This window comes from Lipophrys pholis, assembly GCF_963383615.2.
Source record: "Lipophrys pholis genome assembly, chromosome: 8".
NCBI classification, from domain to species: Eukaryota; Metazoa; Chordata; class Actinopteri; order Blenniiformes; family Blenniidae; genus Lipophrys; species Lipophrys pholis.
Window position 1 is genome coordinate 24,949,709 of NC_137630.1, and position 115,291 is coordinate 25,064,999.

The following is a 115,291-nucleotide window of genomic DNA, read 5'->3' on the forward strand; positions in this document are numbered from 1 at the left end:
TAAAGGACATCAGATAAAGGAGTAATATGGTAAAAAACTATATTTATCTAAGTAAAACACAAAGTTTCAACTGTATCGCAACTTCAAGCATTAATACAAATATATGTAACAATGTGATGCAAACAATAATACTGCTTACCAGCTTCCCACCAAATTGCTCCCAATGATTTATGCGAATGGCAAACATGATTATTTAATTAATGTTGAAACAAGACTCTGGTTTTAATTTTTTTTTCTGAACTTGCATTTTGACCGAATTTCCATCCGATTATATTGATTCCTTGAGAGAGAATTATAAATTCACTTTTAAAGCTTCTGGACTGAAAACCAGCTGAGAACAGCATAAAAAAATCCTTTGGTCTAAGAACAATGGAAGGATTTACCTGTCGGCTAAAGCTGCAATGACTGGCTCTTTATTTTAAAGTAAGTCAAGCCAAGCAAAGTCAATACAAAGGAGCAAATGTCAGGTTTACTTTAGGAATTGTGGGTATTGTGGGTGTGTTATTCTTGTCGCAGCATCAATGCCACTCTGTCTCAAAAGTCTTGAAAATGTCACACAACGTAAACCTGTTCTGACACTGATGACACCCAAGTGAACCGGCTCCTTCCAGATCCAGCTAAAGGAACCAAAGGATGGGGAGTCCAGATGGTGAACACATCGGCACGACGGCTCACGCTTCTTTCTACGTCAGTCACTCCCACAGCCAGACCAGGCTGGCCTGGCTGGACGAGGCGGAGGACTTGAAACCCCCCCGCGGTGTGTTGGGTTTTTCCGAGCTGAGCTGGCCGGGTGTCTGCATCCCCTCCAGTGACCGGTTATTTAACAAGGGTAACCCCTTGGTGCAGAGGAGGACGGAGCAATGTGCTGCTGTGACTCTGGAGCAGAGGCTCCCTGCTCCCTGTCCCGCCCAGCCGCCCCTCCCCGAGATGGAGGCCCAGGTGGAGGAGCGCTGCCTGGAGCAGGTCCAGACGATGGTGGTGGAGGAGGTGCTGAAAGATGTCAGCACTGCCTGCAAGCTACTCAACATCCCTCCAGGTGGGACAGAGACTGACAGCAAACAGCCATGTTGCTTCTGGTTTTTGATCGAGAATTATTAAGAGAACTACCAGAGGTCAAGGGTCATATGAGGGCCATATAGAAATATACAAGTCATATACTCAGTTGACAGTTCTTTCCTTGAGGGATTTTTAACATCTTAAATCTGGTCTATAATGTGCCACTAATCAGTGCAGTAAGTATAGAGAGTTACAATAGTCTAGACCAGGAGTATCAAACATAAAACCCACCAGAGGGTCAGTTCCAGGTCATGAAATCACAAAGAAGACATCAACTTTGTTTTTTTTTTCCAAGAAAAGACACGGCTGTTTATGATTTATTCATCAGGAATCTCTCCGTGTTACTAGAAGTAGCTGAGAGGTCAGTGAAGCAGCACTGAAGAAATCCCTACTGCGAGTACAGTTGCATGAGCATCAAAATCAACCTGTCAATTTGTAAAATGATGCATCGTATACTCAGTCTACAAAATGCCATAACTGGAGAATATACATTTTCACTGTATTTGTACCAGCTACCATGCATTGGAGTTGTATTCATATTTAAAAACCAACCCTCCAAAATCACTAACCGAACTGGAATGAGTTTGTCAAGACTTTTGGAGACAGTTGTATGAAGTTCAAGTGCCTATCTTGCACATCTTAACCCAAAAAAACTGGATATAAGAAGTTTTCATGAACATATTGGTACAAAGGGCAAGTGTCGCAAGCTGTTGTTGGACAATGTTGACGTGTGGCGTCTGCTCCAAATCAAAATGATTTTAACTTCATGTGTTGTTGCCTCAATCCTAAACTTCGGAGCATATGTCAGAGGAAGTCTTTTCAGATCCAGAGAAAAGGCAGCCGCAGATCAAATGTCACATTAACTTCAATGTTTATGATCCCGGGAAACCTGAGGAAACTAAACTGCCGATCATAAACTAAATACTTAAACTTTACCTGAACGATCTGACCTTTGCCGTTGGGAAAAACTGTTGCGTTTTCCTCCTCTGACCGTCTCTACCCTCAGGTGTAGTTCATCAGGCCTTCAGTGATCATCGCAGGCAGCAGCTCAGACAGCGAGAGAGACAGACTGACAAGTAATCCATTATCCAATCAAACTATTCCTTTTCTATAGTTTTTGCAAACAAATGTCACAGATCAAGAACAAAAATAAACTATTACATTATCCTCTTTTTTAATGATTTACTCGGATAACCTTTCTGTCTAGATATATCTATATCTATATCTATATCTATATCTATATCTATATCTATATCTATATATATATATATCAATATAATAGTATTATTAAATGAAATAAATCAGACACAGACACAGGTGGAACTCATTAAGCCAGATTGGAGCACACAGAGGGAGAAGACCATTGGTCAATTGGAAACATGAGGTGAGACACACAGGGACAGACAGACACAGAGACCTGACACATGTATCGAGAGTTGGAGGTTATTTGTTAGGTTAGGTTTAGAAATAGAGACGGATATCATCTACGTAAAAGTGAAAACATTTTTTGAAGTTTTTTGTGATTTTTACGGAAACGGTTTGGCAAATTCTTAACAACAATCCCGGCACATTATTTCCATATTTTCCACACTTCTGATGCGCTGTTTATCGAAACGTTCCTAACGCCGAAAATCCTGTGGAAGATCAATAAAAACATAAATAATAAAAACAAACGAGTAATCTTTGTGCCTCGCTTTAAAAGATGCACACAGAATTGTCATTAACAACATAGGAATGTATTGTACTTAAGCTTAAATAAAGTCAGGTTACTCTTACGCCGCACATCATTAAGGAGCACAATTTGTAATGTATGTGAACCAAAGCTGAGCTCTCCAAAACACGCCATGTTCCTAGTTTCCGAGTTCGACAGAGTTCAGATGTACACGAGTACATTTCCCACTTCCCAGTCACTCATGAAAACAGTGTTATGATATTTAAAGCATACAAAGGAACAAAAGAAAGTGTGATAGCTGCCTAAAAAAGGCCAGCATGTGTTTGTTTGCCTTCACATCAACATCCAGTGGGACGCCTTAAAATCATCTGAGTCTCCGTCCTCCTTGTGCAAACTCCTCTATTGACACAAGATCTTTTTCACTTTTCTTCTAAACATTATTTGTCTAAAAGTTTTAAAATATCACTCTGTCAGATTATTGTTTGTTTTGTTTCACAACGCATTTTACATAACCCCAATGACCCAGGTCTAGCTCCTGCAGGTAGCCTATATAAAATGACTATATATGGACATAAGTTATATTACACTTAACAAAGATCCAGAAATGTATTATTGAGATTTCCACAAAGAAAAACTTCTTCAGATTCTATATCGGATCCTTTGTTTCTCATCATTGCAACTGAAGCCATTTGTTTGTCAAACTCCAGATTGGTCGACATGAGACGAAGGTTAATCTTTTAAAATATCTTATTGTTTTTATGACAAAGGTGTTATGCAGATATATTTTACACGAGGGAAAATGAACAGCATGCCAGCTATTGAAAATGAATTTAAACACATAGGTGTACTTTTATATATGATTCAATATACTTAAATATAGAAGACATTTCAACTACTGTTTCCACCTCTGGTCCCACCCTCCAGAGGACAAAGCTGCTTGCATTAAAACAGTGTTTCTATGCGTTCTAAACGTCCCTCGTCACTGCTTTGCTCCACAGACCCGTTGGACTGGAGCTGTGTGCAGGTTCAGAAGTGGCTGCTGTGGACCGAGCACCTGTACAAGCTGCCACAGGCCAGCACCATGTTTCAGGAGATGTGTGGGAGGGACCTGTGCTTCATGACCGAGGCAGACTTCAAACAGCGCTCCTCACAGTTCGGAGACACCCTGTTTGCACATCTGGACATCTGGAGATCAGGTATGAGCAACAAGAAATCCTCAGAAAAAAAAAAAAGAAAAAAAAAGAAGGGAAAGACTGGGATGTTACCAATGCTGCAAAAACTAATCGAAAAGTCAAGAGTTTACTATTATTATTTCTTTTTCTTTTAGCCACAGCTATGAAGAGGCGATATGAGACCGAGGACAGCAAATCTGGTGAGCAGATATTTCAATGACATTTAGAAACATTCAAGATATTGATGCTATGATTGAAATACATGATGTGAAGTTAAAACTGTGATCCCTTATTGTTGCTATTTCACGGCAGCATTTCAGGAGACCCCCTGGTTGGATGTGACTTCTAACTACCCCAACCAGCCCATCCAGCTCTGGCAGTTCCTCCGGGAGCTGCTCCTCAAGCCTCACAACTACAGCCGCTGCATCCGCTGGCTCAACAAGGAGAAAGGTCAGAGGTCACTGCAGGAGGAGCTTAGATCACTACACTGAGAAAAAAAATCACTGGATTTGAAATTTTGGTATCACACACACGTCCATTTATCACACAACCACACCTACGGGCAATTTAGAGTGACCAACTATCGTCACATTTTTTGGATTGCGGGAGGAAACCGGAGTAAAACACAAACTCCACTTCTTTACAAATTAAAATACTTAAAAATTTCACAATGACAGCAGGACGGTGTAGTGTATGATTGTGGTCATTTGTTTACCTGAAAGAGGTACAAACATGTTTTATGTTAAATAAAAAAGCTACAAATCTTGGAAGTTTAAATCTGCCAGTTTAGATTCAACTTCAAAGTAAATCAGAGCAGCACTTCACACTGTTGGTCATGTCCACCCATTCACATCGGGAGCAAGCTTTAGCACAGCCTCTGCAATGTTTTAACTTTGCTCACAAACTCATAACTCTCAACTTTGACAGACCCGATATTATAAAAAAGCCAATAAAAATACTACCAGAAATGTGATTTCATAGCAAAACATCAACTTCAGTGTAATTTCAGTCCCAATAATGTAATTTCTTCTTCTCCCCAAAGGAATTTTTAAGATAGAAGACTCGGCTCAGGTTGCCCGACTGTGGGGGATCAGGAAGAACCGGCCGGCCATGAACTATGACAAACTGAGCCGCTCCATACGCCAGTACTACAAGAAGGGCATCATTCGAAAGCCTGAAGTATCCGCCAGACTAATCTACCAGTTTGTCATCCCTGTATGATGGAGAGGACAGACGGAGGAGGACTGGAGCGATATGCTGGACATACAGTTTGATGTAGAGACTGCCTACTACAACATGCACTCCTGCCTTTATTGTGCCTTGTGATCACTTCAGATTGGACTCCATCTTTGATTGCTTGAATATGTTTTAAGTTTGTGTTGGTGTGACTTAAAACTTTTTTTTTTTTAAAGTTGTAAAAAAAAAAAAAAAAAGGTTAAGTAATAATAAGCTATCGAGGTGCTGGTGGGCAGTCCTGTTGTCTCTGGCCAGGGTCTGGCCAGGTCCTTCTTATATTTCAGTTAAATTTGCTGCTGGTTACAGCGACTCAGACACATTTGACGTTACTGGAGAATAACGGTTTATTGGGAGGTGACCCGAATTTGGGAGGCGCAACATGGTTCAAACTCGGTCACACTCCAGACTCAGTGTTGTCTCTTTAAATTAACTTTTTTTTGTTTTTAATTATCAAAATGTTCTTAATTTCCTTTCAAGTGCTGAAATTATGTGAACGTTGCAAAGCAATGCCAAGGAGAGTGAATACTTTATTCAATTAAACTAAGTCCCTGTTTTTTATGTTTTGTTCTTTTGACGATCTGGTATTTATAAGTAGTATAAGATCTGTGACTTTTAGGAAAAAAAAAGAAAAAAAAAAGAAAGTGCAATCCATACATAAAAAGAAAAACACACAGACACTACACTTGATTTTTTTTTTCTTCAACAAACTTGTTTCCCTTTCAAACCAATATCGCAATATTGACACCATCACAACAAATTTGATTTGTTTTTTTTTTTCATCACTATCGTCATTATTTATCTGTGATCATAATCATCTTTATGCATATTTAAATGAACTTCTTGTTACATCAAGATGAACAGGCACTACACCAGTTAGGAGATAAAAGTACATCACTAACTATGAACATACATCTTCTAGTCCGCTAATATAGGGGTTCCACAACATGAGCTGCTGTTCCCTGTGTGCATAAGGAAGAGATCAACATAAAAAAGCATTTACATGTACACCTTTTTACTGCCTCAACATGGTTAGGTCTCATTTTCAACTCAACACAGTTGTACAGTTACAATAGAATATAATCTTTAAATTACATCATCATATACAAATCTGACCGCGTGGGATAACGTCACGCTTTTATGATACACTGACAATTCAATTGCAATAAAATTCATACGATATGGTACCTATTACTTAATATGTTTTCCATTTCTGTTATTTAATGAAACACATTTACATGTATAACACTACATTTTGTCTTAATAGTTCAATCACTTGCATTTTTTTTTTTTTTTTACATTTTTTTCTGTTACATTTACACAACTCATACACACTGGATGATGATGTACCCCCCCACCCCCTCAAAAAAAACAACAACAAAAAAAACAACAAATTAACCTGGTAAATGTGTTTGAACTTGCATGTTCTGTGTATATTGTGTGTTTAATGTGTGTTTGCATGTCGGGTGTGTGGAGAATGTGTGTGTGTGTGACAGTTTCACGACAGGAGTCCTTTTTGCTATGCTGGACAGCTTTTTTTTTTTTTTTTACTCTAAGACACAACTTGTGAGCTGGTGATGCGTTTCTCTTCGTGTGTGAGACCCCAAACCTGCCAAAATCCTGTTTGAGACTCAGAGCTAAACACATCTGACTGCTGTTAATTCCAGTGACATGTTAAAAACTTCAGGACAAACTAAGTTAGAAAAAAAAAAAAAAAGCGTTTTCCCCCCCCCAGCTAACTTGTAGCAGGATGATGCTCTTGTGAAAATGTGATGAATGTGGCTGCTGCTTGAAATTGTACTTTCTACTGAGTGAGTTTTAAGATTTCAATGTGTAATGTACCGTGCGAGGCTCATCTCGCACGCAGCGCACTACCGCCGACATGTTTTCCCTGTGTCACTGAGCAGTGGTCTGCAGATAAATGAAGTCTGGTTGGACCGGGAAGCAACTGCAAGTTGATCTTCACTTCAAGCTGTTTCTCGTGTGACATGTGAAATTATTGCATGAAGAGAGAAAACAGTTGATGGGAAATGGGTCATTCTTTGGCTCAGCAGGGAAACGGGGCCACATAACTAGTGCGTTACGCTATTGGCAGGGCTCTAAATGACAGTGGAGAACAATGTGTTGTTTTTTTTAATAACAAGCCCAATCACTAGTACATTCATGTCCTGTTGGAGAGGCTTCGATCTTCAGACAAACAGCCTGTTGCACAGTAACGCATCGACACGCCTCCATTAGGCCCCTTCGCTCTGGAAGAAAAGTTCCCGGAACAGGTATCGTTCAAAACCCTCCTCCTAATGCTGCAAGTGTCAATAATCTCAAGATGACTTATCCAACTCTGCTCTGGGTGTATTGGATAAATTGCAGTGTATAAGACCTGAATTACTGAACCAAGAATGAAAGCTTCTGCAGAAACCGCAAATCCCTTTTCAAGATTTGCATGAAGAATGACGTCGTGGACAAATAAAGAAAATGTTGGAAAAACAAAACGTAAAAATCAGTTCATCAACAAGCTTTCTCGTAAAAATCACAAGCAATGTGCATGTCCAAGAAGCATGTGATGCCGAGGAGTGAACTCTGCATTTCGTAGTTGAAAGTGTTGCATCAAAGTTGCGGCCTTTTGGACGAGGCCGCGGGATTCAAGGAATGCGATTATTTGCATAGCGCATGCTGCTATGCAAGTTCAGAAACAGTTAAAAACACATAGCACTGCACACACTGAAAGAGAGGTCGGACTGAACCATAAAGAAAAAAACAAACAAACAAATCAAACAGAAAGAAAAACAAAAATAAAGGATACTGTTTGTGGTACTTTAAACACTACACAGCATTCCTGATGTAAGAATGACGACTTGACCGTACACAGCATTAAAAATGCTACACAAAATGGCATCACACTGTATATACACAATGCAGGTTAGAGAAGCTCTTCTTTGTTGAATGGGCAGAACTGATTATACTATCGTCCCATTTTCAAAAGAGAACAGGCTGCAGTATACCGCAGGTTTAAACAAGCTGCATCTTATGTTAAATACAGCTACACAGAGAAGCAATGTGTTCCTGCACTGTCTTGATGTTATAGTTGAGTGTGTATATACTGGAATAACTGCTGCTCTTCGTTTTTAAATGTGTAAGTCCACCCACCCCGAATGCCGGATAAAATATACTATACTGATATATTGTCTTTTTAGGTTACTAAGTTTTTATTTAGGCAAGACTTGCTTGGCGCATCTGTTGGGCGAGGGGATGTGTTGCTCTTAAGTCTCTGGCTATGTGCGGTGCGATTGGACGGGACAGTTCAAGCTGCCTCCAACGGCATGTCTTTGTCCAGTAACGTGACTAGATGGGCTCGACGTAGTTGGCCGGGTACAGTCCCTCCCGGCCGTTGTCCATACGACCTCTACACCAGCCTTGCTCATCCTCATCCTCAGTCTTGGTCAGTTCATCACCTGCGAAGCAAAGAGCCGTTCACTTTAATACGCTCAAACAGCGAAATGTGCATCTAGGGAGGAGACAGTTCTCAGAACTGATGCAGATTTCTGCACATCAAGATTTGTATGAATGTCAGGCTTGCATTGCTTTAGCCATTTATTAGGGAAATGACAGTGTTTAGTAAGTTTTCTTTCATTTCTTCAATGCTGCCCACAGCAAATAGTGGCTGTGGGCAGCACCAGATGCAAATAAAAGTTGTGTTTGTTCATAAAAAAACCTCCACAGGGCAATTTCAACTTAAAAAAAACCCTCTTAAACACTTGTTTGCACGTATTTTCCAAAATTCGTTAAAGCCTGCCTCCAGACATTGCCATACAACATAGAGAATATTCAAAAGTACCTTATCTCAAACTTTGAGTGAGTGCCAGGGGGGAAACAAAATAAACATGTGCGGCTGAGGCTTCTTCAAAAGGTTTTTTTATTTTCTTTATTAATTGAAGTGCAGAGCGTCTCTTTACATTGTCGGTCATGTCACTGTGTGGCTCTGAAGCGATTGTTCAAACCACTTCCCAAAGACATTGTCTTAACTGGTAGTAAGTGTCTGTAATTTGTTTTTCACGTGGCTATTATTGACTGATCACTGCAATCTCTAGAGGAAGAGAGCGTCGGGGTAGAAATTAGGTCAAAGTTTGACTTTCTGGACCAGGGGTGTGCAGCATCTGGTTTCTGGACCAAAACATGGGATGCTGCTGCAAATTGTAAATCAAAAGAATTAAAAAAAAATAAAAACTTAACTGGTGTTTCTGATTTATTCCTTGTGATTTGAAGCCAAATGTAAATTACTGCTAGCAATGTGGCTTTAGCTGTACTCGTGTTTGTGAAAACAGTCTGCCAAATGATCCAGTCTGAGAACATGAATTTGGGTATTTCGTTAATAAAAATACACATTTATGCTCCTATTTTACAGATCCAGGTCATATTGCGCCTCCCCTCTACTATAAAGACTTTCACATCCTGTTTTCGTCCTTCTGCATCGGATGATCCAACCAAAATTCAAGACAACAGAGAGAAACATGGAACCTGTAGGACCTGGTTCTGGATGCTTACCTGCTTTGAAGGTGAGCTCATCCTGCTCCTGGCCGTCATAGTCGTAGAGGGCACGCACGCGGACCCCTTTCCCAGTGCTGGAATCTTCTTCGAACGAATTCCCGTTTCCGCCGTTCTCATTGCCGGAGTACGCGGCGGGCTGCTCGTCGTCGGACCACTCGGTCGAATAAGCTTGGTTCTTGTCATAGCTGCTCACACTGGAGGAGAAAATGAATTCCGATTTTGAAACGAGCCAAACAAATGTTGGAATATCATGATCGTTAAAGCTCAAGTCGAAATGCCAACAAATCTGAAGAAAAAGGTCAAATCAATCAAGGAAACACTTTGAAAACTTCCTCATGTTGCTTCTGATATTGGATTGACTTTTACCGACGTATGTTGTGGTTTGGTTTGCTTGTTTGAATTTTGTTTCTTGGGCTCATATTGTTTGTCTTTTGCTTCTGAACTGTGAAGCGCCTCAGGCTACACGCAGGTCGTGTAGATTCTCTTCAGTTATTCTGCTGCTGTAAAAGACACCGAACCAGCAGCAGAAAACCGTCCACAGAGCTCTGGTCCTCCCTGCTTCAGCAGAACCAGTGAGCCAGAGGCTCAGTTTGAGCAAAACCTCAAATTACACACTGATGGTTATGATCGCTGTTATGATCGATTTGAGGACATTAGAAGACGTATCTTACGGTTTAGTTCTCTTGCATGACATTGACAAAATCTGGAATAAGGGGCCTTCCTGTGTGAAGTGAAGACAAGAGTGCACGTTCTCGCATGTTTGAACTTGCGATGCTCGTCAATAGCACAACAAAAGATACAATTTATAGAGCAAAATTCGAAGTATATATTAAGATGTACTAAAGGTTTCTCTCTACACACATTTAGGTTCTGAAGTTTGAGACGGGAGGAGGATGGCGATTCAGTGTTTGGGTCCCCCAGTACTTTAACTTTGTTAAAAATATAGAAAACTCTTCATGAAATTGTTTTAGCCTTGGGATATCTTTGATCGATGCATATCAGCCACATCTACCCAGTATGATTCCTTTACTCATGCAGTTACTGTCAAAGTGACCGATGTAATTGTTATTGGACTACTTGAACTGACCTGCTGCGGTCACCAGGTGGCGCCACGTGGTCGGTGCTTGGGGTGGGTGGGGCTCCATCTGGTTTCTTCTTCTTTGGAGGAGCAGCAGCAGCATCTGGGTTGTACTCCTGGTGAGGAGAGTGAAAGGATGGAAAGCCATTAAATAAACAACAACAACTGTGGGGAGGAGTGAAGTTCACCGTCGTTTGTGTTTCAGACGGTTTAAATGTCGCACCTCAAACGCAGGCCAGTTCATATGCATCTCCGGGCCGTGGTTGTTGCTGAACCACTTCAGGTCCTCTTGTGTGTTCGCAGCCAGGATCGTGCGCTCCAGTTCTCTGTATATTGTGGCATAGCTGAGGAGAGGAAAAATGGAACAAATACCGACAATGAAGGCGCCAGAAGAGACCCGAGGGCACTTCCAATTTGGCATCAAAACCCAGAGTGTCGTTCAAACGGTGGCTTTAGAGAGATTCAGCGTTGGGTCACGACCAGACTGGAGTGTCTCCCTGAATTTTCTGCCGAAGCCGTCAGCAGATGAAAGATGTGGCCTGAATAATCCCGTCTTTCCCAAGGATCTCGCCGCTTATGGTGCCACATTTTTCCCCGAATAACCACCATGCGGTGGAGATTAAAAGAGGCAATGCACGGAATAAACCAGTGTGCCCTGGCATTACATATTAACACAGTCAATGAGGTGCAAACAGAGTTCTTGAAAACAAAAATATTAAGTCTTATAATCCTTATCATTTGCTTCAGGAGAGATGAGGAGACGCTCTTCATAAAGACAAACCCTGATATTTCACTGTAATGTCTCACAGGGTTTTGTTGAGGCATCCCAGCGGAAAATCAAGCATATTAAATTTGTGCATATTAAAACTCAGAGAGCCTGAGCAGTTGTTTTTAGGAGGACACGTGACACCTGTGAAGGGTGGAGAAACTTAATTCATGCAAGTACATTAGCAGGGAAAATTAAATCAGGACTTTAATGACGAGCTTGAAATGAGAAGGGGATTACATGAACATTAGTTCCTAAAGTAAATTTATTACAGTCCTTTAGGCCTGCATACAATACATATGAGACTTCCATTTTTTGGTGTTTTACAAAGAGCTGCAGATTTATATTCTATTGGTTAGTGGCGACTGCTAAAAGAGGAAGATGCTCTGTATGCTGGATATTGTGGGTCTTGACAAAAATGTCTCAACTCCGCTGTTTAGATCATTATTCTTAAGTTAAACAATAAAAAATATATAAAACAGCTCTGGATTGTTGGGTTTCTCTCTGTTAAAAGCACCTGGAAATGACAAATGTGTTGTATTTAGTGCTATATAAATAAAGTTGAATTGAATTGAAAGGAGTTATGAAGGTCAGTTGACGTTTGTATAATGCCACTGACACATCACAGTTCAGCGCTAAGCTAAGATTTTATTTTAATAATAGCAACAAAGCACAAACCAAGTAATGATTAAATAAAGTGAATATTGGCACGTGCTGTAAATGCTTCCAATATATATCTTTTTAATGATCAAAATTGTGGCGTTTGTGTATTTCCTGCTAAAATATCAAGACGAGTCAACAATGGAGGGAAACCTGGAGCTTTAATTGTAGAATCCCATTCCAACTGAGTTGAGTGTGTCTTTTGCTTCCTCGCTTCTTATTGTTGACGTTTGCAGACATTTCCATCATAAGGCCTCACTTTCTATGAAAAAAGACATGCGTTTCATGTGGGTCCTTACATTATTTAGTCTTGATGATTTGATATAAAACGGCAGTGAGAAGGCCGATAGTGAGATAGTCAGTACAAAGTACAGAGTGCAAGCTGGAAACCCAATGATAAATTTAAGCTCCTTTATTGGTTCATATATATTCATACATCCGAGTATTACCGATGATCTTGGTGAAACCTCAGTCAATGAATTCATAATAGTACGCGGTTACCAGCGTGTTACTCCCAAAAGTAGTGGTGATGCATGGATGTGTTACTTTAAAAATGCAATATTTCAGTGTTAAACAGAACCGTGACAAAAATGACTGACCAGATTAGTAAATCCAAACAACGACACAATCCCCCGAACACTCAGAAGCCAGAACGATCGACGGCAAACAGAGTCGGCGGGTCTGTTTAAAGAGCCTGAAAATCGCTTTGCTGTGGCACCTGGCTGTGTTTGTCCCAGGCGGTCCGGAATATGACAGGCAGACACTGACTGAGTGAAACGCAGTTTGGCAGAAACATCACTGCCTGAATCATCAGGTAATTACTGCAGTGAATCTGCTAACGGGAAACACATGAGTTGCTTCAGACATGTGTTTGCGATTAATCAATTTGGGCTGAATGCGACACGAGACGAATGAATCTCATCTGTTTAGATAGTTTCCACTAAAAATAAATACTTCCTGCTCAAGTATAGCCCACACAATGACTAATTTATGGACCGAGTGAGGGGAAAAAAAACCAAAAACGAGTTGGAAGGTTCAGACGAAACAAGCTTGTGAAGAAATATTCAGAGATAAAGAAAACCGTGCAACCAGGCCTCCCTATAAATCCCAATAGGGGCAATTACACGACGTCTAAAATGGCTTTAACAAGCATTTAACCCAGCAGCTCCATGAAACATGAATCCACTTGCCCTTCAGGTCGACTCACCTTTGGTTCTCGGTGAGGTTAAGATGGCGTTTGATGTCCAGCAGGGCTTCCTTCAGGAAGGTCAGCCTCTTGACTTCGTGCTGCTGGCACTGGTCAAACGCCTGCTCCATGCACTCCATGTACTGTGGAGTGCACTTGTTCAGCTCCTCCAGAGACTTCTCGTACTTTTCTTTAGCCTGGAACAAAAGGAAGCAACACAGTGATCCGTGTGGCATTGAAAGTGCTCGTCGATACTTCTACCGGTACAGCGGCTCAAACAAAGTGTACTTTAAGGCGATTGTGTTGTAGTGCGAAGCGGGCCGCCTTCATCAGTTGGAATACAGACTTGGGAGCTCGCCAAACCAGATTAGCTGAACGTGTCGAGCTTGAATATCAGTGTAAAAGTAAATTCTTTTAACCAACAGAGTTATATTTCTGTGTCTTTACATGCACTTAACCAGGGGCCTGCAACCTTGCTGACCAAAAGAACTGTTTCTAAAATTTTTCCACCAAATAAAATTTCTCTGGAGCCGCAAAACATGTTAATAATCTGAAGTTAAGAAAAAGAAAACGCAATACATATAAAAACTGTGGTTGTATTCATGTGTTACATTGTATCACATTATTAGCATTTTATTTTTATGATTCAGATTTTTCCTTTTCATGGAATTTCCTGCTTTAGCCACTTTATGTATCTCTGCATTTTCTAATGCTTGGAGCAGTTTTAGCTGAACAAACACCTTTTCTCAGTTTTTGTTTCTTTTTCTTCAAAAAAAAGCTATGCAAGCAATTGTAATCATTTTAGTTTGAATATTTTCCCATATTATCCATCCATCCATCCATCCATCCATCCATCCACTTGTTTATTTGTTAATTATGATTGTTTTTAGCTGTTTTAGCCATTTTTAACAGCTATTCTGGATATTACAGCAATTTGACTTTTTTTTTTAATCTGTTTTTAGCCTGATTATCAGACCATTTTTTTGAAATTCATTGTAAAATGAAAATTAAATCGATATGAAAACAAAATGCTTATTTACATGACATATTGTGTAAGCGTCAGGGAGCTGCTACAGAGGGGCCATAGAGCCACCCTGTCCCCCTGAGCTGCGGCAGGACATTCACCTTCTGCGTGTCCTGTTTGCATTTGTCCACTTTCTCGTGGAGTTTCTTCTGCTGGTCTGGCGTGACAGACGCCTCAGTCTTGCCGTTGGCCTCTCGGGTTGCTGCCAGCTTCTCCTCCTTACAGGCCATGTGGTAGCTTTTCTTAGCCGTCTCCATCTGCAGGTTCAAACACAAGCATTTAATCAGCGTGGAAGATTTAAGTAATCTGACCGAAGAGACACAATGGAGTTACACATACGTGCCTTAAATACACATTGTTGATTTAACCATATTTGGATGTTGAATACCAAAGTTTACAAGATGACGATGAAAAATATTATACTTTAATACAAGTGTATACTAAAATAAAATGGAAAAAAAAAACAGGTTTGCATCTCCTGGGACCTCAGTCGTCTCATACGATAGAAAAAACGGCCTGAGGTAGATGTATCCAGACAGCCACCGTTAACCCGTTATGACCTGGAGGAACATGTGATCTGCTCTCCCTTTATAACTAAATGCACGCTGGCCGAACAGCATTTTATATAACGTTATCTTCACAAAGTCTAATGCACCGTTTGATTTGTAGAAAAACATGTGGCTGATTAAACTTTAATGGGATGAACACCTCAAATATTCACATTTCTCTGCAAACGTGTTGTAGAAACGGTAATAATGTGTGTTAAAGGAAAAAATGTGTCTTTAATATTTCATCCGATTAGTTTCAATCACTGTATGCATGCAGTGGTATTGTTATATATTGTTTCCCGATGCAGAAAATCAGGACTTGATGCATTGGTAATTTGAATAGAATTCGCTTTGCCTGGAACACCACACTTAAGGTTGAGGAAATGTGCCAGTATCATGGTGGGTGCAGTGTGATGGAGTAGATCCAGGATTTGTCTCCAGATAAAACCTGCGGCGCAACACTCAACTGAAAGATTCACTGAAATACAGACGGTTAATTCTTTGCTATTCCTTTTAACAAACTTGTGCACAAATCAAATTATCGAGACAACTATTCCTACAAATTGTTCTAATGATTGCTGAATGCCTAAATAATAAGAAATGTGATTACCACACTGAAAAACACTTTGAACAGCGACTACTGAAATAATTAAAATCAAATTATACCTTCAGATAATCAAAGTCCTTTTCATTCAGAATATAATCACTATTGCAAACACCACATAACCAACAAGGCCAACTTTTAGTGGATAAACAATCCCAGTGTAAATACTTCAGTATATTTTCGTCAAGTTTAAACAACTAATAAAAGTCTCAGAAAACAAGAAATATACAGTTTCAGCTTCAATTTCATCAATAAAAAGTTAAAGAGTAAAAACTGATCATGAAATGCTAATTACATGAGAGTTTTATTCATCTAGAATTATTGTTTGTTGATGATTATCTAACATCTAGAGGCTTTCTAAGATCATTTCAGGAGTAAATTAATGAAAGTTCATCTATTCAGCTCAAGCTCAATTTGGTTCAAATCTCAATCCCCCCCCCCCCCCCCCCCCCCAAAAAAAGTGCATTGCAAGATAAACCACACAAGCCCATCCTCTCCATCCTCTTCCTCACCTCTTTGAGCTTCTTGGCCCAGGGTTTCTGAGCCTTCTTGAAGCCTTCCTCCGCCTCCTTGGCCTCTTTGAAGCCGCCGATCATTTGCTTGTGATACGCCTCCTTCTGCCAGTTCTTCACTTTCTCAACGTCTTCGTTCATAAGGTTGTTCTTCACGTCTTGGTGCAGCTCGCTCACTTTGTCGGCCTCCGTCATCACGGCCAGCCAGGCTCTCTCCACAGAGCCGTACTGTGGGCCTGCCAGTCGGACCAGAAGATCCAAGAATCAAAACAATGTTTCCCCCATCAACTATTACACACCGAGATGCCTCGATAGGTTCACTTGTGAAGATATTAGTTCTTCTTCATTGGCTGACCTTTCTCAATGAGTTGCCTCCATCTCTTGGACCAGGCAGTGAGCTGATCGCCGTAGGCTTTTTCTATCTTGGCACGCTCTCCCAGGCAGTTCATCAGGTCATTGCAGAGCTGATGGCCGTCATTGAATCTCTTGACAGCACGTTTATAATTCCCCACCTGAGAACAGAGAAAAGTCATCGAAGGAGTGAAACCCACTGAACATTAAAGCTCACAAAATGCAGGCGGATGTGCCAAAGGTTACAGTATTTGTCAAAAGGTGATTGTTTTGCGAGTGTTTTCGACACTCATGACGTATAAATAAAAAGACTCAAGCCAACTTTTCTATTTTCTTTCTTTAAATATTTTTGCGATATAGGTTACCTGCACAGGTGATAACTATATATAAAAATCCAAAATGGTGAATGTAAATTAAAGTTTGAAGCCTGTTATATAAAACAATTCAGTCTTTAAAAGTTATTTGTGAATTTTTACGAATAAAGAAGTGTGACCCTTCTTTTATGTGCATCGACGGCAACAATGATCACAGATCCAACTAAACCTTTGCTTATTTATCCAAGAATATATATCCAAATTAAATATCTATAAATCATCAAATGTTCATTTAGATGCTTATTAAACTAACAGATGTCTAAAGTCCAGAAATAAATTAGATAGGTTGTTATTTTTTCCTTTTCAAACTCATTAACAATAGTGGGTGTGTTCGTGTGCACTTCAACAAGTGTAAAGGAAGCTTGGATCATCAGGCAGTGACGTACAGATTTATTGATTAATAAATACACTTGTAATTGATTGTTGATTGCAGACATCTACTAAATGCACATTTTAGATCCAGGTGCATCTTGTTTGATATATGTTGTCTTGTCCTCGCCTGATCAGCATGTCAGTATTCTCACAACAATTTTCTCTTCCCAAATAAAATCCTCCCACTCATTTTCTCTCACAGCATTCCACCTTAAGTGAGACTGCCTTAAAAGAAGAGCTGTGCCAGGCTGTGTGGCTCCACCTCTCTGGTGCCTGCAGGGGGCGTGAGCTCATGGTGCATGATGAAGGGAGGGCAGTAAGAGAAAGGGGGGGGGGGTTTACTCGTGCCTGTGCATGTGTAGTTATGCAATGACATGGGCTTGTGTTTGTGTGTGTGTACATGAATGTGTGTGTGCATGTTAGCTCGAACTGTGACGGCTTTAATCCTCTTGAGTGGTGTAATGCAGTCAGACAAATTCTCAGGGATGGATGACGAGGTAGAGACAGAAATACCATAGACTGGGTGTATATATATGTGTGTGTGCATCTAGGCTATGAATGCAGGCAGTCATATACAGCATCGTAGAGACAGAGCTCACGCAGAGCTCGTCTGACATGTTTGCAGGCTGCAGCGCTGCACTGTGATTGGTCCTGACGCGAGCATGCGTGTGTAGGGGCCTGATGGGGATGAGAGCTGCAGGGAAGCTGCAGGACAGGTGTTTAACATTATGAGTTTTGCCTCATGAGACAGATTGCCAAGTCACACGAACAACAACGCGTAGGCAGACTGGTTGTACACATGAAAACACACCTGAGCTCCCGTGTTTGTTCTTGTGACTGAGCATGACTGCGCTTCCTATCCACGGTGCAAAAAAAAACCAATACACAAGCCCTTCTGAGGACGCAACCTGAACATAATGCATCCTCCAAACATTCATAAACCACAAGCTGACCTAAGCGGTGCTGCTAGTGTACAGATGCTATAGGCAGGTGCTTGTGGTGAAAGGCCGCCTCAGAGCAGCTGATGACCGAAGCTCTTTGTCCGAGTCTCTGTGACTGAGAGCCCTGACACAAAGAAGAGTCTGTACTGAGGGAATTCATTATCGCTAATTTGGCAGGTTTGGAGTGCTCACACACGCAGACACATACTCAAAGAGCATTACATTGACTTCAATTTATTTCAGCGAATTTACCCACACTCCAATTCAAATCACAATTTCTGAAACCTGATCACTTCAACAGGATAGAAAATCCTTTCGGCGTCATTATTTAAACTACAGATGCTTGTTTTCTTCCTTTAAAACAAGGACATAACCTCCTATAGTGTGTGTGTGTGTGTGTGTGTGTGTGTGTGTGTGTGTGTGTGTGTGTGTGTGTGTGTGTGTGTGTGTGTGTGTGTGTGTGTGTGTGTGTGTGTGCGCGCGCGTGTGTGTGCGTGTGTGTAAACAAGTCTGCAATGAGGTCTAAACTTCAATAACTGCAACGTATAGAGGTTGTACAAGTGCAAACAGACTCGCAAAGCAGTATGTATTTGTTAAGCTGCAGGCTATAGTAACACACACTAAAATAAATACCTCTAACTATTCATGCAGTGATGAAAAGATATTAGAATGTCTGTTAATTAGAAGAGTTGTTGACGTGTCTGCAGCGGATTCCTATTGAAAATACTGTGAACACAGTAAAAAAAAAACAATTACTACTTTCATGTCTCATTTACCCAATGAGAGAACAATGGAAGCTCATCTGTTTCATGATAATATTATTTATACTATTTTGGAAAATTACAACATGTAATTACTAATGTATTTTTAAATAACCGTTTAAAAGAAATGTAAACTATTAGCCAGCTTGGCCAGAAAAAAAATAACAATAAAAACAAACAAAAAAAGCTTAGTTTACACATAAATAATCTCATTCAAAAGCATGTCACATTCACTATGTGACTCAACCTTCAGGTTTCTTCTATGTCAGGAAACACTTTTATTATTGATACAATCAATGGACAACTTATAAATGTATTAAATTGGTTTATGATTGTATGTATCTGAATTCTTGGTCATTTATTTTGTATGTGTGCGTGTTCAGTCAGGTGGTTTCCTGTCATGATTTAACAGTAATCTTTAGCACTTTTACTTAAAATGTATCAATATGTCTATCGACATCAAAGTCAGTGGCAGTACTTCTTCTAGACAAAATTGGGTTTTTTATCATGTCGTCATTCTAAAAAAAACATTCATGGCGTTAGGGTGAGATTAGGTGTTGAGAATAATCCGTGTAATTGCTTATATGTAGATTTAGTGCCGTTATAACAAGTTCTAAACCTGAACCTAAAATCGACACGAGACTCTTCCTGATCGTCTCATTTACCACTGATGTTTTTCACCAATGAAATCTAATCAGATTTTTATTTTTGGGAGAACCTACTAAAAGTAACCATTATCTCAGTTTCATGACTCCAGCAATGGCTTGATGTCTGTGGCTGAATCAATACCAAGACCAAGAGTGAGGGTGAGGGTGAGGCTTGTGTTGCGGGTTGAAAGCACGTCACAAGATCCGCGTTTCTTTACCTCCCAGAAGCTGTCCATGGTGTCGTCAGCAACGGCACATTCATCGTAGGAGCCAGACATTTTCCTGGATGTGGCAAAGCGCTCTAATGACTAAACCTGTCCTCTGCAGCAGAGCTGGGTTCCTCATGCACTGAAAGACGGGAAAGAAAAACACAATGAGGACGATGTGAGACAGTAATGTTGCACAATCACAGAAACAAAGCAGCACTGTGCGTTTCTGCAGAATTGGATAGAAGACGGTGGCCAAGTTGGCCTCGGTGTAACAGCAATGTTGCAGGAACCTTTCAGAGCGAGGGTTTCTGTTCGAGACGTTTATAATAATGAGATAAAAATAGCCTCCTTGGCCATGCGTACAGCGCCGTGCCCCGAGGAACGACGAGGGGCATCGTATATTGGTATGTCCTAGAAAAAACATTAGAGAGTGGAGCACCATACAACACTTCATTCTTTTGACATATCCCAAATGAGAGATGAATAACACACACACACACACACACACACACACACACACACACACACACACACACACACACACACACACACACACACACACACACACACACACACAGTGTGGGTGTATAAAAAGGCATGTTGGGCTCTTCTCTATGTGTTTGTTTTCGTTCTATTGAATGGACACTCTCACTCCAGTCTATGTTTACACACAAGGGGCACCTCTGGGTTGCTCCACTTTGTAAATGTGCATGCATACACTGTGTGTGTGTGTGTGTGTGTGTGTGTGTGTGTGTGTGTGTGTGTGTGTGTGTGTGTGTGTGTGTGTGTGTGTGTGTGTCCTTTAATTATGTGGTTTAATCACCAATTACTTGGCAGGTCTGTAGAACGCAGTTCTTCCCGCATTCCCTGAAGTATTTAAGGTGATTTATATTTATTTGTTTGACATGTGTTCGATGTCTTACCACCAAGGTTAAAACAGGAGAGACTGCCAGCCACTATCTTGGTATTGAACTCTGCTTGAAGGCTAATCCATTTCCCTCTCATGACTAATGCTTCTGCTCCGTCTTAGAGCTCTTCATTGCACTGCATACATGAAATGTACAGTTCATATTCATGACTACAGTTCAAAATAGGGGACGCCCAGTTTTAATGGCATTTCTGTGTTGAGTTTGCATGTTCCCCCTGTGTTAGTTTTCCCTCCCACGGTACAAAAACACTTATTTGAGACTAATTGAGGTCTCTAAATTGTGTGTAATTGTGATTGTGAGTGTATGTGACGAGCGACTCGTGCAGGGTGTCCCCTGCCTGCACTCGGAGTCAGCAGGGAATCAGCTCAAGCGCCTCACAACCCCACACTGTAGAAGGCTGAATACAACACAGATTAAAATGATTCCAGACATGGCCCAAAGGTGTAAAACGCAACCTTTAACATCAGTAATGCTTCCAATAAAAACTGACATGCAGTTTTCTTAATTGTGTTTTCATTAAAAAAAAAGGTGTTTTCCTTTGATTTTTAATGTGCAAGGTCCAAAACCCGAGCTAAGCATACCAGATCGAGGTCACAGCAGATGAAGGATGACTCGTGGCAATTACAGATTACAAACTGAGTCAGCGGTCTACAGCCGGCCGCCTCACAAGGAATATTTTTGTTCAAATATTGCCACGGCCCTTTCGTGCTTCATCCTCCGACCTCCCTTTGCACTCGAGCACATACTAATTCCTACAACATCCTCCGTCCCTGAAATGAGTCATGAGACGCAGCTTTGTGCATCTGGCTCAGTTTAAAGTGACCTGACATCGCTTCCTTTATACAGGACATAACATAATTGTCCTTGTGAGAAGAAAAAAAAAAGGGGGGGGGGGGGTTTGAAAGGACAGCACACCATAGAGCTTCTTGCATTAAAATATTATCAGAGGAGAATTTGTAATATTTGTGATTGTTTATAGTTCAGCTGGAGATCAGGTGATCAAGTCTCCAGCCCCTTCAGTGTTTTTACAGAGCATTGACTCAAACAGCCAAGCTGTAAAGCTCCTGGTTACGATCACCAGCCGTCACATCAGCCAGTGAGACTCCTCACAGTCTCAACAGTTCATTCACCAGCTACTATCAAGAGCACACGCGGTGCTGGCGCAAAATACCCAAAACTATTTCATGATTTAGATCTTTTCCTGAGAGAACATTAAACCAGACACAACTTTGGCCTTCCAGTTGCAGAGGGATGAGATAGAGTATTTTCTTTTCCCCCCAGACAATTCATCTTTTTTTCCTGAAAGCGCAGCTCCAAGGCTTCAGGGAGGAAAAAAAAACAAACATACAATATTTTCAGTCTGAGCAACAGCATCTGATACAACTGAAAACTGAACGTACTGAAGCTCCCTTGAGAGAAAAGAGCATTTCACTGAATGGAAAGGAATGGTGGAGGTTTCTTCCATCAAAAAGACAAATATTTTGTTGGTAAAGACAGACTACGACTCTACTTTAACAATCATGAATACTGCAGCTGATACAATGTAAATAATAAAGCAAATCATTTTTCACATGACTTCACTTTTGTAAAGTTAAAAAAAAAAAAAAGATGAACAACTTGGCCAACTTGTACTCTTGCATTCCGTTGCAGGATCTTTTGCTTCCGGCTCGATTCCGTCAGTCTGGAAAACACCGTCAGCAACTACCGTCTTGGAAATGGGGACATGACCCCTTTTCTGCCAACACTGAGGCGCAATATCACAATCATGAAAAATCCTCAAACCTTTAGTTTTTTTTTTTATGTGTCAGCCAAGCCGACCGTCACTGAATACACCCGATAACAGAGTGGAGCCTTCAATTACTCTTTCAGAGGGCAGCTTTAGAAATTCTGTCCTACTGACATCTAGATGTGAGGACAGATAAAACTCTCGTGTTTAAGTAATAATGGAAATATGATGCAGGTTTAGCTCTGAACGGGAATGAACGTCAAACAGCTACAGGGAAGTTCCGATATTTACTGTATTTTTCTCATTTATTTTCCTTTATCAGTGTTGTAAACCACTTTGAGACTCATATCTCTACATTTTAAAATGGTAACTGGATTTCACTTATTAACGCCTTACAGCTGTGTGAGCAGCACCAAAGTGCTTTCCATTGTTCATTACATTCACACACACATTCACACACTATGCAAGGCTTTGTCACTCCAGTGGGAGCAGTTTGGGGTTCTGTTTCTTGCCCAAGGACATTTCGGCACGTAGACAGGCAGAAATGGGAATCGTACCTGCAACCTTCCGATTGGGAGACGACCGCTCTACCAACCCAGCCATGCTGCCCAATAATTTAACTCAATTATTTACTTGTGTACAGACATGAAGGTGCTGTTAGTCTTTTCACTAAAACTTCAGCAGACAAATATATGAGTGGAGGGCCTGTGACTTACTTTATCAGGCAATATTTATTCAATTAAAACACTAATTTAGCACTTATTGTAATGAAGAATGTATCAAATTAAAGCTGCAAGCACAGTTGAACGGTTCCTCGCTACTTGCGGGACTCCAGCTGCGAATATCACCTGAATGGTGGACAGATGTGCCAACGTTTTAAAAGTTAAATGAAATTTTAAAGTCCCTCTTACCAATACGTGGCGCTATGGCTGAGAATGGTTCAGGGTTACACATCACTTCCTGTTTCATGGCGAACCATCACATATCATTAGATCGCCATTGCAAAGCCCTTTGAGATTATAGTTACATTTTGATAAGTTTTAATCAGGAAGGCCTGTTGTATATACTGGCCACGTTTCAGGACTCTAGGAATCATCTCCTTGGAGGATTGTGTTTCACACGTTTCATGCATAACGCACAAAAGCAGACTTCCTGTTTGGTTTAGAGTATCTGTGTCAATGACATTGTTGTGCAGCTCGACATGCTGCATATGTCTACCAAATTTCTTGGACATCGGTGAAACGTGTTAAACGTGTCGCCCGTAGTAGATGTTACATATGTGAAAACAATGTAGGGGGCGCTATAAAGCCATGTTGCCAGACACTTGCGCAATGACCATAAAACTTTAACTGGGTCACCACTTCTGCCGTGTGTGCACATTTTCAAGAAAGATTGAGCACGTTTAAGTTGTCACAGTAACATTATAATAATAATTCCTTGCATTCCAGTAGGGTCTGGCCCAGCTCTGCTCGGACCCTAAAAAGCTGTAGTGTAACACATGCATCTGTTGAAAGCTCTATAGATTATACACCGATCCCACAAAAATATCTTGAATTATAATTTTTGTGAAACTGAATTAAAAGATAAATTTAGCTTTTGATGCCTCATCTTAAAACACATTGGTTTGTTGATTCATGCTTATCTAAAACTGATTTAAAGATGTATTGATAAAGATAAGGTTGAATGAAATGAACAAGGATTTAGTTATCCTCCAGGGAGCTTTGAGCACATTATGTACACATGCATAGACGTTACCTCCTCTGAACTACATTCACTGAACACAATTTTTCTTTTTTTACAAATATTAAAGTATGGAAACTCTATATTATACAAAGTTGACTGCAGCGTCGAACACGGTTTTGTGCGGCGAGAAAGTTAATCAGCCCTAAAGTAGCAGCTCCTAATCCCACAAATGCTATTGGTCCAGCCACCCGTCTGTCAGTTTAATCAGCCAACGGGTCCCGCTGTCCGTGACTACAATACAGAGTTACATCAAAGCCATTTAAGCTTTGGCACAGGTCCAGAATCCCTGAACATAACAAAAGTAATGCATTCATAGGATTAGTTTAGCTCAAACTTACCATTATAACACAATGTTGATGCTTAGAAAGCATTTGGGTTCAACAAATAATTATGAATTTATTATTATTACACTTGCCTGAACAGATCATTTTAAAATAGATAAAACTTTCAGAACAGTTTTGATCAAGTATTAAGTGTTTAAGCAGGTTAAAAAAAAAAATGGATGGACAATGGATGATCGTCTGTACTCCTATTATTGTGACACACACCCTGTTATGTCAAAAGACGGCGTGGGCATAAATGTTCGTCAGCCTCAGTTTACCAGGTCAGAATGCAGAGAAAAGTCACACTTTCAGTCCACTGTGGGAGGGTGTTGTATGTCCCATGACACAGACAAAGGTTGGGGGTGGGATAAGCATTCTGGAGAGGGGCTTATTGCACAGCTATTGAGGTCAATCCACCTCAATGACTGTGAGCACACCTCCCATTCCCCAGGGCATTAACCAGTGACCAAGTCATGCTAAAGACAGACAGCGATTAATTTTTTTTATTCCCCCCCGAGATTGCTTCAGTTTGGTACAGATGTTCATGTGTAATGAGGGGGGGGAAAAAATGTGTGATGATTGAACAAAGCATAATACATAAATGAAAGTAGTAAAATACCAGCTGTCTGTGCAGTAAACATTCACCCATTTGGATGCATCTCTCAGTTTGAAGCCACTAACAACCCACTCGTTGTGCACGACGCTTGCTATCAAAGCCACCTCTTTGTTAATCTCAAGTCTTTTAGGAGCTTGTTGTGATTGCAGAGGCAGCGTTGATGTGCGAGCTGGCAAGAACAAAGTACTACAATCCAAACTTTTTTGCACATTTGTCGGTCACCACTAACAATGCACAGCCACTTACCATAGTTGACTCCATCATTGCAAAAAGAAAAAGTAAAAAGTAAAACAGTTCCCACAGTTGTAATCAAATGCAACTTCCTTAAAATGACAAAGTCCCAATAATATGTATGGATTTGCAGTCCGAATTTGTCCTTCACTGGACAATAGAAGATGTGTTCATGATATTTTTGCAGCTTTGGGGTCTGTGACCAAATCGAACCCAGAGAGGACGATAAGTCCGACCAAACAAGAAATGTCTCAGAGGCTGAGGGATAATCCTGCACTGTGCCATTTGAATAGCTTTAGAGGGGGAGGAGGCTCACCAGGAAGAAGAGCAAAGAAGAGGATAGGACGAGTAAGACGGAAAGAAAAGAAAAGAGAGCTCTGGTCTTCACATGAAGCCGGGAATCATTACATTTTATTAAGTGAAACACATCTGTAAGATCTTTTCCCAGATTAGAATTCGTTTTACAGGAGTTTCCAGGGTAGTACGTGTACACTGCACAATGCACTCGGAGCTCACGGTAACATGACATAAGATAAATACTGCAGGAACTTGAGTGCTTTCAAGAGAGTTAAAGAGAAACCCTGATTCTTATGAGACAAATGTTCCCGACACGGTCAGAAGGTCCAGTGTTGACGAGCCTTCTAGAGGCACTGAATGGGAACCACAACAAACTCGTAAGCTTGTTACAGTAAGAAGATTTTCTCCGGACGAACTAACTTTACTCCAGCACATTAGCATGTTCACTGTCTCCACTGTGATTAGACAACAGCAATGTAAGAAGAGGACTACTTTGGTAATATTTCTCAGCTTTCGTTCCACTTGAAAACCCAGTCAATTATTGTGTGATTAGACAGAAATAAAAGCAACAGTTAATGTCCTCATGTGCAGTCAGTCTCCGTTTCTCTGTTGATTGCATTTGATAAGCACAGCATGTCCTCCCTCCTCTATTGACTGAAGAAAAAAAAAAAGAAGAAAAAAAAAAAAGACGACCCACATGGATAGAGAGACAGAGGGAGGTCTTTCATTGAGAAATGGCAAAAGAGAGAGTGACAGAGCGAAAAGAGTGAGAGCGAGCCGCAGAGGAGGCGACATGGAGGCAGTTGACAGGAGGAGAGGCAAAAAGCTGAGGGAAAGATATAGTGAGCTTGGGCCATACTGTGGAGCCGGTCAAGCAGCCCGACTGTTCCTGAGTGGAATAGAAAAAAGAGAGAGAGAGAGAGAGAGAGAGAGAGAGCCATGGAGGCAGAACGGCAGCTGAGCACATCAGCACAGTGATGTGATTCATCTCACGGTGCAGCATGGAGTAAGCAGCCTGGTGGACGTTGCCAGGAGACAGAGCGGCCTTGTGCAGACTTCACACACGCCGTAACAACCGAGGCCGTCATTAGGCCGGCCATGTGACCCCCGCGCTTTGGACAAGAGCAAGAAAGGCTGGCATGGCACTGCAGCATCACAGGCAAAGTTGGTGGAAGCCTTCGAGTGTGCTCGTGTAATAAAGTGAGGAAGAGAGGGTGGTGCAAAAGAGACACGTTCCTTCAAAAGACATGTAGTAACCAGAGACATGAAAAGAGGCGGCATGGCAGAGGTGGAGATACGAAGGAGCGGGGAGGAGAAAGCAAACCGGGAAGGTTTTCTGTTGTGTTGCAGTCATCAGCTGAATGTGGAAAACACTGTGTACTGCAGAGGGCACGAACCAGGAGAGTCAAATGTGAACTGACATGTCGATCCAGACGGGGAGCCGCTAACATAATTTAGGGGGGAGAAGGAAAAAAATAAAAGAAGCCCTCATGTGCACGCTGCAGTGTTTGGGCTAACTGCTAACACAAAATATAAAAAAGACACTATGGAAAAATAGAAGAGAATGTGATTATTCAGAATTGTCAGTTAACATTTATGTGGAAATAAATGAGCACAATATATAGTTTTGATTTTCTTGATGTCCACATTTATAATTATGCACATGGTTTACTCATTTGAGATTGCATTTTAGAGAAAGCCAACTATATTTTAATTACCATGAAGTTTACTCAAAGTTGCCTTTTCAACAGTATTTCCATATATTCAGATTATACCTCTGTATGTATTCTTGTATAGAAAATTCAGTATAAAAACATTTCTTTGTGACCAAGGACACAAATTCAGATTCTCAGAGTTTACTCCCCATGGTTTATTATTTCTCAAATAACATCTTTTCCGCAATAAATGAAATAAATAACTTCAAATTCTCTGAGATGAAATAATTATAAAAAATATAGAAAAATCAACTGCAACAGTTCCTTTTTCAATGAAGACTTACTGAATGATTAAAAGATAATATGAAATAATGACCTGAAAACCTGTAGCTTATGAGTTTTCTATTTATGTGATAATGTAAATAAAGGTGTAGCCTCATGAAGATAACAATTTAACAAACATAAAGTATCTACACATCTATATATCAATATTTTCAGATATTATCTGACAGTGTGGATGGCGATTGAAGATTACATCAAATTCCATCCATCCATCCGTCCGTTCCACTTTATCCTCGGCTAACTACAAGTAAAAGCAGGATACAACATGGGACAAGTCAGCAGTGCTTCACAGGAAAAATACAGTCAGACACTCATAATCATGCTTACAGGTAATTGAGACACCGGTTCACCTCTAATGCATGTTTTTTGGACTGCGGGTGGAAACAGGAGAACCCTGAGAAAACCTACGTACAGGATTCACACACAAACTAGAAAAAGCCTCAAACTGCTGTGCTACACAGTATATTGCTGTTGCAAAATCAAACAAATCACTCTATAAAAAAAAAAAAAAAAAAAAAAGTATTTTTGCTGTGCATACTGAATGAATCACCAGATATTCCATTTTCTGGAAGAATGCAAACGCATCAAAAGCTAATATTTACCTCGATATTTATTTAAGAAAAAAAAAAAAAAATTAAAAAAATATATATATATACAGTATATATATAGAGAGAGAGAGAAGACTCAACCTCATGTCACCTTTGAAACTACAAATGTATAAAACAGTAGATCTGGTAAGAAGATGACATTTTGATGATTATATTTACAGATCATCAGCTGCTGAAATGCAATGTGAGATAGGCACAATATACACAGCTGTGGAGGTAAGGGCACTCAAAGGAATTCACGCAAATATTTCCTCAGATCATCCCCCGTTAAACAATTTGGAAAATCTAAAGAAGAATCATCAGTCATCAGCACGTAACCTGATGATGGTGATGCTTTTTGCCACACGGTTCCACTGTGATGAAGACACACTCGATTCTAATAACCTGAAGCACCACAATGTCACTTTCAATCTGTCAAGCTCATCAGAAGCTCTGCTCATAAAGAAATAAAAAGAATGTCTTATCAAAACTACCGATGAGACACATTTCACTCTGCCTTCTGGTTCTTTCATTTGACTGCAGCTGCCAGCCTTTTTGTGAAGTAACATTTGAGTCTAAGTTGGGCTTCGCCGGTGCAGCTAGCTGTGTGGATCACCACTTCAAACACAAGCGCAGGATGACTCAGCGATCTGATTATGAATGCCTTTGGTGATGCTCCGGGTCGCTGCGCACACACACGCATGCACAAAAATCATCTACTTTTTTTTTAATTTCCTTTTTTTTTTTATCAATGTTCCTGGTGAGGGGCACACTGTGTTTCCCTTTTTTTTTTTAAATCAATATTTTGTGTGAGTCAGCCAGGTGTGTTATTGCTCCAAGAACAGCGGAAAGCACAGTGTTTCCTCTGCAGTGAGATGGAAAGAATTAAACAGAAGGAAAAAAAAACTGTGGTATTAATATTTCGTGGCATTTATGTCTGGATTGCTCTCTTGGTCGCTCCTCTCCCACACGGAGATCAGAGGTCAGCGGTCACATGCAGCTGTTAGCGGCTGAAACGCCATGCTGACTGTCATCTGACCTGCTATGAAATAACTCAGCACTCTGGTCGAGTCTCCCGTATGTGGATCGGTGCAAGGACTATTCAATGTCACAGGAGGAGGACGGTAAAGGCTTTACACTCTGAGTAACGACTGAAATAGTCAGACGAAACTAACAGAAATAGTATTTCTAAGTGTGCATTCCAGGAAAGAGGCCGATATCACAACCAGGACATTTAAGCATTTCAGAGCTGCAGGATGAATTCATAACGACGTCCACACAAGCAAAAATGATATTTATCTGAGATGGATTGTAAAATACCATAGAAGAATACATTATCCTCGTCTATATCATAGCACATTAAGAAATACAACCGTCTACCTGTGCAATCAATTCACTTATAGGGATTCAATGGGCATTTGAGTCCAAATATTTAAATGCCAACATACTAATGTTCTTACTGGAATGTAAACTGGAAATGTGCAACGTCCATCTCGATCCGTCAACGTCTGGAGGCGCATCTATTAGATTGAGACCGAGGAGGTCATCAGAGTACAGTGAACTTGTTCTTGTTGTTAATGAGAAACTACATTGCTGGTGTACTGATGATACTTCAGCTGTGAAGTAGATGATACATGCCACAATACTCAGGTCTATAGTCAAGATTTCACCCTCTTGTGCCTTCAGACCTTGATTGTATCAGGTCATTTAGTGAAAACGTTATTTACCTTCTCAACTACTCTGTTCTCAAGGTGGACCTTCTTAATTCTGTCAAACATTGAATTGACTTCTGAATCCTAACGGATCGGAAGTTTGAAAAGACCAGACCATAAGGCTCCAACAGCAATGCCACAATTCAATTCATCCACTTTTCTGCTTTGATGACCACACGTCCACACGTCTGAAAACACTAGATTCCTGCCATGTGTCTGATATTAGGTTGATCTAATGTTGTTGAAGATTATATTGACTATGTGAGGGCTGTATTTTTTACCTGGTGTCTTCCAGCTTTTCAATCCAGTTGTTATTGAATTAACAGTCTTAATTAATTAATGTGATTTCTTAATCACATGAATTCGTAATTATGACCACTGGGTGTTATTTTCAGACTTTTCCCCCCATTTCAATAGTGAAATTTAAGTATTTGGCCAGAGCACAAATGTGTGAGTAATTATAAACTCGTTTCTGCTAGAACCTGTATCAATAATTAAATGCCGATATGCAAACTTGCAGATGAAGAACATGGTGCACATCTGGATATTCATCATGCTTTTGTCACTGCAAACATGTTGGAGGATTGTAAAGTGTTAAATCACCGCGTCATAATGAGCTTGCATGAATGACTGAGTGAAAAAATGTAAAGCTGAATGATTTATGCCAGAGAGAGAGAGAGAGAGAGAGAGAGAGAGAGAGAGAGACTATTGAGTGTCTTGGATCAACCAAATCCATCCTCAAACAAAGCTCTGAGTGTAAACATAGATTTCACAACAGGCAGCTCATATCACACGTACAAGCAGACAAACGCACACATTCCTGTGACTATGTCCTTGTGGGGTCCTCTGCCAATATGGCCAAACTCCAACCATCCAGAATAAACGACTAACCCAAGCTTCAACCTTACTGTCACCTTAAATCCACTTCTAATGCTTTGTAACATGGATCCACAAATCCGTGTGCTCTTGGTTTTTTTTTTTTTGGGGGGGGGGGGCCCACAAAACGGGAAATACAAGAACACACACACACACGCAGTGTTGTGATTTAATACAGTGTCCCGAGTGCTGCTGCAGTGGTTATGTAACTATCGAGCCTCTTGCCACAAGCCTCTTGGTGACAGTGGTGAAGTCAGGGGGGAGAAGCAATGAAGGGAGGGCAGAGAGAGGGAGAGAGAGAGAGAGAGAGAGAGAGAGAGAGGAGGCAGAGCTGAGCAGGGGAGGGGGAGAAGACAGACATATTGTGATGGGCCGTGGTGATGAAGAAATGAGCTGCCGACGGGTAGCGGTGGCTGCGAGATGGAGCAGAGAGGATGGAGGGGCTGTGGTAGCAGGCCAGCGTCTCCTCATGTTCAGACAGACACTAAAAACAAATGAGCAAGGCAGTAGTCAATCTGTGAGCATAGCTCTTTAGACACACCAGCTTTCCGCCGTCTTATCATTTCGCTGCCAGACGCCGTCCTGAATACTGATGGGCTCCCTCATAATGCGGCGCCCGTACATGTGTGCATGCGAGTTTAAGAGGAGGGGGGAGGAGTTTCAGGGAGAGGGAACGTGTGGCAGATTATTTTCACTAAAAGACCACATAATATTATATACTGCATTTGTTTAAACATGCATTCACCAATCCAGCAGATATGCCTGTATGATGCGGTGTGATCCAGTACAACTCGGCCCTGAAGCAGGAGTTTAACCATTTTCAAGATCTTTTTTACATAGATCCTTTACCAGGCTGTTCTAATCAACCAAGTGTCACGTTGCTGCTTTTGCTGAACTTTCTGACACATTCATTTGGTTCAGGGGTCTTCAGGTTCCTTTTAAACAATCTCAGGTCAGTTTAAGGAGAGCGAGTTCAGTTTACAGAATGCATGTGTACCACAAATTGTTTGAGTCAATGGATCTGCTGTTAAACTGTAGTAGGACTCCAATTTAAGTGCAGAGATCTGCTTCAAAACTTTCTGGTATGGTTTGATGAATCCAGGTGTTACAAATAGTTCCGAGTCGTGTTCTAATGGCCTGGATCTTGTTTGACATATCCTTGTGTACTTTATGAAGAACCCAGTGCTCATCACAGCAAAAAATTCTGAAGTAGTTTAAAGCTCTAGTCTGGTATGAAGAGTCTAGTCTTTTAATGAATCAAGGCCTGGTTTCTAGAATTCACCTGACGTATAGAGGGAACAAAAGGCCCGCTTTGAAGAGACCAGGCCTGGATTAAAGCACCAGAGTTTTGATAAGATAATCTTATTACAAGGCTGAGTAAAGATCCATGTATGTATTGTTATTAGGTGTAAAAATTCAATTGAACTTTAAAGACTTCAAGTGAAGTTTAAAGTCTTTAAAATGTGGTCTGAAATGTCCAAGTATTTTTAAATTGAAATTAGTCAAATGAGTCTTTCCTGTTAAAAAAACAAACAAAAAGTTTTTCCATTGCTTATTTTTTCAAGATCTTTAAGGGTTAATGTGTTGACAAGTACATCTTGATGTTGCACAAACAAGCATAGAAAACTACCACCTGAGAAATGAGCAAATAGCTTATTTAAAACTTCCTGAGACGATCTCAAGTGCAGCTGAACAAAATTACCTTTGTGAACGCAACACTTCTGGATCACAGTTTCCACCTGCTGAAGTGGAGCATCGAGTGAATAAAATGACCTTGATTCAGAATTTCAGTTGAATGCCTTAAAAAACGCAGGTTGGGTTTTTGCTGCTGCTTCTGCTTATGATGAAGCTCGTTTTTCACGTCACATAAAGAGGTGAAGACAATGCCGTCACTGTGAAAAGCAGCGGTGAGCTTGCATGTTTTGATATGAGGCTATTTTGTGCGCGACAGAGAAAGCGGAGGTAGCCTCGAGCGCAGTGTGAGGCTGAATTTAAGTTATAGCAGGAGATACTGACATCCTGACAGTGACGACATGCTGACGACTTTGTCAGACTTATTAAAGAGCATGAATGTAACCAGCTGGCTGGATGTCCTCCCTGCCTTTGTGATTTGTAGATATTAGGAGCTTTTATGGCTAGTCTCTTTTCAATTCAGAATCACAGTTGTAGTGTGAGGGCTCCCTTTTCACATCGAGTAAATGAGTAATGCATTTTTGTCATTGGTAAAGAGAAACATTCATTACTTTTTTAAAATAGCAGTCCTACTCAGGATACATTGAAGGTGTTTAGCATAATGTTTAAGATGTTCTTTAAAACAAGTTCTCACTGCAATCACTACATTTTCACTGAATATCCCACAGGATTGCTGATTGGTTCATATGTGTGTCCATGTTGAATGAAAACAGGAATCTTCTGAAATCTGTAAATAAAAACGGTGATGTTGAGATTTGTGCCATTCACATCAGAAACATACAGCTTGGACAAAAATATTTATCAGTCCCGGTGACAAAACCATCAACCAGGCTCATTGTGTGAGCTTTTTTATTTGAAGAAATAACAGCAAACAATAGAAATGTCATTTATCGTTATTATGTTTGCTAAAGAATGAGTCACTGCTACTGTTAAAGGATGATATATATATATATATCATCCTGAGTGGGATCGTGAATGTTGTGCTCTAATGTTTTTGCAAACTACTGAATACATGTTGACAAATTTCTAAATCATAAACTTGATGATCTTATGAGCCCTCGGAGCTACAATGGTTAAGATCTACGACTTAAATGATTTCCCATCAGGGAAAACAAGAAGTATGAATCTTTGCTATAGGTAAATAGGATTATAGTGGCCGGAGAGTGGCCACAGATTACAAACAACCACACCCAGATATATGTCACCTCAGCGTGCAGATGGTAATCACCTTACATCCCTATTTATACCCACCCCTAATACCCAGAGGCCATTTAGGCAGAGGAACAGTCTCACTCTTTCATTTGCCCAGCGAAGGAACACCACGCAGATCTAAAACCTAAATCAGGCTTTAAAATCGGCCACCATTGACTGTTAGAAGGTGGAACTCAGTTAACGTCACCACTGAGACTCTGGTCCAATAATACTAATGAACAACTCAAACCAAAAAGAATTTGTGTAACTTTTAGTTGTTTCCATACACTCCTTCAGCTTGGCTCGCCGCGCCATGTTTATCTGGAGCTGTCTTGTTGAACGGCCAGTTTGGCTTGCGGAGCAATGGATGGTTATGCCTTTTTGTGAGCCAATGAAATGCTGGTGGTAGCTAAATAAAGGAGAAAGAAAATTAAGGAATTATGGACGAAAAGAAATGTCTTTATGTAAGACATGTCTTTAAGAAGCCACCAGTCTAATCTGGCACACCATCCTGGCTGGCGCCGTGAGGACGCAGTGATCGACTGTACATCTGAAGTCCAGTTTAACAGTAACTTTAGCAGTGTTTGGCTTTATTTATGCAGTAAACTAATGGAAAAAACTAAATACAGATTTTATTTAAATATGCATGTTTTCTGTGAGTTTGCACCCTAAAGCCTCCAGCTCACTGTGGGATTTTAATGGTGTTAGAAGTTAATTACTTGCTACAGTTTCTGACAGAAATTCATAAAAACTGTATATTTGACGGCACATTTTCACTCTTACAATCTATTTATTGCTGGTCATGAGAATATCTTGTATCTTATACATCATCTACATACTAAGAAAGAGTATTGGGGCCACTGAAGAAAAAAGAATTTGGAGGTTAAAAAATAAAGAAAAAAAGTTGAAAATCAATGTCAAGATTTTTTTTGGGGGGGGGGGGGTTGAAAAAAACAAAAACAATCCCTCATCCTCATCCTCATCCACTTCAGAAAAAGTCAAAAATCAAACTCGAGATTTTCGAAATTTTTTTAGTTTTTTTGATACAACATGGAGACGTCTGTTCATCCCTCATCATTTTGTGAAATCCCATTAAATCACTTAATTCTGACTATATAGGGTTGCTTACTGATTATGGACATCTGATTTTACACAGGATTTCCTTGTTTAATAATAATACATTTTATAGGCACCCCGGGATTGGGGGCTATGTCCCTCGTACTCGTAGAGCTGCAGGCTGCAGAGTCCTAATACTGATGATAACGACACTGCGTTTATGAGCTGAAGCCTGTTCTGAAGCATCTTTTCACCACTTCATTAAACCGCCTGCAATGCATTTTGTAGAAGCAGTCACATGTGGATGAACGTTTCCACTTTTTCTGAAGCTCATCAGGGTTTGTTTTTCCTAACCTCCAATTGTTTTTTTTTCTTCAGAGGGCCTAATACTCTTCCATAACATACAAGCCAGTATTGTCTGAAAATAAATAAAACCAGCTGTTTAGTAGCATTCATGTACATGGGAAAGAGCTCGGTGTGGGAAGGTGGATGTTTCAGCTCCTTGGGAATCTGAAAATCTTATTTTGATGCTGCGCTTGTTTCGCTTTGATCGGATCATTATTTTCTGCTGTTTTTCTAGTCATTGTTAGTCAAACCTAGTCATCGCAGTAGCAGCGTCTCAATCGCCAACGCTCGCCGGTGTAAGTCATGAGAATACAGATATTAGGTCACAATCAAAGACATTGCCAAGATCTTTCATCTGCGAACATTCCTTCCTTTGATCATCGAATACGTCACTGATTTATGAGCTGTTGAGCTGATGCAATGCGAGACAATAAATGTACTGATGTAGGAAAAAGGACATTAACTTGTGGTTTTCACTAAAATAAATTATAAATGATTCTCGACTGTATTCACACATAAATATAACTATAGAAATATAGTTTTATATCACTATATAATTCCATGTTGGGAGTATTGAAAGGGCCCGCTGGTGGTGTTGTGGTGAGCATTCTTGCTTCATAGCGAGAATGTCCCCGGTTTGGGTTGTGGCTTTGCTTACACGTAGAAGCCTTCCTATACCGAGTTTGCATGTTTTCCCTGTTTGTGTTGTCCGTTTTCTCCAATTACTCTGGTTTCTTCCTACAGTCCAAAGTAATGTGTTTCAGGCCAACTAGTGCAAATGTGGATGCGTATGATCCACTCTGTGATGTGATGGTGAGGTGGAAAGATTGATGGAGTAATAAAAACTGGCAATTTTTTTTATTTTGTTATGATGCAGTTTGATCACATATGTTATAACTGAAGACTTCTAGCAGGAACTTACATGATGGCAATATAATAATGATGGATATGATAAAGCACCAGCTTCCTCTGTAGTATAGTTCCTGCCCCCCTTTGAGCACACTTTGTTTACCAATAAAACCTCTTCCCTATATTCCTCTGACCCAGCTTCTTCTCCCGGCTCAAGCTGCACAGGATCCCCGGAGGAGCATTTCTGAACTGGGCCATCTTGTTCTGATCAGCCCTATTGCATCCACAAACAACAGTTTGTGCTCATCAAACAGCTGCTTAACCTCCCTGCTGCAGGGAAACGCAGTCGTAATGCCCGCGAAACAAAGAGATCAAACCGGGAAAAAGAAAAATCAATAACCACACAAGAGTTATCATTATTCCCTGTGAGACCTGGAGAGCTGCTCCTGGTGAGATTGTGGAAGTTCCACAATTCCAGATGTCTTGTAAAAATAAAAATGAAAAATATTATATTTGCAATTCCAGACACAACAAACGAGTCGATTCAGTCTATCAGCGGAGGGAAAAGCAACACTGCAGCGTCACAGTAATATTCTGTGTGACGATAATCATGCAGTAAGCACACATGTAGAGTGTAAACCTCCTCGAGAACAATCCAACACGAGAGACTCAATAAGCAATGAAAACAACCTGCACTTAAAGTGATCCCCGCGACAGAGCAGGACACGCTCATGAAATATTAACACACGCTGACAAAGAGCTATTAATTAGCCTGAAGTTGTGCATTTGCCCTTTATAAATAATATCTAGACCACTGATAAAAAAAGGTGTATGGCCGTGCAGACGCCCGACGTCGTCCATCTGTCCATCCCTGCTCAGCTTCAGACTCGAGCAAACAACATGGTTTAGACAAACAAACAGAATAAATGGGGGGAGACTCACCTTCTCCTCCAATAGGAGGTCAGGTTTCCATAAACCTTAGGGAGAGCCGTCGGTCCCCTGCAGGAGATCACCTGTGAAAGAAAAGCAGGAGTCGTTGGGGTCAGTCTTCAGAAACACGAGGCGCCCGCAAGTTAAAGTGCTGCTAGTTGCTCTAAATGGGAATCTGAAGGGAAATCAGCCCAGCATGTATCCAAACATCAATTATCTTCTCAGAAGCAACGACATGAGGAGATTAGTCGAATTTGTTATTTTGTTTTAATCTGTCACAGTCAAAGAGAGATTAGTAAACTCTGACTCCGTGGGAAGTAAGAAATGTGATTTGTGCTTCAGTTCTTTATGCATAAATACAGTAGATAATCCTGATTAATTTTGGATAAAAGTAATGAACTTGTTTGCATGTGTTTAAATTCAGTGAGAAATACACTTCATACTGAGGTTTGAATGGTTTTCGAGCAGTTTGATGCCACAGACAACTGAAATTCACTATTTTTTCCCCCTCCAACATCTGACTACAACAGATGTGTGAAACTAGCAGCCTGCGGGCCACATGCAGCACTTCCTGTCCCGACGCTGTGCAGCCTGTGAGCCAATTTCCAAAAATGGTGACGGGAGAAGGTAGGTCATTCTGTCAGACTTGAACCAGATATCAGATGGAAGAACTCCTCAAACACTGAAAAACCAACTGCAAGGCTGCACAGTGGTGCGGTTGGGGCCCTTTCTGTGAGGAGTTTTGCATGTTTTTCTTGGTACTCTGGTTCCCTCCAACTTAAAAAAAAAAAAAAGGTTAGAGGCTAAATGCGCACAACCCTAAATTGGATAAAGTGGTTTCGGAGATGGATGGAAATATGAAATGTATGATTCAGTTCACTGACATACAGTGAGCCTATTCCATTGAATCAGTAGGCGTAATACTTATTAGGGCTGCACGATATTAGGTAATTATGCAATAATGGTTACAATGATTTACAAAAAAATGGAAGACATTTAGCCTTCTGGTAGAGAAGATGACACTTTATCCTTCATCGTTCATAACAAGATTGTGCATATGCAGCCATTAAAGCACGACCAGTTGAATTTCTAACCATTGGGTTTCCTCACTGTAAACACTGAAAGAGCTTGATGACATGAAGAATTACCACAGGATCATGGGAATTGTTGCCCCATTGTCATAAACAACCATCATTCTTGATGATCATCATCCAGAAAATGAAAAGAATGTAAAATCATGTTCCTAAATGGCAGAATGGGTTTCACAATGAGTTTTGTCGTCATCAAGGGGAACAACCAAACTGTTGAATCTGACGTACGATTGTTCAGTTATCTGAGTCAGTTTGAAAAGTCGATATTATAAGGTGACCTAATAGGATAACTAGTTATAATGAAAGAATTTGAAAACATTTGGGATAATGTAACAAAAAAAAAAAGAAAAAGGGCTCAGTTGTTTTTTTTGTCAAAGTTTAATGGTAAAAATGTAACATATTCTATCTTTAATACCTAAAGACACATTGAAAACACTAATAATGCTCCTTCAATATTGTGGCACATCAATTTCATGAATCAAAATAACATTTTTATGTGTTTGAGAGTATATTCAGTGGACAGCGTCACTTTTCCTGCATAAACAACTGCCCTCCTATTCATTGCTTTTATAAGTTGAAGTTATGGAACATAAACAGAAAGACCATGAAACTACTGTGCGCAGCTGTACGGTCAAACATGTGGCAGATTTTGATCATCAGTTAAAATGCCCAACGTTTCCAGATTAAAATTTTTCTTATGGAGAAATGGCAGCTTTCATCTGCTCCGTCATATAATTAGGAATGAAAATTACTATTTGTCTTCAGCTTTCTGGGCAAGTGAGGATTGAAAAACATGACTTCACCCTCTTGTTCAACGCATTACAAAAATTAGGTGAGCATCTGCATCATAGCATCAAACATCCATCTTGTCTTTAATGTCGACACATTCAGTGCAGGATGGTAATGAACCCAGGATGAGTTTAATTCAGTGTAATCCATGTCTGCATTTCCGGTCATATATGGAGCGTGACTGTATCGCTTTCTTTGTTTCCTCCTCTCTTCTCTCACCCACGGCCTGTGCTGGCCTGGGCACTTCAGATAACAAATGGGTGGACCGATTTTCAGGCAGAACCGCCATGAAGCAGCCCACACATCATATGCAACAACCGGAGAAGCGACAGCTATATGTGAGGCCCCACTGTGGCCACGTCCAACCGATTCGGGTATGAATTTCCTCTGAAAATGCTGAGTCATGCTCAGTTTATCCTGCTGGTGTTTTTCATCCATGCATCAGGAGGAAAGAGGGGATTGTTAACCCCCTAATATCTCCAATGAGATTATCAGGTGTGTGGAGAGTGCATGGATGCAACATAGGGAGAATATGGAAACTGCACAGAAAGACAATTTGAACCAAGGTCTTCTCACTGATTGGCACCGCTATTGAGATTGCTAACCGCTACACTAGTTTCATTTCCTCAACACTAAACCCTCCAATCATACTTCTGCTTTCTGTGTGGAGTCTGCATGTTCTTCCTTTGAGTGTATGATTTTAGTCCAGATACTCCCTTTTCCTCCCACAATTCAAAATCCTACATTTGCAGGCATCTAATGGATGTGTGTGTGTGTTTGTCTGTCTACATTTGTCCTTTGATAGACTGGAAACCTGGAGATCTTCAATGTATGTAAATATTTTAGGATTAAATTAATATTTGTGTCTCTCTTGGTTAAAACAGTGCATTATTTTGGCTCTGCAATGGTTAGAGGGATATTTTCATTCATTTCTAATAGACTGTTTTCTTATTATTTCACAGACTAACAATTAATTGAAGAAATTTAAGTACCAAACCAGTTTTAACACTTATATACACTGAAAATCAGATTTAATAATTCAAATAAACATGGAATCATTCAAAACAAAATGAATGGAATTGTCATTGAAACGCAGAGGGAAGGAATTATGGCATTTTAAAGACTATATAATAAAAAGTTTGCAAATGTAAAGACTATCACTGCCAAACAGCAAACAGAAGCTGTGTATCTCTCAGAGTATAAGCCCATGAGGAACACACCCTCTAGTGTTCAAAGCTGTGACCTCAGATCACTGCACTCTCTGACTGAAGCGTAAACACATCAACAAACCCGCTGATCCTGACATTTAACTATTCACATCGGTGTTGATCAAAACTGCAGTGATTCATCCCTTCACCAGGCACACCAGGACTCCATTTTGAATTGCCCAAAAGATCATGACACACAGAGTCTGTGCTGAGCCACAATAACAAAGGTTTTTTTTTTTTTTTTTCCCGTTCCAGAGAAGATAAATACTGACATGTTGTGATGACAGTGCAAGAAAGGTAACAGGTATGAGGAACTTAATATTGGTCCTCTAAAAAGGGATGTACTTTTTGAGTAATAAAAGGGAGAAATGTTGTTAAATGTTGAATGTCAATACAATACACAGGATTTCGATTTGTTACTTTAGTGTGTGAGGACGAGCCCCCATCATCACCAATATCCCAGCAATTTATTGCTCAATGCTTGACTCATTTATCACATTCCAAGATATAATTCACTGAATATAGCTGGGCACTAAAAACATTTACTCTTCTTGTGCAAGTTGAGAGTCTTATTCCTCGTCTGTTAAGATACGGTTTTGCATGAACGCTCATGTTAGAACTTTTATCTGTGTAAGGATTGTATTGAAAACTTACACTTATTTGTTGTAAGCGTAATCATGATTGCTTCTCAAAAGATTAAAATTGAAAAAAGTCCTGTTGGGAAAAGACAACACCCTGACCCCAAGTGTCTATTGCTGCTGCACCTTCTCCCTGAAGCTCTCTGGCGCCCCCTCTCTGTGGAGGTATGCCCTACACTCTCAGAGAAACTGCTTTTGTTGATTTCAGTTTATAATCAGTCGTAGAAAGGAATGAAACAGCAACTTTCTTTCTGCGGGGTGAAAGGCACCGCAGATGTTTTTCTGATGCTCTGTACCATCATAAATCTCCCACCAAGGATAAAGTCTTCCCCGTGTGTGTCCTCCTCCTCACTGAAAGAAATGAGACACTCCGGCTGCCCTTCAGACTCCCCTGTTCTTACATTGCCTCCTTTTTTAACACCTTGTCACACAGCACTATCTCCTCCTTTAACAGAGGAGCAGCAGCCTTTAACCCTTTCATCAGCAAGGAGGGTTTGAAATAACAAAACAAGTAAAACAAATGAAAAAAACAGCCCCACTCTTTCACACATTGTCCTCTCCTCCTCGCACATGATGTCCCACCATCACCCAAGATTAACAACAACAAAAAGGTCACCAACACAGACAAGCGCCACATTCCCTCCACGTGAAATGTGCAGAGGGAGATGGAATCCGATCCAAGTAAAACCTCCTCTGGACTATGTGGATGCAGGTTTGCATTTCATTCCAACAACCTGCACCGGTAGTTACTGTATTTAGTCTTGATTCACTGTGTGACACATGTTCAAAATGAAACATGTGACAGAAGAACATCTCCTCTAAAAACAAATTGCTTTTGGGTGCAAAGTGATATTACTCTATTTTAATTATAGTATATTGCCCATTAATCCTTCATTTGCTGTCTCCTTTGGTTTAACTCCCACTCATCACAAGAGCTCCACCTATTTTAGTTATCTAACATTAAAGAGAAGAACAAAACAGCAAATGATAACCGCTTTCACTGCAATGCATCTCATAAATCGCACGCTAATGTTAATCCTTTGCTATCCTGGACGTGGATGAAAAGAAACCAAGTTGAAGAGATTAAAAAGCAACTAAAAAGTATTACAGTTTCACCTCCAGGGTTTAAGCTTGTTGTGGTCAGCGTTCCTGTTGGTAAATAATGTCCACATAGTGACTATTCTATTAACGCTTGTGGACAACCACAGATCGAGTCGGCGGTTAAGTGAGTGTATGTCATAATTAAATACTGATGACATGCTACACCACAATCAAAAGCAAAACCAAGCCAAGCATTAAAACTCAAAATCAACACTGCAGCAGACATAATGTGAGGAAATCACAAAGGCAGAGAGAGGACGTTGTATGACTTCATTAAAAGCTAAAATAACAAAACAAAAATGAAGATACTCCTGGGACTCTGCTTTTCTCTATGATACTTTGATAAACACGAAACTCTGACATCTGGAGACATATCAATGTACCAAATTCAGGTTAAATTCAAGAACAAACCCGAGTATGAATCATGGTGAAGCTACACATAAGCCATGTTAAATGTGGGCAAACAGTAAGACAGCACAGTAAGATTAAGTTTAAAAATGGGCCTGAATTTGGTCATGTAGGCTTATGATCTGTGGTGCAAAAACAAAACAAAACACACAATTCAGTGCATAAAATTGATAGATTGCGATAGAAGAACATTGAAAAAAGACCTCTTTACTATAAATGGTTCAGTGTGTTGGGACCTCAACCTTCATATAGATAGACAGACAGATTGTGATTACTTAAGAGTTTCCGGGCAAGACACTTTCAACTTGTCTCTGCAGAGAAGAGTGAGGACTCCGCTAATAAAAAGCATGTACACTTTAACTTCCCTTTCCACAGCACAATTGGATTACAACCCCGACAGTATCATCGTCTCCTCTCTGCAGCCCTGTGTTGCTCTCTTGGGGGCACCTTGGCTGCTGACAGACACGCTCTCCAGCAAACAGTGAATTCAGCACCAGGGACAGCTCCACAAAAAAAAAAAATAGAAAGCCTGAGGCAGACATGTGGATTGTCATCTGCTACCACCAGAAACACAAATAATAAAAGATGTAAGGTAAAAACAAACAAACACTGAATCCATTTGAAGAGACACTCTGCAGCATGTTTTGACACAAGATACAAGCTGCAAGGTTTGGGGACGTAACGCCCCAGCTTCCATGAAGCCGCCCCCCTTGAAACACATCATCATCATCACCATCCTCATCATCATCATCATCACAGCAGCTACCATTTCTTCTTGTGTCTAATGCATAAAATGTGGCTCCTAAACAGTTTGGTCAGCTGGATGTCTGTTTGAATTTCAGCTGTGGAGCAGATTTGATGAATGATTAAGGGACCACATGCACCTAATCCCGTGTAGAAAACAGGATGCTCCTCCTCTGTGGCGCTGCTGGTTTGTCAGAGGAAAAACAATGACGCTAGAGATCGAGATGGCTCTTCGCTCTGCTGTGACAACCAATTACATAACGTCAGAGCCGAGAGCTCTCGCCAACATCCGCGTCCATTTTCACCCAGAAATCCTCAAAAACCCAGACCAGGCCGCCTCCTAACTGCTGTGTTGCTGCTTTTGCGCCAATAAAAACCCATCATGTAGATCAATCTGCAACCATTACGACTTCTTTGATCGACACAGGTCAGACTCCAAGTCTTGTTTACGCATTCGGCACATGGAAATGACCATAAAATGGCAATCCTCTCTTACTCATGGCCACCATCACCACCGATTATAGTACTTTTAACAATACTCTTCCTTGCCACATCCCTTAGTTTTGATTATTTTGTGAGCAATGTTTAACCATTACTAATAATTTCAATGCGAGGTCACATTTGTCCATCCTGACGAATGGAGGAGCAATAGAAACCGCTGCATGGGGCAAACATCCCCCCGCACCAGCTCATAATTCACCCAGAGGCAATCAGGTTAATGTAGACAGTACAAAACCCACACACGACGACTCAATAACATAGTCCGTGTTTGCAAGTAAAACGTGCACTGGTGATTCAAGGTGATGCAAGATGGTATCTGCACCCTTGGCACACGGCGATACATCATGTAAAATGACGCATGCATTATTCAAACTCGCTAAAGTGTTCTCCGTGTTCTCCGAATCTGCAGTATACTTGTTCGGGCTCGTAGCAGAGAGAGGAGGAGACATCATCCAGGACGAAGGGAAAGACGATTCCTTTATCCCTCCGTCGCCCTTTGCTTAAAAGGATGCTCGGCTCCTCTTTCCTCCAGTGCAGCAATGTGGCATCAACACGGAACAGACGCACGCAGACTCACTTACCAGAGATGCTGCCGCTGATGCCGCTGATTTTGTGTGCTACTACCCGTCAGCCTCTGCTGCAAATTATTCAGTATTTTCCCTTGCACTGACAGAAGGTGACCCTGCGCTCGCTGCAAGACTCTGCATCCACCAGATCACGATGCGCGCAGCAAGGGGGAGCTCCACAGCACAGGCGTGCGTCAGGGGGATGGCCCAGCGTTTCCTTTCAATGGACGACCGATGCACGGGAACGAATCAGATCATGGAACTTGGACACACGCGTTTTTTTTTTAAATTTTATTTATAACATTCTCCCAACTAACATCCAGAAACCAAGAGCAGCTTTTATAGAAGCACCTACATGTATAAATGTGGGGGGGAGGAAAAAAAAAAAAAAAAAAAAAAAGTAATTTTTTTTTTTTTTGATCAGAATTAAATACTTCAGTGCATTATATTTTAGTGTGTATAAAATTATTTTCTAACGTATGACATTTGTGAAACATAACGTGCAATTCAAACACGGGGAGAGCCCCAAATGTGACTTCCACTTCCCAACCAATAGGCAGAGCAGATGGCCGGAGGAGGCGTCCCCCTGCTTTCTTATAAGGCCCGCCCAGGTTTGCACTACACTGCAGGGGAGGGGGATGGAGTGTTTTTGTCCTTTGGCTGCCTAACAGGCCTACTGACTCATCTACTGTTCCAAGCACATAAGACAGATCTTGTTCACCTGCTGATTTGAGTAATTTCACACACAATTTGTACCAAAGTCTTCTCTAAATTACATAATACGTCAACATATAGGCCAAAACAATCGGGAGCGCCATAGTGAGCATGTAGCAACCAGTTCCGGAGAAACAGAATTGAATCTTAATACTTGTTTTAAAATATAGTCTGAATTAAAGGGCATCTCCATCTGCCTTTAAACATTAATATAGGAAATTATATCACAGTCAACTGAGCTGGTAAGAAACACTTCAACTGTCAAACCTGAAAACATTAGTATCTGGTTTTTTCCAGTCAAGGTCCTTTAAGCTCTCGTGAGGAACAACGCGCCCTGATAAAGCCTTTCAACAGCCAAACAGGCTGAAGGAGGGTAGGTGTTTGTGCAGTGCAGACGAGGTCGTCTCGGAGACAGATCACCCGGAAGCTGGTTTTGGTTCGACTCTGGTGACTCTGTTTGAAGGATATAATTAAAATGCTATCAGTAGAAACTGTTTATTTACCACTGCAGTCAAATGCGAATACACAGCCTTTGCAGCATCAGAGCCAGAGTTGAATAGTTTCTGTTGCGCATTCACACAAAAATGCACAGATATGAGCTGGCTGCTTATCCGCAAACCAACAGTCATTTCATACAGATGATTTTGATCCTAATCAAGGTCTAAATCGTGTATAAAAAACAAACACCCAGATCCCATGAGTGAAAGATGAGAAATGAAAGATAAGGAGACACTATGCAGTGGCTAGTTAACAATGTCCTTTGTTCAAGTCTGATTCTTCTGTGTGGAGTTTGTGATTTCTGCCTGTGAGTTTTCTCCTGGCTGTCTGGTTTCCTCCGAAAGTCAGTATGCATGTCGGCTTGAGGTTAACGGGCATTAGTGACCTACAGGTTAGAGAAGCAAGCTCGTGATAAGAGGTTCAGATCCAATGAAAATTAGATGCTGCCTAAAAATAATAACGCAACTCTAAATATACACACACACTATAGACGTGCACTTCAGGTCAACCACTGTAAAAGTGTGTGTCTTTTTGTGTTTAACCTTTGGTAGACTTGTGACGCATCAGGTGCACTTTGGATTCCTCACATTAAACTAGGATCAGCTGAAATGATGACAAAAAAAATAAATCAAAAACTTCGTGCCTTCATATCTCTGCAGTCATAATACACAACCCTGCTCCCTGGAAACCGCTTGCTTATCAAATCAAACTGTCCAGAGGCAATTGTGTGGGAAGCGTCAGTTGTTATATTGTGACATTTAGCTTCACTGATTACCACCATAAAGTCCTATTGGGTTATTTCAAGACAAGTCAGTTTCAGCCGAGTGTCCAAAATGTTTATTGGCACAGGAGATACAATTTCCCCATCAAACAGATTCATCTCAACTCACATTGGCTTAGCGACATCTAGTGGCTATGGTCAGAAAGTACAAAAACAATCAGCAGTACCTATTGTTGATCACATGTATGAATGGCTATGAGGGCATGTATGTGGCAATTTACAGAGAGAATTTCAATTTAAGACACTCACAAGTCTGCAATCTCGAGTTAAATAAAATGTCATTTTCACCTCAAAATAAACTTGTTCAAATGAAAAACAGTACCACCATGTCTTCACACTGAAATTTATTACATATTATTACAATGTGAAAATAATATTTTTGCCGTTTTATTTTTCGAGCTTAAAATATCCAACACAGACAGAGAAAACAAAAGTTGCAAAGTGGTTGCAACATAAAAACAATTTTGGATCAATAACTTTCATAGTTTATTATCTTGTATGCATTACCTTACAGTCACAGACTTCAGACAGAGCAGTACCAACAGGTAAGTTCATTTGCTCTGGTAATTCCACATAACAGACCTCAGAGGATGAGCAAAATCACACCAAAAGCAATATTAACGGAAAATAATGACATACAGATCAAAAACACCATCAAATGACTTGTCATTACTGAATCTATCGGTAGAACTGCACTGATTCGGCACAGTATGGATGCAGAGGTTGTTGTAGTCTTAAGGTTTGAAGTTGATATCAGTGATATGCACCAATACCTTTGTGATGCATCATCCAGCCATTACACAGGAGCATCAAGTAATGTTGCAGCCGGTCTCTGAGTAAAAGGCCTAAACACATGAAAATTGTGACAAAGTTCAAGCATCCGTTGCAGAGAATTATTTGTCTACTGCCATTCAACTACATATACAGTATATGACTGATTATTGGCAGATACAACTTTAAATCATCAGCATAACAATGGAAGGCGATTCCAGAAGAATGCAATATCTGACCCACCACTGTCATATAAAGAGAGAACAGTTCAATTCAATTCATCTCGAGGCACGTTTGGCGACTGTGAAAAGAGAAAAAGTCCCTTTTAATAAGAAGAAATGGCAGAATCAGACTCAGAAGTTGAGACCTTCTGCTCTTCCGTTTGAGCTTAGGGGATAGAAGGAAATAAAAAGATAGGACAGGCGGGTTGTGGGGAGGGATTCAAACACTGCTTCTAGAAGGGCAGCAGGGATTAAAACCCTGATTTAGGTTTGTAATACATATGCTTGTCGAACTCCAAACACAACAAGACAAATCTTTCATAATAATTGAGGAATTCATATCTTTCGATGACTGGAGCACTGACTCGGGACACCGTAATTAAAAAGAATAGTCAAGCAAAATACTGTGATCCAAATGTCTTAAAAAACAAACAAAAAACAAGATGCCGACTCTACGTAGCAGATCACCTCCTTTGTAAGTGCCGTTTGTCATCCCCCTCAAATAACCCGATATCGATATTTTCTTTTCTTCTTAAAGGGACCATATAATACAGCTTTTTAACACTTGTACATGGGTCTGGTGGACCAAAAGACATTGTATTTCAAAGTTTATTGACCCCTAATCCAGCTTTTGCTTAATTTTCATCCATTTGACTATTGGATCATATGAACTGCATTCAGAATCTGCTGTGTTCTTGGTGGTTGCTGTAATTTTGAAAATATGTATTTTACTATCTCTCACACACACACACACACACACACACACACACACACACACACACACACACACACACACACACACACACACACACACACACACACACACACACACACACACACACACACACACACGATAAAATGGGGAAAAAATAAGCTTTAAATTAGAATCTGCTGAAAATAAATATTGATCAGTGTTTCCGCTGCTTTTATGTCTGAGTTTTCCGGCGGAAGTGGTCTGGCAGAGTCCCACTACTGTGACGCTTTTATTTCGATAGTTTCCGGTACGGAAGTGGTCTGGCAGAGTTCCACTACTGGAGGAAGAGGCTCTGCATAATTTACAGTGAGTCACTTTTCTTTCTTTTTTACTGAATTTTACCACGACACGGCTCGTGCTTCTGTTTGTGTTTGTTGAAAATGGACCTCGTCGGGACGCGGGGAGTTTGCACCGTTGTTATCGTGCAACTTGCCGTGCGCAGCTAACGGTAGCTGTGTTGACATATAGCTAGTACTGGGCTTTTTTAACCGCCGATCAAGAGGAAGAGGAAAGTGAACCATTCACAGTTACACTTGATCGGGGGAGATTAAGCTGGTAAACTGATAAACCGGCCGACCACGGGAGAAAGGGGGCTTGCTAACCCCACACATTGATAGCAACCGTCGCTCCATGTTGTGATTTCAACCGCAGCGGGACTCCTCCACTTTCCCATGTTGCTCCCGACGTGTTGCGAATGTCTTTTCGTTCCGTGTCCCTTCAGATTTCCCTCAGATTCTCCGCTGATTAGAGAGCACAGCGAGACCATGTGGAAGTCACATGAACGATGAGGCGTAAACAACAAGGGGGCAGTTCCAGGAGCCGTCCGCTGCACGCTGTGAGCCACAGGGAGGAAGGAGGAGGAGGAGGAGGAGGAGGAGGGTGACCTGTCCCGTCCCACCAGGGTCCCCCACTTACACCCTGAACATTTAGGATGAACAGCACCACTCAGCCCCCTCCCGTCATTGATGGGGATGTGGCAGTCAGCTATGTCTTGGTGCCATTCTTTCTAATAACCATCATTGGGATAGCTGCGGCTGTGGTAAGTTATTACAAATGCTGGCTGTCTTTTCAAAATTCACTCCTAAAGAAATAAAAGCAATTGCATCACAGCAAGGTCGAAACTGAAAGATCTACTCATGCAACTTGTCTTTTCCTTTCAGATCATGTATATTCGTAGGAAACGGAGGTAAGAATACATGACACATGCTGGCCGTAACAGCTTTCCTGTTCAAGTGTGATGTGTTCAATTACTCACACACGCTCACTTCCTCAGAATCGACAGACTCCGTCATCAGCTGCTACCGGTTTACACGTACGATCCGTCGGAGGAGCTTAACGAAGCTGAACAGGAAATGTTATGGAGGGAAGAGGACACGAGGGTTTGTGCACACATGTTTTTAAAGCTTTTTAAAACAAACTTTATATATTCGGTGCAGCGTCTGCAATTATGCGGACCCCTTAGAGACTGGGTGAGGAGCTCAGTCACCAGGGAGGAGCTCGGAGTAGAGCCGCTGCTCCTCCACATCGAGAGGAGCCAGCTAAGGTGGCTCGGGCATCTTTTCGGATGCCCCCCGGACGCCTCCCTAGGGAGGTGTTCCGGGCATGTCCCTCCGGTTGGAAGCCTCGGGGCAGACCTAGGACACGCTGGAGAGACTATGTCTCTCGGCTGGCCTGGGAACGCCTTGGGGTCCCACCAGAAGAGCTGGAGGAAGTGTCTGAGGCGAGGGAAGTCTGGGCATCCTTGCTTAGACTGCTGCCTCCGCGACCCGGCCCCGGATAAGCGGAAGAAAATGGATGGATGGACTTTATATATTCCAATGTGGGTTTTACGAACCCAGCTATGCTGTATTCAGTGACCACATTTCCTCAAAAGACCATGTGAAAACCTGCCATCTGGTAACAGGTTCCGAGTTGCACCATTCAGTTTAAGTAGTAAAGCAGTTCCTCATTTTCATGGGTACTTCCTCTTCCAGATTACAACACATTAAAATGAGTAGTAGTATTTCTCAGACATTTACAACAGTCATTTAGTTTGTCTCCAGTTGATCACAATGGCTCCAATATTCTCTATCAAATCAGGCACGGTTATCAATCAGAGAAGTCCTCGAAGGTTCACAGATGTCAGAGTGCTTATACACTTACATGTTTTGTGCTTTGGAAGTCTCCACAGACGTAGAACGGCAGGGAAAAGTTGAATTCTGAAGTGTTTCATCAAAGCTGGGGTTTGGAGCCATTTCCAGTCGAGACTGTGCGACAGACCATCGCACACCTGCAGCTACTTTAGTTTCACCAATTAACCTTGGGATTGTGGGAGGAGGCTAGAATACCTGGAGAGAGCGTTCACAACCCGCCACACAGGTCTTGGGGCTGTTTGCTATTTGGCCACGTAAAATCCATTTAAAAAAAACAACAACACACATTTGCATACACGTGGTTCAGTGCTTAACATATGACAGGATTCCCTTCATCATCAATTCCAACATTTTGTCCCCACGACTCCTACATTAAACTTTTCTTTAGTGTTCCCAGCAGTCCTCAAGTTGTGTGTATGTACTTAAACCTGAGAACCACTAGGTGGCAGTGTTGGCTATCTGTGAAGGTTTATCCCGTCATCCAATTGTGAGGTTACGTGACAATATATTGAAATGGTCTGCCCACAAATACTGCAAAACATTAAGTTTATTCACGACCTCTTTACTAATAAACTACAAAGAGAGTGAATGTTTTATTCTCGAGCCTTCATTTTATATTTAATGAAGTTTGAGATACATAAGTTGTATAATTTTGTCATTGAAGAGCAAATACGTCATCTTGGCTCGTCATTAAATTTCCCCCAACATCTTTACACATTGTTATGTCTTAGTTCTGCTTCTGACAATGGTTTTGTTAAAACTAACCTGACCTCATGCTGTATTTTATGTCCTCAGATTGTGCAAGGCTGGGCAAAAAGTTATCAACAGCGAAGACCTCTTCTGACCAAAGACGTCACAGCGTGAAAACAAAAGACAACCCTCTTCCACTGTAATCAGTCATTGTTGAATTCATGCACAATCCTTTTCTCTTTTCTCTTGTGTTTTCTTTGCTGTCATCCTCTGAGGACATTAACAACAAACAAGCATTTCTACACCTCCGGTATTATCATGTACTGATGGACTGTTGAGTTGTGAGGTTCTTATGCCAAAGCCTGTGTGCCTGACAGTCGCAGTACCTTCAACTTATTTATTAGAAATTATTTATTCGATCATATTTTGACTGCGGTGTTTGGAGGGGCAGAGGATGCAGGTTTCCTGTAGCTTTTACTCTTTTGTTTACAGTCGCGATGTGTGGGCGATATGTGGCGAGCAGTAATGTTCCTGTGGGTTGCAGGAGGCATCTGTACCATGTGTGGTGAGGCTGTGAATGTTGTGCACTAGTTAAACATAAATGCTCCTGTTGTTTGTAATCGCTGTTTATTTTGTGTGTGTGTGTGTGTGTGTGTGTGTGTGTGTGTGTGTGTGTGTGTGTAGGTTGTTTCGTGTGGGTTTAAAATATGGTGATGAAATTCCAACACTGAATGCAAATACTTCCAGAGTTTTGCATTCAGTGCGTCTTGTTAGTAAAATAAACCTCTAAGGTCTGGCAAGTTACTGTTATTTTAAGCTTCAACTGTTGTCTTTGGTTTTAATTTACTTGGAGAATGAAGTAACTGTCCCTTGAGTCACATCTTTTTGCCGTTTAGCCAAATCCTGTGACTCTTATCAATGGTATGAAAAGGAACGAAATGCCAGATATGGAACTAAATAACACCAGCCCACTCATCCAAAAATGAGCGGTGACTAGTACCCAAAATATGTCCTGTCTGTAAGGCATGGCACCAGCAAATTTACCTCCAGCTTAAGAATATGTTCAAATGGATGCCATAGGTCTGACTGTATAAAGCACTCAGGAAGTCTGTTTTCTCTCCTTTCTTTAGGAATTTTAACCTCTCCTGGCCTTTATTTGTGAATGTACAGTGAGAATAAGACTGTTTGCCCCTGAAGGGGAAACGTCACTCAATTCAACCGTTGATATATTGTAAGGAGCCGCTGATGCTCAAATGGGATGTTGTCTGGTATGACATCTGGAGGTGCTTTAACCCTACGTGTAGATGTGTCACGCTCTGAACATGTCCATGTATTCCCCTGTACTTTCCTCCCCATCCCATTCTTGATTTTCTATGCACGAGTCATTTTTCTAATTTGGTGACAGACCTACATTTAAGCTGGGATGAGTGATTTGCACTGGCAAATTGAACAAAGATGGCCCTTGATTTCAGGTTACACAACTACTGATGTTATTTTGGCAGCACCGTTATTGATGTTTCTTCAGACTGTTGCTTGAAGAGACTGAGTGAAACACTGAATATGAATAAAATCGTTACGTCTTTTCTGGTGGCTCGTTGGTTTGAAAAGAAAAGAAGAAAAAAAAAAAGCACACGACAGCGAAATGACAAAGAAAATTCTCTTTATTGACCATTTCTGATACAAATTGTTGTAGGGCACCATAGAAATATAGACATTGTACATTTATATACGGTGTACATTAAAAAGAATGACCCATCCTATTGAGTTTACAGTATATAAAGTCAACCGATGTGATGTTTTTATGTAAAATGACATAACTGTTGACAGAAGTTGGGAGGGAAAAAAAAAAAAAAAGACATGTAATGACCGTTTGTATGAGTATGGTGAGGGTGGCTGTGTGTGGTAGTGCCAGACACACGGGGAGAAGAGGGGAGGCAACAGAACAATGGAAAGAGCGCCCAGTCTATCACAAACACACAAAACATTTGTCCATGAAAAATCTGAACCGACATTTCAGTGCACCAGAGGAATTAAACAAACAAAAAAAAAAGATAAAAACACACCTGCTAATCTACCACAGTCAGCGAACACAGGCGTCAAGCTGACAGGTCTCCCTGACTTGCTTCACACGTTTATATTAAACAACAAAAAAAAAAAAACATGTCTGAAAACTCAGGTACGGAGCCAAGCTGTGCTGTAATTTACACAATCACACACTTAATTTCTCAGATATCTTGTTACAGTCAGGTTTTTTTTATTTTATTAAAAGAAAACAACTTTGTAATAACGACATCTTTCCAACCCATGCCAGAGGTTACAGTTTCAAAAACATAGTTAAAACCAGTTAAAATGCATTTATATATGGTAAAGTAAGCAGTTGAGTGAGGTATGAAAATCCCAGGCCTTGTCTCGCCTGTTTGCAGTTTTCCGGGTTTTGTAACTGAGGTTGTAGCAGCTTAGGTGTGTGGAAAAACCCAGTTAAGTGGACTGTGACCGCAGCTTCCCTGACACTTAAAAAATACACAAACATTTTGTTTCTGTAGCAGACAGCATAAGGACACACATCTTTAAAAGACTAAGAGAAGAAGAAGAGAAAAAAAAAAAAGTTATTTACTGTACTAAGTGATGACAGATAGACGAAGCTGTAGGTGAAGCCATGAGAGCCAAGATGGAATGGAAATAAAAACGTACAGCCCTGTGGGATAGAAGTGCTACCAACTATCCTGTGATACAATCAAACTCCTTGTTTGACCAATTGCAGTTTTGCCTTACGACTGATTGAGCGAGCGCCTGGAAAACCGAGGAGACGCGTGAAGACAAAGACGCCAATGTAACAGCATTTTGTAAAAAGCTCCCTGAAGAAACGACACTGATGACCGTCAGCCTAGAACTCTGCCAACCCTATCCTTAAAAACACACGAGATACCAAAACAATCGAGTTTTAATAAAAACCATGGAAAAAAAAAAAGCAGCACACTCATGTTTTTTGAAAATAGTATGTAACCAAAATTAAAAGGAAAAAAAAAAAAAAAAAGCGATCCTGATGACTAACGATACACTTTACATCTCCCCGCTACGCGCCGAGGACAGGGAAAAGTCTATGAAAACCAAACTGTCCTACAGGAAGAGGGAGAATGGCGGTAAAGATGGTTCTGCCGTCTAATTGGAGGGGTCAGGTATGCAGATTAAACATGAGTGGGGGGGGGGACACCTACCATCAGTCACCTTATTCTCATCCTAATCCTGAAGCTCAACTCCATCTATAATTTGATGCAAAGGTTAGGTCAACCACTTCACACAAACACACACGAAAATAAACAGCAAGTATCGATAAAACTCACTTTTGTCCAGTAAAAACAGAGAGAGAGAGAGAGAGAGAGAGAGAGAGAGAGAGAAAGAGAGAAAGAGAGAAAAAAATCTATATGCCCTACCATCTCAGATGCGGGTACAACAAATAAGTAACACTAAGCGGAGAAGATGTCCTACGAACCATCTTTAGAGGGGGGAAATAAGCAGATACGTCCAGGCTCCGTGGAGCACGCTTTTGTTTTTTTTGTCCAGTATAAAAGACTTATGACATGTAGAGAAAAGGGCTGTTTATCGTTCGTGTAATTCTTAGACCTATGTTTGAACAGGTCCATCATTTTTATCCAGTGCTGTTGCATGATAATTGTACTGTGTTAACCCTCCCTCCCACCCTCAGGCGAAAAGGGCGGGCTATTGTCGTGAACAGTGGTCATGTGGTGGCACTGGTGAATGGAGATGCAGCCCAGTTCTGGTTAACAGTAAGTCAGTATGTTGAGTGAGGTAGCATGCGCTGTGAATTACTGGTCCTCTTCCTCTTCCCCCTCAGATGATTCCTGGGCTGCCTTCTCCTCCTTCTCCTGCAAGAGAATCAAAGGGGGGGAAAAAAAAAAAAGAAAATAAACAAAAATAAAAAGGCTTCAATGTACACCCACAAGGAAAATGCCTCTGAAGCACCATCAGTGCAACAATAGCTTCCTGTGATTCATGGCTCAAGGTGACCGTTTTCACTTTCAATAAGCCGCAAGTACCGACATGAAAACATACAAATGTTATTAGAAATCTTTCTGATAAACCACTATGGCATGAAGAACGCCCAGGGGAAGGGTGAGCCATCTGTAGTGAACAGTGACTCATGAGCGGTGGTGAGTCACGGTGAGGTATCCTGCTCTCTGCACTCTCGCCTTTTCCTCCGCTGCCCAACATCTCCATTCATAAAAACAAGAGGGCTAGTTAGAGGGGTAACTTTGGGTCATTCCCTTTCTGTGACTAATGCGATCCAGACTTTTTCTTTTTTTTTTGGAGCACGCCCTAACCACTCATGCACATGACTGAATGTTACTACAAGACCGCAATTTTTTTTCTTCCCAATATTAAAACACGAGACTAATTGTTTTTTGCTGCTAAAAAAAAAATAAAAAAAAGGAAGCAAGCTAAAATATTCCTGTGCAAGTCTGTGTCAGAAAGACTCCTCAGGAAGAAATTAGTCTCTCAAACAACAGCAGGGAGTAGGCCACATTGAGCTGTTCCTGACAGGAAGTTCTTGTCTGTTCAAAAGTCTATTTACAATAATGCATTAATTCGGTCAACTGATAGTTGAACTGTAAAGTACTTGTATCCCTTTGTGAAGAAACTGCACAATGATGTTACACCGTTTACCCAACGACAGCTTCTTACCTCCTTCTTGGGTCTTCCCCGGCGTTTTCCCCCTGCAGATGCGGGGGCCGTCGCCTTCTGCAAAAACAAAACACACCGAGGTCAGCAATGGCTGTGGATATTATGTAGTGATCTTACAAGGTCACTGCGCTGGTGATCTGCCCGGCAGAGCCCAAGACTTAGCTGCAGTGGTAAAACTCGGTGCACGACAGCGACTACAGTATAACTCGGGGGCGGTCTACAGCAGACAGGCTGCGTCAGTCTTTTCAGGTTGTAAACGAAGTGACTTGCAATGCTGGTTTACAAAATGCCAACAGTTCTCGGTGTTTGTTTTTTAGTTGCCCAAAAGCAACACAATCTGTTGGTGCGAGCTGTGACGGATGGTTAAAATGCTTTATGTGGGCCTGAAGAAAATTTACGATGGGTGCAAGGGTGGGCGACAATTCCTCCCCCCTGGCTGTGAAGGTTGCAGACCCCCTGATTATAAACAATCCTTATCTTCCGCATTGAGCTGCCTGCAGATGGCAGTAGCAGCTCTGAAATGACACAGATGGAAAAGGGGCATTGGGTTCATTGGCTATTATCTGGAAGGCCAACAGGAACTGCACACAGGGCACTCCAGTTCGCTGGCCACCTGGTCTGAGGCTCAGAGACAGCTGGTGAAACCGAGCGGAGACACAAACCCTCCGCAGCTCAGCGCTCGCCGCTAAAACCTGCATCAATACATGTATGCGCGTTCTGCTCGTCCTCCGTCTGCCTGCCTTTCCCATACATAGCAGCGAAGACGGAGCACACGGGGGAGCCGGAGCGTCGGGGCGAGGGAGAAAATCAGTTGTTGCTATGGAGACGAAAGGCAGAGAAGAACTAGGGCTGTGTGCTGGGTGGGGGGGGGGGGGTGCTTAGTGTCAGCTTGGAAACAGTCTTGCGGCCTCTGCACCTGCACTGCACTGTGCATGACAAGCTGCAGGAAGCTGGAGGACAGGAAGTGTAGGGTGAGCATGACTCAGATTAAAAAAAGAAAAAGAAAAAAGTAAAACAAGGTCTTTACAATGGGAAACCCAAGCCAAGCCATGTCTGACATCTGGGAGGGGAGCTGCTAAATTTCAGCTAACAAATATATCAAAAGTAACAGCAGGAAGTCCGTTTGAGAGGATGGGGTTAGCTACCATTAAATATACATCAGCTGAAAAGGACTTGGGGTTTCGGGGAAAAAAATAAAAATAAAGGCCTCGCGAGGTGGGACAACTACCACCATCACGATTGTCTTTCTCGGCTCAGTAGGCACACTATCTGCTGAAATCAGTTTTGTCTTCATGTGTATGCACACCATGGCCGACTTACTTTGCCCTTGCCGGACGACTTATTTGTGCTGCCCTTCGGCCGTCCTCTGGGCCTCTTTGGAGTGGGGGATCCACTTGGCTCCTGGGAATCATAATCAACACAATCAGGTTAGAAACTGGCGCGCTGCAGCACATCTGCACAGTATTTTGGTGTGTACGACACCTGATTCACTGCATATGGAAGCCCGGCTATTTTCTACTACAATTCTACATGCAGGGGCTTCAGACAGATGGTCTTTCAAGGTCAATGCAACAGGAGCACGCCCCAAAAGCTATTATCAGTCTTTAAAAATACAAATGTCTATATATGACTGGTATGTGCCTCGTCTGAATTGTTGCACAACCACGCCGACAACACCGAAGGGCCCGGAGCGAGGCGAATTCACCAATCTTATTCATTCACGCTGGCGAGTTGTGTCATGGCCGACTCCTCTCCTCTTGAATTTCTAACATGTTTACAACCGCGGCTCTTAGCAACGGGGCAATTCAATAGTAACACACACCCGGCTGAGTGACAGATATACGAGCCACTCTGCGCTCTGACTCTGCTATGTCATCCATTACATGAGGACCAAGGGTGGGTCATGTAGAGGAGGAGGAGTAAGAGGGAGGGGGGGGGGGGTGTTTAAAACCGGTTTGAAGGCGTTGGGTTACAGGTTGCTTACAAACCGGTGGGACACAGGAAGTAAGTCGTAGAGTCATACACTACACTGATAGGCAGTGAGCAAAGGGTCACGAGTGGCATGCTTGCAAGCCTTGATCTGCATTTTTCAGAGTGAGTGAGAGAGAGAGAGAGAGCGAGCTCAGGATATGGATATGCATGAGCACCTCACCTGCTGTGATCTCCACCTGAGCATGCTGCAGCAGATATAAAAAGCTGCAGGATTTGGTTTGTTTACCTGCTCTCATGTCTGATTACACAGGATGTGTCATCTCCTTGTATCATGCTTGCAGTGGTGTGTGTGTGTGTGTGTGTGTGTGTGTGTGTGTGTGTGTGTTTGGAGGGTGGGGTGCAAATCTGGAGAAATAAATGGACTGTACTTACGTCAGAGGTTTTTACCTGGGGCTGCTTACGGGGTCTTCCACGCCCACGCTTCTCTGTAGCCTCCTTCTCTTTCGGCGAGACTGTCCCCTTGTCGCTCATGCTTGCTTCAGCTATTGAGACCTAGGAGATAAATCACACAAGTGTTTTTTTTTTATATATATAATTCTTCCTACAGAGAGCTTGTAGTTCACACAAACATGCACCGGCTATTAAACTCACTGACCGCGACGGCAGTGCACCGAAATGACCGACCTAACCACGCACCGGTAACGCGTTTAACTCAATTAATCCGCGCTTATTTCCAGGTCTATTTCCGTCGCATGTTGTGCCTCGCACAAACAACGGATTTATATAAAAAATAAAATATCGACCTGCACGACTTGGGAGGCAGTTAAACAGCCGCATTAAAAAAAAAAAAAAAAAAAAAATCCTCAGTAAAAAAAGCCGGCGCTCCCTTCCCCCTGCACCGACCGTGTTCACAGGCCCGGCGCGCGGTGCTTGTTGTGGCCTGCGCACGGAGCCCGTCTCACGGCGCGTCTGCACGCCGGAGCCCGGGGAGGGAGCGAGGTCCTCCAAAACACACACAATAGCTGCTGTGTGCTCCTCTACCCTCCTCTCCTGCATGCGTGCTATTTTGTATTTATTTATTTTTTGCATTTTTACTCAAAAAGATAAGCAACCCACCGAGCGAGTTCGCGGCTAAAGCCCGGGCTCCAGCAACAAAAGACGGGCTTCACGTTGCCAGCGTGCAGCCTTCTCATTCACGGAGCTCCGGCTCTGCGAAATGCATGAAAATAAAAACCGAACGCTCCGTGCACTCACCTCAATCGCTCCGGAAAAACCTCAAGTCTGCTCTAAAATGTAAGACGAAATGATTCCTTTTAAGCCTGACTGGTTGTACCCGGTTAAAAAAGCCTTGAACCGATCTATAGGCTACAGCTTTTTATTCGTCAGACAACACACACAGCCCGCCCCTTTAAAAACCCAAGCTCATTCTGCTGCTGTTGTTTTAAAACGCAAGAGAAATTTTAGAATTTAAAAAAATATATATAATTTTTTTTTTTTTTTTTTTTTTATTTACCAACTGGATGAGAAGTTTATCCCAGCGACGTCCAAACCCAAGCACGTGCGTCTCGTCTCCAGCAGATAAAGGAAAAAAGGCGCCAGCCAGGAGGAGTTTTGGGGCAATTTAAAGAGCCGCCCTCATGGGAGCTGAAACACTGGAGGGCGGAGATATGATAAATGGGCCACCAACAGTACTGGAGGAGCCCAGCCTCCCCCACCCCCTCCTCGATCCTCCACATTCTCCAAGTTTCATCACAAAACCGTGCGTAAAAGTTGCGGCATCTACTTTACGCACGAGCAAAATAAAGAATCAGCGCGAGAGCTCTTGGTTTCCTATGTAGCGCACATTTGCTTTAGATCTACATACATACCAGAGTCTCCAGAATGGCGAGTGAACTATGACCTCCCCCAATGTAAACACAAGCTGCCTTGAAGCTCAGAGAGGATTCAAATTCTTTACTTGAGCAAAAGTAACCACACCACAGAAAACAAAGAGGTTTAAGTACCATTACTTAAATAGTAATTTTTTTTAAAATGCAACATGGTTAATAACAACACCATGAATCTATTGAGGTAATGCTCTTAATTACAAACTTGTATTTAGACATATTTGATGAATTTTAGTTTGAATGACTCGATACTAACAAATAAATATGATCTTTGAGTAAATATCTATTTGTAAATGATAATATGTGTATAATAGATCTGTATGTTGCCCTAACTAAAGCCCTAAATATAATAAAGTTTGACGTGAGTACATTTTTTTAATGTAGATTGTATAATGTGAGCTATATCGGGGAAGTTTTCATGCATTAAGAAATACGATTTTAATAGAACATTTGTGGTAACAAAGTTAGTAAATGTGAAGCTTTTACCCAGATGGTTGAGACCAGCTTGTTTCAAATGATTTCTGCATAAAACAATCATTTTATAGATATTTTAATGACCCTTTAGTGTAGTCGTCTTCATGGTTTCTAATTGCTCTTGCATTACTTTCGAGTGCTGTTGGATGTTTAGAAATTGTTCTTTTTTCGAGAACATATTATGCCATATATTTCACGACAGTATGTATTCAGGGATTTCTTTATTTCGGCCTGATTTGGATTCAAGGGTGAACTTTTATCTGTGTTCTGAGATAAATTTGTATATACACGGTTAGTGGCAGCCTTTTGACTGCCCAGGCAAAATGAATGAAGGATTTTTAAATATTCCGGTTGAGAATCGACTGCATGAATTAGTACAAACCAAAGAAATCAAAAGCAAACTTCACCACTGTTCTCCGTTTCCTTCATGGCTGGGCTGTTGACTGTCTGATACCTTTTGAGAAAAAGTATCCCGCAGTCCACATTTGATTTCATTTCAGTTGTTGTGGCTGAAATTTAGTCGGTTAAACACAAGTGGAGTTCACAAGAGGGTCACTCACACTCACCGATCAGCACATCACTATAGTTATTTTTAGATTAAAAGCTTGACGTCTGGACACAGTGGGGCATCTAAATCCCGATGATTACTCATTAACTAAACCAGAGCCATAAAACTACCCTGTTTGATGCCGTTGACTCTTTTTTTTTTTTTTTTTTCTTTCCTCCTTTGGTGTACATTTTATGTTGTTCACGTCAGATCATTTTACTTCTGAAATAAACTGTGTTAATTGAATTGGTGTGGTGGACACAGAAAAAAAAAAAAGCGAAGCATAATTGTTCGAAAGCACTCCAAATCGCACTCTAATCAGACTACCTACTTGTAGGGTTTCTCATGTAAATGAACAACCCATCTGGAGCTGATGGGAGTCTCTGCTATCCAATTGAAAACAGATACTGAGAAAGTAGTGACCCGAGTGTGGTTGAAATGAAACAGGGTCTCTTGCCTTCTTCGCCTGCATGTTTTCCACCTCCCTATTTTGTTTTGTCAGAATATCTTCATGCAAAAACAAGCATAGAAATTTCCCCGTCAATCCAAAACCTTTGTCTCATGCCGGGAGCACGCACATGTCAATACACTGTACATACACGATGAGAGGAGTGGGAGTTCGGTGAAAAGCAGATTGGACAGAGCATGAATGGAGAGGGCGCTTTTCTCAATGAGTCCAATGTTCTGCTCAGCATGTGCTTGCCTTGCATGCCACCCCCTTCCCTCCCAATTTCTCACTCTATTCACTTCCTTCCTCTCTATCTTCCACAACTACTTCAGCCCCATCCCCCACACCCTCACACATCCCTGCCATACCCTGCCCCTCCGTAATGTGGATGGAGACAGAGAGGGGTCTGCACTGCGTGCGTGCGTGTGTGTGCGTGTGTGTGTGTGTGTGTGTGTGTGTGTGTGTGTGTGTGTGTGTGTGTGTGTGTGTGTGTGTGTGTGTGTGTGTGTGTGTGTGTGTGTGTGTGTGTGTGTGTGTGTGTGTGTGTGTGTGTGTGTGTGTGTGTGTGTGAAGAATGTGGTCCTGCTCAACCACTGGCACCACCTGGAGACTGACGAGGGGACTTGATACTGTGACCAGTGCACAAACATTGTCGGCTTCGTAGAGTAGATTGAGATTAGTGCCACAGTGAACAGATTAAGCAACCCGCAGATATTTGAAATCTGAAAATAGACGAGAATGACATTTTGGCCATCCAGTTATTAGCTTATTAGGTACATAAACAAGTATTAGTCTGATTCACTCATTTGATCCAACACAGCGTACACTCATAGTTCCGAGTGCTGTTAAAGAGAATAATATCATATGATGCTGGTATTTAACCAACTTCCACAGAGTGGGAAAATAATTACTTGTTGATTTAAAACTTTGCAATTCGGCAGTGAGACAAACTACTGTTAGAGAGATGATGAATAAAGTTTATTTTTGACAACTTACAAACACTGGATTGCTCTTCCAGATGAACACAAGCATCCTGGAGGGAGGTTATAACTTATTGGTTGTAGCCCCGATCAAGCTCGAAGGCTTTGGCTTCTCCTGCGTCTCCAGCCGGAGTGAGGAAGACTGTACAGTGAATTATCAATGTTGTACCAAACAATAAAAAGCTGATCTTCACAGCACATTTACTGAAAAGTGGATTTTACATGTGACTTACAGCTTGTCTGCACAATGGTTATTTTCCTGGAGTCATTAAGATAAAGGTTTCATGATCCAGTATTGCAGTACAACCCCCCTTAGTCTGCCTTCACAAAGGTAATAATGTTTTGTTTGAAATTGTTGGAGAAATGTTAATTAAATCATCATTCGGTAGTATTGCGTGGCAGTACTGGTGTCGTGCTGAAAGGCATCTCTAATATTTCACCACTCTTATCTACAGGGGTTCAAAATATTAGAACATATTAGAACAACAAATAGGCCAGAGGGTGTATTTTCCTTTCAAGATTCAATATTTTCAAGTTTCAATATTTTTTTTATCCGCCATTTGTACACATAAACCGACAGTTTAGGCACACAGGAATTCTTGCACCGGGCTTCCTTGAAAGTCCAGTTAAAAATAAACAAAACCGACAACACAACTGTCAAAAATAGAATTAAGAGAAGAAGATACTCTGCAAGAGTGATATAAAGAATAAATACAAAAGAAAAAAAAAAAAAAACGAATGCTGCAGCTCAGGTGCATGAACACAGAGGTGTGTTTGAATTTCAATAAAAGCTATAGTCCTTTCTTAGTGTCAAGTATACTGTACACTCATTTTCTAAGAAATTTGTTTATTCCCGGTTACTCGGTTGACCTGAGTTTAACGCTCTGAAGCACGAGAACAGTGCAAAACGAGCCAATGAGCCCGTTTGAATTTGAAGATCGATCAGATCTTGGAGGAGACCGACGCTTCCACGTGAGACTTCCTCTTCAGAGCCGTCTCCTGGCCGGTGAACTCTGCAGCAGCCATGGGGCAGACAGAATCCTATTAGGAATCAGGGGGATTGGAGAGGGTCTTGGCCCACTTTAGCATGCTCACCCTCCCCCCACCTATGTCCTTCTGCCACCCCCCCCCCTCCTCCTCCTATAGGCTCATCTGTCTTCCCCTCCAGCAGGCTCTTCTCCAGCTCACTCTAGCAATCCATTTTTAGGCGCTGTGTAAACCGCAGGGCTGCTGCAGCCAAACCTACTAACAGATGTGGACAAAACATCCTATTCCTGCCTGGGTTTCCCCCTGCCTGTGCTGCTGCCGCTGCTGCTGCTGGCCCTGGATGAGCCTGAACATGACTAACACCCACATACACACACACACCACTCACATCCTCCCGCTCATCCCCATAGAAGAGATGAAGAGGGGAAAAAACAGGGCGAGAGGAGCAGGAGAGAGAGAGAGAGAGAGAGAGAATCCGTAGGGAGGGGAGAGGAAAAGAGTGGGATCAGTTGAAAGGCAAGGTGGGCGGAGATGGGAATATGTGTGTGGGCGTCTTTTATGCTGCGAGGGGGCGGATGGAGGTTAGTGGGCGGGGGATGGGGGGGCCCACTCATGAGTAGTATCTGACTCACACAAACACAGGAAGTAGCGCGTGCTGCTTGTTTAGTGAATACGGCACTGTATTTATGGGATCCTCCTATATGCGGGGACGATGGGAGCACTGGCACCACCTTGTTTCACCTCCTTACGTTGGTCACTGAGTCAGCGCTCCACTCTCGCTTTCAAATACTTTCATTTCCACATCCTGAGAGTTTTGGATGGAGATGTGGCGGGTGCATAAGTCATAATGTGACTCAAGCCTGTGAAATTTTTAGGAGGGGGAAACAGTGCCATATTAGAAACTTCCTTTGGCAGCAGCACACTCAAATATTAATGGGGCTCTGTTTTTATGTCTATTTTTGTAAAAGTGCAGTTCTGAATCAGAAGCTCAGTTTAATGTTGCTTTTTCTTATAAAAAAAAACCCTTTACAATTTGAGTAAATTCAATGGGGTTATTGCTGAAAACTGTTTTGTTTGCGTATATTGAAAACATCAACTCATTGGAAAGAGCGTTCAGCCTAATTAGGAACTGACACGAATGTTTAAATTATAACCAAATACAAATATTCCACATACAATATTAGTTCTGGAGTAAATGTACATGTTAAAGTCATGTTTAAATGAGCTGTTTATTCTTTATAGATAAAGCTATAGTTGTATGTATGCGATATGAAGTTATGGCTGAATTACATTATAAGCATTATACAACATGGTTTCCAAACATACTGAACAGTTGTTAAACAACAAAATGTACTGTATGCATTTTAGAAAAAGAACTGGACAATACATCAGTGGATCAGTGGTTAATGCAATGTCACCTTGTGGAACCTGAGTTCAATTCCAGGGACAGTTTGTGAGGTTTTTTTTTGTTTTGTTTTTTTACCAGATATTGAATCTGTGTTCAACAATCAAAATGTATACCTGTTCAGGTGCATGTTTTAGTCTTTTGATCGAATGGCGACTCACCCAGAGTGTATTCTGTCTTTTGCCCACTGGCAGCAGGAAGTAGCCCCAGCTCCCTGTAACCCAAATGTTGACAGAAAATACATAAATAGGTTGACAAAAAAACTGTGATGACAGAACTAATTTACCTGTAATAGTCTATTTCTCTATTCAAATTCTATGAAACTCTAAATGCAGCTAATGTAAATGAGTATATTACTTAGTTTAAAAATCATTTCTTTGTCCTGGAAGATGTGCATCTGATGAACTGACTATAGTAATAAAAATGCAATATTTTGCCTTTTGTATGATCTAGTTTATCGTCTCACAGTCCTGCTGCCTGAATATAAACTGTATATCTTAACTGTTCATGCAGTGTATTATTATAAAATCCTTTCGTCCCCCTGAGGCAAACTATCATTTCATGGTGAGGTCAGAGAAGAGGGTCAGCTACAGTGCAGCATCCCCCCACGAACCAGACAGCAATTTATAAATGCAGCATTTAATATCTCAGTGTGTGTTTGTGATAACTTAGTGATGGTGTGTCTTCTGAAAAAATGTTAATATTTGTAAATGTAAGAAAAGTATTGGCAATCAGAGCCTGTACAGAACATCCTCCCGTTTTCACCAATAGATGGCAGTGAGAGTTCAGAATGGAGACACCAAACCAGTAAGGCCAACCAAACCACAGGGGCAGCATTGAGGAATGACACCATCTTGTGGTGAGATTTCAATAAGAAAACGAGTTTCATGACATTTATTGTAGAAAACAAACGTGTACTGCCCATCTGGACATTTGAAAAGTATAATGGATGGGACAGAAGATGTAGCAGCTTTTCAATTCAGTCTGACGCCACCTGACCAGAAGTTTTAATCTTCATGCTTCTTTACTCCACAAGTCCATCTTTGATACTGACCATATCCAACCTATGTTGGCGAGCCCTGCGACCAGTCCAGAATAGATACTGGACATGTTGTCAGTCCACCAAGGGGCCAACACAGAGATCTATCTTTGTTTACAGTTGTAATAAAGGAAAGTGCTGCATTTTTAATGGTATATAGTCATTTATGGAATGCTCATGACACATAACATACACTACTCTCACTTCCATCCAAACACACGTTCAACCTGTTTCTGGACTGTAGTACCTGCTGAAAAGAAAAACCCACGCATGCTCAGGGAGAATATGCAAACTTGCTATAGAGAGGCTCTGAGGTCATAAATGAACCGGGATATTCTCACTTTGAGGTGCCATCATCCCCACTCACCTGTGAGAAATCTCTTCCAGCTGAGCATGAGTGGGGGGATGTCCAGCAGAGGGCAGTGTTACCCTGAAAAAAAAAAAGACTGGGCCCTCATTTATTAGTGTGCTACTGGTTTGTTGTCACAGAGGGAACAACAGGACAGACTAGCATGAGTGTTAAAATTATGTCCACAATATGTTTACCAGACAACCCATCCTTCACATCATAAATTAATAAAACCACTTTGACTGCAATGAAGCCATGTCTTCGTTTCGCAGGTTGCCCTCATTTCCTCCTCATGTTGCACAAAAATGTAGAGCAGAGCCTAGATTCAGCGGCATGTTATAAAGTCTGTCCTCTCGAAATGAGAATCAGATAGAGATGAATTAAGTTCCCACTTAATTCAAGTGATCCTCATCAGGTCTACATCCAAGCAAGAGGAAGCGGAGGGGGTCTGTCACTCTGACAGATGAGCATATGTTGGGAGGGGGTAATAGATGGGAGTCACCTTGGTGACGGTGCATCTGGAGTTTTAGAATTCATGTTACTCCTCTCTGTCTCACCTGATTGATCAAAAGGGAAGGGGCCCGCCTGCCCATTTCGGACCTGTCACATCCCCACATGGCAGCTGCAGTCCCTGGAGAAAGAGTCTGGCTTGGCTTGCATCTGGGCTGGTTTCTTATTCAGGTGATCTGGCTGAGTTTTATCACCTTTAAATTTTTTTTTTAATTATTTCCATGGGGAACTGGGAGCAGATTCTCTTGGCAGGGTGTTGACGTGACGAGTGCACCAAACAAATAAGTGCACCAACCTTTTACAGTTGGGCATAAAAGGTTTACAAACTCCTCTACAAAGCTCAGCTGCACAATGGAGTCCCTTTAACATTTGTCTTATTGATTGGATTTTGACTTTTGTTGCCTTGTCGGGAACTTTGGATGGGGGGATAAACTTGTGTGTCAACCAGGGTGAACGGCGTTAGTATGCACAGATGGTGAGCGGCCGGTGACATTTCAAGAGAATCACCCAAAATGTGGATATTCTCCAGATATATAGGCACAAAACTGTGCAGTTTTTTTGCTCCAGCACCACAACCATTAACTTCACACGTCCCACAATTCAACAGCATCTTTAATTGATGAAACCACCACAGGCAGGGTTGCCAGATTGGATGGGTTTCTGCCCATCTTGGACTTGTTTTCAAACATGTTGGTTTGGGAACAAAAATCGACTGATGAAAAATTGCATCTACAGAATATTCCAGGCCAAAATAAAAATCTTAACAAAATATTTCCCAATATATGCCAACCAAGCAAAAACAAGAACACTTTTCAACAAATTATTGCAGCCTCTGATTCCGACTCTCCTTTAGAAATGGTAGCAAATGTACTCTCCTGGACATCATCGTCACTGACGAATCAAGTGAATCAAGTGTCATTCTGAAATGCTTATTCTCACTATCGCTTTAATAAAAACTTCCTGAAGAACAATCGACAGGGCATGCAGGGAATCAAGTCGATATGGCAAAAACGAAATTCAAAGTCTAATAACTCAAATAAAGAAGGCAATAAAAAAACATGAAGAAGGAAAGAAAAACACTGAAAATAAAGAGGGATACAGGTAATTGACGTTACATATCATATCCAAAATTTGGATTTTAGGGGATAAAGGTTGTGGGGGTGTCATTTATGAATTTTAGATGTTTGAGCAGTATTTTTAATTCCAGGAGAAAATGACTGGATTAGTTGTTGATTTGATAAACTTTTGTCTGTGTATATTTTGTTTCGTAAAATCTAATGTCAACAATCTTTCTTAGTGTAAAATATTTGGTGATGGATTCCTTTTTGGTTGAGAAATAATCTGTGGAGGGTATTTGGCTGCACAAACCCTGTTCCTGCTTCCATTTGTCTTCTACAATGAATCACAGTTGTGAGACTTTGTTACTATGCATGTCATGACATTTCCACAGAGGTTAAAATATGGGCCGGTTTGAATTGGGCATGCTTATCTCCTCTTTTAGGCTGTAAACCGTCAGTCTGATGTTACTACCCTGGACACAGGTATTTGTTGTACCCTCCCGAAAGCTATTTTGAGCACCACATATGATGCTATACAACAGTTCTCATAAGTTGACATTTACCTTTCATGATGAGTAAATTAAAGGTCATGTGTAAAACAGATGGCGCGCTCCTTTGAATACCCTCCCTCCAGACATTTGGGATCCATGATGAACAGCCACTTTTAAGGAAGATAAAAACAACAAAATATAACTTTTCCTTCCTAAACCCTGTTGGTTACATTACTCTCAATGAAAGCCAGCTGGAAAGTGTTCATATTGTTTATATTGGCAGTGACTCAAGTGGAAACATGTAAGTACAAATGAGGGGAAAACTACAGAAATATAACACGTTTTCAATAGTCTATTGCTGACTGATGCTTTACATCACGAGCTAAATGCCCTTGTTAACCCATTATTTAAAAAGCATAACATTTTACCATGTCATTGTGGTAAAAAAGTAGACATATGGATACATGGGATTTGTTTCCAGTGCCTCGCGGAATTGTCTCAAGCAGTAAGAAAAATGGATAGATGGAGGACTATTTGTATGCAATGAGCATATGTTTGAAAATGGACATACTATAGCCTGCCCTGGTTTTATGTGCATCATGCATACAATCAAATATGGCCTTAAAGGGGCAGAACACAGTGATGTTTATGTTTTCACGAGATGTGTGAAGTAGAAGGGTTTTCATAAATTCTCACTAATTCTAGAAAGCCTGCAACAGTTATATTTACTTTAATGTCCCACACCACTTTGATTAACTTATCATCTTTAGTTTTAAGGTCACAGGAAGAAAAATGTCCATATAGTCACCTGCCCTTTAAAGGGTAAAATACATAGATTTGGCCGTCTAAAAAAACAACAACATCTGATTGATTTCTCTGTCCTTGTCCAGTGTCAAGACGGGTTTATAGGAAAAGAGGGCGACGTTAATAGATATGCAGATTGCACTTGGAGCCTCCGATCCAGCTGTTGTAGGTGGGTCGTCCCAAAGTGGTGTCAGGAGTGATATCAGTTGACAGATCCCCACTCTGACACCAGGATGTCCGTCTCTGGCCTTGACCAGACCACGGTGTTGGGTGTCCTGTGTAAGCCGGTGTCAGATATCTGCCTATCGATGAATGATTAGAGTTGCCGAAGACGGACGGTGGCACTGCTACCCGCGGGGGTCCAGGGGAGACGGATGGGTCCATTTGTAATGCAGAGGGGGCCCCACAGCTGCATTAACTATTTAGGTGTGGTTATCTCCCGGTAATGGTGCGCCAGCAGCACTGGAAGAAACTACAGCAAGAGAATGTGTAATACTAATGTTGATGTATGGATTGTGCCTTTGTAGTTTTCACAGGCCATCTTACAGCATGACAGATTGTCTGTCTAATGTCACGTATGCTGGAACAGGGAAATAGATGAAAACAGTTTAGCTTGCTTGTAAACTAATGTATCAGCAGCACAGCGGTACAGAATAGATATAGGGAAGAGCAATGAAACCAAGACCTGAGACAGGTGTCTAACCTTTGAGACTAAAAAAAGTGACATTTTGTTCACATATTTAACATTTTAATTGCAGCAGATCCACCTTAAAGATTTTTATATAAAGTTTTATTTCTATGTATATAGTTATATCCAAATTTGTTTATTTTGCCTCAGTGAAAAGAAAGCAACAGTGTCTAAATTTATCCATTTGTCTTCATTATCACCTTATACTTTGTTTGGTATTGATGCATGTTTATCTTATGGAGGAGCAAGCTTTCATCTTGATATTGACCTGCAGAGAAAGGCACAGTAGGGTGTGAGACACAGCTAAGTTTAGTTAAAAAGCCCTGAGACACTCGATAAAAGTGTCCCATTTGTCACCGCAATCTCGAAAAATTGTCTGCTGTGCGATGAAGTTGAAAATAATTTCCATGCAATGTTGTGAAAACTACCGGGAGCCACCAGAGAGAGAGAGAGAGAGAGAGAGAGAGGCTGCAGAGCAACACGTTGCTTCAAAGCTGCAGGCTGCAGACCCCCGATCTGAGGGAAAGAAACACTTTGTACTCCAGATTAGATTTAAAGTGGTTGTGAGCGTTTAGCCGTTAATGTAAAGTGCGAGCGACTGTTGTTTTATGTGTTACTAAATGCTTCAGTTAATACTCGTCACTCTTGGTTACTCCACCTGTAAAGGATGCTTTACTCTCAACACTTGACAATGCACCGAAGGACCAAATAATGTCAACATCAAATAAAAACTGTGCAAAAAAATAAAAAATAAATAAATACAAATAAATGAAAAAGCTTGGCACAGAGGCTCCACTTCCCAACAAGTCTGAAATGATACGGTTACCGCTGGCCTGCCCCGCAGGGCTCCGAGTAAATGAAACACAGACCCGTGAAGTGAGAGGGCAAAATGTCTAAATGACTTCACCTTTGGCTGGCTCGGGTGTTTGTTTTCACTTGTAAACAGTCACTGTGAGGAAGTTCACTTGTTAAACTTTCTGCAGACGGTCAATACCTCTATTGGTTCACCTGCTCGGACTCCGACGACTCTTAAATACAGAGAAACCAGTGGGGAAATTGATTCCACTGTACCTCTCCTCCTCCTCCTCCTCCTCCTCCTCCTCCTCCTCCTCCTCCTCCTCCTCCTCCTCCAGGCTTTGTCACCCCTGAAGTTCGTCTTGTAAATGCGCCCTCGGAGTCGATTGGCCTGAGGGATGGAGGGAGCGCTGGGAGTAGCCGGGCGCCGGAGTGAGCCATCCATCCTGGTACCTGGAAGAGCGGAGGAGGGGGCAGGGTGTCGCTCCACCTGCGTGCTGAATAAATCATCGCTTTAGTCCATTCTGCAGCTGCAGTCCAATTAACCAAAGGGGGCCTCAGTGAATGCAGTTAGGTGGCATGATTAATTACACAGCAATAAGAAAACACAGCGTTGCTCGCAATATCCCAAAGGGCAAACACTGAACACGGTTTTACTTTGCATATTTTAGCTTTCATTTGAAGTATTGTTCCCATGAATTTCCAGTATTATAAGTTTTTTTTTTTAATCATTTTGCTGACATACAGTTCTTGATTATTCCTGTGACTCAGTGCCTGCTCCAGGAAGTCATTCACACATCCACAAATAACTGCGCACATCTATTCATTCACGTTATAGATATAACATAAATCATCTTTAAGGGAGCCCAATTTAAACTACTTGCAAATGTATTTATCAGAAATAGATTTCAACTTTTAAGGTGTCATTTATTATTATTTTTAAATCCTTCTCTTTTATGTAGCCTATGACAATCCTCTGATTCCTGCTACTTCAGCTCATTTAAATAGTGGCTTTAATTGAACATAAAAAGGCAGAGAGAAAGGTGGCAGGAAAAGGTTAATAGGACTGACACAAAGGGCAGACACCAGCAGAAGTCTAGCCTTAAGTGTCACATCCTGCTTGCATCACGACTCATACAAGGAGCCAATTAGACCTGGGCCAGTAATTAAGCCAACTCCAGTGGCTGGGCTCTGGCTTCACTTTCAGCGGGGATTAAAGCCCTCTCCAAGACATCTACGGGTAATGACCGCCATCTTTCTATCAATGATAGGCTCACACATTGACGTCTGACTACTGCCACATCAAAGAGAAAGGTCACGGAGGATGTAACGAATGAGAGGTGAGGAGAGAGGAGACAAGGACGTAATTGTAGAAGGGGGTTGGTCAATGCGGGAAAGACCATCGAGACCATTGTTTACCTTTAGGTAATCTTCATTCAGGAGGACAGAAGCTCGCCGTCCTGCTCTTTCTATTTCCAGCATTTCGCAGGTCGTTTCAGCAGGGTAACAGAGAGACGGTACAGACGTGACATTTCCAGCCAACTTCATTTTAAAGGTTACGTTCGGTTCCATTGTTAAAACTTATAAAAGATCTTTATTTACTGCAGTTATGAGTAATGCAGGGTTTCCATGTGCTTTCCAAAATGGTTCGTAAATAGCCGGATATAGAATTAGATGGTTTCCAAAAATGAATCAAATGAATGCATCATGCTGAAAGTTTAATTAGGCAGTTTGAGCTGAAAATTCTGAGACAGTTTCATTAAAGAAAGTAGCACTTCCAGGGTTTTCTCCCTGAATTAGATGACCTGATAAAGCTTTAGCACGGCATGTGCGGAGCTGGACTGTTACTTCTGGAAAATGCAACCAGAATCATCATCAACAGAGTAGGATGTTGAGATAAAATATGCGTGTATGTGATTTTTGACTTTGTGCGATTAGAAATGGAACAGTTTGAACGATGCATGTGACGCTTCTGTCTGCCTCTTTTTACCTCAGCTGTGATCAAACATGTTGATTACTGTGTCCATCATTGATATAGAAATATATATCAGGTACATGTCTTCATTTTTTACTTTATTACATGATTTTGCATCATGTATTTATATCTTGTAGTAGACATATACTTCCCAGTTTGACAGACGTCTAATAAACATATAGATCAACTCAGAATTGGGACTTTTCTCAGTTTTGTCGATAACACACAGTATGTTCTCTGGGCTCCAATGTGAATTCCTGTTTTTTTCCTCTGTGTTTCAGAGATCAGACACTTTCTGAACATCAAGATTAATCTTATTTGAATTGATGTGAAGTTTTTATTTGCTTAGTCCACAACTAATTTAGCTTTCTTCATTCATTTGTATGTGATATTTACCATCCAGGCCACACGGTGGCGCAGTAGTTAGTGCTCTCGCCTTCTAGCGGAAGGTCTCGGTTCAAATACAGACCAGGGCCATCTGTGTGGAGTTTGCGTGTTCTCCTTGTGTGTGTGTGTGTGTGTGTGTGTGTGTGTGTGTGTGTGTGTGTGTGTGTGTGTGTGTGTGTTTCCTCCATGTACTCTGGTTTTCTGCCACAATCCAAAAAACATGCATGTGAGGTTAATTGTTGACCCTAAATTGCCCCAGTGTGAATGTGTGTCTGGTTGTCTGAGATAAATGTATCACTCACAAACAATAATTTAAAAAAAATTTTTTTTCAAAGTAAAACCTTTGATTTACTTTGGTGACTGCTTGCTCTACAACAAAGGGATTAGGAATTTTTCTTGTCCCCATTTTCACATTTTTTTGTGTGATTTTGAACATAGTGTTTGCTCATAATAGTATTAAGGACACGCTTATTTCCTTGAACACACAAAACCAAAAATCACAAAGTCCTGATGATCACAGGAAATAAATTATGAGACACTGGAAAACTCAAACACGCAGAACACAGACAAACCACCAACCAGAACACACAGAAGACTCCCAATATAAATCAATAGCCACCAGGTGAAGACAATCACACTCACAGGTGAAGCACATCAGGGCATCAAGGTTAAAACCCCCAAACGTTCCTGAAGCATAGAAAACGTTCTCCATGTATCTCTACAGCTCTTGTTTCAGTCCTCCAATGTTTTTTGTTTGAGTCATACAAAATGGGAATCAGCTCCAGTTTAAAGGAACTTTTAAGCCTCTAAATGTGTTTGTTTATTCATATTAGCAGCACTTTCAGGAAATGACCAGTACTAAATGACCCAATGAAAACATTTCTGCACCTGACTTTTATTTTCCATTTATTTTCCAGCAGCAGTGATAAATTGTGCACAGCAAATAAAAATAAGAATAAAAGAGCCAATATATGAGTGTGAGCAACAATTATGAAACTATTTCATGAAGGCACGTACAGAATCTGTGGTGAATGCATAATAAACTGTGTTTATTTTTTTTTCAATTGAAGCTGGTTTTATTTTTACCATTTGTGCTTATTACCGAGCGCAGCAATGTATCCCGGCTTCTATTTCCACCAAACAAAAGAGCAGATGTGCTAATTGGAGTTTGAAAATCACACTTGTTGAAAAAAACAAACAAACAAACAAACAAACCAAATCAATTCATATATGAAAAAAAAAGACTTTGAAAATGAAAATATCAAAGCATATGGTGATCCGAGAGAGCTTGCTGTTTGATATTTCATATGAAAAAAGGACAGGCTTATTATGTTAATTTATTTAGTCAGATATGAGACTAGCTAACATAAAAATGAATGTCTAAAGAATAAACCTCAACAAATTTACCTTTACTGAATCACCTGAGTATGTCTTGGTTTTCTCTATTACAGATTACAGTCATCTCCAATCGACATGGTCATTGATAGAAAACACAAACAGATTTACAGGGTTAAAAAAAAAGGATGAAACACACTCACAGATGGCCAAAATGAAACACCTGCCAAGTTCTTAGGATTTCAATTATTTCATAAATTATTCATGGGTGTCACCTTGCCTGTAGATGTGCACACGTGGATGTTTACCCTTGATAATTTCAGCTGTTGGAGGTCTTGTTACACCCGTGGCCCAACACAAGTCAAATAGGAAAGGTTTTCTTTTGTTCCTGTTGACTTTAATTCATGTAGATCAGGGGTCTGTAACCTGTGTGGGAGCACTTGTGTCACCACACCAGAGGCAACTAAAGCTACTGGACCAGTTCTAAGCTTGAATGGTGTTGGGGAAACAGAAAACCCACCAGAGATCATTTATGAAAGAACAACATGGCAGTTTACTTCAGAACTAATCAACACAGAACATATACATCAACCAGAATAAACAAATAACAATGAAATAATAAACCCTTTTTTTTGTACAAGATTTTGAACAACATTTTTTTTTTTTACAACTTAAGTTTCTCTAATTTCTAAATACGTTCTGAAAAAGATGTAATGTAGATTCTAATTTATTTTGTGTTTGGAATCGATAAAAATTGCAATTTGGTTTGGATGGGCCCTTTAAATTCACAATTACAAGAGAATTGTAATACCTAGTTGAGATATTATTTCTTGAGTTAACTCATGTCCTTGAATTTTGTATTGCAGGTGGAAAAGTTAAAAACCATTGACTTACCCTTGTATACGCTAATTTGCTTTAAGTCTTTATCTTTTAATTAATTATGCAGAACACAAATAAAATTCACCAACAATCAAGACACGTTTTTTTCTTAAAGCAGAAGCAGCATGAAAACTTAAAAATATTACTAAATGAATTATCTTTATTCTTGATTACATGTGGCTCTTCAGCTCCTTTGTAGCGCAGCTTATTTAAATTAAACTTAAGGCTGTTAAGCAACGGTTTAGTGAAAACGTGCTTTGAATGGCAACACAACGTGTACTCGTGTTTCTATGAACCAAAAACCAAGAAAAAACAGGAGTTGTTGTTCTTTTAAGGTTTTCATGCGACCCAAATGGGGTACAGGGGCTATATGAGGCTTCTGAACTAAAATGAGTTGCGCACCCCTCCTACGGTACCATTTGGTTATGCAAACAGATTATTAACATTTCCAATCCTCGTAAAAAGGAGCTTGGGTAATAACACAAACCGAGTTCTCCTCAACAGTGCAATAGTAAAATCGGTTTAGTTTTGATGGACCAGTGAGGACTATCACAAGCAAAAGCAATTAAGATAAGCCTCGATGCTCATGCAGCTTTTGCGTGATCAGAACAAGTCGTAACTCTATTTAAACATTTTTCTTTGTGGCCACGAGGGCACTTTTTTTTTTTTTTGCACAATTACAGAATGCAAATGCTAACCGCACTTACATTTGCATTCTGGCAGCCGCAGAATCTTTATATATTTTGTAATAAAACCTCAAACCCCCCCACCCGCCCCCCAGCTGGCCATTGATAATCCTGTTGAATAAACATCATTTTCATGTGTAAATATTTTTGTGGCTTCATCTTTTAGGCAGGCTTCTCTCCCACACGATGCAGGTTCATCTGCTGTAAAATGTATTGTAGTTGTCCTCTGACTGCCGCTGCTTCCGCGGATTAAAACCAAACATGACTTATCCTGCACGCCGTGATTGTAAAGGCGGTTTGGTGGCTTTTTCCAGATAGGGCCTCTCAACGTGTAACAATAACTCTTGGCTGCAGCCACAAACATTTCTCTGAATTGGATTACATTCACACAATGTATGGCAGGCAACAGTCTCATCCTAGATAAACTGTAGTGGCGAATAAAAGGAGAGGATGGAAAAGGCACCTCTCTGAGGCAGCAATTCATTTCAGGGGAGAATGTGGTGTTTGCAAGCTGTTTTTCAATGTAAGAATGAAATTAATTTATTGTTGTCACTGTCATGTCTGTATGAGTTTTCCTAAATTCATTTTTTGGCTCTACTTTTCCTTAGAAAAAAAAAAAAAAAAAAAAAACTTTATACAATGACTTTTAATGGAAATTCTCAACGATTGGAGCACACTGCAGGTCTCTGGTGTGCAGCTCAGTAGTTTTTCTTGTTCTGAGCTTTTCAGTGGTTTATGGTCCGGTGTCTCTAGTTTCTGTCTCGCCTGCTGTGTTTCTGTTGCTTTTTGTTATTTCCATACAGCATGTCATGATCAAATCACTTTCATTTCAGTCAATTTTTTCTGTCAAACAAGCAACAAAAAGATGAAAAAAGCAGTAAGTATGAATTTGCCAGCAGTCTACTATCCAACCACCACTTCAAAACATCCTCATATAGACAGATTTAACTTCTGAACTTGTTTCACGGGAGTAAAAGACGAGTAAGGTACATCGGTTTCGACAAACAGCACCTACAAAAGTCTTAATAAACGATGAAAACTAAGAGAATAGTGATAAGTCAACATGTTTGATGTCTGGTTACATTTCCTGCACCTTAATATAACCTGCACCTTAATATAAACTGCATATTGTGGCATGGGTGCTCGCAGAGTAAGTGGAATTTTTAATCATTTGCACAATAAACCTTAAAGGAGACATATCATGCTTTTAAATCCTTCCTTTTTACATATAAATCATACAGTTGTGGTCTATACAACGCGGAACTGCAATGCTTGGGTCTGAATTCCTCATTATTATAGCTCCACAGGCCCCTTTTCAACCCCTTTTCTTTTTTTTTTTTTTTTTTTTTTTTTTTTTCTTCTTTTCGCCCTTGTCCTGTTCGGCAGCTTGGGCCAACAATATGATGTGATTGAGAGCCTTCGGAGTCAGAACAGTTTTTGGTCTTGCAACAGGGAGAGACCTGGAGTCTCCTCCTGTTGCCTTCTCCGTCAGAAGCTGGCATGGCTGCCGTACACGACCGGGGGGGAACGCACAAAGAGAGAGAGAAGAGAAGAGAGAGAAGAAAGTCGAGGGGGGAGGGGGGTGGGGGGAAGGGGATAACATACAATGTCCTTGTTGTGCTACATATATTATTTGCAATAATCACATTCATCCAAATACTTTCCAACTGTTATTAGATTGAACCAGCCTGAGCAGCTCTATCTAGACAGTAAGATGATTTCCTAGATTTAACCAGCCTGAGCAGCTCTATCTAGACAGTAACGTGAAGCAGGAACATGAAATAACAAAGAGGCAACAACAAAAGAGGAACATGATTTTTAAAGTTTGAGCAAATGATGACAGACAACAAGCAACTTCAGAAGCACCTTTCGTGAGGAGTGAAAGTGTGTGTGTGTGTGTGTGTGTGCGTGTATGTGAGTGTGTGTGGCTTGTCCACTGGGTGTGGCCGGAACTGTTGTGGGGGGACCCGTGGTGACACCCCGGGGTCCGAGGCCACCGCGCCCGGACACCGCCACCCCGGCAGACAGAAGCCCCCCAGGCCCGGGGAGACCCCAGCGAACCACCCCAGAGAGCCCCGCCCCCGCCCAAAAAGCACCCGACGGAGAATGCAGAGAGGAATCCCCCCCAGGCAAGAGGGGCCCACAAGAGAAGGACAAAGGGCACAGGGCCCCAGTCCCCGACCCAAGCTGCCAAGCCGAGAAAAGGCCGGAGCAGGGCCCCCGGGCCGAGCGGGCCGAGAGCCCCCCCAACCCCGGCGGCGAGTCCCACCGCACCCCCGGGAACAGGCCCACCCACCGCCCCCCCCAACCCGGCAAGGCAGAGACGGCCCCAGCCGCCGCGCCCCGGACAACCCCTTTTCTGATGTGCTTCTGAGAGCAACTCGTTTTGGGGCGGTCTCTTCAAATGCAAATGAGACACTTCATACCCCGCCTCCTCTCCAGGTTGCAGAGGTGATACTCGGTTCAACGCCACCCTGTTCGGCCATCTTTGTAGTTTGATAGAACAGATACAATTATCTAGCGGCGCAGAAACTTTATATTCACACATTATTTACAAAATGTCAACAACGGAAGATTTGTCCATCCAGCCATACATGTTGGAGCCAGAGTCGGACCCGGCGGAGCGAGATGAAAATGACGATGATGCACCTTCAGAACAACGTCTTCATATGGATGTAACGCAATGGTGTGTTACTATATTTACACTAACTTCTCCATCCATGCCCACTACTACAATACTGCCTGTATTACAACGACTATTTAACACAGAAGTTACATTATAATCTAAAACGAGCACACAGCGCTAACATATGAAGACGGTGCAACTGCTAATGCTAACAAAACAATGACAGGGACGTCTTATCATCACACTTTTTAGCGTTATATACAGCTTACCGAAGTGCTCTGTTCGTCGTCTCCATAGATAGAAGGAACTGACCGCTCAATCAGACCAAGTCTTTCGGCAAATCCTTCTTTATACTGGCGGAGGTTGCTGAAGCAGTCATCCTTAAAGTGATTCGCGCACACAAAAATGACCTTACCCACAGATGTGGGTACATTTCTGTGAAAAATAAAACTCAACCAGGCACTTCGAAAAGGTTCTGATGCTGGGAGACGGTGTAACGAAGCTTGTGGGTTACTACATCCAACAACCGAACATTTCGACTTATCCTCTCGTAACTTCGGCACCCTTAGGTTGGACTACAAAATCGCAGCGAGAAACAAAAATGGTGGATTGCTCGAAATGTCGATGTCCTAATTTGGCAGTTCCGCTGAGAATACTGTGACGTCATTGTTCAAAAAACGTAATAGAGAATAGAAAAATCGAAACCGATCGCAAAATATGACCAAAACAGAATATAAAGATATCAACGGAGCACCTGAAGAGACTACTTTGAACTTTTCTGTACTTCTAAACACTCTAAATATACAACAAAATGCATTTAAGGGCTAAAAAAGTGGATTTAGCATGATATGTCCCCTTTAAAAAAAAATCACGAGTTGATTCTCAGGAAATGTCACAATTTTCACAACATCTGAACATTCATTCTGTGCAAATAGAAATAACCTTTGACACGCATTGACATTGCGTGACTAAACCTGGCACAACAATGATTTATGTTGTTTTATGACTTGTGTTTCATTCTAATAATGTTTCTTAGCGATAACTCCTGGTTGATTCCATTTCAAATGAGGCCTCATTTGAATGTAAAATGTGTGGGATGAGCAACAGAAATGATTAAACATTAGTGGGATTTAGCCATATTTTCCGTGTGCAATCTACAAACTTAGCTCTCCTGCTCATTCCACAAATGTTTCCAACAAAGATGGGCCTATTAGAAAGGAGAATCAAACTAACAAGTAGAAGATTTATCGCCAAGAAGCTACAACAAAGGAAAAATCCACCAAACACACATTTACTTAGTTTCTGTGAGATCTGTGAACTTGGGTCTGTGCCATGTTTGCTGATCTTCTAAATGAACTGCCAGATGACGGTAATAAAACCAGGAATCATAACTACCCATTAAAATATAATTAGGAAGCATTACGCCACACAGAGCTTACCCACAAAACTACAACGTGATGTGTTTTTTTTCCCACAAATTAACCTCAGCGGTCGTCACTGTTGCGTTTTTGTAGATTTTTTTTTTTTTTGTGTGATGCGTTATTTCCTTTTTGGGAACAGATGTTATCTTGTGATAAATTGTCTCTTTTCTCTAAGTGATTTTGAATGAAATATGATTTATTTTTTTGTCAGAATGCCACACACACACACACACACACACACAGCAACATTATTTCAGTCTATTGTTACAGTACAACTGAGCAACCATTCTGTACGTAACTTTGCTGACTTTGCTGTTGTGTGAAACACACTTGACAGAACTTAGAGTGGTACCGTGGGCAGACACTATCAGCAAACGGTGTCCAGAAAAAGAACATTTCAGGGGTAGACTGTCATGTTGAAAGAGCATTTCAACTTTCTTACTTGGCCAATTCAAAAATCTAAACAGTGTAAAGACTACAAACAGCTGCTTTCTTCACTTCAGGACCTGCAGCGTCAAAGGAACCCCCCCTGAGCTGTGGACATGCTGATTTAAATATCTTGGTTGGATGTCCTGTTTCCCCCGTTTCAGTCCTCTGTGAGTATCTGGACGCCAAGATGGCAGCAAACTGCATGCAGCGTGCGCTCTTCACTTCCCTATTCCAACAAGCACTCTCTTGTTGTCTCATAATAGATTTACCAAACAAACAAAAAAACCAACAAAACACAATTGCGTGTAATGAAGTACAACAGTTCTACAGGTGTAGGAGAGCCAAATTTGACCAACAAAGGGATACGATATTCCATCCATCCAACTTCTATGCCACTTAATCCTGTCGCAGGATTACTAATGACAATAATCATATATACTACATGATGACACATATCACATATTATCAGTAATAGTATGTCACAGAAGGTCAGGCTTTACATTGAATGAAGGTCATTGGAATGAAGAAAAGTAAAGCACAACCATCCAGAATATCACTATCGCTGAATTTTTTTTTTGTCATTGAGCTCCGTTATGGGGTGCAAGAATAGTAAAAATGAAAGAGAGAGAGCTGGAAAGAGTAAAGCAGTTTAACAGTCTGGAAGTACAGTAAGAATGGTCCCCAAGCTTTCTAATATCGCATGTATGATTCATGAAGTGAGTAACAAGTGAGGTTTTTTTTTAGAGAGTCAGGAGGACATGATGTCATTGAGCCGCTGGGTGTGAGTGGGCAGGACAGCATCTGTTGCTGGGTTTGGCTCAGGAGACGACTCGGTACCAGATACTGTCATTCAAGTCACAGGAGCTCAAACCAAAAAAATCCCAAAACAGCTAAAATAAAGTCCACGAGAACACGGGGGAAACGCGATGAGACGCTGGAAAGCTCAACCCAGAAACACAGACGGACCGGCAACCAGAACACGTCGAAGACGCCAAATATAAACCACCGCCGCCAGGTGAAGACAATCACACACTCAGGCACAGGCGGAACACATCAGGGCGGGGAGCAGCAATCAGACATGAGGAGGGGAAGCCAAAGAGCCCGAAACAAGAGACAGATAGCGACGTCGGATATTCTTCCACTTATGCCTTCAAAAGCCTAAAGGAAAACTTACAAATTCATAAAATTGGAGCTTGACCTCTAAATGGCTGCTTCATCACTGTTTTCCCAGGACGCATGTTGGATGGTACGACATTCAAACTTGAATGTAATGAGCAAATAACATTTAGCCAAGGTTTGTCATTATTTACTTTATTGGGCCGGAGTAGCTGTGTTAACACATTAAAATGCAATAAAATCAGCTGGAATCAGCCAATTTGCATAATTGGGGGTAAAGATGCGTGGTGGAAGGAGTAAAGCAGATTCTGAGCTTACACCTCAGATCCCTCAATCACCTAAATATATAATTGAAGGTGAAACAGCTGCTCCGTGCTAATGTGCGCCATCCTTTCATTAAGCTTTTAATACTTGTTTGATCAGCTGAGTGATAAAACGTGTCTCTTTAGGCTCCTCGTTTGTTTGAGGTCTGGACTGTACAAGCATTGATTATCTGATGATTCATTGCCGTGTTGTATTTTCTGCAGAGATTTTATATCGATTTTTAAGTGAAACTCACTTGAAACAAGACTTTTTAATTTTTTTGTTTGGACACCACTGCTTTGTATTCTACTTTTCGTTCCTCAGCATATGATGATCATCTGATTTATTGCTTCATTCGTCTGTATTCAGTTTGTTGTGTTTTTATTAACCAGGGTTTCCACAGTCCAGCCTGAACCTACTTTCTTCCGCCATGGTGTTTATGGGAATCCTGCTGCAGGGGTTATTAAAGGTGAGGCCGCTGAACAATAACTCAACAGAGAAACTATGGGGCAGCAAGTTCAACGTGAAGAAAATAAGGTTTCAAATCTACTTTTTCATTTTTCGAGCGTGTGTGACCGTCTGTCTTTGTGACTAAGTCAGGATAAACTTGATTGATTTAAATACAACAACCTAATAATTATTTTTTTGTTTAAGTTTGAAATGATTTCACAGGGGGAAGTGAAATACCCACACAAACCTCTGCAAGCAAATGACAAACAGCATTGGGAATATTATTAATAGATGTTCTGAGAACAAGAGCTTTTTGTGGCTATGTAATTACATGGTCTGAAAAACCTCCATTTTGCCCATTTAACGCCATTGATTGTTTCTGCTCTCTTTCAAGGTCGTCACAGCAGGTCATGAGGTCTGTATGTTTGATTTGCTTCACTGTTACGACCCTGGCTTGAGGTGGAAAAAGGGGACGCAACATGAAAATACCAGATGAAATTTTGGCTATTATTTTTTTCTATTGAAACAAAATATAAAAAAAACTGCAGGAAAAAAAAGACAAGACATAATTATCAAATAATCAGCAATCAGTTAACCATTAACAAATCAGGAGCGAAGAAATGGGAACGGAGGGAGTCACACACCAACACTCTCTAAGCTCCCAACCTGTCACCGATCCCTGTCAAATATGCAGCACCAATCTTTCAACTTTCACTCTCTGCTCTTCTCCAAAGCGATGTGGGGTTGAAGAAGACTGTCAATTAATCTCTATCCGATCAGCTGTCATCCAGCTCCATGGTCACACCAATTGCTGTCTGGCTCTCCAGCAAGGCTTCCTCCTTCAACCAACGCCGTTCTGGCATGACCAACAGCATCCTGGTGGATCCCTGACACGCAGCTGACAACAGTTACTCACAAGATGAGGGGATCCTGCTTGAAGGCGGCGCCCACAACGTTCTCTAACCTCTTGGCCACCTTCTTTTATACTCTGAACTCCCTGACAGTTCACACATTCCCAGTGGGAAATTCCCATTTCGACATACCTCACAGTTTAACCTTTACCTGATTCCCACATTTACAATTTATGCCTAGAAATGTTTTGAATTTGAAATGTTAGTCTCTGAAATGTATCACCCACACATGAAAATGTCACATATTTTACTTGTCTGTTTTTGTCAAATTTTGGCCTTTTTCTTTCTTTCTTTCTTTTTTTTTACTTCATGCTGTGATGTGACTGACTCATTTGAAATGCACAGTAGTTGAAATGAATGATGAGGGAAAGATTTATTCATTTATTTTCCTAGGAGAAGTGCGTGCAGGGAATCATGAATTTTCCAAGTTGTGAACTCGATGGACCTGAAAAACAGGACGCCAAGACGAGATCGCAGCTAAAAGGATCGTGGTCAACAAACACAGGGAGGTTGTTTCACATAAATCAAGCCGGAGGCGAGAGAGCAACAGTAGGTACGGGAAATGGGTTATAAAAACAGAAAACAAAAATGATCAGACAATGGCTACAAACTGGGAGTAGAAATTTAAAGACAGCAAAGTGACAACGGATGGGGAAGAATGATAATCACACTTAAACTATGATTACTGTCCCCTGACAAAAACTGAATTATATGCTCTTGATTTCATAATTCATTCACATATGTGAGATTTTTCCCAAATCACTGACACCATCGCAAAGTATTCAAAGGAAACACAATGGTACTCTCATCCGTTTCCCGCTGAGTCAGATGAGTCTAATAAAGTCTTGGTCACACTTTGGGACAGATTGGCTGCTAACAAACCTTCAAGACAGCCAGATGGTGCGGTGAACGTCTCGTGAATGGAGAGAGCGATCACGTAAACAACAACAACAAAGAGACAACAAACACGCACAGGCTTGTCTGAGCACTGAATCCGCTGGAGAGAGGAGGAGAAAGAGAGTGTGAGGACAGTTAATGTGGTTATAAAATTAGTAACATTGATGAAAAAGATCGTTCCAACATGATTCAGCTACGTTTTGAAGCTTCAAAAGGCCTATTTTTACATCTTAAAGCAACAGAGTGACATGTTCTGAAACAAATATAGTCGGTATCATGAGGAATGTAAAGGAACCTGGTCATTAAACTAAATTCAGTGAATAAAGTCATTTTATTTTGCATGTTTATGTAAGCGTGGAAAGAGAAAGCAAATCGATATAACTATGACTTTACAAAATGTTATATTAATTGTGTGTAGAATATATAATTCTTAAAAGTGAATAATGTTTCCAAAATGAAATATAGAATTATTTTGAGTATTCATAATTAATGATGATAATAATAATAATAATAATAATAATAATAATAATAATAATAATAATAATAATAATAATAATAATAATAATAACAATAAGGTTGTGGTGGCCGTTCACATGAGAAAAGAAGACTATTATATGACACAAATCTCCCAGTTTTAGTTTCAGATTTTTTTAATTCTGCATTTCTATTTTAAATAATTGCAGTTAAACCTTTATTTTGTCAGACCACCAGGTGGGGCAGTAAGCTGAGTGCACAGTAGTTATAGTTTCTTGTATCCATTTTAGCTCAATTCTTACCTAAAACAGGTACATTCATTTCCCAAAATATACTTTGCTTATATTCTTCACAGGACTGAAATTTCTCAGTGATACAAATAAATTGCACATTTGGGAAATTGTGACCCCAAAAATGGTCTAAAATCTGCACAAATGAAATTTGCATGTGGGTAAATGAGTGCGCAGTAATCCACAAGTTCCTACCTGGTTTTGACTGTATTTGTGCATAAGAAGCATCTATAGTGCTGACTGACAGTGTCATGATGAAAAAAACAGCTAAACATCAGAGCATAAAAAAATTACACTTTAATTTCATTTAGTGGCCAAACCATTAAGAACCCCCCGACCCCCCACACCACCACCCACAAAGAAACCCCCACAACAACATAGTTTTAGGCAAGCGACTTGTCTTCTGTTAACAAAAAGTCTGTATGGACATGACATGGAGTTGTGACAGTGACAGCTGTGACAGGCGCACTTATAGCTCACAGAAAGTTTAGACTGTTTCCAAACTAAACTGAAGCCGCTGCACTGACAGCCAGTAACTTTCTAACCATCTTCATTACTGCTGTCTCGATGGTTTAACAGTGATTCATCAAGCGTGGCGCCACATCGATTGTGCAGGTCGTGTGAGGAATCCCACCAACAATTTTCTAGCCTTTTTTCAAGCTGCGATTGTATGTAAATGAAATGGATTTTTGTTTCCTATAATCACATGTGGTGATTAGCGCTGTGGCGGTGTGACGCTTGGGACCTTTTTCTGGGGGGAAATGTACCATTGTGTACATATAAGTTCCACTCTTATGAAGAAGTTTCGATTTTGATTGAACAAACGCAGAGCAATTAGGACTCAAAATGTCACTAATAGAATGAGATGAAACTCTGGATTTATGCCATTGGGTCGTTTCCTTGTGGGTGAATAAACTACTTATGGACGACAGAATGCACATGTGGAGCATGTTTTATTTGTAAAGTTTAAAAAAAAAAAAAGATTGTTTTTAAGGCATCATTTCCTGCGAGTTGCAAAGGTTAGAAGGCCATTTCCACTGCTGCACCTGAAGTCAGTTATCATGGTGAGACTGTATTATATGGAAAGGTTGAACGGCTTTTGGAGTTGAATTATTCTACTCAAATCGATACGTTTGCACAAAAAAAAAAAAAAAAAAATAAAAGAAAAAAAAAAGTGGAATATCAACAAACAAAAGTCAATAGTTCACACTGAAACAGCAATAAATAAAGAGTGCTGCGCGTTGAATAAAGTAGAGAATCTGACAAACGCTAATAAAAGTCAATGAGAGCGGGGAGGTTCTGGTTCTGGTAAGCAATGCCTGACGCTGTGAAGGCCACCTACAGTTCCATTTAAATCTGTATGAGAGCTGCAGCAGTGCCAGGTGGGACAGTGGGCCAGACAGATCCATGGCCCGTTGCCCAGAACTGAGTCCCAAAGCTCAAAGTGTCTGTCCTAAGCTCACTGCTAAAGTTACCTCTGTCACCACCAAGAGAGAGAAACAGAGAGAGACGGAGAGCTCCGGTAGCTTTGGTATATAACGGGTTTTTCTTGGGTGTTGCTGTTCTTCAGTGCCTCAGTGATCCTCGTGGATAACGCTACCTCTAAACTTGTGGACTTTGGGTTTTGAGTTTAAGATTTTTGGTTTCACATTTTGGCAACAAAATGAGTTTCCTCGACAACAGCAGTGTCTGGTGTTTTGAGTCCGCCTCCCCCAAGCCAAACCTAACACTTTATTCTCATTTAAAACATTAAACAGACATTAAACGTGTCTAATGGCTTCGCACATGAATACCCCCTTCATTTCTAAAAAAATCTAATGTTATAAAATAGGGTATGATGGTAAGCTATGAGTGTGACAGGCAAAGCAGTGGTGGACAATATTGACAACGGACCATCACTTTCATGATAAAAACGTTCCTCTGGTGCATTTTGACATATTGCGCTTCCCTCTGTATCCTGAAGATAATCAAAACAATATATTTGACAGAGAAACAGGAATTTCAGCATTGAGCTGAAATCTGATGATTGACATCAGAAATTATGTGTTTAGAGTCAAACGTGTGATATTTGGCAGCCCTGTATTTATCTGTACGGCTACATTGCCAGATAGAATACCGAGACCAACAATTTAGCCCACTTATGCTACTTTTTCCTCCGTGTGGCTTCTAATAATGTCTTCTTGATGGTTGTGTCTGGGCGATGTAATGTACAGCACTTTGCTGATCCATCTGTGATTACAGTAAGGTGCAAGCACAGATGGATACTCTCCTCTGCTGTGAGCACAGTGTTGTCCACACACCATGTTTGTTTAGAGAGTCATTGGGTTTAAATGTTGTTTTTTTTCCCGTCCCAAAGGTGTCACTTCCAGCCCGCTTTGCCAGCACTGTATGTGTGAAAACATGGCTAAAGACTACATACGAGGACATGATAATGATAAGAACTTCAAGTCTGGCTTGAATCAACGTGGGATGTATTGTGAAAAATCACCTTCATGGCTGAACCTTAAAATATGATGAATTATATGAATAGAGGACAAATTGAACGACAAGCTCAGAGTTTCCAGCAGTTATTAGACAACACAAATCTTTAATCTTTGTTAAAAAGCAACAGCAAAGTCTATTAAAAGCCTCATGAACTGCCATGAACTCTCCCAAAAAACCAGAAGGGTCCACTGCTTGGAGACATATTTGCTGAGGTATGCTGAGTTGCAGCTCTCCCTGTGCTTTCATTAGCAGCCCTGTTAGGCTGGCTCCCTCAGCCTGCACTGAATCACCACCCTGGCAGCACACAGATAGCTGTAAATATGAGCAGGAATACAGAATATCTACAAATAACGGCACATCTCATCTCAGCTCTGTGAGAGTTTCAAGCCTTCCTGAGCAGCGATTCACCACCGGCCCCGTCATTACGTGCTTTATTCCAAACACCCTTCATCCTGATTTATTTGTTGCTTGGTTTCTTAAACCGGGGTGCGACCCTGGGTTCACTGAGACTGAATCACTCCCTGGATCCCGAGTCTGTCACTGCACTTGGAGAGGAGAGCTAATCAAACCCTGCTGCCCAGCCAATTGAGATGGATCACGGTTAGGGGAGAACAGAATAATTCATGGACCCCCCCCCGAGCTCATGTGACTGTGCAAGGTGAAAATGGGTAGACTTTTATTACAACCAGGATTATTTATTAATCCTGCACTGGCCTTCATAAATACAATAATTAAGGCTGCAAAGCAATATGGTAAAATTAACATTTAGTGTTACAAAACATCTAATGGACACTATTATGCAGAACAGACTCAATGTCTCCTTGTGTTATTCATTCAAAGTGGGAATGCTTTCAGGGGGAAAACGCATTTAGCCCATAATTGTTACAGTCAAGAGGTGAGAAAAATATAGAGCCTGAACAGGAGTGTAGGAGCGTACATAATTAAAAACCTGTGCATTTCTTTGACCGGCATTCTGATACGGTGTTGAACTTTTCCTGTAAGTTTTAATTACTGTTACAAGCTGGCTGAATGAGTTTTGTGAACAAAACAGTAAAAGCTATTTCAAAGATTTAAGGAAACAGTTGCTGACAAGCTTACTTGACAGCGACTCATGAATTTTGCACACAAACATGGAAGGAAAAACACCCTCCAATCTGAAGCTGTTTATCATAGCGTTTTCACACCAAGGCCACACGGATATGGGCATATATGGCGAGTAGATGTTGGGGTGTTTGTGTCATAATGGCCTTGCTGAAACTGCTTATAAATGTAGACATGCAAAATGTCTTTTCTTGTACTGTCTGAAAAGTTTCTCAAAGACTTTACAGAGTGCGCGTTTGCATAATTTATGAAGCATTTACAAGAGGAAGAGGTAAAATCCAAAGCTGTAATGACATCATCAGGACAAAGAGGCTCTTTAGAATTGTGTACATTAAACTGCAACAGTCCGCAGAGTTGCACAATTAGGTTGGAAAATCTGGATTTAAATGAGTGCAGCATATGTTTAGAGCCTTCGCTGAGGTTGTGCACTCCTGTACACATGCGGGGCACGTAGAATAAGAATAAAAACAGACACTGCCAGCCACCTGAAATGGCTTTATCTCCCATACCTGCTGATTGTTACAAATTGTAATGCATCGGCATCACACAGCCTCAGCTCCTGCTGCAAGATGCACACCTCCATCTCAGTTTGAATGTTAAAGCGTCGAAAGAACCAGAGGTTTTTGTGCCACTTTTCAGAACTACCTCCAAACTAAACTGCTTTGCTTAACTGCTTTATTAAAGGTAAAACGGTTCTGTACATTCCCGTGGGCTCACCACCTGCAGGAAGGTTCTTAATCGGTGCAATGTGATCGGGGTGACAGTGCTCAGACTGCCACCCCCGTGACCCGGAAACGGATAAGCGGGAGAAAATGGATGGATGGATGGATGGACGGTTCTGTACATTGCACTAATCTCCAGTTATAAGCTGTATTAAATATTTAATGTAAACAAGTATTACTATAAACCATCCAATTTGCTCAGTTTATAAGGAAAAGTTACTCATGATACAGTTTACACACATTTAAGGGGCTACCTCTGCAGGCCCTGATCACAACCAGCATGCTGTTACAGATTGGCTGTTTGGATGCAGTCTTTACAGCTCTCATTAAAACACTGGTGTAAGAATGGTGTTTGTGGACTTTGGCTGTGTGCTTCGATACTGGACTTCCTGGGCAACAGACCACTCATGGTCAGGATGGACACTCCAACCCCATCACATATACAAGCCCATTATATATATTTTACCCAGAACACACGAGCAATGTCAGTGTCAATAAATCAGCCTCCAGAGGATTTGACAAGATAGTGTATAGAAGACAACCTCGACAACCAAGAAACTGAGACTAAACTGAAGATCGAAGCAGGCTGAACACTGCTCTCTCTGCACATGACCAGCAAGTACTGATGGTGGAGAACTTCACAGTCTGTCATCTCCATATCACCTGGACTTTGAACATCTCCCAGCAGACAAAGAAGACCCAACAGAGACTCAACTTTCTCAGAAGCCTTAAACACGCTCACTTCCCACAAACTCTGCTGATTCATTCCGAACAGCTTTAGATGGCCTCCTAACCCAGTGCTGCACTGCGTGGGTCTCCAGCTGCACGGTGGAGAAAAGAATGGACCTGCAGTGGGTGGTGAGGGTGGCAGAGCACATCATGAACAGATCATTACCTCACCTCACATACATTTACATGGGTCAAAAAGAAAACCAGCTGTATGATGAAGGACTCCAACCACACTGGACATCATTAGTTCTTCCTGATTCTCTCTGGAAAGAGCTACGGACTATATTAAAGACTTTCAGTGGTAATCACCTCCCCACTGACTTTTCTTCTGCACTATTTTGTTTTATTCCTAACTTGTATTCTGAATAGGCTGCTCGTAAGCCATTTTGGTCTTTATTTTTAAACAATCCAGAGAATACTTTTTGAAAATGTGTTGGCCAGTTTCCAATAAAACAATGTTCACAAATAATTTACAGAAAAAAAAGAACCATAACTAACTAAGCAGGGGTACATGTCACAAATTACAAAGTTATTTTACCCACATTTAAATATATTCAACACCATGTAATCTATCTTTCTACATTTGAAATAACCTATTCCCTCAAACTAAATTGAATTCCTTGCTTCATACAATATACATATGTTTACCATTGTGTCATGTTTTTGTAATCTTTTTAATTTGTGTGAGATATTGTTTGAATGGAGACATTTTCCACAGATATAATTCATAAAAGGCCTGCTTCTGCTAATGCAATTAATTGTAGTTAAAATGTAAAAAGTACTTTGAGTAGTTTTCAAAAAGAGTTGTGTTACTTGAGTATGTTCAACAGTACATTGAAATCAATGCAACAATAGCTGGTTGTTCTTGTGTGCAAATTTAAAGCACTTTTTTCAAACTCTGATCAAATGTAAATGAATGAAAATATGCTTTTTGTACATAACTCATAAACAGACTTTGGTGATTAAAAAAAATCAGCTTGGTAAAAGGTTTTTACTATTAATTAGAAAACAACCAAAAAAAACGAAAAACAAAAACAAAAACAAAACTCGTGTCACAATAGAGGAACTTTGCAACACCGAAATTATTGTAATTAATGCTCCATAGTCATTAGAGGTCTTGGGTTTAATTGAGACTCTGCTTCCTGTGCCGAGGCTAATGAAAAGCGGACCAGACACCGTTTTCAAATACAACAATGTGCCTTGTTGAAAATCCATTAAACGCTTCTGTAATATTTTTTTCTTGGTGGTCTTCTGGTTGCTGGGGGACGGGGGGGGGGGGGGGGGGGGGGCAGATTAAAGTGCAGCTGGAGATGAAAGCCGCTGGATGCGCTCGGTTCATTCATTACAGGGAGGCAGCGGTGCCACTGATTACACTGATGAATCAATAACCGCAATCAGCACGGTAATGATAAACATGTAAAGAAAAGCCATTGAGATGAACTCGGGTAATCCCGACAAGAGTTACCCGAGGGATGATCCGAGTTGATCATTGAACGGTGAACTTCCAATTCAAAACTGCAACGTGCGTACGTGTGTGCGTAAAGGCGCCCCTTTCGTGCTCGTCCTTCCTGAAAACTTGAAAGACGCCTCCTGTGTGCACACAGACGGACGGACAGCGCCAAGGAGCGGCGGCAATGGAGCTGAAGATGCGCTAGTCGGCGCCTTAAGAATGAAATTCAATACTTGTGTGTTGTGCACAGTCAATTCAGACCACGGTGCACTCAGAGCGAGACAGAGTGGCCCAAACCCGGAGAGGAACCCTCCCCCATTAAATCCTATAACCTCGACTGGCATTCATGAGGCAATAAATAGAACAAGAAGACACACAAAGATGACATTAGAGCAACGGACACGCACGTGTTGTTATTATGCTTAAACCGACTGGTAAGGCGGTGATGCGTCAGTGCGTTACTGTAAATAATTCCTTAAGCCGCATGTCAGCACGTTGTTGTATAATTCATCCTAAATGCAGATGTCAGAGGCTGGGGGAGCCAGTCGGGGGGGTCTCCAGTTTCACGCAACATATGCTGCACCGTTTTAGCCTTTCATTTGAGATGAATCAGTCATTGTGCATTATCTGCCTGCATGTGAGAAATGACAGAACTCTTTAAATGACTTATCAGCTGCGTAAAAAATACTTTCACAGCCACGCGGAAGGCGTGTTTATAACAGGAGACATCCATCTCCTGCTTAATTACAATTAAAGATTTATTAGACACGACCTGGAGGTTAACATAGGCCTATTGATCCGTTTTTAAACTGCAGCAGACTTCAATGGAATCTGTCATGTGACGCTTTTACACAGTCACTGTCATCCCAGTCAAATTAAGAATGATAAAAAAATAAAAAATAAATAAAATAAACGAAAAAGCCTATTGTTCGTCGTGAGTGGAGTGCCAGTGTGAGATGAAGCTCGTCTGTTGGTGAGCATCTAATCTGTGGCGCTTAAAAAGAGAGAGGACGGGGAGATCACTTCCAATCTTGTGCGGTGGGAGGGAAGATCTGTGCAGTCAAACACGAGAAGAGCAAGAGGAGGGAAAAGTAGCAAATCTCTGCAACCCCCGGAGTCTCATTCAGCACCACTCGCTGCTGGACAGCGTCTGAGCAGAGGAGTTGATCGAGAACGCGGGAGATCTTTGGGAGTAACCAAAACGCATCCGCACCGTGCGCATCGTTTCCCCCCCCCAAAAAAATAACCAGTCCGTGGTGGCATTTTCACTTTGCACGCCTGTCTTCTTTTCATTTCTTCTTCTTCTTCTTCCTATTCATCGTTTCTATCGGTGTGGCGGCTTTGAGGAGCAGCGTTCAAACAGCAGGGGAGTCCGGAGCTGATTGGAGCTGACGCTGCCAAACAAAGACGCAGGAAGATAAAAAAAAGAAAAAAAGAAAGAAAGAAAAGAAACCAAACTGGACGGAATCGGAGCACGCAGAAGTTCTTCATCTCCACTTTAGACTCACTTGTATCTGTGGGATTTCCAGGTAAGCTTGTCTTTTTTTTTTTTTTTTAGCTGGTTGCATCGGCATGAAGCGAGGTTTCGGACTGGTATGACAGTCGTGCAGCAGAGTTACGCAGCTGGGTTGTGGCTTCAGTTTGTGAGATTATGTTGCACAAACAACACAGCCTGGTTATTAAAGCTACTTAGGTTCACACTGGCGTACTTCATACGGATTGTCTTGTAAATTGGGCAAATGATTAAGGATATCCTGAGCCATTTTCACCGCAAATAGTGACTTTATAAAGCCATTTCTTGTGCACGTTGGTGATGATGAGGTTTGAGCCCCACTTCTTCCAGGGCTGTGTCTCTGATCACAGACTCAACAGATGGATCACATTTGCTGGAAGGCTTCTGTTAGAGGAATGAGGCGGACGTTTCTCGTGGTGCTGATGGGGGAACTTCACAGTACAATGAATCCCTTCATCAGCCCTAACTGTGGGAGCCCCCTCTCTGCAAGCCCCTCTGCCTCTTCCGCGCTCTACTTCCCTTGCTGTTGTTCCTCACACAAGCAAGCCCGAGGAATCTATAGGTATAATCAACGCACAGATTCAAACGGCTGTGACGTTAAACTAATGCAAATCAACGAAGGCAGCGGATAAAGGAATGTGTGGGTGCCATGCGTAAGACGCACTGAAATTTTGCGCGCTTTTACCGGGTTGTTTGTGTGAATCAGCGGCGATTCATCTTTGGATTTAATCATATTCTTGCGAGGCACGGTGGGTCATATGGTGCGGTGACGTCTCAATCGAATATGGATCTCTGTCGGAGATTGCATTAATTGCTGCTCACATTCCAGCTGCTATTACGCACAGTGCTTCTTTAGTGGGATCAGCATTAAGCAAAACCTAGATGTTTCTTTAAGGGTATTTTAGCTGTGATATGTTTAGTGTGCTGTAGATTATGGGGAACACAGAAAAATATGTGCGTGCACTCACTTTTATTTATTTATTTATTTATTTTTTGGGAAGATGTTATTTCGTGCCACACAGAGGCTGAGTCCAATTTCAGTTTCCATATTTGATGTTGTGTTTGGACAGACCCCTGCAGCAGGTTTGTGTGGTTTCTTACCCAATCTCTCTCGAGTCCATAATCCACATACACTTTGAATGCCTCACTGGATTTCAATTAGTGAGGATGATTTAATTTGAGGTGGGATTCCTTCAAGAGAAAGGACTTTACCTTCTTACACTGCAGGTCTTTCACAAGCAATCCAAATATCCCCGAACACCTCTGGAAACCAGCTGTAACTACACAGAAACAATGCAAAATTAAGTAAATTCTATTCATTTTGTGTTGGGAAAAATATGGCAAAACAGCTCTTTAGAGGGCTTTAAAAGAAATGCTTTGAACTACAAGTGAAAAGCCTAATGGTACCTTCTGTTTTTTCATTGTAATACATGTATTCTCTCAGCTAAAGACAGACTTAGTGAATCTTTACACCCCTTATTCTCCCCCTAGTCTGTACCCTTTGTGCAATATCATACTGTCTGGAGTGTAAATCTCTTTCAGCTGCACAGTGCGTGTGCAGCAAAGATTACCTGATAGAGGGGGGGCAAAATACTTACCTTTACCATCATACTTCATCATGCACCAGTGTGGATGAATCAAGACAGGTGGATTTTAGATTAGTTATCCCATTAACCATAACTAAAATGTCCATGATCGCAAATATCATTCACCTGGTAAATTGATATGCAATGCAATCCCAAAAGACAAAGTCCCCCGATCTCCTTTAACTTCTTGTTTCACATTGTGGCCGTCGTCACAACTAAATTATACAGATTTTCATCTTGTTCTCACCTGCCTGTGCTGCTTTTAAGGACATAGACTGTGTTGCAAATTGTGCCCTTCCACACGCATACTTGTTATTTTGAGTGCATTCACACTGTCAAGTAAGCCAACACGCTCAACACTTTGAGTACCTGGATGATGTGCTCGTCATGGCCAGAAAGTTGAGTGTTGAACACTTCTCACACTCAATGGATGCCATCTTGGATGTGTCGTTCAAGTCGAGGGATGCCCAGCCGCTGTGGGGCTGAACACCTTACGACGCGAAGAAGTGACGTTTTAGCAGCTCTGATGATGGTGTCTATATATTATAAAGCAAAAATCTTAAAATAATGAGCCAGAAGACATTTTGACAAGAGATTAGGTTGTAAATAGTGAGAACATAATGACAGGTACCACGTCATTAGCTTTAAATAAATCACCATATGTTGGAACAACTTTAGTTATCTAGTTAATCGAGCAGAGTGTCTTCCACTCCAAAGGTTGGTGGTTTGATCTGCCATCTTTCCCTGTCCATATGTTAAAGTGTCCTCGGGCAAGATGCTGGTGTGCAGGCACCTTGCATGACTGCCATCATCATTGGTGTGCGAGTGTGCACGAATGAATAAATGTGGCAACTCATGTAAACTGCATGGAGACTGCTGAAATGGCGGATTGTGCAAGACAAGTAAAGTCAATTTATGAAACCCAAGATAGTCTTTTGACAGTATCAGAAATATAAGGACAATCGTCCCACCTACCAGCCAATAGAAACGCAGCAGTAAATGACACAATGAATAATCTAGCACTAGAGCTTCACCCAGATAGAGTTCATAGATTCCCAAGGAGGTAAAACCCAACAACACTTCCACAATTTACTTGTCCGCTGCCTTCTTTTTATTACATGCACATATATGCTGCCTGCAGCTCAATTTCTGGTTGGATTCATTTTTTTACCTCGTGATGGGTGGTGTGTGAGGAAGGTACATTGGATTACTTTACTTTTGCAAATTGACTTGCATCATATCAGACGTCTCCAGTTTAGTAGAAGCTGATGTTTTGCCAATATGAGTCACAGCATGTAGCATGAAATAAACTTATAAGATCATACGGACAGCAGGAGGCTTTAAATGTGACGCAAGTCCCAATGATGCATCAAAGGAAAATAAAATGTCATTATTTCGCATGAGATCTGATGTGTCAAATAACAGAAATTACAACTCTGGACCTTTAACCAAGCTTCCAGTTCAAGCATTTTTGAAAACATCCACCAAATCCATGACTGTTTGGTGTCAGTTATTGGGGTCACAGGTCAGGGCGTAGTTCATGTCAGGCTCGGGTAAAAATTTTTCCACAGCCTGAAGAAAATTGCGGCTCCAGAGACCTGATACAGGGAAAAAACACTTGCCTGACAGTAGGGGAAAAAAAGCAGATTTTGGCGATCATCGGAAGGTGATGCTTGAATAGTTGGGAGCTTATTCACAATATCCTGTAAATGTCACACGATAAAAGATGATATTCAGTATTTTACCTCATTAACAACTTTCTCCCGCAAACAGAAATGCCTCATTAGGATGCAAAGTTCGCAGTCGCTCCAACAAACAGAGCGAGACACTGACAGCACAAAGGAGGTCACTTTTAACCTTTACATCCAAATTAGTTTCCACGTGTTGTAATCCGTTCCCGACCTGAAAATGTCCCTCTTATACCCAGAGAACCCTCCTGTATATGTTTACTGTCATTTACCCCGAGCTTTTATGATTCGTTTTCCCCGCTGCTGTGAGTTAGTATGACATTATAGGAAGAGGGCGGGATAAATTATTCTCCCAGTCGGCTCTTCTTCCTTTTCCTTTCACACCAAGCTGAAAAGCGAGCGCATACGTCAGCGCTGAAACTCACACAAAATCCAGCAGTGGAGAGAGAGAAAGAAAGAGAGAGAGAGAGAGCGAGAGAGAGAGAGAGAGAGAGACAGCTGAGGAGAAGACAGGCAGACAGCAGCTTTTCCTCAGTGTGCCGGAGCAGGTTTTTAGATATCCATTAGATCCATTGCTGTGTTTTTCTTATCGCCGCTTCACGATCGTGGAGAGGTGTTCACATTCTGGATCGCCTCCTCCGCTGGCTCCTCCTGCCTGTCCATCTGTTCGTCAGGGGGGCCGTCTGTGTGGCCTCGCTGCGCTGACCACAGTCTGATGAGCTCCACAACAACAACAGATCCATTTCCACCACTTTCACCACAATCCTATTTTCTAAACTGCTGATTCTCCTTCCTCTTCTTTGTGATCCTTTAACAAGCTTTTACTTTTTTTTTCTTAAAAAAGCTTCTCATTTCCTCCATATGTGTCTTTTGATAAAATTGTTTTGTTTGAGGCTTGAGGCACAAGAAGTTTTGATTGCTTAAGCGATTTTTTTTTGTTGTTGTTTCTTTTTTCTTTTTTATGATGCTTTAAAATCCAGATGCTCTCGTGTAAAGCTGCGATGCTGCAAACCCACTGTGTTACCACGGAGTCGGTGTGTGAGCACTGCAACACGCCTACAGGTTGAGCGTCTTCATTAGAAGCCTATTGACACTAATCTAACACGACATCCACTGGCACTCTGGTTAATTTGCAAAATTTACAACACAAACAATGATGCACATAATCTTTCTATCTGAGCCAGAGAGTTTGTCATGAAGGAGACACATTTGACGAGGTGCTGAATTAATCTTTCTACTCAATAAACGTTATAACGCCACATAGAGGCCTCGGAACAACGCGCAGCTTCATCTGACGCTTTGTTTTGTGTCTTTTGACAATGAGAATTCATTCAAATGAAACAAGGGCCCAATGGATCCGCGTCACAAAAACACTTGTTATTGCTCAAGATGATGCAATGTTCTGGATTCGCCTTCAGAGGCTCGTTGGAGAGATAAAGAAGTGTTTGTGCTTCCTTTATTCCTATTTGCCTGCCATCATTGAGACATTTTCAACATTGAGTAAGATGATTACATTTAATTGGCCGATATGTTTTAATCACTTTGTGATGCGAAGCAGTGTGACAAACAAAATAATGAATTTTCTCGCGGAGCGTCGCTGTGCGTGTGTTTGGCCCGTCAGCTGCTACAAACATCTACGCTCAGAAAGCAAAACCGTAAAACTTCCTCTCAAATGAAAGTCTTGATCTTAATTTCTAGGCAAGCGGCTCAGTACTTAATATTCATAGATGATTTCATTACTCACATGGTGTCCAAGTAGGGCGCGGCCCTTTTTCTTGAGCCTCACATTTGCTGTGTAAGTGACAGATTTATTGGTTTGGCTCAGTTTTTCATTAAAATCCCAAAACGTCAAATTTCAAATGAAAAAAGAAAAAAGAAAAAAGTTTTGCAGCCAGCATAAAAACACAAACTGCAGTAAAGAAGATTTAGAGCTGGACTCGGCGAATCTGTCTGAACGGGTGGCACTGATGGTGTGTTAATGTTAAATTAATTAAGGAACAAGTACATCACACATATTTTATTTCTATTACTGTGGCGTTGGGTGCCCATTAACACTGAATAGGTTTCTGGGATCACAATGATTCCTGTGTCCCAATCACTAACTGCTCACTGTCACCAAGTTCGAGCTGATATTTCACGTTGACGTCGATATTTGATCAAAGTTTTGTTTGGAGACAGAAATTACCTGGTAGAATTCAGAGAAAAAAAACAACTCTTTTTGAAATGACTTTGTTCAGAAGAGGCGACTTTTGTCACATAACACTTTTTTTTAGTCCCGATAGATGAGCAATTAAAATATAAATAAAAAATACAAATCCCTGCAATGTTTAAGTTTAAAGTTTTATTGTTTTGTCTATCCTCCCCCAAACTCTTCCTCCTGAAAAGTTTTTCAGCTTTACTCCCTGTACTTCAAGCACATTGTCACTTCAATGTAAACAAATGTTGAGTTGGGGGATTTGCTGAAACGACGACTCCTGCTGTTGTTGTTTCTCTTCGAAGGACATTTGCAGTAATTGTTTTGCGAAGATAATACCGGTACCTTTCATGCTTGTTTTCCTGCTCGGAACAAACTTTTAATTTGATCACTTGTTGACCTGAATGTGATGGGTATATGCTGCTTTCATTTTCAGGTTCAAAGCCATTTCTTGTTGTCGTATCAGCCATATTCAATTGTTTTTCTGTAGCTCACAGAATCACACAGTTTTAATGCCTGTCATGTCTTTCAAAGAATTGTCATATTTAGTTAAAGTACATATATTGCGACTCTGATGGCCTTTAGAATATGAGTTTTGCTAACCTGAGATATGTTCACTACTGACATCACATTCGCATTAAAAGGTTCTGCTTCTGGTCATACACTTTTGACTAATAGCTTCATGCACCTATTTCACCATAAATTTACATCACTCACAAGATGTGAATGCATAAAATATCACAGCTTCACTTTTTCTAAAATGTCATACAGAGCCAGAGGTGGCGATGCCCCCCCCCCACCCCCCCCCCCCCCCCCCCCCAGAGAGTAATTAATCAAAAGCGTTTTCAGACATTTACTCCCATTCAACATTTCTTTCTGGTCCGAAAAGAAACACAAGGCCTGTGTTGAGCGCTGGGGCCCACACCTCTGCATTTTTCATTGATATTCCCAATGCGTGTGTTGAGGCATTTTCCCCACTTTCTTTGTCAATGTTAAAGCTCTGCCCACTGCTCATGAATATGCATGAGCATATCTTCAGTCTAAAGACATCCAGCCCATGAACTTCCCTCGAGAGTATTATAAACCAAATCTTTGTGCAATCAAATAAATCCCGCCCTAAATAAAGCCTTAAGTGCAAACAGAAATACTCTGTTGTTGTTTGCCTTTTAGTAGACGATTATTTGGATTAAGTAGCGGTAACACCGTTTATTTTAGCACAGACAGTTTGGATTGTTTATTTCAGGCCGTCGTTATTTTTTGAGCGATGAAAATATTAAGTGATTAGATTCAGACCCGAAAAAAAAGCTCTGAGCGGCGTGAAGCGATGAAAGACGGCACTCAGTGTGTGTTCAGGAGGAATGTTCTGCACAAGTTTAAAGCAGAAAATCGTCAAAATGAGTGGGGAAAATTATCCCCACTTTCCCCATAATGCGTGACTTGAGGGCCAGTTCCTTTTAGCTGTGACAGACCACTCCAGATTAGTTCTTGTTCTGCACACGAGCGCCTGGCAGAAAACTCTCGCCAGCAGCAGTGGGAAGGCTCAGCCCAGCTCCTAAAGCCTGCCGACAACAGCCACCCATCTCCCTGCGCACTATTCCTGGCTTTGATTACAATTGGTGCACCACAGCGACTGGCTCCACAGAATAGGCCACATGGAAATATTCAATTATAAGAGCAGGACGGACGGAAAGAATTCACTTTCTGCAGCGATTTGGAAAATGATAGATTAATATAAAGTCACAAAATGTCTTGAAAATGTAGTTTGCTTCGCTGTTTATGATGTGACAGGTTGTGAACGCAATGCAAGCGGTGGAAAATCCAGTACAAACCCTGTGAACCAGATGGTAATGTAATTTTGATGCTGTTTTGCTCCTCGGTGAAGGCTTATAGATCCACCATTCAGATCAGATTTTCTCATTAGCCTGCAAATGCCTAAAAGGAAGGCCGATCCAGAAAACCATCGTGGTATAACTTACACTGTTCCAAAGACCAATATAGGTATCAGTGATGGCAGACATGGGACGTGATTAATTGCAATTCCATGCTCTGCTTGTTCTGCCCAAGTCCAGTCGCCGCAATCGAATGTAAATGAAGCACGACAGGAAGCACAGGATAAGTACGAGGAGGCACAATGTCATTGTTTCCCGGAAAAATGCATTAACATATCGACATCGCAGGCTTTCATGCAAGTTTTACTGAAGGTCACTGTTGACTGGCTTTAACAAAACAGGCTGTGGCGATATTATATTAGTCAAGAGCTCCTGCTCTCGCCATCATATTGCATCACTCAACAACATCAACGTTTAACAACATTAAAGTGTAAAAGGAGACTCCCATTAGAGGCTTCAGTTGTCTCACTCAGTTGTGTTTTGCTTCATAATGGGCCTGCAGCGCTGCCTTGTGCACCGCAGGTCCACTTAATGGTGCACGGATCTTTTTGAGGCCATCACTCAGAGAATCTTTGTCATTGCCCTTTCCCTTCCACAATACCACACCAGCTTACTGGTAATGAGATGTCTGTATTTACACTGAGTCCTAATTACTAATGCAGAGGCAGCGGTAAGAGATAGCATGTCTACCACTCCCAGCTTTCATGTCTGACACCTGCGAGTGTGGAATTATTCACGGTTACTCATTGAAAACATGCAGATATGCAAAGCTGGAACTGGAGGGACGCCCACAAAACAACCTGCATCTGCTGAAAACGACAAAAACCCTAACTGGGGAAAATTGAAGAAAAAAAAAAAAGGAGAAAGAATTTACATATATTTCAATGTGCAGCTGTGAGAAATCACAATATTTCCATTCAATTATTCAATATTGTGTAGTTAAGATTTGGTGGTTAAGTGGTTTTTGTCGGTTTGATTTAGACAACTTAGACATGGTAGTAGATTTTGCCTTTGTCCTGAGAATATACATACAATCAATAAAAAAAACAGTGAGATCATATATGACACTTTATACGATCAATTTCAACTTCCAAATACTTGTGTTTTGCAAATATAAGTGTATTAGATTATATTACCAATGCTTATGTGTGCTGAAATGACTTTATGCTGAGTGATGCTATTTACAGTTGACCATCTTTCATTTGATGTTGCTGTCAGGAGGATTGAGTTAGTACAAGAATAATTATGTGCACCTTCTCCAGTAAACATAAGCCTGATGGTTTAGTGTGACAGTAAATAGTGAGTATCACATGAATAGAATAGTCAGGACTCCTAGGTTCAATTGTATTTTATGGATGCAGAACTGTAAAAATAAAAATAAAAATAAATATACTATGAAAAAGTGCAATGACGGATTATTTAGAAACTCGTGTTAAAAATGCATGATATGCTGGTAAATCCACAAAGCTTAATGTCTCTGCTTTGTGGTAGTATTTGCATTCCCTGGATATCTTAAGCCGTGTGTGAGTCATAGTTCTAAAAAGTATGCAAGCCAAATATTGGAAATTAATAAAAGGATTATGACAAACGTTTCTCCTTCACTGGCCTGCCACACAACAAAAACAACACAGTTTGTTTACAGCTATGGTCTCCAACCTTTTACCGTGTTTGAGCTACTTTTACACAATGAACTTGCCAGAGAGCGACTCCTGTGTAGTGACATTTACTCACATAGCTTATTTCCATAAAGAACCAGTGAATGCACTTCTTTTCCAATAACAAAACATTAAAAACGTGTTTTATCTGTATACTGACTTAAATTCACTTGCATGTGCATGATGTACCCGGAAATGTATCTGAATCTTTTAAAACTGCCAAAATAAATAAACAAATGAAATAAAAAGTTTTATCAAGCATATCATGCACATAAGCATATATAAATATATTTTTTAATATTTTTAACATTTAAAATTTTTGTAAAGTTGGCAAATGGAAAAGTATTATATCAAAAACATAAAAAAAAGCCTTTGTGTACAATTTCATCCCGAAAGAATGCCATAAGAAATAATACTTCATATATAAACCCCCATCTAAAATAAATAAGAATAGAATAGAGAATATAATATAATTTATTCATCCCTCAGAGGGTAATTTCAAGGTGTCCAGCAGCTCACATAACAATAATAATAAAAAATAAGAATTTGTTATTATCATTAATTTATTTTTTTCACCTTTACAGCCGTGAAAGCAATAAAAGTTTAAGTCATTAGAAAATATAATTGAGAAAAATAAACTAACCATCCTATGCACGCTGTACACCAGAATAATCTTATTTGCAGCACAGTGTAAGTGTTTGATTGACAGATAGTTTACAATCATTTTATCAGTCGAGGGGGCAGGACATTGCAATTTCTATCGGATGGAAAGGTAAACAGGTGGACTGAATGACAAAGGTGATTCTTGTTCCTGTATATCGTTCCCCCCGATGGGAAGCTACCGGAAAGCACCTCATAGTTTACAGAATATAAAACTTGCAGTCCGCACTGTACATCACACCTCATCAGTCTGCGACAACAAACCCAGAAGCATCAGGTATGTTAATGCTTCATAAATTCCAAACATGCCAAGAATTCAAAGTTTTCATTTGTGAATCCATTAATCTCTCCTGGTATTTGTGTGAAACAGACGTGTTTTAGGAGTGGTGGTACCTGGAACGCCTCGTCTGACTTACACACTGTGTCCTGTCCTTGTTTACAGCGTGGCTGTAATGGGGGCTCGGCAGACTTTCCTCAGTCAATACAAACAGTATTGCCAACCCGGGTGCTTCATAACCTGACAGCTTGAAGCTGAGGCAGACACACACACACACACACACACACACACACACACACACACACACACACACACACACACACACACACACACACACACACACACACACACACACACACACACACACACACACACACACACACACACACACACACACACACACACACACACACACATGCACAGACAGACACACACACGCACACACAGACAGACACACATGCGCACACAGCGGTATTGTTACAGGGCCTGAGGCTGTTCTTCTCTGGTTGCTTTACCCATGTAGTGAAATATTAGCACATGGCATGGAGTGTGTTTGATAGATCGGGTTGTTCCACTAGATTTAGTTCTCCCGGTACTATAAGCTGCAGCAGGAATAAGAATATATATCCTATTAAATATTCTACATGAAAGGCAAATATTTGAATATATTTAACAGACTGTTTCCATTTTGCTCATATATTTCTTTCTATATATGTTTACAGTTGGTGGTGGGGGGGGGGGGGGGGGGGGTCCATGTGCCTTCTGTTGTTAACATTTAACCCTTTGTGCTGCATGCTCTGTATGAAAAGTGCTTTGGATAAAGGTTAGTCGATAGATTGATCTATCTGAGGCTTCACGTCTTTATGTTGGATCTCTTTTATTTATATTTTCAAGAATCAATTCCATATTCAAGTCCAGCTTTTTGCTTCGATATCTAAAGTATTCCTGGTGATTTCTTTTTGTCCTCCTCAGTGCAGACATGAACTTCTTTCAGCTGAAACATGACGTCTTTCCAGCTCCTGTGAAACGCTCTATTTCCTGCTACATGTATTTTAGACCTGCTGCCAGTCAGGGAGTTTTCTTCCTGTGTCTACTTATATGTCCTTCTTGTTGCCAGGATTAAGAATATTTCTCCTATTCAGGAGTGAAGCCTTTCGGACGACCATCCTATGATTTGTACATCTAAAAAGACATTTAAACATGAGAGGGTGAGGAGATTGAAGGTTTAAAGTCTTGGAGCGAAGCGCGACAGGATTCGTTTCAGCCAAACTTTAAACTGCATCCAGAATGTCGCTGGCTCTCGGAGTCTCTAATTAAGTGTGTCCTATGAACTGAAGGCCATCATGCAGGTGTACTGCGAAGGTACTCATAACTGCCTGGCTTTCCTCGCCGCGCATTGCACCAGCAACCACCCGTACAGACTCCATTCAGGCTTTCTAATGAAATGCTCCATCTCTGTCATCACGCTGCCATTTTCACGATCTATTACACCTCATACATTCATTGCCCTGTTAGGCATTATGTGCCACTGACGTCTGCTATCCCGCAGCATTGTTTCAATTACAAGGAGGAGTGGGGAACCGATCCCGAAGCTTCATCAGAGACCCATATTATTATTTTCTCTTCTTCCCTTTCCAGTGGGGGTTCAACATATTGTGTAATGTTTTCCACCCTGTGTGGCGCCCTTCCTTCCGCACAAATTGAGGCTGCAAAGATAAAGATCAGTTGATGTATAATGCATGTCTATTGCTTAGTTTTCTTTGATGTTAATGTGTTTGCAGGGTTTTGCATGCACCCGAGCCGACACGCAGCCAAGGCTGCCCCTCCACATAAATGACCACAGGGTTGAATTTAGGAATAATCTCCACCAACAGGGTGGTTGGGCTGCATGTAATGGCATTGCTTAGATGTTTATTGGAATTTAAACCATTGCATTTGCCCACAAGGTGCAAAATAAATTACAACTTTCCAGATTCCGGGATCAGCCAGTGTGACAAGTTGGGGAACCAAATATAAAGGGTTTAAAAAAAAAAAAGAAAAAAAAAAAAAAAAAAGAAAAAAAAAACCTCATAGCACAGGATTTAACCAATATTGAGTCTTAATGTGTGTGAATCTGCATGTAATGGATGCTGCTTCACATGTGGCACATGCAGAAGTAAGAAAAGTGAGTTGAGGAGCCAGAGTCATACAATTAATGCTAAATACAACAGGACCAGCGACACCATCAGCCTTTCACGTGGCGCAGGTTATGATCCATAACCAGTCTCAATTTTCAACCGTTATTCAAGGAGAAAGGTCATTTTAGCTTGATATACTGTGTGCCCATAGCATAACAATAAAAATGTAATTAGAATTTTCATAAATTCCTGAGCCATAATTCATGTGTTTGGTCACTTAGACCAGTATGAAACATTGCTGTGCACTTGAAAGAGGGATTTATACATTTGATAAGAAAATTAATAATACTAAAGTTGGAATAGAGTGAAATCCTCTTTTCAGTGATGTAGATTTCACAGACATTTAAAAAATACAAATATGCAAGTCCCCCATCATCTAACGCAAAGAACTGCGTTTCATCAGAGGTTTTATAACAATACCTTTTTCTTTAATGTCTAATTGAATGTGGGCCTATTTCACACTGACCGTGTCGCAAAATTGGGCTCAACAAAAGATTTCCCACAATAACGTCATGCGGGAACTATTATGTCTGACTGCTTTCAATAGGATAACATTTTTGAAAGTATGAACCTGATCGGGTTTCACATCAGTGACTGAATAAGGTGACATGCAGCGCAACTTTTCCTTTGTTGATTTCAGACGTGAGACTGATGGTTCAGATCACTCAATCTTCAGAGTCACAGTCAATTTGGCCAGCACAGACCAGACGAAACAAATTAAAGACTGTTTTCATCAACGTCTAAATTCAGTTAAACACTTCCCATATCCTGCCCAACCCATACGTCATCGGACAGTTTGCGGCCAAGAGCTGGAGGCTTTTCAGTTTAAAGAATAGTCCAACAAGAAACAAGCACACAGTTTGATCCAACATGGCATCAGTGACGAGGGCTAAAGCTGATTGGGCCCTCATGTTATTTAGTGAGATTTCTCTATATCTATATGTTATGGGACAAAAGTATAAAAGAAAGAGATTTCATGATTCATATCATATCAAGTATATTCTAAAGTTTTTAAATAGTAATTCAAGCATCATCATCAGTGTAATTAAAAAAAAAAAAAAAAAAGAGTTCAGACTTCAGCAACTAACAATTGCTGCTTTGAAGTGCATTAATATGATTGTTTAATGAACAGAATGAGAAATCGGACTGTAATTTCCATTAAAACTCTTAGCATGATAAATAAGCGATGCTAATGCATACAGTGCATAATTAATTGATGATGTAAATAACTCGTGGCTGTGACCTTAATAAAAAATGTAAATGTTGCCTTCTGACTTCAAGCAGGAGACGACTTATAGATGATTTAAATTTCAGTAAAATAACAGAATCGTGATTAAAATGGTGTGTCCCAGTTTGTCAGCAGGAGTTGGAGTGAAGCTCTCACAAGTTAAAACAGCGCTCGAGATATAAAACTCACATTTACAGGCACACATTCGCCTATGAGCATATTTTGCAAAAAATGATTAATGCTAATGTTGGTAAACAAAGCCCATAGAGCAGCCGAGAGTTGTCTGCTCCCTCGAGCTCACCGAGTGGGATGCACAGGATCATCAGAGGCTAATGGGAGTGTGGTTGAGGTCAGCTGCTGGAAGTAATGAAAACACACAACCTCAGAGGACGGCATGTCAAGCTCAGACGTAACTCTTGTAGAATTTTCATTCCTATATGTGTTCAGATATGCCACCTCCCACCTACAGCGTGCAGTTCCTGCTGTTAGGTGATGAATTTCACATCCTGCTTTGCAGACTTTTCGCACAAACAAGTGAGCGCTTGAATAAATCGGTGTTCAGAATTTGTCGGCAAACCTAAAATTATAGTCATAAATAACTAAATTAAATTTAAAAAAAAAAAACTTCAGTTGTGAACTGGTGAGACGTGTTTGCTAAAGCAGCTGACACGGTGTCAGCAGTCGCTAATGTCAACAACTGCCAGCTGAAAACAGCGAGCAACCGTGATCATAACGTGCATGTACAGTACTGCACACAAGCAAGCGCACGCAGCAGTTGGTTGGGCGGTCGTCTTGTGAGTCGCATTTACGTACCAGTGATATTGATTAAAGAATGAAGCCTCCCAGGGTAAAGGGATCATTGCGAAGGCAGATCCAGAGAGAAGTCCCCCGGATGAAAGAGGCTCATCACAAATTCTATCCAATAAATAAGTAAATATATGAGGATTTTCTGCTCAATCAGTTTGAATGAAAAGGGCACAGCTCGCCAGATGTAATAAGCAGTAGACTTGAAGTTTTACATCATTTGAGGCGACAACGGGAAGATCTTTTCTCTGCTTGTGCGAGACACAGGCCCACCTTGGCATCAGCAATCATTCCCTTGTGTAGACTTAATAATCTCTGGGTTTGATTTTGATAGCAGTCACTATCATATCTCCTAAACACACACTTGAAATGGGTTAATTCATTAAATAATTAACAATCGAAATGAATCCTCAGTCTGAAATGACAAAGTAGGTCATTTTCCACACTGCTCCCAAAAGCATTAGCAGATGCGCCCAACATCCAGACAACATGACAGAAGCAGCAGTCATGGCCTTGCAAGACCAGTTATCCCTGCCGCTGTCAACTTGTATGTTACATTTTAAAATATTTTTTTTAAATGAGCTGTTTTTTTATTTTGTGTGTGTGTGTAAGCTGACTTTCATTTTCTGACATTTTCATTTTCATCCATTAACAGCATGCTCCTCGAATTACAGGCTTTCTCTTGCCTTGTAGCCGCGATGCTGCACTACTTCGCTTCTCTTCTTTCTCCTGTGAGAATCCCAATAGTCACCAGAGGTCGTATGACACCAATACGTGGGTCAATCTTATATATAAATACAAGGGCGGACAAAAAGAAGTGATAAAGTTAATAATTTTCTATGGCAAAATTTCCAAAGGAATATAAAATGATTTGTTTTGATTGTGATATGCAAATTTAAAAGAGTCATTTAAATGGATTATAGGAATTCTCATTCATTTTCTATCATCCAGCCTCAAAAAAAAAAAATCCATCCGATTTATAAATTTATTTCAGTTTAGCAGCCACATGCAGTCCAATCAGAGAGTAGGAAGGATCAAAGAAATAGTAGCATATTAGTCTGCAAATAAATACCTTTATCTATGTTTTAGTGAAAAGTACATTAAGAAAACACTATGAATATTTCTCAGTCGACCTGAATAAGTTCTTTCATAATAATATCATAATGCAGCAGCTCTATAACGTTCAGTACATTTTCGGAAAATATCTTTCTCCATCTGACTTGGCCTGGCTCATGGACATTTTATATTAACAAACAAAACAAAAGTGAGGAATGAAGTATGGATGGAAGTGCACGGTTGGGTGCAAAATATTTTTGAGTTTGAATATCACCTCAATGTTAAACATGTTTAAATATAATTATCTCGTTGTTATACAACATGTAATTGTCAAGTTTGCAAGTAAAAATCTCCAGAATGAGAAACAGCAGTTTTTAAACGCAAAATCATCCTGCAACGGGATGCTTGGGGCAGGTCACTTTTGGCCGTATATTTAACACACACTCAAATTGTAAATATATCTTCAAACTGAGTAATCGCACATAATCATAACACACACTCGTACAGGGAATCACAACAAATGGACAAAACAATGTAAAGCCGTTAAATTTCTGCTCAAACTAAGCAAATAACTGCTTCATCAGTCATGGATATTATCAATAATGCACTAACATCTCGCCATGCAAAACCAATCTGCTCAGTGGATATCTACAACTCTCTGATTACATTTTCAATCCCTGCGCTGACAGTCCTCTCATCTCCTCATTGTCTGGAGATCAAGCAACTTTTTGCTGTGCTATGATGTGACTTAAATGAAAATGACGCTCTGTGAAATCCCTTTATAAATTATTTTCATACTCCCCCCCGCCCCCCCCCCCACACACTTCTTGCGCCGAACATGCCTAATCTACTTAAAACAACTTGATAGACTGGTAATATAAATGAGACTGCGTGGCCATCTGAGGATCTGTCTTCATTAGGAGTGGATCTGGAGAGAGTTTCTATTAGCTCACTATCAAGATGAGGGGACTGTGAGGAGGAAATTACGCATGTCACAAGACAAAGTGCGAGCTGCACGGAGCTCAGCCCAATGGAGGATGAAAAGCCTTAATCAACGACAACGAATACCGGCGACAGGGCGCCATGATCTACCCCCCCCCCCCCTGCTGACGGATTGGCACTTCCTCTGTGAGTTTCTGGCTGTAAGAAAGAAATGGAGGGCACACTGTTCACCCCTCCCTTTTCTTTTTTTTACTTTACTTTCTCTATTCTTACTTTGTTCTTCACTATCAAAGGTCCTTCCAAGATTTGGCTCATTATATATATTTTTTTTCTGGGGTAATAACACTTACTGTTCCATGAAAGATAACAGCAGTCGAGTCAGCCCCAGGAGGACCACGTGCATATCTCGCCAACACTGCGAGACAATAAATTACAGTTATAATGGAAGTGAGGAGTTCAAAAAACATCTCAGGACGTTTTCATGTAAATTATTCAATTTAAAGGTCACGTAGCCTCCGAATGAGAATTCTCACCGTCATGTTTTTCTTATCTGTTTCTTGTTTTGCTCTCGTGTCCTTACATTACTCCCACGTTAGTCACCGGTGGTTTTAAAAAGCTCCCCTCAGTTCATTTCAGTCCCTTTCAGACGCGTATGGAGAATTTAAATTACTCATAGGCCATTATCACAAGTGCACTTTAAACACTGTTTTACACTCATCTGCAGCAGCCAGAAACGGATCACCGCAGACAGGAAATGGATTCTTGAAAAGGAAGATAGGATCGCCGTTTTTTTGCCTGACCTTTTTGGGAATAATTCAATTACTAAGCCCATGTTTCTGAGCTGCACTTGTCCTTCACATTGTGCACAGAGAAGGAAACATAAAAGATAAAAATGAGACATAAAGAGAAACAAATGCGGGTATTTGCCAAGCGAATGATTACTTAATGTCTCTACCAGAGATGTTTCTCTGCTTGTTGACCAACATGTGGCTCTTCAGTCAGACAAGGTCAATGACCTCTAGCTCTGTCGTCATTCTTCTCCTTCATGGAGCACAGGCTGATAATTACCTTGATTTAATAGCCCTAGTCCTCCGAGGAGACTGTGCTAATTAACAAGCAGGGAGCCGGTATTTTCATCTTGCTATTGAATTAAAAAAGGTGACAATTCTCTGATTCATCACCTACAGCTCAGACTGTTATCTTTTTTTTTTTTTTTGTACGTCATGCAATTTGCCCTTAAAGAAATCAGTCTTTTAGCACAAATGATTCCTGTAACTTTACCGAAGTTGATGAGAATTTCTATTATTTTCATAGAATTGACATCAATAGAACAAAATCCAAACTCTTCCATTTTCACCTCATTTATTTTTTGTCATAGCCAAACTTTGTGACTACAGTGCCCAACATGCAGTCTACAATTCTATGTGCTCTGTCTTCTTCTGCATTTTTGGTGTATTTGGTAAGTCACAGCGCCCCTAAAGGCCCGGCATATGTACTACAAGCCCGGAAGCCTCGTGTTGAGCCGTGTTCATAGTGACGTGTGGATGGAATTTATTTTGAGAACCTCGGGGTGAAAAAAAGAGCGTTTTGGCTCCTGTGGATGTGGCCTCAGACTCTGTCTCCACGTAAAAGGGGGGAAACACAACTTTATTGAAAGGCTGCTACTGCGCATGCACGCTGCAGCCATAGTAAATAGTTCTTTGGCAAGTAATCAAGCAGATGGACAACAACAATGTTTGCCTCCAGTGTCATGACTCCCAGTCCGTCCTCTCCTGGGACTTGGTAGTTTTATAATTTAGAGTCACTATAATAACAATCTAACGTGATCGTCTGCCCATTATGTCCATTTACATGAAAATGGCACAAACGCTGAAAATTATGCAGTTTTCATGTAGGGCCACCAGTGGGTGCTGTTGTTTGTTTTTGTAATGACAACACACACAGAGAACAATACGCTATAAACATTAACAATGGGAGTACACAATCATTTATATTTTCTGAACGTTGTTGTGTAAACATGAAAGTTCTCTGAAACGAAAACACAAAAACGTATTTTCACTTGAAGCGTCATCATGTAGACGGTGTCATAGTTTTTTGTTGTCACAATACCTTTTTGGAACTAAATCCTCTAGAAGCACATTTGCATATTTACGAGAAACAGCACAGCCAAGTTATGTGGGTTAATGAGCTAAATTGACTGAAAATGAGCTAAATTTACTGAAAATGAGCTAAATTTACTTTCCATTTTCCTCATCCATCAATTCATCTTCTGTACTGATTTATGTGAATGAGAGTAACAAGGAACTGGAGCTGATCCAAGCTGACTGTCGGTGAAGCCTGGACAGATCGCCCGTCTAACACATCCACATCGACACACAATTAAAAGTCACCAATCAACCTAAAATGGATGTGAAAAGATGGAAGGACACCAAAGTTCTGGTAGAAAACATGCCCACACAGGGAGAACATGCGAATCCCTCACCAACACTCAAACTGCAGACCCTGCTGACCACTACGGCCTGACCACCAGCTTCTTCAACGAGAACTGAATCCACCAGACAAGAAATTTTCTCAACTTTTTTCACATGTTCACGTGGATTTTACAGGGTGAGGTTTGTGATAAAAGCAGAAGAGGGAAACTATTCACAAGCTGGGAATATAAACGAGAGGACATCAGATTAAAAAAAAAAAAGAAGACAAATATAAATAACATTAATTTAATCACAGCAAACACAAAACTTTACAACTTCACGTTGGAGTTAAAATGTGTTGCAGTGTTGTGATGCAATGCAGAGAAAATAAAATGCGAGAGTGTAGTTAATGTCAAGGCCTCTAAATTACCCGTCAACAAAGGTCATTTATTGCCTTTGGATCTGTTGTTTTCTTCATCATTAAAACATGACAAATTTGGAATTAAACTCAAATCTACATCTTGACTTACCTCAGGTACCGTATGCTACAACATATTTTGATTATTTGAATATATTAATAGATAATAATTTAAAAAAATATGCTTAGTTGTGATAACTGTGAGAATTCTACCATGTATTGTTTTAACTGTAAATTAAAAAAAAACATAGAAAGACTAAGATGCAATTTATGCACTAAAATAGCAAACAATCTGTTCATCATAGAAATATTTAGATAGGATGCAAAAGACACTAAGAATGGTGTAATTTAAGCTTATTACAGTTTGTTTAAGCAATGAGAGTTGCTGCACTGTCTGCAGGCAGCAGGAATCAGGGTAAAATCCACGAGCTCACATGCACTGAGTTTTCTGTCTGACTGCGGTGTGGGGAGCAAGATGACGAGCCCCGGAGTGCCCGACTGGTCTGTTCTGTGTTCTGTGGCTCACTGGGGAAGAAGAAGGAGGGGGGGGGGGGGGGGACGATGATTCACTCAGTCATCACCTGCATTACTTAAGCACGCTGAAATTTGTCATGCAGTGACTGCGGTCTGCTTTTGTTTATGTGGCTGGCAGAAATATTGGCAACAGAAGATCAGTCAGGGAAGCGTTCATATTTTCAAGTCACTTTGCATCTATAGACCAAAGAAGTTTAATGAGATAGAAATCTGTTTATTTTTGGTCATTTTCTTTAGCTTGACGAGGCCATGTTTGTTTTTGTGTTGCATCGCAGACGTGTTGGACTCAAGTGCCGCATTCAATTCTTGGATCAACCTTGTACATGCTGCATATTCTCTGAACTCAATTTATCTGCTGCAATACAAAAGCCACTCAGGAAAACCACTGCTGATGTTTGCCCACCACTGCAATGTGGGATTTTGTCTAGAAAGTATTGCTGTTTGGAGAAAAAGTTTATGCTGATGTACAACAAACAATTAGATTTTGAATGATTACAATGTTGTTTCATGCATTTTATAGCCAGAGGACGAAAGACTGAATCTAGATTTATTACTCTATAGTGTTTTATGGAGTCTCAGTTATATATATATAGTGAAGACATAGAGGCAGTTCAGACAGAAGTTTTTGGGTTAATGTGAGAACATTGGCTCAACATTGTCATGTTTCAACAGAAATACTAACTTCTTACACTTTTTTTGACAAATTGACCATCAGGCTACAAACTGGGTACAAAGCATTTATGGAGGAAGTAGGAACGTTCAACATTAGTATGTCCCATGTACACCGTGTTCTCAGAATGTGCAACAATTCAGTGTGTGACCATTCGAAATAAGATGCTGTCTTAAAATGCTTCTTTTTCTAAAGTAACAAGGTCAGTTGGGGTTTATTCATTCTTACCTGGCTGGTTGTATATCTATGTATAAGTTTATCCTGAGATGTGGGGTTGTGGGAGATCTTGGGTTGTGAGCAAAACTGTGCTTTTTTGTCCTTATTAGTTGTCTTACTTTCGTATTGTGTTGTATGTGAATTGATATGTTTTTTTGGGTCCCCCTGGAAAACGAGATGCTACATCTCAAGGGGTTTTCCTCAAATAAATAAATTTCAAACTTCAAATCATTTTAATGCTATAACAGGCTGAGATACACAGAAGTGCTAATACTTAATCTGCTCTCAACCAATCAGTGAAAGTGACTTCAGGCCTTGTTTTATTACAGTGTGACTTAAAGAATCAGTCCCAAGCTAATCAGTTTTTAAAAGTTTTGGTGGGGTTTAATACCTCCAATTTTAACTTTGAAAGGACATAAAACCCCCATCCCTTAAGGTGACACATTTTTGTGTTGTATAGGCACGAATAAGCTTCGAAACATACAGTAGGTACACGCACGCCACGATTCTGTATTTCCATAACACTTTGCAAACATTCTACTTCCATCAGCAGCTTTAAACTATCAAACAACCTAAAAACCTAAAAAAAAAAAAAAAGTCATCAAAGCACATACGAAACAGTAGATAAAAACATGTCACCTCAAGAATGAAACTGTTTCATATCACCTCTCACCAAATGTGACTAGTTCTGAATATTGGATGTCATGTCTGACATATCAAAGGCAAGATTTTTCATTGTGGGAGAATCAGCTCCTTTGCTAATGCAGCACGGCTGCATATTTAAGTTTATGCCAGTGGTTATGTAAAAAGGCTTGTCATAGGGGGGTGGACCAACATAAGGGACGCTGCTTTCTTCTCTGTTTGAGTGCCAGAAACAAAAAACTCAGGGTTATAAAGAAAAAGCTCAGACTGAAAAAGCCTGATCTTTAAATCCCAAAAGCTTTATACCCAATTGAATGATCAAAAGCAAACACAGTAAGCGATAGTGTAGGTGCAGCACTTATTTGGATAAAGACCTGCAGTATATTGCAGTACGGGCCCGAGAGGTGCTTAAGGGATGATGTGGTGCGCTTGTCCACTTGTGTGTCTTTATTGACCTTTACAATAAAAGAGCCTGCAGGAACGACCGGGGTTCATCGGATACCTGGAGGCAGTCAGTCAGGCTGTGGTTTCTGGGAAACGTATCAGCGCGGCGCGGCGACACTTGTCATCCCGAACGCTTGGCTGAGAGCGGTGACGAGCCGACGGGCACTCCAGCTAGTGTGTCGGCTGTCTCCACCCGGCCGCCTCCAGTGATTAAAGATGCCACGGCAGTTAGACCCTCAACCGCAAACACTCTTTAGGGCATCATGTCATGTTCGCTTTGAGGCAGAGTCCTGATGTTGCATCTTGAAAAAAAAAATACTTTTCTCTTTACACTCTTTACACCTGCTATGTGTCATGAATCAACTCAGAGAGAGATGACAACAACAAAGAGTGTATTACAGATTATGTAGTTATCAACATAGTTTGTTTGCACATGGATTCAATATCTTTGATCAAATGTTAAAATCTGTAGTCTGAGGTGGTACAGCGAGAGGGATTCACATATGGCCACAGTCGTGCACCCACAGAAATGATCTCCTGATATGAGCTACAGCGACTAAAAACCAACAGAAATGCAACAGCCACCCATTCACACACATGTTTATGCGCACACTTACATTAATCCATTGTTTATTGTGTAAGAAAATGAGATGCAAACTGTGATGGGAGGCATTTCCTCAGTGGGCTTTTGTTTGTCGATGTTATCATAAGACACCGACTGTGTTCTGATTAAAATTTTGACTTTATGACCATTAGCATTTTTTCCCTCACTTATCAAACTTTTTTTCGCACTTATGTTACATTAGGTTCACCAACGCGTCAACTCCGGGTTTCTGTTTGTGGTGGCTCCAGTAAATCAAAGAAGAAATACTATTTCCAGCTGCTCATTTTTTGTGGAATCTGTTCAATTGAATACTCAGGTTTGCACCTGATGTCACTCATGCTGTTATTTTCAGTAAATCACCTGCAAAATTCACCCAAAGTGAAAGCACAATCTATTTAACACGTTTTATATGGGATCTTCATAAATCAGGCCCATTATGAGGAGCTATTTGCAGGATTTAGAAAGTAATCATTGATTTTTTTGTAAAAAATATTTAAAAATGGCCTTTCTTCATTTCAGTGATTTTGTGAAACTCACATGCAGCTGATTTGCCTCGCGTTGCCGATGTCCAGTCTAACTGGATTACTGCTGTGATCCTCACTGCACGTTCGACTTGTGAGCCTGACAATATTTGTATTTGGTAAATCCAACACCTCCAATTTGCCTGAAGTCTATTAGCATAAGCAGCAGCTCTCCACTTCAGGCCTGGGATCAGAGTCTTGTTGAAGTGTCGTAATTTGTCTTTTGCTTTGAAGCTCCGAAGGGCTGCGGCGGGATCATCAAACCACCAGTTTAATGGTTTCAGTCTGATTTTTCAAAGGTGCCACAGCTCGGCTCAAATGTCCTTCGACTCTCCTGTTGTTGGTTCGGTTCCACTTTATATTTGGCGGACACAATCATTTATCCACAGTGAAATCAAACATTGTGGGAATTTCACCAACTTCTACCTACGTGTATAGTTAGTGTCAGTGTGGATAAAGTCACAGCTGCATAAATTAGCACATTTAATCTTTTCAAAATGTTATGGTAATTCATGTGAATGCATTTAAATGTTTTAACGCCGAGTCTCCATTCTAACTTTATGAGGAGTTTCAGCTGAAGATATATATATTATTTTTTACAGTCAGTTGCTCTGAATAATGGACAAAAAGTTGTGCCCACACTGGTTATACAGATTCTCTACTCCTTACCAAAGCAGGAAAAAAAACCCGCTTTTAGTTCAGTTCAATTTTACTTTGACTTTTAACATCGGACCAAAAGGTGTAAATGGACAGCACAATAGACCAGTATATTACATTTATGACTCCTATAACTTCCGCAGCATTGCTGCATGTCGGGCTAACGACACGTGTGGGATTTCTTTTACCAGCTGAGAGCTCACCAAAAAGTCTGAACAATAGCACAAATTCCTCTGTTGCACACACCAAAGTGTAAGATATGCTGCATGAATATGGCAGCGGTGAAGCTTTGTCCTATTCTGGATTTGGCGTGTGCAGAAGTCTGCGGTCT

The 115,291-nt window shown here is 40.9% G+C and overlaps 4 protein-coding genes across 9 annotated transcripts; 2 read left to right on the top strand and 2 right to left on the bottom strand.

Moving 5' to 3' along the window:
• Positions 1-633: 633 nt before the first annotated feature.
• Positions 634-5,121, top strand: LOC308112794 (SAM pointed domain-containing Ets transcription factor-like; the record flags this gene model as incomplete). Its single annotated transcript, XM_080468557.1, has 5 exons — positions 634-1,036; positions 3,727-3,924; positions 4,056-4,100; positions 4,213-4,350; positions 4,943-5,121. The coding sequence occupies 5 exons, from the start codon at positions 634-636 to the stop codon at positions 5,119-5,121; spliced, it is 963 nt and encodes a 320-aa protein (XP_080324683.1).
• A 722-nt stretch (positions 5,122-5,843) lies between these two features.
• pacsin1a (protein kinase C and casein kinase substrate in neurons 1a) lies at positions 5,844-44,203 on the bottom strand. 2 transcript variants are annotated; one of them, XM_080468936.1, is made up of 11 exons: positions 43,870-44,203; positions 36,821-36,891; positions 19,718-19,847; positions 16,409-16,565; positions 16,054-16,289; positions 14,491-14,646; positions 13,387-13,562; positions 10,977-11,097; positions 10,763-10,869; positions 9,673-9,869; positions 5,844-8,582 (listed from the first exon to the last, which is right to left on the bottom strand). In XM_080468936.1, exons 3-11 carry the CDS (start codon positions 19,775-19,777, stop codon positions 8,473-8,475), a joined length of 1,320 nt encoding a protein of 439 aa, XP_080325062.1. In that variant the 5' UTR covers positions 19,778-19,847; positions 36,821-36,891; positions 43,870-44,203; the 3' UTR covers positions 5,844-8,472. The 2 variants fall into 2 exon arrangements, with proteins under 2 accessions (XP_080325062.1, XP_080325063.1); XM_080468937.1 differs by lacking the exons at positions 36,821-36,891; positions 43,870-44,203 and adding an exon at positions 25,292-25,556.
• A 3,634-nt stretch (positions 44,204-47,837) lies between these two features.
• smim29 (small integral membrane protein 29) lies at positions 47,838-52,000 on the top strand. Its single transcript, XM_080468545.1, has 5 exons — positions 47,838-47,899; positions 48,315-48,632; positions 48,754-48,779; positions 48,867-48,972; positions 50,521-52,000. Exons 2-5 carry the CDS (start codon positions 48,525-48,527, stop codon positions 50,587-50,589), a joined length of 309 nt encoding a protein of 102 aa, XP_080324671.1. The 5' UTR covers positions 47,838-47,899; positions 48,315-48,524; the 3' UTR covers positions 50,590-52,000.
• A 58-nt stretch (positions 52,001-52,058) lies between these two features.
• Positions 52,059-58,639, bottom strand: hmga1a (high mobility group AT-hook 1a). 5 transcript variants are annotated; one of them, XM_080470531.1, is made up of 5 exons: positions 58,562-58,639; positions 57,496-57,600; positions 56,437-56,517; positions 55,117-55,173; positions 52,059-54,299 (listed from the first exon to the last, which is right to left on the bottom strand). In XM_080470531.1, exons 2-5 carry the CDS (start codon positions 57,577-57,579, stop codon positions 54,240-54,242), a joined length of 282 nt encoding a protein of 93 aa, XP_080326657.1. In that variant the 5' UTR covers positions 57,580-57,600; positions 58,562-58,639; the 3' UTR covers positions 52,059-54,239. The 5 variants fall into 5 exon arrangements, with proteins under 5 accessions (XP_080326657.1, XP_080326654.1, XP_080326656.1 ...); XM_080470528.1 differs by having other exon boundaries at positions 57,481-57,600; XM_080470530.1 differs by lacking the exon at positions 58,562-58,639 and adding an exon at positions 58,303-58,379.
• Between the last annotated feature and the right edge of the window lie 56,652 nt (positions 58,640-115,291).

Coding starts and splice junctions, on each gene's coding strand:
- pacsin1a (XM_080468936.1), bottom strand. CDS start 19,777: ATGTCTGGCTCCTACGATGAATGTGCCGTTGCTGACGACACCATGGAC. Junction 11,098..13,386: donor AACCTCACCGAGAACCAAAG/GTGAGTCGACCT, acceptor TCCTCTCCTCAG/CTATGCCACAATATACAGAG. Junction 8,583..9,672: donor TGAGCTCACCTTCAAAGCAG/GTAAGCATCCAG, acceptor TTTGCTTCGCAG/GTGATGAACTGACCAAGACT.
- smim29 (XM_080468545.1), top strand. CDS start 48,525: ATGAACAGCACCACTCAGCCCCCTCCCGTCATTGATGGGGATGTGGCA. Junction 48,633..48,753: donor TTGGGATAGCTGCGGCTGTG/GTAAGTTATTAC, acceptor TTTTCCTTTCAG/ATCATGTATATTCGTAGGAA. Junction 48,780..48,866: donor TATATTCGTAGGAAACGGAG/GTAAGAATACAT, acceptor TCACTTCCTCAG/AATCGACAGACTCCGTCATC.
- hmga1a (XM_080470528.1), bottom strand. CDS start 57,579: ATGAGCGACAAGGGGACAGTCTCGCCGAAAGAGAAGGAGGCTACAGAG. Junction 56,518..57,480: donor CCCAGGTAAAAACCTCTGAC/GTAAGTACAGTC, acceptor TATGATTCCCAG/GAGCCAAGTGGATCCCCCAC. Junction 54,300..55,116: donor GGGGAAGACCCAAGAAGGAG/GTAAGAAGCTGT, acceptor ATTCTCTTGCAG/GAGAAGGAGGAGAAGGCAGC.